General features: G+C 46.2%; 5 protein-coding genes across 8 annotated transcripts; 3 read left to right on the plus strand and 2 right to left on the minus strand.

The window, feature by feature from the left end:
* Nucleotides 1–15,717: 15,717 nt before the first annotated feature.
* LOC118220964 (serine/arginine-rich splicing factor 7-like) lies at nt 15,718–31,612 on the minus strand. 2 transcript variants are annotated; one of them, XM_035405468.1, is made up of 10 exons: nt 31,327–31,612; nt 23,809–23,989; nt 20,034–20,210; nt 18,537–18,611; nt 18,023–18,100; nt 17,846–17,899; nt 17,488–17,568; nt 17,235–17,279; nt 16,294–16,329; nt 15,718–16,166 (listed from the first exon to the last, which is right to left on the minus strand). In XM_035405468.1, exons 1-10 carry the CDS (start codon nt 31,349–31,351, stop codon nt 16,112–16,114), a joined length of 807 nt encoding a protein of 268 aa, XP_035261359.1. In that variant the 5' UTR covers nt 31,352–31,612; the 3' UTR covers nt 15,718–16,111. The 2 variants fall into 2 exon arrangements, with proteins under 2 accessions (XP_035261359.1, XP_035261360.1); XM_035405469.1 differs by lacking the exon at nt 17,488–17,568 and having other exon boundaries at nt 31,327–31,467.
* Nucleotides 31,613–31,694: 82 nt separating this feature from the next.
* gemin6 (gem (nuclear organelle) associated protein 6) lies at nt 31,695–32,946 on the plus strand. Its single transcript, XM_035405470.1, has 2 exons — nt 31,695–31,997; nt 32,353–32,946. The coding sequence occupies exons 1-2, from the start codon at nt 31,870–31,872 to the stop codon at nt 32,723–32,725; spliced, it is 501 nt and encodes a 166-aa protein (XP_035261361.1). The 5' UTR covers nt 31,695–31,869; the 3' UTR covers nt 32,726–32,946.
* A 2,168-nt stretch (nt 32,947–35,114) lies between these two features.
* morn2 (MORN repeat containing 2) lies at nt 35,115–38,379 on the plus strand. 2 transcript variants are annotated; one of them, XM_035403168.1, is made up of 6 exons: nt 35,128–35,407; nt 35,822–35,854; nt 35,958–36,008; nt 36,125–36,231; nt 36,874–37,010; nt 37,549–38,379. In XM_035403168.1, the coding sequence occupies exons 1-6, from the start codon at nt 35,401–35,403 to the stop codon at nt 37,649–37,651; spliced, it is 438 nt and encodes a 145-aa protein (XP_035259059.1). In that variant the 5' UTR covers nt 35,128–35,400; the 3' UTR covers nt 37,652–38,379. The 2 variants fall into 2 exon arrangements, with proteins under 2 accessions (XP_035259060.1, XP_035259059.1); XM_035403169.1 differs by lacking the exon at nt 36,125–36,231 and having other exon boundaries at nt 35,115–35,407.
* Nucleotides 38,380–40,717: 2,338 nt separating this feature from the next.
* On the plus strand, nt 40,718–55,560 carry arhgef33 (Rho guanine nucleotide exchange factor (GEF) 33). The gene is made up of 14 exons (XM_035404733.1): nt 40,718–41,154; nt 42,299–42,342; nt 43,167–43,331; nt 43,857–43,978; nt 44,516–44,628; nt 45,285–45,365; nt 48,554–48,680; nt 49,797–49,929; nt 50,535–50,642; nt 51,372–51,464; nt 51,940–52,091; nt 53,336–54,110; nt 54,562–54,704; nt 55,078–55,560. Exons 1-14 carry the CDS (start codon nt 41,133–41,135, stop codon nt 55,196–55,198), a joined length of 2,199 nt encoding a protein of 732 aa, XP_035260624.1. The 5' UTR covers nt 40,718–41,132; the 3' UTR covers nt 55,199–55,560.
* Nucleotides 55,536–106,530, minus strand: LOC118220672 (son of sevenless homolog 1-like). Of its 2 annotated transcripts, XM_035404730.1 has the most exons (23): nt 105,531–106,530; nt 88,331–88,456; nt 87,204–87,335; nt 86,148–86,312; nt 85,633–85,842; nt 85,279–85,422; nt 84,321–84,431; nt 83,480–83,578; nt 79,940–80,067; nt 77,391–78,049; nt 72,218–72,299; nt 70,561–70,683; nt 69,764–69,867; nt 69,222–69,444; nt 67,626–67,745; nt 66,933–67,095; nt 66,343–66,460; nt 65,476–65,648; nt 64,961–65,077; nt 64,327–64,597; nt 62,681–62,725; nt 61,437–61,558; nt 55,536–60,885 (listed from the first exon to the last, which is right to left on the minus strand). In XM_035404730.1, exons 1-23 carry the CDS (start codon nt 105,615–105,617, stop codon nt 60,388–60,390), a joined length of 4,020 nt encoding a protein of 1,339 aa, XP_035260621.1. In that variant the 5' UTR covers nt 105,618–106,530; the 3' UTR covers nt 55,536–60,387. The 2 variants fall into 2 exon arrangements, with proteins under 2 accessions (XP_035260621.1, XP_035260622.1); XM_035404731.1 differs by lacking the exon at nt 62,681–62,725.
* Between the last annotated feature and the right edge of the window lie 633 nt (nt 106,531–107,163).

Below are 107,163 nucleotides of genomic sequence, written 5' to 3' on the forward strand. Positions count from 1 at the left end.
ATTACTTCACTTGCTAGTTTTTTGGGGGTTCAGCTTCGGCGTTCAACAGTTCATTTAACTGTCAGCATCCGAAAGGCCCGTACTCGTCCGTACGTTTGTGCATCTTTCTGTGCACCACCATCTTTGCATTCCTCAGGTGTTTTGGAATGGGTTTGAGTTTTTTTTTTTTTTTTTTTTTCCCCGTCCCGCCTCTAATTGAGATTTTGAGGTTTGTGTCCGTGCGTGAGCCGTGGCGTAGAGGAGTCGCAGGGCCTCGGGCCTGTTCTGAAGGGCTTATGGGTAATCTCGGAACCCGTACGTGTCTGCTACATCGGCGTTGCGAGGGTAAGGTGGCTCGTGGAGATACGGGATTCGTTCCGCCCTCGCAGGAGCTTTCTCTCGCCGCAAGGAGGGAAAAACAGAGCGAAAGACAGGAGGTGCCGCTGTGCGAGAGAAACGCTTAATTCCTCTTCACGCCGAGTTCCCGTAGATACGAGCGCACAAAAAAAGCCCCACACATCCCACCTGCACACGGAGATTAGCAATCTACAAGATCTCTTAATTGCCTTCCCTATCCCTGTTGCTGCCTAACGATTTGGGCTGCTGCATTCCGTTTGTGTACAAAGAGCATCTGTGTGTGTGTGCGTGCGTGCGGGTGCGTGCGCGTTTGAGGAACAGAAACTGAGATTATCGGCAGTAACAAGGCACTGGGGGATCGTGGGTGGTCCCCCCCGTCTCCCCCCCCCGTCCCACATCGCAGTGATACGCTGCTCTGTCGTGTCATATGATGTGGTTTTATGGCCCTGAGTACACAGCGGCCATCAGCCTGAGGGATTTGACACTGGGGCGCAAGCTGGGTGAGGTGGGGGGGGCTGTCAGAACAGTGCCTTCCCCGCCCCCCACCCCCCGAAACCCCCTGTCATATGTCATACGTGCCGCTGTCACTCAGAATGATGGGGGGGGGGCGCCGGCCCTGACGCCCGACCCCCTTATCTCTCCACAGCACAGTCCCACCCCAGAGCCAGTCGCCAACCCAGGGCTCGCCGTCACGGTTACGGGTCACGTGACCTGCCGCTGTCACTCACAGCTTGCCCCTCCCCTTCCCCGAGGCTTCATATAACCAAAAGTGGGTCAGGTAATTGCATTACGCACTTTAACCATTTTCAGTCAGCTGGAAAAGATTTTTTTTACTGACATCATTACTGAGAATTTAAAAAAGAAACAAGCATGTTATTACAACGTATTCATTATCAAGGGACATAACAGAGCCTGTCCCAGCATGCAATGGGCAAGAGGCAGGAATACACCCTGGACAGGTTGCCAAATCCATCTACCTCCAAAATCAATTTTATTTTTTATTTTACGAATCATTCTGCAAAACATTCACAGAGTAAAAAAAATTCATCAAAAAAAAAAGCTGAAGCAACTGAAATTCATGCAGTTCATTTTTCAAAAATAATAAGTTCTTTTACATAAACAGTGACACATTCAGGAAGAGGCTTCACCTCCGTAGTGGCACACAGTCCCCTCGCTCTTACCTCCTAAACAGAACTCTGTCTGACACTGTGTTCTCCTGCTTCTACAAAGCCCAGAGTGACTGTGACTCATGAGTTCTACCCTCGCCAGCCTGCTCCTTCCAGAACATTCTCTGAGTCTCGCTCTGCCAGCTGAATAGCTTCCACTCTGCAAACATCCACGAAAACGCTGAAAATAACCTGAAATAAAAAATATCATCAAGATATCGCTCGCAACACTTCACAATATATGGGCTAACATACATGAAACAGGACAACTTTCATTTGGTTGTTGTAATTCATTTTTTAAAATTCATTTTTAAAAATAATATCTGGTGCTTACCCTTGAACATGAATGTGAAATCAGAACCTGGAATTTAAAACCTGAATGTAATGTTTACTGCATAAGAGTAATAATAATAACCATTACTTTGATCATCAACATCACAATCATGGATCACATTTACATAGCAACATGTTGCCATGGTGACGGGTGATGTGCGGCAGCCATTTTTCAGCAGAATACTCACCAAACATCATCAGAGGTGGAGAGGGAGGGAATATTTGAACCAGTTGAACCAGGGAGGGGATTATTAGCCAGGGTGAAAGAAGCAAATTGGGAGCTTATTTAGGACACTGGTGGACTTCTGACTCATAATAAGTACCACTGACTCTTCAACGACCACAGAGATTGTGGGCTTTGTCTTGTCTGACTGATGGAATTATTCCTACCCACATCAGGGGTAAATACCCAAAAGCACTAAGAGCCAAGAGCCCCCTGTCCGTTTCCTCCAGAGACACATATTCCGCTCATTCGTGATGAATATGCACCTATGTTCATATGCGTTGCTTTATGCGATTTTAAGTGATGCAAGCCTATCAATAAAGACTATTGAATTAGAACTTTGAACTAGAATTTTAATTTGAACTTGAACTTGAACAGCGATGCAAACACAAAGGCAGGCGTGCCACTTGGGGTGCCGCCTGTCGCCGCTACCATTATAGCCAAGAGAAAGGTGAGGGGATAGTCAGACTCTGTACCCCCTGTCTGCCTCTAGCACGTGGGAGCCCCGCCCTCCCGATGCATTTGCATATATATGTGTATATATGTGATAGGGCGGTGGAAGGATTAAGGCACGTCATTATAAACACATTCAGACTAACGAGCCTGAAGTTCAGCCTTTCCAGGGGCCCTTGTTATTTAATTTGGCAGATTTATTGATTAGTTTGTTTTACTCCAAAGTGAGAAGGCCTTAAGATATATTTACAAGCAACCCGTTAATAAAGACCAGGCTTGAGAGGAGGAACTAATTTAATGGTCCCTATTTAGGTTAATGATTCTGCGAAAGCCCAGGGATTCGGCTGTAAACTCAGTGACTTTCAGACAGCATGAAAAATAAGTCAAATAAATAAAATATTTAAATTAAATTTAAAAACCCGAGGCTTATGCAGCTTAACTGTACGGAGGACCAAACACTGTTTCCTCTCCCTGCAGTGACTTTGGAACCTACGAGCACCCGACCACCACACACACACACACACACACACACACACACTACACAACACGACACGACACACGCACCTGTGTGCAGACACTCCTCGTGCTTACGGGAGAGAGGAGTGGCCCTGAAAGGAGAGGAGGGTGGAGGAGGAGAGGGGGAGAGAGAGAGAAACAGAGAGCGGGAGAGGGGGCTCAATCCAGTGTCTTATTTTATCGATGCTGGTCTCTTCTGTTCCCTCGCCTGACCCGAGGTCCGTCATCTTTAAGGACATTCCAACCCGTTAAAATCCGCTCTTTTGAGGAACGGGGAGCGAGGAGGCTCCAGGACGACATTTCAGGGAGGACACACGAGTGCAGCCTTGGTGGAAGTAGTTTTTCGGAACACGTGACATCAATAAACGATCGACCAGTGGACCCACCTCTCCCCATCTTCCACGTCTGCAGTTGACGTGGCTTCAAACGGACGCTTGACTGAGCAAGGCTGTTCCGTTTGCCTAAAACACGTTACCTTGATTCCTCCGTCCTTGTATTTTTTCCCCGCGTCCTTTGCTTGCATCCTCCATTGGGTGGAACTAAGGAGCGAGGAAAGAACACGAGGAAGAAATGCAAGGAGTGAAAATAAGTGATTGAAATGGGCCCATGAACAGATCAAGGACAGAACAGAGAGAGAACGAAAGGGAGACATTTTGATGTCAAATTATTTTGTTACATTAAACCAAGGACATGATGTAAAAATCAAAATATGTACATATTAACATATGAGCCAAAAAAAAAAAACCAAGGCAAAAAAATCCATAAAAAATGTAAATACGCTGATTTTCCTTGGGGTGTTAGAACAACTGGCTTCACTTACTTCACACAGCACCTCGTTAATTGGCCACTTACTGCCAAGCTCCAGCAGGTTACTGTTTATTCTGTGAAAAGCAAGAACTCCAGCTTTAACAGAAGAATTATGAATACTCTAAACACAGCTGCACTATCCTGCGGAGAGAAAGAGGAAGCCTGTGTGAGAGAGAGGATGAGAAAGAGAGTGTGAGAGAGCAGGAGGGAGAGAGATGGGGGGGGGGGGGGGGGAAACTTTATAAGGTAAGGTGCTACCTCTTCCATACCACTGAGAATCCAGGTCCAAACAACCCAAATCAACGAGAACCAGGAAATGCAGTCAGTCTTTGGGGGGAAGGGGAGGGGGGGAGGGGGATTTGCTTAAATACCCCCCCAAATCCCTAACACAGTCCTTCCCTGTATTCCAGCACTCTCTCTCTCTCTCTTTTCCTCTCCAGAACCCCCCTCTCCTCTCCTCTCCTCCCCTCTCTCCTCCGCTCGCATCCATTCATCAGCGCGCTCGATTAGCTGTCTCTGCAGCTCATGAGCCTCCTCACCCGTGCGCTCGCCATAAATCACCAGACACGGCCCCGTTGCCTCCGGCAACAAAAAAAAAAAAACCACCACCGCCCGGCCCACGCCGGGCCCGGAAAGCGCCGTCCCGTCAGCTCACTCGCGTACGCCGCGTGTGTCTACCCGTCCGAAAGCCTCGTCCCACAAGGGGAACATCCGCAGCGAACCGCGTTACCTCCCCTTCTAACAGTGCGTGCTGAACGATCTGAAATTTACGGCTGTTTTGTTTGCTGATCAAACTAAGATGGATGTGACAACAAGAAGGAGTGATTTGTGATTGTTTTTTTGTTTTTTATCACAGAAAGATCTGCATTTCAAAAATCAGTCGATAAATCAAAAATGGCATTTATTTTAAACGAATTGTAACAGCCAGACGATAGTCTGCTCGCTTGTCCTCTCGGCGTCAAACGCTTCGGCAGCCATTTTGATTCTGTGTACACGCGCTTTTCAGACCGTTGGCTAATTCTAGGAACATTTGTGGAGAGCAGACAAGAGAGTTTTTTTTTGTTTTTTTTTTGAAAGCACATCAACGCTGGAGTCAATTTCATTTCCATTCCGGAAATTTACTTTCAATTCAGTCAATTCATTATCATCGTTTTTTTGTAAATTGACTCAGTTGAAATGGAATTGAGCCCCCGACCGCGGTACGTGCCGCTACGAGATCCGAGTCCAATCACAAAACGCGATGAACTTGTGACTCCCTCTGAGATGCGATTCATTTAACAAACCCCCCCCCCCCCTCCCCCTCCCTTTTTTTTAAGGCCCAAGGCGGTTTTAGGGTGTTGTAAGGCACTGCAAAGTTTCAGGGACAGGATGCAGATGTGCAGCGTTTCCTTTGTGGAGTACTCTGTTTTTGTTTTTTTGTTGTCTTTCCGTGTCAAGGCAGACGCTGCAGTGCAGAAACCAAACGTGTAATCCTGCCTCCAATGCCTGCTGCATTCAGCTCTTTTGCAATGGAAGCAGAACTAATAGGAGACGTTAAAAGATTCATAAAGCCTTAAATAGGACCTCTCCAAATCTATCGCCTGTTCTCCCAGCTGCCCATCACTAATGCAAATATTAGCTTTTGATAAAAAAAAGCTAATATCTGGTCAGGATTCCTGCATGGGGGAGGGACTTTAAGGTCACCACTGAATTCATTTGAATAATGTATTCCTCATAGCCTGCCCTCCCCCCCGCCCCCGCCCCAATCTCCCTCCCCCCTCTCGCCACCAAGGGGCCGCAGATGTGTCATTTCCTGGCTGCAGAGGTCGTCTATAACAAGACTGCACAGAGCATCACACACACGCACACACACACAAACACATACAACCCCATTTACATGCATTATACGCACACACACACACAAACACCCACACCCACATAAATGCATTATATGAACATGCACACACACATATATATGCATCCGTGTGTGTGTGCGTGTGTGTGTGAGTGTGTATATGTGTCCATGCATGTGTGTGTGTGTGTGTGTGCATGCGTGCGTATGTCTGCGTGCGTCTGTGTGTGTGTGTGTGTCCGAGTGTGCCTGCGTGTGTGTTCGCATGCATTTGTGTGTGTGTCCGTGTGCGGGCGTGTGTGTGTGTGATTGCGCCTGTGGGGCCAGAGTGGATGGAGACTGAGTGGATAATTAAGCTAAGTGTCTCTTTCTCCTTTCTGTATTTCTGCCTCTCTCCCCCTCTCTCCCTATTCCTCTCTCTCTGCTTTCTCCTTCTCTTGCTCCCTCTACCTCCCACTCGCTCTCTCTCTCTCTGTTTTCTCTCCTAGAGGAGGTGGGGGCTCCATTTGAGAGTCATACAGGTTTATAACAGACAGGAGCTGTGGAGGTTTCGGGTGGGGAGGGGAGGGGGGCTCTCTTACAGATGGAGTGCGTGCGGAGGTGGCCTCCGTTCGGCTGTCTGTAGGAGGCGAAGTGCGAGAGACCCAGGCAGGCTCTCTCCAGGTTCAGCCACGGCTGACTCACCCAGCAGTGATGTGCGCTTTTGAAGAAGAGCTGCACCCCTCTCTGGTTCTCTGAAAACGAAAACAACGCTGCATACGCACGAGGGCACAAACGGCGCTAACCGCTAGTCCGGTGCCGCTCTTCTCCAAAAACCACTTCAGCCCTCAGACTTCATGATTATACGCCGTGACTTCGGGGTCTCTGCATTCTATATTTGCGCAGGACAGGCGAGCTTTGAAAATGCAGGACTTGGCCTTAAGTTAGTGATATCACAGGCAACAACTGAGCCGAGTGATGTAACCACATGATCTCACATTGTACTGCCCAAACATAGCCAAAGCGGAAGTGTACGTAATCAGTAACCAAAAATTAACCAATGTGTAACCAAGTCAGCCACAGTACCCAACTGAAGGAGAAGGAACCCATGTTAAATCAAAATATTATTATTATTATTAATAATAATAATAATAATAATAATAATAATAATAATAATAATAATAATGCCATGTATGTATGTGTGTGTGTTTGTACACTGTAAGTTCTCTTACAGTGAAGGTGGGAAATTCACCTAAAAAAAAACCACACAGCAGCCATTTTGCTCTTTTTCCATGCATCAGTTCAGGTGAATGAGGGAATTATTGAACCACATATACTGGAGGTGATTCTGTGGCCCTGCTGGGGGAGCCAAGGTTACTAGGACACCGGGGGACCCCCTGCTTTGTGCAATAAGTGTCATGAGACCATAAATTAATACAAAGAGTCAGGGTTTCTGTTCACTGTCTCGTAACACGGTCTCCTACAGCTAAGTGTCTCCTAAGTCACAATATAAAACAAAATAGCAATAGCTTTGGAAATAATTAGCATGAAAGTGCATGGTTAATGCAGGCCATAAAAGGTTCACCAAATCAATATATAGGCAACATCAAATACTGTTTTGCAAATATTTTGTTATGTCCAATAACGTTCTTACTTGGCTTTGGTTCTCTCATCAACAGCGGTGGCCACCAACCTAAATCAGTGCCTATCAGAATAACTTACCCGACCTCCAGACCTAAACCAGATGGGGAGGAATATTAATAGTCTCAGTAGCAATGAAGTAGGGATCTACACAGCTGTCCCCGCGCGCGATGACACACTCTGTCTTCCACACTCGGAGAGGCGCGAGCGTCAGGGTAACGTCCGTGTATTCAAACCCGCACCAGCAGTGTGAGCGTGATCTTCACGCTTTAGCTGCCTTGTACGAGCGCAGGCCGACTTGTCAGTCCGTAATAGTAATTAATTTCAATTGTGAGAACAACGGGACCATAAAACTATAATAGACACGCAAATGGTACAAAATGATTAGCGGCTTAATGTATGACCTCAACTACAACAGTTAGGGGACAGCAAGGTTTTTACCATCCGTTTCTCTGAGAAGCAAACAATGCCGCTTGATTCACGACATCGCAGGTGGGTTTTTCTCCAGAAACTTAATGGCGTGTGATTTTTACTTGTGGTACATTAATGACTGGCAATTTTCAGCTTGGTAATCACGGCCTTTCGATGTTTCCCGGGCTACGTGCCACATCCGGAGCAGCTTGTTTGTCGGAGTCCAGTGGGAGATTTTAGCACTTTGATCACAGCTAGAAAAGAATATTAGACTACATGCCGCTTAATAAACACAAAAACGTGTCAAATGCTTGTTGAATTAATTATTATTTGCACATACGTAGACTGCTTTTTAAGAAGATTTAAAAATTTAATTTCTGATGGGGAAGAGAGAGAGGTTGATCAGACTCCACCTCTCCCAATCGCTGAAACGCTGCCAGACGCTGGCCATCTGTTTAAAAAAATATTGCAGCAATAGAAATTGCACGTAGGCTACATATCAGATATGGGTTTTATTTTTTAAATAATTTAAAACTTTTGTAAAACACTTCAAGATACTCCTGCAGACCCTCAACAGCATATTACAAACTACTGTTCACTCTTACGAAATAAGATTTTTTAAAATAGAAAATGCACTATATAGAAAATACACACTTCTTCTTAAATTGCAAGGAACCTGCAGGAATTTTACAGGCGTCCAAAGAGTAAAGTTATTATGAAATGAAATAAAAGAGTACACCTAAGATGCCTTTACAGGGGTGATACAGAATTATTATACCCACATTGTTCAACATAAGTTTAACAAGAATATTTTGCATTAACTTTAAATTTCTTTGTTGAATTAGTGTCTCTTCTGACATCTATTCAAAGTATGCTGTTACATCGCCACCTCTGGGGTTGCTCATAAGTATCTAGCTAAATAGTAGGATATTCGTTTACTATACAGTAATAAGATCATAACAACATAGTCAATAAACTGGTTTGTGTTTTGTACCGTTTTTGTGAGCAGATATCTAACTACATCTTCATGTGCCGAATGCTAACCCAACATTTTGAATTTAACCGTTCATTACCTCTGTGCGCTTTTAATCTCAGTATCGTGTATGCATACTGAAAGCCAGCCCCTCATTCTTAATGGCGAGTTCCCATTTTCCTATTTAATTAAATTGTTTATGGGCAATTTGTGTGTTAGGAAAGTACTTGTACTGTTCATATCCAATTTTTCCAAGGCCATAATGTTCCCATTGTTCTTCTTAAAGTAAAGGAATAGATTTCAATTAGGCTTTATTTGTCATTTGAAGCAAACACAGCATTTGCATAATATATTCTGAGATGCATTCCTGTAATCAGTAGCTACTTGTAAGAATCGTGAGGTAATTTCAATGATTAGGAGCTTTTGTGTGAATCAGTCTGTTGTGAAACACACAATTAATGGGCAATTTGCAGCATTTTCTATGTTACGTTATTTGGCGGCTGTTCTGCTTTGATTAATCAAACCTGATTTATGAGATGTTCACAATTATGCAAATGCCACCAGTTTCTTTCATAATGGTCAAGGTCCTTTAGCATCGATAACACAAATGATAAAAATATCCCCATTTCTCACAGTAAGCCGTGCCATGTTAATTAGCTGTAACACGAGTTTATACAAATCTAATAGTGATCAAATGCACTCTGTCAGAGTAAAAATGTACTCTTATCAGAGTTGATTTAACACAGAATATTTTTTAGTGTACAGTACATTTCCTGTGATATTGTACCCTAGGTCTTTCACGGATATCATTTGACATTTTATTTTCAAGTACTTGTGTGCAGGCTATCTTCCAGAAAATGAGCAACATAATAACATATGACTTACATCCGGTGTGATGAATCAGTAAATTCATGTTCAGCTATATTTTTAAAAGCACTGTGAGCGTTACTCGAATTGACTGAATAGACTGCAAAACTCAGTAATGATTGTACAATGTGCCAAGAAGCAAGTTCTGGAAATGATCCTTGGCTGCACACAATTTCTACCTCGAACTGGATACTTTTTTTTAAAACAACGTGTCAATGTTGTATTGTCCTTCACAACAAATCATTTTTAAAAACACAACTGGGAGCATCTGCAGCCCACTGAAATGAGTTCAGCCACCTCCAGTTTATAAATATTCCGTATGCAAGCGTGCGATGTGATCTGTGCGGCTTTGCCTCTCTGCAGGTGAACCTGGCAGTGGAGACCTGCACAGCGGTAAACAGGAAATGAACCCGGAGCACTTGTGCAAGATTCCGTTCGTCTCACTTTGAAACTGACAGCCGGTCGTCGCGGCGACGGAGCTTGTCATATTCACTGCTCCATTACCGCCAGGTAACGGGAAGCCTGCCTTTATTTGGGGCAAAGCTAAAGCGAGCAAACAGACGCCACCGTGACTTCAATGAAGCCTGTCTTTATTTCTGAGGGGAGAGAGAGGGAGGGAGAGAGAGAGAGAGAGAGGGAGAGAGGGAGGGAGGGTGGTAGGGATGAGAGCGGATAATTAGATGTAGATGTCACAGCTATATTGAGCACTAACAGCTCTTAAGTGCATACATTGCGGGGAGAAAAAAAAAAGAGGGTGAAACTGGAGGCTGTGTGCAACCTGGCAAGACGGCGCACGTCGACACACCTGAGCACTCCCTGACATTCTGGAGCCTCTCGTCGGGTGACGGCTGCTTTGATCATGTGACGCTGGAGGCCATGTCACCACCGCTCACTACCCACTCAGACTACACTCGGTACCCTAGCAACCACCTCCGAGAGTGCCTATTCCTAGTAACCACCGCGGGCTCTATTACGCACAGCCCTTTAAAAAGCAGCCAGAATGTCAGATTCTGCCGCGCGGCAAACCAGCGCGCGTTCGAAAAGCGCTCCCTCGCCCCGTTCCCGTCTTCAGAACCGGAAACGAGGGCGCGAAGGAGGGGCAGCCGTGCCTGTAGCCATTGTCCGGAGCTGCCCCGCCAGTTTTGGGGAAAGTTTCTGCGACTCAAAGCCAGAGATCGCGAGAGGTGTGTAAATATTTCTTGGTTAACCAAGCAGGAGCGAGCAGCTGCACACTGAATGGGGCTTTGTCTCTAGCCTACCAGCACAGATATAACTGAATAATTGATGACACGAAACATTGTGTATATATTTTTGAAAGTACTTCACAGTGGACTGCTGGCATCAGGAGTAGCCTTTTCTTCGAGAGTAGCTTGAGCTGCAGGTCCTGGGGTAAGGTGTGGGAAAGTCGACCACTCCCAAAAAAGGATCTAATTATTCCAATGACTTCAGTTATATACTTTTATATATATATATTTATATCTTATTATACCTTATTTATTGTGCAACTGTTGTTACAATAGAGGAAGACAATAATAAACTCTTCCTCTGAGCTTTGGTTTTCCTTTGTCTGTGTGTGTGTATATTCTGTATATATAATACTCATTTATATGTATACAGAAATTCCATTCTGTATATATAATATTCATTTCACATTAAGGTCAGGAGGCTGTGTATTGTATTCAGTGACTGGGATATGTCTGGATATGGATTTTTGTTTGAGAAGCTATTATTCAGTGTCAGAAGAGGACAAATACCACCTCCCTTCCTGGCTGTGGTCCAATCCGGTGACCTTGCATTTTGTCCAGCAAAGAGGAGAACAGAACAGATCTCTGCACTGAATGGATCTCTGAACAGAACAGATCTCTGAACAGATCTGTGTACAGGACCGAACATAATCCTGTAAAGAACATATCTGTACAGAACAGATCTCTGCACAGAACAGATCTTCGTAGAGAACAGATCTTCGTAGAGAACAGATCTTTGTACAGAATGTATCTGTGTACAGAACAGATCTCTGCACTAAACAGATCTTTGTACAGAATATATCCCTGTACAGTACAGATCTGTGTACATTGTGATAGATGCATTTAGGGCTCATTATGCACACCAGCACAGCGCACAATGCGGTGGGTAAATGTGAAATGGTAACGCCCAGGACAGAGGGACGCACGTGCGTCCTCCTACCTGCCCTGCTTCTGATGCCCCGCGCGTTCCGCCCCCCCCCCCGTGTTCCGCCCCCCCCGTGTTCTGCCCCGCGCGTTCCACCCCGCCTGCAGCAGCGCCGGGTTCCTCTGACCGACCGCCCCCCCCCCCCCCCCCCTCCTGCACCGCAGCTTTCCGCTGCCGGAGAAAGGGTTTGTGACCTCATGCACAGAGGGACCAATCAGCCTCTGCATCCGAGCTGTGAGAACACGCACGGAGCACAAAATCGCCCCCCTTCTTTTTGTCTTTTTTATTGGTCCCGTTCTTGAGATCATTACTTAAACTATTTTTTGTTTGTTTTTACATTACTGCCATTTAACAAATGCTCTCCTCCAGAGCAACTCACACAAACGCTTTTGCATTTTAGATACTATCCATTTATACGGCTGGACATGCTGTACTGAAGCAGTGCAGGTTAAGTACCATGCCCAAGGGTACAATAACAGTGGCCTGACTGGGAATCAAACCTGCAACCTTTAGGTTACCAGCCCAGTTGCCACCACTTGTGTGATTTCCTTATATATTCATGGCAAATTGGTGTTTTCTTTGAGATGCAACCGTGCTTCCAGACTGTGACCCACGCTTTGTGAGGCCTTCATTTTAACCAAGATGAAAAATGTGGCATCCTGCAAACATGCCGTATATGTGTACTAAACATTTGTATAATTATGCCAGATTAAATAATAGTGGCATCGTAAATTAAATGTCAATAGGCCAGAGTTAGCAGCCAGTCTCAGCTTAAAGTAATCAGTGATCTCTATTAATTTAATAAGCCACAAGTCATATTGCATGGCAGTTCACATGCTGCTCCTGTTAAGTATAATCCAAGATGGCAAATCCTAATTGGGACAAGATAAATGCTTGACTTGGGTCCTGGTTGTGTGACCGATACAGAATGAACTGTTTTTTCTTTCTTTCTTTTTTCCTTTCTCCATTTTGATTTGACAGCTTATCCTGTACAAATGTGCAATTGTACCTAGTCTGAAAGCCTTGGTTTTTCAGACAGGGGGGAAAAAAAAACATTCTTATGAAATTCTAAACTGGCATTATGGAGTTTTGTGGAGGCTGCAGGGAGTGTGTGTGTGTGTGTGCACAGAGGAGATGGTTGAGACTGATGTGTGTAAATGAACAGGTACAGACCTGTCATATTTCTGTCTGGTTCGAAGCCATTTACGCTGAAGGACAGTGAAATCCTTCAGATGATATGTAGCCATTCAGAGGCTTTTTCTGTATGGTACCAACATTTACCTGGACATTTTAATGTCATATTGTAGAAACTACTGCAAAGTGAACACATTTACTCGTCGTCAGCCAATAGCAATTTAAGGTACATCACCAAATTCCAGAGGTTGGAACGGGCATTTTAAATCTGGAATAAAGGGAATTGTGACACCAGGTGAGACGTTAAAATATTTTAATGATCCATTAAATCATTAAACCAAAAACATGGAAACACGAGCGAACACGATCATTTCATGTGAAAGACTGCTTAATATCCCTTGTCCTTGTTACATATTTATTGGTGATACGCGTTTTAATTTCTTGCGGATAAAGCACGCGAGTACATCTGCACTTACTGCAGACGGGCCGCATTAAGCAGTCGAAGTGTATTTACGCTCTCGTCCGCCCAGCCCAGATAGAAGGTCGTGCTCTTAAGTATCTGACACTTTGGCTAATGAGGCCATTAAAAGAGGCACAGGCTGGCTGAGAGAGAGGTCATCGACTCCGCGACGAGACGTCAGTGACGGCTCCGAGCAAAACCGAATAAACAGCTGCGTCCACGCCCCCCGTAAGACTCGCTGCCGTTTAAATAAAACAACCTCTTGTTCTTCGTTAGGCGAGCAGCTGTTCTTCTGTCTCGTCAAGTCTGGTGAGCGCTCCATATAGTCTAATGTGGTCCTCGGAGAACGCGTCAAAGGAAACAGGCCCCTTGTTTATTCCGCGGCCGGCCTGATCCATTTGTAAATTAAACCGCAGTTCTTTTCGCGCTGCGCAATTTGTTCACGTTTTCGATTTTATTTTCTCGTCGGTTAGTGTTCAGAAAAAGTCCTTTTCACTGTCGGTCATGTCGGTCCCAAATGGCTTTTTTTTTTTACAGGATTCTACTGTAAAAATCTGCGCAATATTCAATGTCATGAACAGGCCTTAACTTTAAACAAAGAGCAAGCCTTACACAGACCACCTACATAGACCAGTTAAAATTTTTCTAACCGCCATATAATCTGCGTTTAAGATTAAAACATGACCAAGGAAATGTTACTTTATCTGAACTGCATAAGAACTTAATACACAAGGCCCATCTAGCCTCCTCATTCACCTGCAGAAAAGAACATCCAGTGGCCTTGTCAACCCAGGACATGAACATCTGGAGTCTCAGAGCAACATGACTGTTCCACAGACAGGGAACCATTTTTTTTGCCACTTCTGATATCAGTGCAGAATTTGCCTAATCCTTATACTATTTCACCCTTTTCAGCTGATAAAACTCAAGTTTGTTTTGTCACTTGTAACAAGTACAACTACTACATTGGAGTTCTTACTCCCACTCTTCCTGCCAAAAATAAGCACAAAGATCACACAAGTGCAGAGAGCTAGACATGAAAAAGATTTCATAGATCACTTTGTTAATCCCTTTCGTGAATTTCAGAATCTCAGTAAAATCCTCTTTTAAAAGTCTCCTCTTGCCGCATGCATCATTTTAATCCACCAAGTCAGTCCCAGGTTTCTGAGCCAGACATCAGATGTACTCGGTCCAGTTATTGAAAAACCGGTAAAGTCAGATACGTGGCATTGAAATATATTCTCCGCACGAAACCAAAAATTCCACCCGGGATAAATGAGCCTAGAGCGCATGAACCGGCATTGTGACCGGAAAATAGGAAAATACACTGAGGAAAGCGCTTTGAGCGCAAACTCTTCCCAAATCACACCCTGCCGGGGCTCTATAATAACAAACAGCCTTTAGATGGCATCCGCCGAGTTGAAAGTTATTCATTTTCAGAACGCTTTTGAGAAGGGGATGAATGCGGGGTTTGAAGACGGAAGTGTGTGCGCGCGTATACAAATTCAACTATTTCACAAAGTTCCCATTTTGCCCATCATCACACACAAAAACCAGAGAACTGCTTCAGAACGTTCTACTCTTAAGGAAATGCAACTCAATGCATTTTATTGAAATATATTATGAAGATCAGAACATACTTAATGTATAGGCAAATATGGAAATGATTGCTGCCTTTGCATTTTCTGTGAAAGTTCACGGATGTGAAATGTAAATTGTATTTTCCCAAAAAAGATCATTTCAATTTTAGTAAGAGCATTCGTGAAATCAATATGATATGCAGTATCAAATGGAGGTACTGCATGGTCATCTTCGCTTCCGAGAAAAGAACTTCACTGTCACACAACACTTAATCGGTCAGTTAAAGCAGCTATGGGACCAGGATTTGGGTCCCCCTGCAAGATATTAAAAGCAGCCACTGAAAGAAACAGAAATATACATTACATATTCTTACTGTTTATAGCTGTTGCTGTCCTACAATATACCGCACTTCCAAGCTCTGGCCCTACTAATGAATGCTTATGTAAATGAAGCTTTAATTAACACACATTAGGACATCACATGCTAACCTATACTGCACATTGGGGCTTAGAGAGGGTAGATGTGCCAGCTGATTTCTGTAAAAAGTCTACAGTGCGGTTGCCAGATACAGCCTGAACCTGTATTACTCATGACTTTATCACCGATGTCAGATCAGACTATTGCAATAATTAAGAGCATAAGACGGTGCGACATCTCCCAAAACAGATTGGCCCCTTGGTGTACATCTCCGATACAGGCAATCAAATAATATCTGAGCAACACTGCCCTCTATGGGGAGGTTTGTGGAACGCACGCGCGAAGCTCACTCTTCGACAATTACCGCACACAGAAGCATGACACAGTTTGGCTACAAGTACAGAAGGATCACAGAGACGGTTTAGCTACAAGTGAAAATTTAATTTAATGTGCCCATACAAAACAACCTCTCCGTCCGCATATGATTTCTACAGCACCACAAAAAACAACAAATCTCCTGTATAAATGACGACTGCAATACCTAACAAAAAAAATCTCTTAACTGGGTTCCTTTTTGTTCCTATTTCAATTATTAATTTTATTATTATTTTTTTGAATGACAGGGAGAGGAATCAAAACCCCCAAAAAACACAGAATTATGAACTGAGAAATATGAACACAAGCCGACACTCGAAAACAGAATCTCAGATATGGAGACAGAGAATCTCGTACAGGTGTGTAAACACAAAACTTCATTTCTAAAAAGGTGTTTCAAAAAAACAACAAAAAAAAAAAAACAACAAAAAAAAAAGACTTAGTCATTTCTCTCTGGGCTGTCACTCCTACGCGGACTTCCTGATGGGGAACGGCTGAAAGCACAGAAGAAGAAAAGGAGGAAAGACGTTACTTCACGTGCATTTCGTCGCTTTCAACATTTGTGTGATAAGATCGCGGTCAGCCGTTATACTCTACCTCCTTTGACAGGGAAGGACATACCTTCGTTTTTGAGGTGACGATCTAGATTTTGACCGGCTGGGGGGAGGGGGAGGGGGCAGAAGTGTTAAAAGGTCACACTTTAAAATAAGTGGCAGTTCAAGGTTTAATTAATCCGATGCTCAAATTCCATGCACTGCTACTGGATTAATACGCACTCAAGAAGGGTATTAAAGAAGCAAGAAACAGAATTTCAAATGACTACCACTTATTCCAAAAGGGTTACCTTTTCTCATCTCTATTAAGTATTCACTGCCAGAACCCTTTATGAAATGACTGATCATAACAAAAAGATCCCTCTATTCATATGGTTGCCCCTAAAGATTATGCAAGATAAGGAAATAATGTGCAAAGATTTTTCAAGAGAACATTCCGGTTAGTCATGTATGATTTATACACCCATGAGCTTTGATTGTGAGCAAGTTTCCAACATCAAATAAAGTTGCTGCTGTAAGCTATTTCCCCATTTTTAACAGTGAATACCAAAGACCACATCTGACACAGTCACTGCCTATCGACTGAACTCAACAACTCCAGAGCATCAAACCGTTACTAAGCCACTGCGCAGAAAAGCATGCGATGCATGCGATAGGCTTCAGCACAAAAATGCACGCGATAAGCAGCTTCACAGAAAAGCATGTGACGCATGCAAAAAGACACTGCACAGAAAAGCATGCGATAAGCCACAGCACAGAAAAGCATGCGATGCACGCGATAATCCTCTGCACAGAAAAGCATGCGACGAATGCGATAAGCGTCTGCACAGAGAAGCATGCGACGCACGCGATAATCCTCTGCACAGAAAAGCATGCGACGAATGCGATAAGCCGCTGCACAGAGAAGCATGCGACGCATGCGATAAAGCTCGGCTCAAAGCGAAATCCCTTCTACGGCAAACCCTAGCGCGGCGTACACGGCGATGTGTGGCTAGAGAGACGGCTCACCTCCGCGCTGGAGAGCCAGACTTGGATCGGCCGACAGAGCCAGACCTGGGAGAAACACAAACGCACAATAAACATGCACGCGCATACACACACACGCTAGCCTTTCCCCCTCAATCCTCTGAAACAGAAACTCAGGGTCCGTGCTGATAAAGCACCACAGAGCAGAGGTGCTGATTCACCGGTCAATATCATGACCTGACCCATTACAACTGCTTCCTACATCACCACTCTTATTCCGAGATGCTTTACGTACCCTAGACCCGCATCCATGAAGGCTTTTAGTCTGTCAGGCAGAACACCTGGAGCTACCTCAGGGTCTGTATTCATAAAGAGACTGAGAGTGGGAGTTCAGTTGCTTTTTTTCCCCCCACTCACGAAGAAATTTGTTTAGGATATGAACAGGGAAAAGATGATTCATAAATATGGGCTGTGGGCCATCTCTAAAAGAGGTTTTTTTTTATTTTTTATGTGAGCTAGAAGTATATCTTACAAATAATATGAGGCAGGACAATTTCACTTAAAAAAAATAAATAAATAACTAAAATAAATTAAAAATTTCAGAGATTTCGAAAAGTATGATATGCTGGCGATAAAAGGAAAAGGGCCTTTACCTGCTCCTTGGGCGGGAAACTGACCGGGACCTGGACCTAGACCTGGTCCTAGACCTGGGGAAAAAACAGGAAGAGAGAGAGACAGAACTTCAGGAACGCCTCGATTCAACTGGACCTGTGACTGCAGCGGTGCCTTATCGCTCCCGTACAGGGACAGGGACCGGGGCCGGGGCTCACCTGGTCCGCTTGGGAGTCACGGACCTCGACCGCCTCGGGGAATTGGAGCGAGACCGGCGAGGAGAAAAGGATCTGGACCTGAAAAAGAAAGGAAGCCATTCGAAAAGGTGCAGAGAAATATTCCCACAGAAAACACGTCTGAAGGTCCCCAGAGAATTTAATGAAGCACGTTACAAAACCAAAACATGCGAAATAATTTTCCATTCTAAATATAGGGGAAAATGAGATGTTTCCTTTTAAATGGTTAAAGTACATGACCCAGGTCTGCTCTGGATTAACCAAAGGAGGCCCCAACACTCATAATACTGTGTAACCAAGGATGTAAATTATTTTAAATACACACGTTTGAAATGTGAAATGGACTGTATGTATCCCATACTTAATACAGTTTGCTTTGGTTTTTGGTATGAATCACGCCTCTGTGTCGTCTACAAGGCCATTTTGGTTATAGAGAAAGCAGCGGTCGAACATCAGGTTTAAAATACAGTATCCGTGGAAACGGGAAGCGGCTCACCTGCGGCTGCGGCTCCGGCTGCGCGAGCGGGAATAACGTCTCCCCCGGGAACGGGAATGCGATCTAGAGCGGGACCTGACCACATCACGGGAATGGACCAATCAGCACGCGGCAGTGCAGCGCCGCGCGTTAGCACACAAGCTCAGCCTGCCCGCTAGCACAACAATCACGCTAACAGAGCTCTGGCACTGTCCCTGTCTCACAATGGCTATGGCAATACGTACAGGAGAATTAGCATTACACGTACACAGTACAAGGTTAAAACAAGAACACATCAGCCTTACACATTACTGCAGTCTGTCTGGTACAGTATGTACAAAAATATCTGCGTAAAGCAGGCACTTTCAAATTTCATTCTCTCAAAATAAAAAGGTAACACATTACATCTACTCTTTAAGTAGTTATGGAGAAATGAAAAACACAGTAATCAATTAATTAATTGTTACTTGAAATAAACCTTGCAAGTTTGCAGGTCGAGCCTCTTTGGAACCGAGGTCTAGCAGATCTAGGCGATCTAGAAGTATCTATCAGCCGATCTCTCTCTGCATCTAGTCGTGTTCTTCGATTTCTAACGACGATCGATCGCACTGACAGCCAAATCGCTTGATTGAGGCTTGATAGGAGGCCTTTCTAGACGGGGCGGGGTCGCGTGCGGGTCGCTCCTCCGTTAAAACCGCCATGGCCCAAAACCGATGGCCAAAATCTATGGGGTTGGCCATCATCTTGGTGCCGAGCTCGCGTTTTCTGCCCTTTGTGAAATGGTTAAAGGTGCAGCTAGGAGTGGCAGGCGGCTGAGAGGGGGGGAGGGGGTGTCTGGCCTCTTATGCGGATCACCTCAAGGTCTAGAAGGATCGTAAGTGTGGAATTTGCTAGATGCCTCATGAAATGGCAAAGGCTCGTGACACCCTGAATCAAACGAAGGAACCTGTAAGGTTTTGGACCAGGTGGATTATTAATATTGCAAACAATACATTTGAAAAAAAATAAATGTGTAAAAAAAAAAAAAAAGAAAAAAATCAAACAAAAGAAAGAAAAAAAATAAGTCAGTCAACAAAAGCAAAAAAAATAAAAAAACAGTTAACATTAACTTTTTGTTTGCTTCTTTGTTTTTTTTTAAAAATGCATCATTCACGTCAACATACAGTAAGTCAGTCAGCATTCTTCCAAGTTCAAGTTTATTTTACAGTTTACTTTTCCACTGGCAATGAAACAGAGACTAGTGATGGCAGACTGAGGCTTCATGAACCCAGAAATAGGCATGGGCGGAGCTACAATGAGCTGTCAATCGCTCTTCACACCAATCAAAAACCGCAACGATTGGCTAAAAGCTAGCTAGTCACTCACAGCGTACGGTAGCCCCGCCCATTTCTGCAGTTTTATGACGCGTCATTCTCCCATCGCTCAGAGCGACTGATAGCCGTGTAGAAAAAAAACAAAACGGAAAAAAACGGAAAACTGAATAAAGGACGACGTGGCGCGTTGCGCGGGCGCACGTACCTGCTCCTCCGTCGCCTACTGTAGCGGTGGCAGTCGTAGGCATAGTGCCCCTTCTCACCGCACTCGTAGCACCTGTCGTTGGGATCGAAGGGCCGGCGGGTGGGGGGCCGGTCGTAGCGGGACCGCCTGGGCATTCCGGTAGACAACTCAACTCGAACGCGAGAGCCACAAATTACCCTGAAAGAGGAGGGGGGGGGGGGGGGGGAGGCAGAGGGGGAGGAGAGATTTCTAAAACACTCTGGAAAATCGCGGATAAAAACGCACACAAGGCAAGACTGAGAAGGTGGAACCAGGTGCTGGGAACAGGTGCTGCAGCGTTGGGCGCAGCTGCAACGTTCGAGACCCAAACGTTCTGTTCTACACCGTTTCTGCCCCCGCGTGCCGGTCCCGCGGCTGCTTCCAACCGGCTCAGCCTGTCGGCTCGGTTTTAAGAGCTCTCCAGGCCAGAGAAGTCGTGTGACAGCCTTCTGATATTGACAGATTAAAAGAAATAATGATAAATGCTACAAGCACTCCTAAAGCGTCTACGTACACTGACACTTGCTGGAAGAGAATGTTTGGCGCATGTCACTGCGGTTTGTTTTTTGGAGAAGAGGAGATTCTTGTTTGCGGCAAGACTGCAAGAAACGCCCTGAAACGGGCAACTGTAAGGCAAGACAGTTCCCACAAGGGCCACTAGGATAGATTGGCAATTGCTTCTGTGAATGAGCTACAGACAAAGAAAACTTCCCTTATTAAAACAGACCTGCACAATCTATTTAAAAAAAGGCCAAACATTTATCAACATTAAAGGCATACTATGCAGGATTTTTCAGCCTGTGTTTACAATCAAGTCTCCAACCCCGTCCACTCATTCCGAGTACTCGACCAAGTCACAGACACACAAATTCATCAGAAACTAGTTACATTTCTCCCATCATTAGGCTATTAGGCTACATGGTCTGGTCGGCACCACAAACAGGACACGTACAAATAATTTGAAAACCGGACATTCCGTTAAACTGTACATCTGGCAACCCCAGCTCCATAGCCAGAGGTAACCTTACATACGGGTCCAACAGAAAACAAGCCAGCTCCGCGTCACTTTACATCCCCTTGATGAACTTCAGCTGACGCCACTCAGGAAAAGCAATTCCAAGGTTACAGTAACTCTTGAATGAGTCCTGTCGGCTTGTCGTTTTGCTTCACTGTATCTGGGCAATTACAGCGGCTAGTTAGCTATTGCAATAAACAGGTTCTGTAGCCACACCCACCCATCCCCACACAGACAAAAAGTGCCACGCCCAGACACATCCTGAATACATGTTAGAATAACAAATACAGATAAAGGTGCACAAATTCAGCGAAAGTTCATAAAGACAGATTTCCAGGGCATCATAGATATGCCTTAGCATGGTCATTTTATAATATATCCTAATATTATTTTAAGTACCCTAAAAATCCTGCACATATGCCTTTAAATGAACACATCAAAATCATCTCAATTAAAGCTATTAAAATGAGTCTCTTATTGCTTTATAAAATAATTTCTCATAAAATAAAGGGAAAGCTGAACATTCTTTGAAATCCATATTACAATTAAACTGAAGTACCAACGGGCCAGAAGACTATTACACAGATATGAAGCATGTTTTGATGTTTCTCACATCTTGGTATAAAGACCGATTTTCCCTTTCCTGAAACAGCTGGTTTGCCTTTTTGACTACAATTATTTTGTGCCAATTTACACAGTAAGAGATAACTTATTTCATTTGTAATTTAAATACGATAAAGGATAACTGTTAGCCTACCGCTTTCCCACAGTAGAGCTGGAATCTGGCTGGCTCAGTATACCCCTTTTCCCACTGTAGAGCTGAACCAGGCTGCTTCATTACATCCCTTCCCCACTCGTATTCAGACCGAACTGTTCAGGATGCAACTTTGGGTTTGGCACATGCTGCAAACCCAACCATGGCAGTCTTGGTTTAACACACTTGTGGAACTTTTTTTTTTTTTTTATCATGAAGTCAAAACTGCAGTACATAGCAAACCAATATTTTTGTGTACCATCACTCCCCTCGTCAGGCTGCTGGGAAGTAAGAAATTTCAAAGGTGTGCTTCTCAATATTCTGTAGCTAGTTCTCAGTTAAGCGACTGAAAAACTCAAAATCAGCCAGCACCTTTCGTGCTTTGGTCAAATATTAATTTATATATGCATTCCTGTCTATTTGTGATAACGTATGTACGAGCGTGATAGCTTATCTACCAACCGCCGCAGCGACTTAGGTTGAACAGAAAGCACTTAAGCATGCAGCTCAATATGTACAAGTTACATCATTCTAACCAGATTTGATACAAACTATGCAATACAAAATGTAAGTACAGCTGTGCTCCATGACAGATTTTGTGTCCCTGAATCTAAATTTGAGCTGCCTTACTGCTCAGGCATAAGCCCATTGAGTTTTGCCAGCCTAGCTCCAGTATGTTACAGCATGGCTTGGCTCAGCACAGTCAATAAATGGAAAAGCGTGTAACCCTGTGTTACCCTGGAACTACTTTACAAACTGCCAATCCTGTCATCTATCCAACCAGCCAATCATAACTAAAACAGGGCTCTCAGAAGCCAGTCCTGGATGGCCACAGTTTCTGCTAGTTTTCATATGATCTGACTGCTTATTGACTGACTGGCTAGAGTCCACACACCTTGTTTCCAAGGCCTAAACTGGCTGCAGATTGGAACGAAACCTCAAAACCATGCAGACGCTACAGCCGTCCAGGACTGGAATTTTGGGTGCCTTATACGAGGCATTTTTTTTTACCAGCCAGTTATACATCGCTACTATTAACTGAAATTACAGAAAACTACAGCATTTTGGGCAAAGTACTTGTTTATAATACGCACAAACTTTTTCCCAGCTTGCACTCATTTAGAATTAATTTCATCTTGCTTGATAATCAACTGCAAACAAATACAGTTGGTGTATGCTGGCTAAACTGCTAACTGAAATGGTCAGTCACAGAATCTCATAATTAAAAACAGAAGGCGCTGCTCATATTAACACATGGAGCTTATATCAAAAAAAAAAATAATCTAATTTTAATGCAGTACAAAATAACGCTTCTATATTTCAAAAGAGCAAATTACTTCAATGTTTTTTTTGTTTTTGTTTTGCAAACGTCAATCAGAAACCCTCTGACCACTTTCAGTGCATTCAAACAAACGATTTGTGGGCATGAACGTGGAAGCTTCCAGCGCAGACTGCCTTCCAGGTCTCTCGAGGTCTGGACTAGAGCCAAAATGGGGTCTTGCTGTCATTCTATAGACCCACCAGATACTCAGCTCCTGAGTTCCTTACATCCTCTCTGCTTCGTAAATACAGGAGGTTCCAGTTGGTAACTGGACTCTCTGGTGCTGTATTACAGTGCAGAACATCCATTGTGATAGTACTCTTCTTAGTCACTCCGCTTAAGCAATTTTCAGAAGAAGTGTGAAAACAATGTTTCGGCAAGAACGGGAGTGAGACAGAACTGCTCCATTAAAAATATGGAGCAGAGTTTCTCGTGGGTCCATATAATCTGTGGTGCCGTTTACTTAGTTAAGGTCTTGATCTCACAAGGCCAAGACTGGAGCCAACATCTCAGCACTCAGTACTGTTCGTTTAGGTAATGTCCACGTCTCTCGAGGTCTGGGCTAGAGCCAAAATGGAGTCTCGGTGCTGTTGACTTAGTTAAGGTCCAGGTCTCTCGAGGTCTGGGCTGGAGCCAAAATGGAGTCTCAGTACCGTTTCGCACTTACTTGCCATCCAGTCCTCGGACAGCATCCTCTGCGTCTCGGGGGTCTTCAAACTCCACAAAGGCAAACCCTGGAGGATTCCTAGCAATCCACACCGTTCTCAACGGTCCATAATAACCAAACGCCCGCTCTAGTTCTCCTTTCCCAGCACCTGTCCCAAGGTTACCCACGTAAACCTTAGTCTCTGGAAGGAAGAATAAGAAAGTGGCGCTGCAGTACAGGCGGACTCAGATTCTAGCACCGCAAAGATAATGCTTCGCTTTCTCTCCCTCCTGCACGAGCACCGTTTTCCCTCACAGTCAACTGCAAACAGAAGTCAAGTCAGGGTTGAAATCTGGGCTGTAGTAGTCAGCATTAGTCAGCGTTTCATCGGATTTCGGTGTTCTTTGGGGCAATCGTAACGGCTCTCTTGCCACTTGCCTATGCGGTGGGTAGATTCATTTGTATTCAACAGGGATACAAAACGGGCCAAAATATTTCCTGGATGTAAGTCGATAGTGACTCAACATTCGTTTCTTACATCAAATTATAATAAGAAACCAGGTAACCAGAGATACAAACTTCTAGGTTCAGCCCCATCTTGACTACTCGTTTCAGTCTGACTCTACTGACTTCCAAGAGTTCAAATCACATGTGAAAAAGCAAATTTAACTCCAAATCGGCTGTCAGCAATCCCAAATATAAACAGAACTATGGCAAACGGAACCAATTCAGTGTCTGTTTACTGTAGGTGAAAATTTTATTCTGGTTTATTCGTACTTCTAAAAAGCAGCACAACTTCCTTTTTAAACAAACTCGGTCCAACGTAGGAGGAAAAAATGCAAAGATTTTTTTTCCACCCGATTCATTCTCTCAGCTCATCTGAAAATGTTCACGGGGTTAGACACGCGTTTGCAGGGGTTTCCAGATAATTACACAGGTAATTTGCTCTTTGAATTATAAGCGATCTGTAAAATTACAGTTATACAAGTCGACACTTTGCACTTCCAATTATCCCCAAAAGCGAAGCGTGTCTGAGGCCATTCAAATGACATTCAAAACTTGGCTCTCGTACGACTGGAGACCAATCAAGGCTGGAAATTCTGTTAACGAGGCTCCTTCTTCTCAGTTCTCCATCAGAATTCTGATGCGCCGTATCCAAAACTGAAACAGTGGGTGCTGTGTGAGAGGCGAGCACTTTTTCAATTCAAATGTTGGCAAAGCAAAATAAAATTTAATTGACATTAAACTGGGAGCACAATCCATATCATTTATACCCTTTTAAAAGACTTGCCACAGACTGTAGTGAAATGAAAAATGACAGAGGCGGTTTTGCTACGGGGAAAAGCCCGTAAGGTAGATGTGAGATATCTTGGATGACATCACCTTGTCTAGTGTTCAAGCAGACTGGCCCTTTTAGCCTTGGTTTGTTCACTGCCTTTGTTTTATAAGGTTTGTTGGGCAGCAATAGCTATTTATAACACTAGCAAATTTACTACTAAGGAACATAGGCCAATATTGCTTTACTCCGGGGACTACAGTAGAAACATTTCCAAGGTAACAGTGGCTATAAAACCGCTATACTAATGTACTAATGCAGCGCAAGATGCAACTGTGACAATCAAAGCATATCCTGGCCAATACAAGTTGCTGTAATAGAAGTGATTAATGCTCATATTGCCGGAAGGTTCCACAGAGTGCGGGTGATCAATGTGATTTATATACAGAACGACTGCGCGCGTGTAGAAATCACTCTTGCTAAATAGCTGTCCTCTGCTGTTCCGAACTCATTCTGCGTATTCCGGAAAGCGCAGACTGGGAGAAGCATTGGCACTGTGTCAACACTGGGAATGGAGAAAAATGCCCAGGGCTTCAAGGAAACACGTCAACAGCCTGAACTCCCAAACCCAAAATCGCCAAACAGCTATTTTTTCTAACAGCCGCAATATAGAAGTTCAGCAGGCTGTTATTTTTTATGACAACTTCCAAACACCGTGCCATTTTGCTTAGGAGGGAAGTATTTACTTTCCCCCCACCCCCCACCTCCATGAAAACATAAGCCTACACTGTACAATTCAACTGTGCAAAGACACAGATGTACGACTGTACTGGTGAGGGTCTTCTTCAGAAACCGTGAGAGCAGACCCCTTATGTTTTATATGGATTCGCATCTCCCAGCACATTTCCACTGACCTCAATTTGTTTCCAAACCACCAAGCTAACGAGGTAGCGTAGCACGCGCAGGTTTGTGTGCAAATGTGCAGCCGGCTGAATGGAGACTGCATGGGTCGATATGAAATAGGCCTCCATGAGCGCACTACTAAAAGGCAGATGTAAACTTCATGAATATGTAAATAGAGCAGGGATAGCAAAGACTCCAGTGCATGTAAAAAATTCACCATCCAGATTTTTCCAACCAAGCAAACACTGGGTATAGTGCTATGCACTTGGCTGGGTTGCAGCGGTAAAAATACTGGTGTCTTTTCCCAACAGAAATACCTTGCTTTAAATTTTTCAAACTTACTCGAGACTGATCAAATAGATGTGAAAAATGGGCTCCTATCTAGCAGGCAATTGAGAATGGTAGCCCAAATATCATGTAACCAAACCAGTGTTCAAATTATATTTAACTGCAACTGTATTTCACTTACGATACTGATTGATAAAGTGTTTTTCATACAGAGTGGTACAGGTGCTTTCCAATTAAACAAGAATTAAACACAAGCAGACAAAATAAACAATTCATTAAGATACATATTTTTTCATGTTTCAGAATCGATTATCTGATTTCATAGCTAAGGTGGACTGATATTTTTGTTACACATTATTTGTCACCACACTACAAAAAGACAGAGGCTCTGGAAAAAGTACAAAGAGGGGCAACTAAACTGGTTCCCGAGAAGATATTCAATCTTTTCAGATTTAGCAATGAGGGAAGATTTGATTGAGGTTTTCAAATTCATATAATGTACGAGCAAGCTACCAAAGATCTTATGTCTGAAGAACAAAGGGGCGCGTGTAGAAAAGAGTTCATGGTGAATTCCGCAGAGTTTAAGGAAAAGTTTAACAGAGCACTGTCAGTCCATGCAAATGCTTAGTTATGTCATATAGTAGAGGCAGAGACCTCAGAGGTGTTGAAATCAGGGAGACACAGTGCTGGATGGACTGAATGGCACGTTCTCCTCATTATGTATTCTTATATGTTAGATGGACCGAATGGCCTGTTCTCATTATTCATTCTTATGTTCTAGATTGGCAGAATGTTCTCCACATTATGTATTCTTATATTCTAGATGGACTCACAGCACATTGCCTGTATATGCCAGGAGATGCCCTGGGTAGCTGTGTGTCCTTCAGGCATGTACATAGAGTAACAAATCAGTCTCAATCCAACCACTCTAGCAATCATTTGCATCGTTATGACACAGGCCAAGCACTCCCATTATATAGTGCTACTATTGCAGGATTTAATCTACTTTCTGCCTGTAATATTCCCCCCCAAAAATAAAAGTATTTTTTTCAAATATCAATATGCAATTAGGGAGTGACACACTTAATATCAAGGGGAGAGTGGATTTTAGACTGAATTTCATGACAAAATAGCATTCTTTAGAAATAAATGTGCCCAACATGACATCACCTATTAGACCAAAGAACACAATTTACCAATTTCTGCTGAAAAATATCAGTCTACTTGCTTTCCTATTGATGACACAAGAGTTACAAATCCTTACCCTGGCCAGCTCAGTACATAACGATGGATGCTAACCTTTCGATGATTGCCTATGATTTATCGGGTGAGTGTGTAGGTGTGTGTGTGTAATTGTGTGGGTTTTCCACTGTGCAGCCATATTCAGATCAGAAAAGTGATCTTCACAAATAGCCTTTGTGATGAGCAAATGCCACTGACGCATTTGTGCTACAAAATTAGATTTGTTAAAAGCATCTCTGCAAGCAGTGTACCTTTACATTCTACATTCACTTATGCTTGTCTGTTATAAAGTAAGAGACAACTGACAGTGCTTTGAGTTTTAATACCTTACTATGGTCCTCAAACTCACCACTAGCAGTTTAAACATTAAAACCAGCCCTACAATACAGAAATTATTTTTCATTTTCAGCTGACGTCAATTAATAAATGGAATATCTGTAGAAATAGCTAGCATTGTGGGTGGTTTGGCCATTAAAATTTTTTCTGAAGCAAACGGCTTTCTAGTAACATACTTAATCAACACACAGGCCTCCAGCTCACAAAAGGCTATAGAGGAAATTGTTTCAGTGCAGCAGTACACATGACTACCCTTCCAGAAAATGGGGAATGTCAGATCACTGGACCACTGAAGTAAGGAGTCATCTGGTTGTGTACACCTGAGAAGAGCACTCATCCCTGTAAACAGCTAGCCTTTCAGCAGGATTAACAGTGGAGCCCAAGGGGCAATGCCAACTGCAGCATGCTATGTGCATACAATGCACAATGCAACTGCAATGCACTGTGATGTCACAATACTTCAATATGCATTATTCTTTCACTTTCGTTTTTTTTTTTGAGTATTTACCCTTCGGCAGTTAAATAAATAATAGGCTTATCGTGCCTATGAAGTGCATATCAACATATGAAATTACCTTACACTACAACTCCTTCATGGTAAACTAGACTAAAGCAGGAGAAACTGGTTAGCACTCTCACACATTTCCTGTACCATGAGGTCCCGTCTCAACTCCACTGGGTGGACTACCTCATTAAGGACGATAATGGGAGCCCACACAAACCAACCAGCAATGTGATCAAAAGCCTAAAATCTCACTGGTATTGATTGGTAGTTAAGACTCAATCTGCTACCGTCACGCTGGTATTATCAAAATTGCAGCTGCTCAGCGTTTAACGTTTAGTTAATTTAATTAAACTGAAGACTTCGATGTTTGCAAGAAAATTAAATTGAGAAAAAGGTTAGCTTTGAAAGTAGTGTCTGTCTTATGAATTGTTTATTTTCATCAATAAACAAGTGGAAAATGATGGATACACAAAGAATGGAAAATATTTGCCTGCAAAATCCTTCGTCAGAAAAACTGGTTAACGTTCAGCTATAGTCAATCATAAAGAAATTTAATTAACATTTCACCGCTTAAAAGAATTCACTGCTCTAACAGTGAACAAAATAGTAAAAAATAAAGTAAGATAAAGTAACCATTTTCAAAAATTACATATGCACCACTAAATATATTTCATGGAACCATTAAGTTGTGGTTTAACTTACTTGTTTAACTAATGTGGTCATATACAACCAATATGGGTCATTCCCTTTTTAAATCAAGGGATGGATTAAAAATGCCGAAATGATCAGGACACTACTGCATTGCTTCCAAAAACCAACTAGGCAGGTTTGTTTGCTTAAAACACTTTTGTTTTTGAAACAACATAATACTGTGTTGGTATTCACATTTTTTTTTGTCTCCAACAATATACCCAGCACCTAGAGAGCTCTGTATGTACACACTGGCGCTTCATGACTAACTGGGCAATGTGTTAGCAACAATCCAATTAGGAGACGTGACCTAGGCATTAACATACTATATACACCGCTGAAACTTACTGACACAGTAATCTAATTAAAATTAAATGGGAAAGAAGATTTGGTTTCATTTTCCTTAATAAATAAATAAATAAATAAAAAATAATGCACGTAAACATTTGTATTAAAAGGTCTTGGCCAGCAAAATAAACTGCCTACCACCCCATTTCCACCCTACAGCTATTAGATTCCTTAATGAAGCAGATGTCTGTTTTTTGGCTTGTACACTGCAGTGTAGTATTGTGAATCACTGTCTGTACCAAAAGGCAATGTGTGCGGGTGGATGTTCCTTCCTGAATGACGTATACGTGTTCTGCTCCTGGTGGCAATGTGAATTTCCCCACTAGCGATCAAAGTACACCAGTCAATACACTCGTCCCAAAGCCTACAGCCAGCAAACACCAATGACAAACATATATGAGGGAAAAGGTAGGAAAATGTTAGGGCTGGCATAAAAAGTAGATAATAGTATTGTGCCAATCTGTCTCTTTTTCTGACCAACTGCATTTCTAGTTTAAAATTTTTTTCAGAAGGATGTGTACATTTTCTATTGCAGTAGGCTGAGAAGCTGACAGAACACCAGCAGGCTTCAGAGTGCTCAGGGGGAACCGCAGCTGTCACACAAGCATCAGTTTGAAAAGGCCTGACCTTAACACTGACCCATGTGCTTCTGTCCACTTACATACTTTCAGCTGCTGTTGTGTTTAATGTAGGTCTGTGTGATTATGGCTTCAATACTCAACGAATGAAAGGCCATGCAACATTAAGTATAATTGAACAGAGGTAATTACTGGCATTATATGTGGTAAAACAAATAAACCTAAATATACACATTGGAACATCCAATCTATGGGATGTGCTACTGTATGTCATGTATGCCATATATCTGGCTAGTGCCCTCCTCCCCTCGTCAGCATCCTGTTTTAAGTTGTACATATGAAATAACTAATCAGTTGGCCCAGTTTTCATAACCTTTTTCTTTTCACTTTCGTACGACATGAATTCCATGAAATCACAGTTTAACCAATACATTTCTAGCGAATGCTAGAATGCAAACTTGCCAATAATCTGAATAATTTACAGCAATTGTAACTATATGTACCAGGTAGCATGTTTGGTGGGGAAATGAATTTTAAAAATCAGAATACCATCGTTACGAGGAGCAAAACAAAAAAAATAGACAAACTATTCAACGAAAACACGGCGACCATGCAGATGCCCTCGGTTTAATGCCGTCTGAAATTGCCACGACTCGTGTAGCTAGACACCTGTGCCTCATTATCAATGCTACGTAGAGTTACGTTAACGTACAGATCGAGTGGTCTTATGACAGGCTGAACGTTAACAGCCGAACTACCTGTACACTTTCCCAGATCAAAATCAAAATATCAAATAACGTTAAACTCAATAAGACAGCAGATGCCAAAACGTAAACGTGTTTGAATTATACGCGCAACGTTTGCGCGGTCTTTTTAGCTGTTCCTGGATTGCAGATTACTATGGCTACTGTAGCAACGGTCATGCTAGCTAGTGCTATATTGATCACTGAGGGATTAGCCTATCCATCGCGACATGCTAGACTAGCTACAAAACAATCAGGCTACAACTAGCCTACAGCTATCTAGCGCCGCGGAACCACCTTACAAATGAATCCACGACTGGCTTCTATAAATGTCTGCGACAAATAGTCAACATTTTGAATACAAAATACCAGTAGGTGCGTGTGCCAAGGCTTTTCTGGTTACATCGCCGACATCTGAGATTTTCTCTGCGTGCGAACACGCATGGTTGCTAAATTACCTAACTAGCCGCCATTACAGCTATCTCGCTAGCTAGCTAATCAACATACTGATAGATCGTCAAACAAAATGTGATGAGAAAGCAAACACCCCATGTTTCCAGTTTATACTACGTTGTATAATATATAAAGTAACATTTCTTGTTGTCAAACTGCCCACATATTAGCCCTTACCTCCGTACCGTCCGTATCTAGACATGACCCTTGTACGACAACCGTTTCTCTCTCTGACAGGGAAGCTGTATCCATCCGTTTTGCGCGTGCCCACAAACGTTTTTTTTTCCCCCCTCAACACTACAAGCAAGCGAAATGTATTTTATACTGCCATGGTAGCGACTTTAGGGAAACGAGATAACAAGAAGCCAAGATGAACATCTTACAGCCAAATCTCATGAGTTCAAAAATATTTACAAAATTAATCGCATTTTCTAATTTTAAGAAAATAAACAAAACATTCCATCGGTCTGTACCGGAACAATTCGACTTGTAGTAATTGTTTCCATCGACATATTGTGCTGCTACACTTGCTTTGAAAAAATTGCCGCATGGTGCTCTGGGAAATAATCGTTAGCGTTTGACTCGTTGTGACGCCTTTGGAGGTAGCCTGTTCTGCCGGTTTTTTCCTTTATTTTGCTAGCTACAAAATTGTTTGGTTATTCGAAAACTTTGTTTTTGACCACTTTACTACATTTTCTTCATTAAAAGTCGGCAGGAATTATGAACGAATGGTCTAAGAAGAACCCACTAGAGTGGAATGAATATGTAAATAAAGAGGTGAAAGTGACAGCAGACGAAAAGCATGAGTATCAAGGTTGGGTTTGTACCGTGGACCCAGTCTCTGCAAGGTGACGTTTAACTTCTTCAGCTATCATATCTCAGTATTACGTTGAAAATTGCACCTTTACGACTTGTGTTCTGCACTCTGTTTGGTAACTAGCTAGCTCCACGCTTTAATTTACCTGCAAGCTTAGCCAGGTAGTCGAAGGGCAAGCTGAATTGATCTCAGCATTATGTGATGTGGGTAGCTGCAGACTTTAGGTCGCGTTAAGTTAAAACGAAACACTTGACTGTTCCAATGAGCCAATGGTGTGCAAATGTACCTTGAATACGAGGGGAAAGTAACTGAACCATAGACATTAATCGAACTTTTCATGTTTTCCGACTTGTTGCCATTTTAACCTTTCTTACTCTCACTCTCAGTATCGTCTTGGTGAATTTCCAGAACACTGGGAAGGCTTCTATCGTGGTGGTGATGGGCCACGCAGTAAGAGAAGTGGAGATTCTGAAAGAAGGCGACGAAGAGATGGCGAAACGATTGAGCTCTTTGTTCATGCCCGAGGGACGCCAAGTCCTCAGCACGGACGAGCTGAAAAGAAAGAGGGAATGCTTGCGCGCGTGGCTTGAGAAAAATCTGATTCCAGTAACGGAGGAGGGTGAGACGCTGCGTGTGGCTGGAGTGTTGACTGTGAATCCCCCATACGGCTCACAAGACTGCTGCAGCTCCAATGAAATTATACTTTCCAGAGTACAGAGTCTCGTGGAGAGTAATCCTGGTCCGGATGAAAATTTATAACACATCTCACTTCTGTGAGAATGAACTACAGGAGCTTGGGTTGTTCAGTATACTGTTGTCATTTCTCTCACTCTCTTTCTCTATGTATATTTTTTGTTTTGGCAAGTACTGCTTTTGTATAGGGTTCTAAGCACAACTTTATATAATTCTGTTATTTGATGTATGGCATTGCACATCACAATTATGGCTTTGTCATTAAACTTTTTGAATCGATAATTAAATATTTCCTGTTTTCTTATTCAAGGGCAGTTTTTTTTGCAACAATATTTCAAAATATAAAACTTAAAAAAAAAAAAAATCAACTTTGTCTCCCTCATTTTCCCTCTGAGTTCATTTTGACAGTTACCTGTTGGGTCGCCCTGCAAATGCCAGTCGGGGTTGTCACCTCTGTGGCAGTACTGCTTGCTTTTTTCAGTGTGGGATCCTGCGATGCCGGATGTGCAGTGTAGTGATTAAAGGCTTCAGCTCTTAAATCCCATGTTTAAATCCCAGGTTCATTACATTGCATTACATTACATTACAGGCATTTGGCAGACGCTCTTATCCAGAGCAACGTACAACAAAGTGTATAACCATAACCAGGAACAGGTGTGTTCAAAACCCTAGAGGGAAGTACAGTACCAAGTGCAGGGAACGACCGCATAGTTTAACTTGGACCCTGTAGGTTAATCTGATTAACACAAACAAAAGCAGCAACAAAGCAGTCTATGCAAATAATACAAGCAATAGTTGAGTAGGCACGAGTGCAATAACTAAAATAAACAGCATACCTAGCTACAACCCTAAGATTACATAGTCAATTATACTACAGGGAGGTAGGGAGGGATGAGGAGAGGTGCAGCCTGAAGAGGTGAGTCTTCAGCCGTCACTTGTTCAGCGCTGCCCCTGTACCCTTGTGTCCTTGGTCCAGTAAAATCACTTGTATAGATGGATGTTATACACAAATGTGTTATTATCATCACTATTATTGTCATTACTTGGTGACTGTACTGTGTGATGTATAATTCTTTTAAACAAAGGCAACAGTGAGTGCTCTGTGTGCCTCCAAACGGAAGACTTCTGGCGGCAAAGCAGGCCGAGGTGTTCTGTGCGACCCGCCGCTGCGGCTGAGCCAGATGGCCGCTTTTGGCCGGAGCAAAGTCCCGCTTCTTCAGGCTCTCTCTCTCGCTCCTTCACGCTGGCTCTCTCCCTCTCTCTCTCGCTCCTTCACGCTGGCTCTCTCCCTCTCTCTCTCTCTCGCTCCTTCACGCTGGCTCTCTCCCTCTCTCTCTCGCTCCTTCACGCTGGCTATCTCTCTCTCTCTCTCGCTCCTTCACGCTGGCTTTCTCCCGCTTCCCCCGGTGAGAGAGCTGAGTCTGGGAGGAACCGCGGCGCTGCTGACAGCAGATTGAGCGAGGCTTAGCGGGGATGAGCATGAATAATTAAATAGGAACAGTTTCTTCTGTTATTCTTCCAGATTAAAGAGATACAGTACAGAGTGTGATGATGTGGGCCTGCTGGTAATGACTGCAATTTACTGCAGTGTCACAAATGAATTTATTCAAGTGACATTGGTTAACATTATTTCTTATTCATCACAATGAGAAACAGGACTGCACAGAATGTGTGTCTGTGTGTGCATGCTGTTAAACTGTGCTCCAAAAATATATGATCATGTTTTTTTTGCAAAGGAAAAACCATCCTGGCCTGGATTTACAATTGTACTATTGGATGTTTTAATTTGATTCTGGCGGAGATTATGTCAGATGGCCTCAGTTGCCATTGGATGAAAAGTTGGAAACTGAAAGTAGCAAGCTGAAAACAAGGCTGGTACTCATGATAAGGAGCAGCATAATTCCAATTCACAAGTCCTGGGACAGGCATACTGGCTGGACATTGAAGGAACCTAAATCCTTTTTTTTAAATAAAAATCTTTATTTAAATTAAGCTTAATGCCCAGTAGAGGGAGTCCCTTGACATTTAAAAAAGCCCCCACTGACCAAGCTTACCCACCAAAACAATCTAAAGTAGTTTTTTTCAGTGATGCTATTTCTTCATAAATGACTTTGAAGACTTTTCTTTGTGTTAACTTCATTTATGATAATGAAATAATACTTAATTTTTTAAAGCCATCTTAGTAGACAAGTCCCATCGCGAAGATGACTAGAAATAGGGTTTAGGGTTAGAATTATGGTTAGGAATATGGTAAGTGTGAGAGTGAGGCAGGGTTTATGTTAACTTTAGGAGCTACTTAAAGGGTTAGTCATTGATTTTGGATGACTCATGTTTTTTCACAAGTGCAGGGGTGCCCAATCTTATCCAAAAAAGTGCCAATTTGGGTGCAATGTGTTTTGCTTTTGTCCAGCACTAAGACACCGGATTCATTATTATATCAGCTGTAATTAAATACGTAGACCTGCGGTACCGCTTGGTCTCAGCAATCCAATTTGTCAGATCAAAAGGTAGGCAGTCGTCAGGTTTCATCCGACAGGATGATACGAGTTCACAATCCGCATGCGCATTGAGCCTCAAATAGGAAAACTGCCTTCAAAGAGGCTCAGTCCATGAGCGTTGACATGTAAATTCACGATTGGCTATATGCTGTTGCTATGGCGAAGGAAGAATAAACATTTAGGGGAAGAGGCAACATGATGAAGTTATCCGCACATACTGTCTTACTGTAGTATTGCCTAATTATGTCTGGTAAGTAAACGGCTTGTCAGCTTTGGGTAGGTTGCGAGTGAACGTAACAAAACTTTTTATTTCGGCGCTATATTGGTGGTGCATCGGCTAGCCAACGTCAATACGGTAGTGAAAAGTACATTCAACAATGTAAACTAATGCGAAATACCGTTAAATGTTTAAACTGTAGGCTATAGGTAGGCTACAGCATGTATTGTATAGAGTATGATGAAGAATTAGGATAAATTGTTAAACAAAATTTATTTATTATTTTTTTAAATAATAGTGATTGTTGTTGTTGGCTCAAAAGATGTAACTACAAAGTTGCAAGTCAACCTACTACAAACATACATGTTTTGGAAACATTTAACTAAGGTCAGCCTCAGAAAATTTCTACAGCTTCTGGTGAAGATAAATCATGCTGTCTTTTTTCAGAAAAGAAAAAAGAGAAGAGTGTGGAACCAAAAGGTAAGTGGCAAACAAGTATTCTGAGGGTAATCAAATTTTAATATTTTATTTTTGTCATCTGAAGCTACAGCAACATTAATTTTCTTTGTGTTTGTATTTTAAGAATCTGTGATTCTGACGGCGTCCTACATATTTCCTAATGGTGATAAATACAGTAAGTAATTTGATTTGATTTGATTTGATTTGAAGTATGCATTTCTATATTATTTTGTTCAGTCATCCCACACTTTTTTTTGGGTCTGTCGCTAAGTGTATATTTTTCACTGTCAGGCGGAGAGTGCAGTAGATCTCTCGAAGGGATGGTGAAGAGAGAGGGTTTAGGGACTCAGACCTCGGCTAATGGACTCGTTTACACGGGGGAGTGGAAGGACGACAAGGTACCACCATCATGGGGTCTCAAACGGCTCATTAAATCGACTTATTCACCCGAAGCCCTGACTGTGGGACGACACACAGTTTAAATTCCACACGTCCTGCACTTATCAGACCCGGGTGAAATATGTATTTTACTCGCTTACTTACCTTTAACGGGTTACGTGCCATTGAAATCTGAAAACACCCCAGCAGTCCCTGGAGAAATAATTCAAATAAATGTTAATAATCAAAACATACAATAAGATGAAAGAGCAAAATGTTCAGTATTAGTGACAAAAGACATTTCTTTAAAAAACAAAAGTGGAAAGGCAATAGGCACAAATTCAGCTGTTGTCTGTTAAAGGGTTAAAGTATTTCGAATAACAACTTGACCCAAGTCTGTTACTGATTCTGCAGCTTGTTTACTTTTCAGCTCTCTGGTTCCTTAATGAGAACACTGCTGCTCCTTGCAGTTTAGCTCCTCATTGAGTTTATATTTCTGACAGACTGAGCTCTGTAATTTGTGACCCTTTTTTTTGTATGTGTGCGTGTATGTGCATGTGCGTGTGTGTGGGTGTGCATACGTGTGTGTGTGTGTGTGTGTGTGTATGCGTGTGTGTGTGTTGTCTTTTTATCTGGCTCCTCATCTGGCCCTGCACTCTCAGCTCAACGGCAGGGGGAGGCTGGAGCTCATCTCCGGGGCCGTCTACGAAGGGGAGTTCAAAGACAACATGTTCCACGGCGAGGGAACCTACACCTTCCAGAGCAGATCCCGATATACCGGGAGCTTCCACAGAAACAGGTGAGGGAAACACAGCGAGGTGGGGGCTTGAGAACGCTAATGCGCTCCCCAGCAATGCCCAGCTGGCTTCCACTGCTGCTTTTGCAAAATGGTTGTCACTAAGAACCAGAGGAGGATGGGATAGGATCCTCCTGTTGACTCTGGATCCTTCCAGTGTTCCTTGGTTCCATCCATTATCTATACCCACTTATCCTGGTCACCATTCACTCACACCTATGGGCAATTTTGAGTCTCCAATCAGCCTACCTGCAGGTAATTGGACTGTGGGAGGAAAGTGTAGTGCCCAGAGGAAACCCATGCAGACAAGGGGAGAACATGAAACTGCTCCACACAGAAAGCTCCAGGCCAAGATTCAAACCCGGTACCTTCTTGTGAGGCGACAGTGCTACCCACTGCACCACGTGCCGCCTTTCTGTTGGTTCCACCAGGGGAGGTTTCTCTTACCATTGACACCCTGGGCTTGCTTTTTGGGGGAGGGGGTAGGATGATAGGCTGGAGAGTCTGCCATGCCCATGAAGGCCCCTTTTGCTTCCCGCAGGTTAGAAAGCGAAGGAGAATACACAGACGCCCAGGGGTTAGTCTGGACCGGAACCTTCCACGGCACGTCGGCTCCAGCCCTGAAGCTGAAACTCAACATGTAACAAGCCAAGCCCTGGGTCACCTGACCTCCTGATCCCTCTGCGTTCCGGGCCTCTTTCAGAAAAAGGCGTTACATTGAGAGGCAGACAGCAGGAAGAAAGCAGTGCATTGTGGGTGGAACAGATCAGCGTTATCCTCGCTCACAGACACTGAGACGTTTATTTAGCATGGCCTTTTTCCACGGAAGCTCCTGTGTAATAGTGTTCCAATAAATCATTGCTAACTGTGCTAAACCATTCAATTTGGTTCTGGGTGGGGATTTGAATATCAAAATAAGCCACACTTTAATAGTATTTCTGACCCGAGGTGAAAGTCACTTACTTATCAGTCTGTTCTCCCAGTCATTTGCACCCAGCATGCTCGCTTCTTCATGCTCCACAGTCGATTCGGAAGGAGGGGGGGGGGGGGCGGACAAGCGCTCGCTCTCCTCTGACATGCGCGATGTCGAGCCGCTGCTTCTTTTCACACCGCGGTCCTCCAGCTGCGCTCAAACAGACGTGAGCCGGAGGAGGACTCTTCATAGTGGCTTGAGCAAGTTGAGTGCGGGTTCAGGACTGACCAGCGGGGTCGCTGGTGAGCAATGAGACCCGGTGATCCCAGCTGACTAAACCCCCGCCCCCAACACCCCAGCATGCTATGTGAGCACCATTGGATTACTGTGCATGGCATTAATTGGCCTTCTGTACCTGTCTTTTTGAATTACTACCAAATAAAGTAAGTCATTCAGTCAGCAGTGTAGTGTAGTGTACTGCTTAGGAAAGTGTGTTTGTATCTGAGGTGTTGCCAGTTCACCTCCCAAGTGGGACACTGTCATTGTACCCATGAGCTAAGGTACATACCCTGAATTTCGTCAGATATCTAGCAGCATGTATTATTAAAACTGTGTGTGTGTGTGTGGGTATGTGTTTTCTGAATAATTCCACTTTTCCACTTTTGTTGTTTGCTCGGGAAAAGAGTGTCTGCTAAGTAAATGTAATAAAATGTAATGCAATTTTTTTCCCAATTTGCTTCAGTCGAGTCACATGAAAGGAGAACTTGTACACACACGGCGCACACGTCTTCCGTTTGTCTTTCTTTGGCAACCGTACCCAATGGCAGAATGGCTCTGCCCTGGGAATCGATTACCTTGATGCAGCTATCCGTCGACCAACAAAGGCGACGAGGTAGTCAGGAGGTGTCCAGAACCCTGCGGCTTTTTAGAGAAATAAGGTGGTCCTCTCCCTCACAGATATGAACCTCTACCCACCCCCCCACCCCCCCCCGGAGCCAAAGTGGAGCCCCCCCAGATGGCTATGAAGGGAAACCACCTCTGTGCCTGGGTCCGGTGTTGGGGTGGGTAAAGACGCACAAATCCCTTCTGTGAAAAAAAGAAACCAGCTCTAAAGGAACGGGATGATCCCCCCCCCCCCCCGCCCCTTTACGCCCCTCTGAAGAATCGGGATCTTTGTTTCGTGAACGCAGGCCTCGGTTTCTGAGAACCGTGTGACCTTCGGGCTAAAAACACAGATCCGTTGTTCAGGTCTGAACCGGGCTTTTCATTCGCCGCGGCCCGGGCACGGGGCTCAAACTTGTGACATCGGTAATAACGACGTTACGGAGAGCGGCGGCGTCCCCCCGGAAGGTGGAGAGGCCCCTCCGCTCGGGAGGACGCAGGAGACAGTTTACATAAGAACCGGCCGTCTCTGTACTTCGGCGGGTTGCGAAGCTGTACACGTGATGATGAATGTGTATTTTGTCTGTGTCAGGCCTGGGAAAATCACACATTCAGAATACTCTTAACTCCTTAGACGCTGGTGAAATAAAAAAAAAATTAAAAAAACTTGCAGATTGCTGGGATTTTTCAGAGAAGCGTATCACTAACTTAAAATTTCCAGCAGTACAAAAGAAGAAGAATCCGGTTCTGAATTTTGGGGCAAATGGACAGGTTGTTCAGTAACCTACAGAAATGGTACTGATGTCTAAAGACAAAAAGGTATTTCAGATAATCCCTGAGGGCTGGTGTGTGTCCACAGATGCAGTATGATCACAGTGTGCTTTCATTGTAATTAGCAAATTGCAGTGCAATTACAATTAGTCCAATTGTGGCAGCACACTTGTATCTGAAGCATTCTGATGATGAAGAAAAAGCTTGAAGTTGAATACGCTTGAGCCCTAAGACATCCGTCAGTTACCTGAGCTGTAATTTAAATCTTGGCTTCAGAACACTTTGTAACAGACAGGCATCGTCAAGGAAACGGCTTGTTCACTGATGGACACGCAAATACGCCAGACCAGTGGCATGCACAGACTCTGTGGGGGGGGGGGGGGTCAACATGGGGCCAGACCTGGGCTGGGGGGGTTGGGCGCGCATTAGGTCACGCAGTCAGACACACACGCACATACATACATACGCGACACACTTTAAAGGTGCAGTACGCAAGTCTGTTTTAGAACACTTTCCTTCATATTTGGTCGTGAAAGATACCTGCAGGAATTTCCTTCACATCCCTACAGATATCGATAAACGAAAAAATCTGTTCTCCCTGACTGGCCCAGGCTCTGAAATGAGCCACTGCAAATTTCACTGCACCTTGAATCTCAACAACCAGTCAGCAACCAATTATTTTTGCCCTTAGATTTTGCCACACATTCCTTATGACCTTACTGCAAAAATCAAGCTATTAGGATGCCCCATTGGATGAAAAACTGAAGGTCTCGTGTGGTACTAGGGTGCCCCTGTAGTACAAAAAAAAAATCATTATTACCCTCAGGGGGGCATGTGAGCTGCTGAAGGGCTCCTCTGGTGTGACACTAGGGCAAGTATGGCACATAGAAGAGTCCCTTTCGGGCACAGACCTACCCTGGTTAAATAAAGTTTTTTAAAAAACAAGGGGTCTTTGGTACTCAGAGCAAAAAAGAGCAGGGGCTCCTCCCCCCCCCCCCCCCCCCCCCATGCACGCCACTGCACAAGAAACACAGATTGAATGATCCTCTGTAGAACCCAAGACTGCTACATTAGATATTGCCACAATAGCGGCCAGTGTGTATTACTGCACGTTGGCTGCAATAATGACAGTTAACTTGGGTCATTTGATGCATGGAGGACAGCAACAGCATGTCCGCTGTTGCCAAGGTGATGTAATATGTTGCATCTCTGCCTGCTTGCGCCCAATGACTGAAACTCATTGTCACCCGCCTGCTGTTTGTTGAATTGGACCTTAGGTTAAAGAAGGAAATTGAAAAGGCTCTCCAATCGTTTCTTTCTTCTTGGAGGACGGGTGACAAATCTTCACCAATGCCCTCTCTCGACTGCTCCCCCCCCCCCCTCCTCCAAAGCTTTCCTATTTACTGTACAACAAGGGGTCTGTTTGTGTGAGACATCATCAAACTCACATGGTAGCCAGTAGATGAGCAGAGACCGTCTCCAAGCTTTCACACTGAGCACAGCCTCGTTGGTCGGAGCTAATCCAAAACTATTTTTCACGTCTGCTGAACTCCAGCGGCATGGAGAACGGAAATCAGAGAGGTAAACTACACCCTGGCGATTTGTAGGTTTGCTACATGCTAAAAATATGATGCCTTCATGTTTGCTTTATTCTCAAACATGCTGTATATCAAGAGTACCCTGATGTGTGGGGGATCTTGACTCTGGATCATGATCTTGGTTATTTTGAATAGTCAGTGCCTGGGTTGTGACACAATGCCTGACAAAGAATCGCCAACTTCCGTGTTTCACCGCTGTTTTAGAGACATTTAGCCACATTTAGAGACTTTTGAGCTGACATTTTATGTTGCATATCAGTGGTAACTGATATAGGATTGTACAAGTTGTTGAAATAGATCTTTTCTGTCTTTTTTAATGTTGTTTACTCTTTGGAATGTGTTCAGCTTGACAGAATTAGAGCTCATAACATTATTTGAAATATGTGGTTTTCATACAACCCACGATCCACGGCTAATTTGCAGACCATCTGCATTCTAGTATATTATGAGTGAATTGCATGTTAAAATACATATACTGAAAGACAGACTTCCCAACAAACAGTTTATGAAATGTGTCTGCATACCAATTATGTTTGTTACATATTAATACTTGGACGTCAAATGGGAATTCAACTGTGATTAAAGAGCCAAGATCTTTTTGTTGTTGTTGCAGAAGAGGTCAAAATGATATGTAGAATATGTTTATCCATCTTAAAATCTAGTTTGCAAATGCTATGTAAAACTATGAGTTTTACTTGAATTTGGCAGATTGTATGTGTGAAAAATTTGGGTAAGTGGTATTTTCAAACATTACCTTGCAATCACGTAAATAAACTGACTGTTAAAGAATCCTTGAGGTCCATAAAAAATCTGTAATCTTTCAACAGTCACCTCAGCCCACTTATTCAAATCAGTCATGTGAAACATGTTGGTTTATTTGATAGTTATTTGAAGTTGAGAATAAATAGAGAAATACACATTCAAATGTGAGATTCAAGAGGCACATCTACAAAGCACGCCTCGTTAAATCCCTAATTAGCCACTTCAATCAAGTCTCATTTGCAAGTCTACTCTGTCATCTGTCTCCCGTTGATATTTCTATAAATTGACTTTTCCTTTTTTAATGAAAAAGCTTTAGTCTGAACTGAAAGAATTTCTGTTTTTTTTTTTTTCTTTCTCACTTTTAGACCAAGACGGAGACATGGAGGAAATGAGCATGCAGATCGCTCAGGTAGGGTTCCTGGAGTCACACTCTCTCCTGGCTGAATGTGGTTACAGCTGACAATCCCTCGCTGGCTGCAGTGCCTAACCCCCCTGACCCACCCGCGTCCCTGCTTGCGTCTGCAGCCGAACGCTCCCATAGCTTGTGCTGCGGAGCAGGCCCCCGGCACTGTGGAATCTGCAGATTGCTTTCACATGACCGTGGCCTTTGGAGGAGCTAGAGGAGGGCGGGGAGTCTCGATCAGATGATCTTCCTCTTCTTCTTCTTCTTCCGCGAGAGCTTATTCACTTACTGCGTGTCCTCCCTCTAAATCGAATGAGCGCGTCTGAACTTCGGCTTGACGGAAGAGCTCAGATTCAACGCGGGCCTGTGCTGTGTGCGAAAATAAATTGGCAGCGGGAATAGGAATTCTGGAACAGCAACGACGACAGAAGAGATTGGCGAGACGCGCTGTCGAAGTTCAGGAAGTGATTCCCTCGGCAAAAACTATCCCTGACTCTCCTGTTCCGTAATGGAATTAGTTTCTCCCCCCCATGCATGACCGATGCCCTGTTAGATAATGACAGTGCAGGACTGCAGACGGCAGCGGGGGGAGAGCTGGCTGCCAGTCCATGGGAAGGAAACTTTACGACGCCGTCCCTGTTTTTACTCAATTAACTGGGCAACGGCAGCCCAAAGCGACGCCTTTCTCTCTCGTTCTTTTATTCCTCTTTCTTCCTCCTATTCTGCCTCTCCCGTCTTTGCCGGCGCCATCGTTCATACGTCATCGCTGTTCCACGGCCTGCCCTCATACACTCCCCTCCGTGACCTCTGACCTTTGACCTTGTGCGCAGCTGCAAGCCCTGACAGCGGATTTGAAGGCGGGGCTAGTGGGAGCCATTCAGGACCTGTCCGTTCTGAAGCAGAGCAGCTGCGTCCTGGAGGACAGGATGAGAAACTACCAGAACGACATCGAGGAGAAAATACTGGGGATTAGAAACTCCCTCAACACTTTCAAGGTATGCTTTTTTAAAACTCCTAGCAGGCTGAATACAAGCCTCATTATCTTTAGCAAAAAATTGTATCCAAAACATTAGTTAACTCTGCACCTCAGACTCATGAACCACGCCCTGGGATTTTGTCGAACTCTTCCAATATGGCTGTGATAAGCACCTAGGTTAGGTGGAAGTCGCTAGTCGCACTTCCTGTGGGAAAGTATTATCCTGCCTTCAGTTTTATATGACAGGAAGCATTATTGGCTTAAAGGCTTTATTAGGGTGCCAGCAGTCCCGTATTTGCTGGGGTGTTCTGTATTTCAGCCAATCATGGGTTGTCCTGTGTGACCGCTTTAGACCCAGGTTTCACCAATTCTCCCTTCAGTCAATTACTATGACACTCAATTCAAAATGATGCTGCTAGATGGCGGTCTTGCGAATTACCTCCTGAATTCAGGTTGGCGTATGATTACTGAGCCCCGCGAATGATGCGAATGAGGTAAATATCGCCCCATGAGTTGTGATTTTGTGCTGCTGTGTCGTGAACAGGAGGACCTGAGTACTGCCCTGACCCAAATCAAAGAGCTGAACTGCAGACACGTAGAGATGCAGCGGGGGGTGGAGCTCTTCCATGCGGAAGTGGGAAGGCATCTACTTACCTGCCAGCAGCGGTAAGGGAGAGTCCATGACTCACTTCCCTATGGTCACCGATTCTATACACTCAGCAGATATTCAACTCAGTTCCCTTATTAATACAACCACAGAGTCTATACACTCACCAGATATTCTACTTATTTCCCCTCAAATACACAATCACAGATTCTATACACTCACCCGATATTCTACTTGCCCTCTCACAACCACAGATTTAGACTCACTAAATACTCCGGTCTTGTGTCTCTTCCGTCCTCTCTGCTTCTTAATTACAAAAGATTCCGCCTGGCAACAGGAGTTTCTGGTGCTACGATATTGGACGGAACCATTATTGCCACAGTACTCTCCATGGTCGTGCCCCCCAATGAACTCTGCAAAGACAGAACAAATTGGAATGGTTTGGCTTCAATAGTGAGGAGACAGAACCTTCAGTATAAAGAATATGTAGCTGAGTAGCCAGAGTGTTTACAGAATCCATTACACAATCCAACGGCTGTCAGCATTGACCTCTGCTCTGCATGTCTGTCATGTTGTGTTTGCGTTTCACTTCACAGGAAAAACTCAAAGGACGTCTCTCCCGACTGCCCACGGCATTTCCCCGGCGAGACGGAGGAACGCGCTACGCAGCACTACCTTGCCAGCGTGCCCAATGGCTCGCCTCAGCAAAGTAAGGCCTACCGCGCAAGCTAAGTACCAGAGCGAGAGAGCGTGCGACATGCGTGCTAGCGACACAAGACCTAGCCTAGCGAAAGCGCACTCATTCACGAAAACAAAACGGAACCACACGCCCTTGAGAGACCAGCAGAGGACGGAACACTCACCCCATTGTTTCTGAAGCATTAAGAACCAATTGGTGTAGAGGGATGGATGGGGGGGGGGGCGGGGGGGGGGGTGGACACTGAAGTCCTTCCACTTGAAAAACAAACGCTTCACGCTCATAAACTGCACAAATGATCTGTTTGTGCTCACTCAGCCACCCCATACCAGAGAAGCGCATGCCTCTCCAAGCCATAGTATCCGCACTGTACTTTCCCCAGTAGTGCTTTACGCCCAGGTTTCATGCTCTAATCAGACTGTGCCCACGAATGAAAGGGGGGGAGGAGCTTAATGTCACAAGACAAACGCTTCACCTCCACTGTCCTGGAGAACTTCCTGTCTGCTTCCACTGCCCTCAGCCATGTTCCAATTTGTGTCCTCAAACGCAGTGTGTCCCCGGGTCTAACCTCGGTTAGTCCTTTTGTTAGGTTTCCCTGGTACGGAATGCATATTTTTGGGGGATAAATTGTTTAAATTTCTAAGTGTCTCCTTTTTTTTGGTTTTCAGCTGCCAGCCTGGAGACACCCAGGTGCCAGGTGTGGGCGGCGCCCAAGGATCCCGCAGAGGGACAGGGCACTGAGGAAGGCCGTAAGTAACGTGTACCCCATGCTTTTAAAGATTTGGCTGGATATTTTGCTGAGGTATCTCAGGGTAAAGTGCCTTGGCTCAAGGGCTGGGGTGGGCAACTCCATTCCTGCAGGGCCGGTGTGTATGCAGGTATTCCCTGACACCAGTTACACTGGTCAAATCGACTAGTTTGCCAAATAAATGTAGATTGAACAACAAGATGTTTCATGTTAGGACACAGGAACAGACTTCAGCTCTTATTCATGAACCTATCAAGAACAGTAGCCAAAATGTCAATTACTAAATGATTGGGTTAATTAAATAATTAAGAGCAGAAGCTGGCATGAATTCCAGAAACAGATACGGCCCTCATTGCCCAACACTGGGTATAACGGCAGTGCCCCCTGCCTTAAACCTGCAACCTCTGCCGGTTATCAGCCAAGTTCCCAAACCATTGTACTACTGGTATAAAAAAAGATATATTTGTCTTTATCTTTCTGCTGGGAAATACTAGACCTTCAGCATTGCTATTCGATGCACTCGAGCTCAGCTCTATCGTTATGGAGCTAATTCAATTTCAGTTTCATTTCAGGAAATTAATTTGAAATAAATTCAGGGATTGAAAAATGGTCCCTGATGCTCCACGTGGACTTTAAAAGAATAAATTGAAGTCCGATTCCTGAATTTATTGAAATGTCCTCCAGAGACCAGGCAGAAAGAAGTATAAGAATTAAGAAATTTGTGAAGAATAGACAAGATGAGTCTGTTCAGCTTTAAAAGCAATCATTTCATACTTTACACCGCCCACATCAAAATGACAGTTAAAATAAATGCATATTTCTGTAATAACAAGTTATGTTAATTTGGTCGAGCAGATCCATCTGGTCTTTCAGCTCCAAACTCGATCTGACACGTTAAATCTTGAAGACTGCAACAGCCAGCAAGAACTCGGGAAGTTCACGCTAGGCGAAATTCCTTCTGAAAACGGCTGCCGGTTCGTCGGCCGACGACCTCTCGATCCGAAAGGGCCTTTACACGATGCTGCCGTTTCCAGCTGAAGGAAAGCTGAGAACTGAGACAGAGCTGAGAAACGGACCTTGAGCACGCCTCAGGAACACAACCCAGACAGATTAGCATCACACGGCTCATTACCACTGTGCAAAGAACCCACTTCCCCGTCTCTTTTTACCCTCGCTCATCGTAAACAATCATTTCAGCATCATTCATCTTAGATTATGATAAACCGCGTCATCTGAAAATATGTGAACGATTTTCTCACTGCGAGTGTTATTTGGATCTTTAAGAATATGGGTCTAATTTTTCTCCAACACATTCTGATTGTTTCTTCTCAGTATGCCGCATTTTGAGCACCTTGCATCATAACCTTGAGGCTCATGTATCAGACCTGGGTCTAATACGTATTTGTTTTGGATTCAAATACGTTTCTACACTTTACTGATCTTGTCTGGTCTATTGGAACCAATGAAATACTCTCAAAAAGTGCAAACCCTACCTTCTGGTCATATTGGCAGGCTCAATTCCACCAGGCAAGATCAATAGAGCACAGAAAAGTATTTGAATCCAAAACAAATACGCATTTGACCCAGGTCTGTCATGTATGCAGTAACTAATGCGCAACAGTCGTCAAGGGTAAATGCATCCTCCCAGTTCTTCGCAAAACCATCCGCACCGACTCGGGAGTCGGTTAAGCTGTCGCGTTCCTTCGTGTCCCCTCACCGGTTTCTGATTCTTAACTGACTTCGCACGAGTTCGTCCGGTCAATTCAAACTGAATGTCCTCCATTGAGCAGTAATTCAATTCCCTTAATCCAGTTGGAATTGACCATTCGTTACAGAGCCCAGAAGTCAGTCCCAGGGTGCTTTGTAATTGACCCGGTCTGTGAACGGCCCTTTGTAACAGTGCACATTATCCATTAGTGCTTCTCCAGCAGCCGCTCTTACATTAATTGCCTCAGTCCTTAGTTTTTTTTTTTAACACTTAACTGTTTTTGCTGCCCAAAAGAAGAGTGAATCTAATGAACAGGCACGGCAGGCCACTGCCTGGGGCCTCCAGCATTGAGGGGCCCCTGAGGCCTGAGTTTTAGGAGTTCTCGGTAACGGGGTGACAGTGGAAATCGGTCTGAAGGGCCCCGTGGGTTTTTTTTGCCTAGCGCCCCCGGTCTTTAGAATCTAAAAGAGCCAATTCCCTCTACAACGCAACACTGCCAGAACAGGGCACCCCTTAAAAAAAGATTTTATTTCAGGGAGAAAAGCAGAAGAATATTTTTTTTTTAGGTCAGCTGCCTGGCCTTCTCTTGGCTGTGGATTTTCTCTCCCACGCAGGGCGAGGAAGGTGAGTTTGCTCAAACCTGGTGTGCTGTTCTTTCTCAAACAGAGTCGTTCTCTCAGCGTTCTTCCCAGAGGCGCTAAGACCCATTTCGGCGTGACTCTGATTCATTAAGCGTCCTGCGTGCTGAGCGTTCCCCTCCCTACGTGGGTCTCAACGACGTCTCCAGCCGGGAAGGGTTCTGATGGGCCTGTAATGTGTGTGCTGGGACACCGCTAATGTACTGAGAAGCGCTAATGATTCGGGGGGGGCTGGAGGGGCCCTCAGGCTGGGCGGGGGGGGGGGGGGGGATATTATCAGTATCATCAGTATATTTTTTAAGGGGCGTAGTGTCATACCCTATCATGGGGCCCAGGATTCCCAGCCCCCTCCCTGGAGGAGGCCCTCAGTTTCCCTTCATGGTTTGGGGGCGTTCACACCCATAGGAGACTAGGTCAATGCCAGCCATTACTTAATGATGCCGAGTGATCTGCCTAACCTACGCCAGAGAGGGGCATCTTTCCAAGACGAAAATGCCCCCCCTTCCACAGAGTAAGAGTAGCGTGCTCCACAGTTTGACACCAACAGGTGTTGTGAGGCGTGTGGCGGCAGTGTAGTATAATGGGTAAGGAGCTGGTCTTGTAACCTAAAGGTCATAGGTTCGATCCCAGTTTAGACACTGTCATTGAACCCTTGAGCAAGGTACTTAATCTGCATTGCTATCTAGTTGCATAAATGGATGCCATGCATATGTAAAAAGTTGTAAAAAGTTGTGTAAGTCACTCTGTATAAGAGCGTCTCCTAAATGCCTGTAATGTAATGTAATGACACCAGCGGTTGTTCAGTCACCTGAGCGGGTCCTTACCTGCGCCGTTTCCGCACAGGGAAGAGGTACGCCGCTGCCCTCGAGCTGCTGGAGTCCGAGAGGCAGTACGTGTCCCATCTCTCCCTGCTCCTCAAGGCCAACATCACCTTCAACGGCGCCGAAGCCATCCACCCCAAGGGCAAGCGGTAACCGACGTCTCATTGGACGAGAACCGCGCGGCGGTACTCCGGGCATCTCAAACTCCAGTCCTGGAGGGCTGCCAGGGGCGTCCGTGCGATCAGCAGCCGATGCAGGCCTCGGAAACAAAGACGCGTGGGCTCTAGCCAATCGATGATTCGAATTAAGCGCTGAAAGAAACCGAAAAACTGGCCCAACAGGATGACCGTTTGAGATTCATGGGCTGTACTGTGTGACAGGTCAACAATTGCACAGTTACTTCAGTTTAAACGAGCGCCCTTCATTTTCAGTAAACATTTGGTGACATTACTCGGTGGCCAATGCCACCAAAGGTAACTGGAATACCTAGTGTAGAATTCCCCAGTCCTTACAAGATAGCTTTGTACGGGAACAGGAAATTAAACACTTTTGGGTTAATATATATGTCCGCCATAAATTTTCTTTTTACCTCTTCAACGGCAATCAAACTGCAGATCTCAATGCGAGATGCAGAAGCACCATATAAAGTTTTATACGCATAGCATGGGTCATTTGTTTTGCATGAGGCAGATCCCCTGTAATAATCCCACAAGCTTGTTGTTGGCGCATTGCTGGTAAAAAAAATGCAATTAGTCTTATTGCTGGTGGGCGTGTTATGATGACTTCAGCCCATGAGCACTCGAGAACAGATTGATTGAATTCCGGCCCGGCTTGTTAGTAACAGGGTCTTCGGGAGCATCCATCACAGGGCTTAATTCTCTGATAGCCTCGGGGAAAGGGCCCCAATTCAGGGGTTTATTTCACATTAAATTATGCACAGGAGAGGAAAACAAATCTCTCATTCTGTTTAATACCAATCTGCTACAGTGCGTACAACTCTGAAGGCTACAATCGAGGCAGATGGCTTTTAAGAGCTAAGGATGACTTACTTTAATTTCCGTCTAATTTCTCACAACATACACCATAAGACTGGTTGAAATGAATGGAATCTAATGCTATGTTATGCAAAGTAATGTAATGTCATGTACTGCAATGCTATGTTATGCTATGCAATGCAATGAAATGTAATGTAATGTAAAGCAATTCGTTGTAATGTAATGAAATGAAATGTAATGGCCGTTTCTCTGCCTCTCTCTCTCCTGGAGGCCATTTCCCAGCTCACTGCGCTTCCTCATCCAGCAGCACCTGGAGCTGCTCCACACCCTGCAGGAGCGCGTGCTCCGGTTCCAGTGGCAAGGCATTATGGGAGATGTATTCTTGAGGCTGTTCAGTAAAGAGGTATAGTACTACACCTGAATCGGTTCAGCGTACTACACTTCAATCAGTGTTCCTTGAACATTCTCAGGGAATCCGGCAAAGTTTTTTTATTTTTTTCTCCAAATTTTGCTGGCATCTAAAAAAGTATTAAGATGAGTACTTGATTCAGGTCTGCGGAGATGTTGGGGGGGGGGGGGGTCGCTGGGGTCATGTGGGGTCAGGAATGGTTGATTACAGACTCCAAAGCTTGGGCTGATTAGTAGAGTGGAGCTCTTATGAGATGATTACTCAATTATTCAAATTACACTTTTCCCTGCAGCTGCTGATTGGCCGATGAATATCCATGGGATCTGTAGTCCATGGAATGAGATGTAGGCCACAGGCAGACCAGGGTCTCAGAGGGTATAGAAGCCTGTCAATCACAGGCAGCCACAATCAATAAAGAGCTCATCACCCACAGGAAACCTGATCAATCATTCTACTGTTCTTGGACAGAATGGCAAGGTGGACAGAAGGACAGCTGCACCTTTCCATTTCCACGCTGGCTCTCTACGATGACTTTTTTTGTTGTTGCTGACAGTAGCTTTGTTTTTTTTGTTTTTGGTTTTTTTGTTTTTTGACTGCAGAGCGATTTTCTTGATTTCTACGTGACATACCTGAAGGAACTGCCTGACTGCCTCGCCGTGGTCGGCATGTACACCTCCTCCTCCGCGGAAGCATCCGGACTGTTCGAGGTAAAAGTCCCCGGGTGCGCGTACGTCCCCACCCCGCTCTCCCAAATTAAACAGAGTTATGGTTTCGTAACCTCGGGCTATACGTCTTCGAAACCGAATTACTTTTCGTGTGCGTTTGATGTCTTCCACTTGACCTTAACTGTAACAAATAGTCCATCTAAACTGCATTACGTTCGCTGGCTAAATCTTTTGTTGTCTGTAGCAAACAGTTAACGGCGTTTCTATTTCCGCCGGACCTGGTCCTGTAAATCATTCCCTTTCATTTGCATAAGCCGTTATCCAGAGTGACTAACGTTGCGCGGTTTTTCATTTCATACCGCTGGATATTTACTGTTGATGTACTTGAACTATAACGAACTCTTGAACCATACATCACTGGGCCTACGTACGGCTGTCATAGCCAGTCATGACGGCGTATTACAGCATATGAGACCAACATCATATTTATACACTTACTTGTAAACACCATAATTCATTATTTGTTCATATTAAAATACATTTTTTTTAACGGCTATCTGGCTAGACTAGTGCTTTCTTCTTGGGTCTTCAAAAGAAATGAACAGAACAACCGGAACTGGGACAGAACACAACTAAAAGAATTCTTACCCTAACCAAAAAGAATGCGCACATTTCTGCAAGACCCAAGTCGCAGAACAGGTTACCTGTCAGGTTTAGTGTTTCATGGTCGATTGATTTCGTGGGTAAAAAGGGGTCTGTTTTCGGTTCCAGGGTGACGTCACAGGCAAGGAAAATCGGCCTCCTCTCCGCACCCTGCTCCTCCAGCCTGTCCAACGCATCCCAGAATACCTCACGCTCCTCCAGGTGAAGCACCTGTGTGTACACCAGGGCTGAGTAGGGGTGGATTAAGTTCCCTTTGGTTCAGTCAGTTCGTGAAATTAACTGAAATTCCACTTATCAATTGAAAATTATATAAAAATATAAAAGCCTATAATTTCATTTTGTTTTCTGAACTAATTCAATTAAAATGGCATTGATCTGCAGGAACTATAGCCGATAGAAAACCAGCCAATTTCTGCTGAGCAGTCTGGGGTTCCTTTTTCTACAATTCTGATTATAATTGCTGCTTTACCTTGATTTTAATCCCAGTGTCAGTCACTTTTTTTTGTTCAGCTCCACCTGTGTAACCAGAACAGATGCTAGTAAGTCACATGACCAAGGGTGTTTGTCACCTCCCAGCAGTTGTGAAAACCGTGTGTGTGTGTGCCTGTGTGTATATGCGTATGTTTGTGTTTGTGTGTGTGTGTGTGTGTGTGCGCATGTTTAAACCTCGCCACAGAACCTGCTGAAGCTGACGGAGGCGGAGCACCCGGATTACTTCCTGCTGCTGCTGTGCATGCAGCAGCTGAGGGCCTTCACGGGCCAGCAGGGCCACCTGCTGCAGCAGGGCCAGGAGCTGCTGCTGCTGCACGGCTGCAGAGAGGTCAAGAGGTAAGCCCGTCGCCATGACGACCTGCAGGGAATAATCACACGGGGCTGATCCTACTGAGGCTGCAGTGAAGCCTGTGCCCGCCTGTGGTGAAAAAGCTAGTTTAAAAAGCTGAGTTTAATCCTTTAGGTGATAGTAACATCATAATCCTGCGAATTGGGTATATACACCCCCAAGTTGGGCAGCAAAAAAATATATCCAATCCCCACCTCAATATCTCAAATATTTTTTAAAGAAAATTGCTATTTTTTGCAATATTCCACAAAAATAATATTTTTTTATTCTTGCATGACTGTACCGTTTCCAAGCGATACATTTTGTTTCCAAAAAAAAAAAAATCTCATGTATCTGCAGAACTGTTTTCAAATTGTACTGGATATCCTGAGAAAGACGGAGCATTCTATTTACATCTTTAACCCGGGCCTGACCCGGGTCTGCTGAACGCTGTTTTTATGCCGTGGATCTGCCACACAGCAGTCTGGCAGCTTGTACCCTGGAGAGCTGAGACTTCAAGTGGTTTCCAGCTGCGCCTTCGTGCGAGCATCAAATCAGCCCCTAACTCATTAATCACACTCCTTCACAGTGCGATGGAAGCTGTGAAGAACCACACCTGTCCGCGGCAACAGGCCCTTATGAAAACAAGAGAAAGTGTTTTAAATTCAAGTCCCAGCGGTGGAATGAGCTTCCCACGGCAGTCGCAGTCACAACCGAGTCGCAGTCTGTCTTCTGCCACAGACCGAAAAACACACCTGTCTGTCCACCCGGGTTCTTGGCCCGACTAACCCCTGACCTCCCACGCATTCTTTCCCGGGTTGAGTAGCCATATTATTTAACCCTTTGAAGAGCAGGTTTTTTGGAGTGTTCTAGAACTCCATTGCTTTCAATTATCGGTAGAGATTGTTAATGAACATTAGAACGTTCAGTTAAAAACATTCTAACCACACATTTGTGATGTCACACCTTATAAAGGATTAACACACATTTACCACAGTTAACACTGTATCCTCAAACCAATTTGCTTAAAGCACTATATCCTGAATCTACCTTGTGCATATAAATATTACGTTGTAGGTCAGAGTAGCGGCTCTAACTGTACTGCACCTGAGAAAGTGATGACCTGGTTATGGTGTTCTTTTCCCGGCCTTCACACATGCACTTCTTACAGGTTTTTCTGGATAAGAGCATCAGCTAGAGCAGTGAAATGTGAAAGCACACTCCTTACCTGCCCTCTCTTTTTGTTTCCAAGGCAACATCAGAACCAGGTGAAGAGGAGGGTCCCGGAGCAGAGGCAGGGCAGGGAGCCCCAAGACTGGGGAACCGCGGGGGCCCCTCTCTCACACGGCCCCTTTTTCGGGGGCGATGCCAGCCCCTGGCTGGGGTCCGTCCCAGGGGTGGGGAGGGAGCCCGGCGGCCGGCCCCCCGCCTCTAGCCCCACCCCCGAGTTCCTGCCGCCCCTCCCGGCCGAGGCGGCGGGCCTGGAGGTGCTCTACGAGGACGGCGACTCCCTCGCAAACATCTCCCTCTCGCTCTTCGAGAACGGCTCCACCGCCTCGTCCAACTCCAGCCTGGACCTCGCCTTCGCCCGCTGCCCCGGGGGCCGTGGGGGGGGCGAGGCCTACGGAGGGGGCGAGGCCTACGCGGTGGCCGAAACCCAGAGCCGCCTCCCCGGGCGTGGCTGCGCATCCCCGGACGAGGCCGACCTGATGCCACACCGCCCCCTGCAGGCTGGGCAGCGCAAGAGCAAGTCCCTGAACGGCTTGCAGCTGGACAGCGCCATCTGCGGGGATACCGGGCCCCCCGAGTTCCCCGGCACCCCCAAAGCCCGCAGCCCCCACGGGGGACCCCACGCCTGGCTGGAGCGCCAGTCGAGCCGGGGCTCGGCTGGTGGTAGGGCCCAGAGGAGCGTCAGTCCCCTGCAGAAGCTGGAGCCCCAGGACCTACCAAGAGACTACCACAAGGTGGCGCCACCATCCCTCTCATCCCAAACTGCTGTGGCTAAACTCCAGCTCACCACCTCTGCTGTGAGTAGTAGTAACACTAATAATAATAATAGGCTTTTATAATCATGTAAAGGTTACCTGTCCTGTTGCACCTTTTTCTGCTGCAATACAAATTGTTGTTTGTTAGGTATACATTGCACTTAATGATTATAAATTTGTCTCTGAACCTTCCTGGTGACATCACATTTTTGTATTCCTGAGAGTATCACTGAGGTTCTTCACTTCTGTGTGTCTCTCTGGACAATAGCATACATTTACGTTACAATCATGTCATAATAATAACAACAGCAGTAATAATAATAATAATAATCAGCAGTGGCTTTATGAATACAGGCACTCATTAAGGATCAGTTGTGTTTCAGCTCATAATACATAAGATCTGAACACGGCCAAAGGGAAGCTGGTCTTACATTGGCTGTCCCAACTCTGAAATGCTTTCTCACTGCTGCCCCCTGCTGGTCTGTCTCCGAAGGACTGCGCATCCCAGGTCAGGGTGGAGGACTCGAGGAGGAGGCGCGGATCGGAGGAGAACGTGCGCTCCTTCAGCGAGAGGAGCCGCAAGGAGGACCAGAAAGGGGGCATCAGGAGCTCCTTCCGAAAACTCTTCAAGAAGAAGTAAGGCTTCAGGCTTTCTCGAAGGGCCGCAACGGCGTTTAAGATGCACGCCCCGTCGTCTCCGCTGCGGCCTCATCTTCGGCCATGTCAGTGCAGCTCCCCTCTGTTCTGTTCAGCTCGCTTTAACATCAAACCAGATCAAAAAAACCTTAAAAAAAACACGGGTACTGAACAGGGAACATGAAAGGCTTGAGTACAGCCGCAGCGGGGGAAATAATACAGAATACAGACCCCTTCAAAAAAATAAAAATTTTTAATAAGTAAAAAAAAAAAAAAAATTTTTTAAAGGAAATTCAGCGGTGGTATTCTGGGCGGAAAATGGCATCTGAAATATGACTCCCACCTCTTCTTCAACCTTGCTGCTGTTTTTAAGGTCGAGCGGCGAGATTAAGGAGAAAGTGAGAGAGAAGACGGAGGCGGAGGCGTACAGCGAGTGCGCGAGATCTCCTCAGGTGGCTCGGCCCGCCGACGCGGACAGGGGGACCGCTGTGTGAACCCACAGCGCCCTCTGGTGGAGGAAGCCACACTCTGCGGTCTGAACCACAGGAAAATACGCCTTTATTCCAAACTGCAGGCCCATGCCTTGCAGCAAGAGGAGGAACCTGGGCCAAGTAATTGTTATGCACAAGTTTTTCATTTCTGAAAAATACTCCCACCCTCAAGATTTCATTGTTTATGGCTTTGTACAATTTTAATTTACATGTTTGTATTTTTCCATCATCATGTAATTCCCATCCAAGAAAAACATTTTTTTTTTTCATAAACCAATGATTCATTTGTGAAATCAAGCAGACATGAGCATTCAGGAGGTCACGGGCAAAGATCTCATCCTCATGTTGCACTAAAACATTTTTAATTGCAGATTTAAAAGCATGGAAATACAATCATGGAACTTGTTGGATTTGTACAGTTCAAGTAGCTTGCCAATCCGCAAGCTGAGGATATCTTCCACTGTTATAGTCTTTCTTTTCGATGTTTTAACCGTCGTTCATCGTTGTTTTAGACTGTCTTTTAGTGCCAAAGGAAACCATGGTTACAGTGGCAGTTCTATTGTCCTCCAATGAGGAGTGCATACAGTTACTAACACTGAACAGAGACGTTTTGTAGAGGTGGGCTGGGTCGGGGGGGTTTGATGGCGTACAGAGGTCAAAGGTCAAAGGGCACAAAGCCAGTCTTATCCATCTCTCACAGCTTGTACAGTTAATCCAGGAAGCAAAGCATTCCAATAAACAAAAAGCAATGCATATATATACACACAATCAAAATAAATTATCTAACAATCCTTTTCATACCAGTGCTTCTCAAAACAAAACAAAACATAAAAAAAGAAAAAACAGGAAAAAGGAAAAAAACAAAGAAAAATATTTCCTTGGGTACATTTTTGAAAAATAATTCCCCCCCCTCTCCAACCCCCTACCCAGCAAGGCCTTGGGACCTGGGAGATAAATCTTCACACCACCCACCTTCCCCCCCTCAAAAAAAACCAGCTTTCGATGAGCACAGAGGTGAAAACAAAGACGGACGCTAAGAAATCATGTAGCAAAAAGGCACGCATTGGTAGCAAATGAACCCAACATTTCTCTGGCGAGGGGTCGAACTGGGGCCTCAATCCAAAGCCAGCACAGACGCAAAGTACAGAACCGAAAACCAGATGGCGAGGGGCGCGGAGTTAAATTAGTATTTTGTAAAGGTGTCTTTAAACACCAGAAAGCTCCAGAGTATTTGAGTTTGTACACCATTATTTAGGGTCATGTGACAGACGCTAATCACCAGAAGAGCTGTCGCTGTGTTACTGAACTGGGAGGGAGGAGTCTGCCCTTTCCCCACTTCACCCCCCCCCCCACCCCCCGCCCCCAAAAAGAAGAAAACATCCTCCTAAATAAAGTTTGACGGAGCGCGCAGGACAAACCTCACACGGTGTCCGGACCCCGCAGAGGTGGCTGAAAATGAAGAAAATATTTTCGTTAATCTAACTCGATTGTGTAAAAGGGCCGTTTCCTTTCCAAGGCAACTGAACGGAAAGAAGCAGGGACCAAAATAAGAAAACAAAAGAGAAAGGAGGTTACGGTGACAGGGAACGTGGAGAGTGAGGGAGGATTTAACACACTGGACTGTTGTTTTTCCAAATCCGATTAGAAGGTGAGGAGGGGCCTGCACACTGTTGAGGGTCACACACACACACACAGTTCTCATTCTTGGGGACAAAAAAAGACTTGGTAACATTCATTACACGGAAATGTGACAATAGCCAAAAGGAACATAGCTCTGGAAAATTCTGGCTGTATCACAATTTCTTATGTCATTGCATGGGATACTTTCACTGGCATACCGAAATAACTTTTACATTTGGTATGGTGCCGTGCGCATAAACCGCTTTCATGACAACGCTGCAATCATTACATTTCATTCGCAATATGGGAAATTTTAAAATCATTAAAAAAAATAATAATTGCTTATTGTTAATCTCCTGTTTAATGGTTATTACTCTGTTTTAACGGTCCCCAAATACTCTGCCTATGCCTATGCCTATCTCTTTTAAATGCACTTGTAAAATACTGTGTAGGTATAAATATTTATGTTGTGAATTCTTGTTCGGATTGAGGTGATCTTTGCCGCTGGCTTCTCTCGGGTCGATTACTGTGCCTTTGGACAAAATGGCCGGTTTCCAAGTGTTTGCTAAACGGCCAAGTTGTCAGGGTTTAAAACATAACTTTAAAAAAAAAAAAAAAGGCCGATCAGATTTCCGTTAGATCTTTAACCGCGTGGAGCCGTTTCGGGTTCTCTGAGCCGGGTCGGCCGGACTCTGGCGGTTTCGCGCGGCGGTCGCGTTATCGTACGCTCTGACCCCCCGCCGAGAAGGGGGAACCGTCCTAATGGGGCAGGCGAGGGACGGGGGCGAAGCCCGGGGCCCAAAATGGGAGCAGAAGACAGCCCCCGTCAAACACACGGGACGTCCCCAGTGAGGACCTTCCCCTTTTCGCCGCAGGGTGCCGTGAGATGTCGCGGAAAAATCCGGAATTACACCCGGCAGCCGGGGCGTAAAAACACCAAGAGAAGAGAGCGCTCAGCACCAGGACAACGCCCAGAGTTTCCCCCCTACCTCCAGGGGGCGCTGTGGGGAGCGAGCCCTGACTCCGTATCGCCTCGTTGGTACAGACCAGCCTGAGAGTTTCCCGCCTCTGCGGCCCGTTTCTGACTTGCGTAAGCGTCCTCACCCACAACAACAACAAACAGAGCCGCTCGGGGATAGCTCGATGATGTCATCCTTTCTGTACATTTTTAAGTGCTTTGCAGAACAGGACATTTCTGCCGCGCTCCGAAGCACAAGCCAGTGCAACTACGCAACACAACACGGCGAAGGCGGCATGAGACACCTTCCACTGTCCGTCTGTCTGTCTGTCCGCACCAAGGCACGTTTCGAAAATGAGGTTTTGCGATTTAGCGGACGGTGAACCGTCTGTCCCGCGATGGCGGTGCGGTTTTAGAAATGAGGCTGGGGGGGGGGGGGGGCCGCACTGCGCTGCTAAAAGATGCTCGATTGGCTGCAGCGTCTCTCTGTCCCCTCAGACTCATCTCAAGCGAGGACAACCCTGACAGCGACACCTGACCTCTCCTATACGCACAACGCTGACCTCCCGAGCAGGGGGGACGGATCTGCGTCCCAAAAACAACACGTGACCTCCATGACGGCTACATCGACCCAACAAGCCCTCCTCATAACGTTTTTTGTTGTTTTTGTACTACAAAAAAAAAGGTACATACAACACCACCACCATGAAAAAGGTTACAAATTCACACTCTGAAAAATCAAATGCGAAAACTAGCAGAAGAAATAGCTCTCACAGGGTTTGGTTTACAGGATGAAGAAGACAGATGGGGGGGGGGCGTTAGTGTGTGTGTGTGGGGGGTGAGGTATACCACCAAATAAAATCAAGAATCGACTGGAAACACCACCACCAATTCTTTAAGGCAGAGCTCAGAGATTCAGGACTGAAACTGGGGGAATAAGATGCCTTTTTTTTCTCCATAAACCTTTTTTTAAAAGGGGGGGGGTGGGTGAGAAAAATTCCACAACCTAACAATCCCAATGGCTTATAAACCCACCCCCCTCCTCCTCCCCCGGAAATGATTCTAGTAGCGTCCAATGACATTCAGTGTGTATTGTGACATCACACATGGAACATAAAAGGCACAGCTAATTTGAAATGCAACACTTTTTCCTGTCAGAAAGGATCATCAATACACTACAGAGCAGATGGCAACAAGGATGGCAGAACTAGAAGAGCGAAGGCAGGGTTGGTCCATATCAGTACAGGCCAGGCTTCTGACTGCATTGTTTTTTCTTTTTCTTTTTTGTTTCCTCATTGCCGAGCTGTGAAATACAGTTATAAAAACACTTTTTTATTCCCTTGTTTAAAGAAGGCAATTGTTTTACATACTTTCTTGGCAAAAGAAATCAATAGGAAAATAATAAAATAAAATAAAAAAAACTAACTAAAAGACCCAAAAACAAGACTATCACTTTATGTGTTTCTGAATTCTTTAAAGTACCTCTTTGGCGTGTGTGTGTGTGTGTATGCGTGCGTGTATGCGTGCGTGTGTGTGTGCATGTTAGGTACCTTAAACCTCGGTACTCAAGACTACTGGCACTAAACGCTCACCTTGAATTGCAAACAAAGTCTAAACACTGAAGAGTGTGGATCCCAAGTCCCTTTTTAACGTGAGCAAGGAGCGGTGTTCAGGCGTTTTTAATGAGGATGAGTAGCGGTGTTCAGGCGTTTTTAATGAGGATGAGTAGCGGTGTTCAGGCGTTTTTAATGTGAATGAGGGGATATGTTCAGTTGTTTTTAATGTGAATTAGTTCAGGGTTTTTTTTAATGAGGATGAGTAGCTACGTTCAGGGTTTTTTTTTTAATGAGGATGAGTACCTGTGTTCAGGGGTTTTTTTTAATGAGGATGGGTAGGTGCGTTCAGACGTTTTAAATGAGGATGAGCAGCTGTGTTCAGGTGTTGTTAATGCGGAGGAGCGGTGTTCAGGCGAAGGCGTAGGAAGTCTGTCAGCGTCCCAGCCGTGCTGCGCCTGTACTGGGTGGTGGAGTTCCACGCCTCTCAGCTGGCTGTTAGGCTGTCTTTTAGTAAAGCAATGTCTTAGTGCCCATTTACTTTTCTTTTATCATGAGAAAAATAGTTTGATGCTTTTGTTTGTTTTTTTTTCTTCTGCGTCGTTTGGAAAGCGTCCCAGGGTTCTCCTGGCCACACCCGCCAGCTCACAGACGACTGCTGAAATGAGTTCACTTTAAACAAAAAAAAATAAAATAAAAAAATGATGACACCACAGAACGGAATAATTTCCAAACCAGGCCAGGCAAACTCTCCTTGGTTTTTCTGCACAGTAATAAGAAGACAATCATCATATTGAACGGGAGGTTCTTTTTTAAGAGCACGTTTATGTTTTCAGGTAAAATCCAGACTGGCGGATTTTTTATTTTTTAATTGTTTTTTTATTTTTTAATTTCATCTTATTTCATTTCACGTTTTTCTTGTGGTTATTCATTTTTTTTTGTTTGTTTTGTTGATTTTTGTTGTTCTGCTCCGGTCTTTAGTGTTTTGAGTGACTGCCAGCCCCACGGCCGTCCGCTCCCTCCACCCCCCGCCCCCGGCCCCCGGCCCCCTTCAACAAAGTCTAGGAGGAGTTGGCGTTCTCCAGGAGAGGGGGGCCATCCCGGTGTAGGGAGGGGTGGGTGGACTCCCTTTTGTAGGTTTTGGGGGGCAGTTTGGGGATGGCCTGGGAGGTGCTCTGTCTGGGTGGGACGGGGGGCCCCGTCGCCCCGGGCGGGGGCGAGTCGCAGTCCAGGCCCAGCGAGGGGGGGGAGGGCAGGTGCTTCCGGAAGCCCAGCGGGGAGGGGGTCTGGGGCGGGAGGGGGCTGAAGGGGGAGGAGGGGAAGAAGGTCTGGCTCAGCTCAGTCCTCCTGCCCTGCGGGGGGGGCTGCAGGTGCAGCGGGGAGTTGAAGAAGACGTCCGGCGACCTCACGGGCTCCCTGGGGGGCAGGGTGGGCGGGCTGTCGGGCGGCTCGGAGACGGAGGTGCGCTCCGATAGCGAGTAGCGGGGGGAGTAGCCCTTGGCGGGCGTGGGCTGCCGAGGCGGAACCGCGGGGGGGCTGTCCAAGCGCTTCGACATCATCTGGAACGGAAGAACCCGAGAACATCAGAACAGTAACGCAACAGAACACAAGAACATGAGAACATTGGAACAGTAACGCAACAGAACACAAGAACACGAGAACATTAGAACAGTAACGCAACAGAACACAAGAACATGAGAACATTAGAACAGTAACGCAACAGAACACAAGAACACGAGAACATCAGAACAGTAACGCAACAGAACACAAGAACATGAGAACATTAGAACAGTAACGCAACAGAACACAAGAACACGAGAACATTAGAACAGTAACGCAACAGAACACAAGAACATGAGAACATTAGAACACAACTATTTGATCAGAACACTAGAACAGACCACACGGTCATTAAAATGCAAGAACACAAGAATAAGACATTAATGGCAAATTCTGGCAAAATTTTCAAACAAAATATTCATCAATGCTGGGTTACCTGCTGAGTCAGCATTACCTTAGCGATGCTTGGATTACCTGCTGAGTCAGAGTTACCATAGCGATGCCTGGGTTACCTGCTGAGTCAGCGTTACCATAGCGATGCCTGGGTTACCTTGGAAGGCGAGGACTCGGCGGGGGCAGATTCTGGCCGTCGGCGCGGGGGCACAGGCGGGGGTTTGGGGCCGTCCTCCACGTTCCTGCTGAAGCTCACCATGGAGGAGACCGAGGAGGACCCTGTGGGAGGAGCACACACAGGCCTAATTACTTTACGGAACGAAAAGAGCCATCTTAGGAATTTGTAAAATATGTCTATTTTCAGTTCCAGTAATTTTGGAAAAAAATTAAGTATTACAATAGCCACAATAAAAATTACTGTGAGGCAGACTTCAGTGCCAGACATTTGTTTCTTTCCACCATGTAACGCGTGTGGGAAGAAAGATACCTGGAGTACAGCCAATTAGCTGATCACATTCTGAAACAAACCTCTCTTCTGCTCAAAGCACAATCACGTGTCACACAACAGCCCTTCCACTGTTACACTGTCACACACTAAAACAGCAGCACAGCGCACTGAGAAACAGCACAGCTGATGTGGTGGTCTGCTCTCATGAACAGAAGCTGAAATGGAAGCACACACAGGCAAGTGAACATCTGGCTAAAGAACCAGCATGCACCGTCTGCACTGACCCCTGTGTGTGTGTGTGCGTGAGTGTGGGTGTGAGCATGGGAGTATATGTGTGTTTTTGTGTGTGTGTGTGTATGTGAGTGAGTGTTTGAGAGTGTGTGTGTGTGTGTATGTGAGTGTTTGAGAGTGTGTGTGTGTGCATCTGTGTGTGCGAGCGAAGTCTCATGCAAGCGATGACCGGGCGCTATGGTGACCTCACGATGGACAGGAGCAGCCAGGCCAGAGGATCAGGGTTTGGTCACGCTGACCAGAAAGGACCAAATCTAATCATCAGCGGACGCACAACTGAACAAGTCTTCCTCAGTAAACGGTAAATCTCTAGCAAGCAGCAAGCGGTCCACTTCTTGCTGCTTCTGTGCTAAAGCTTTACAAGTAAACAACTTTGTTCTTTTTTTGATAAGACGAAAAGTCACGACTGAAACCAAAGTCCATTTCGATTTAATTACAACAAACTGAATTTGACATTCAACAACTAATTCCAGACAGAACTAAATTTCCTCAACCCTTGTTGGCCTGGAAACATGGGGAGTGTGTGACTGACAGATGGAGCAGTGGGTGGGGTCATGCATACGGCAGGACGGGGGGGGGGGGGTACAGTATGAGCGTAGCGGGTGGAGGGGTGGAGGGGTGGGGGCGGGTGGGGCAGAACGCAGAAGGAAGCTTGTACTAACGTGGGCCGCGTGGCAGTGAGACTGCAGTAAAGATGGTGTCACTGTCTGCGGGAGAGAGAAGAGAACACCTGAGAGGCGGGGTCAGGGGCGGGGCCAGGGGGCGGGGTCAATCGGCTGCATCATTCACGCATTACAAGGGCCGATCAAAGGCTCAGAAAATGGTTGTGAAGTCTGAGGTCCAATCACCGGCTCAGAAAAAGCCCCAGTACAGTCTGAGGGCCAATCACAAGGTCTGAATTATATAAATGGAATTTAAGGACCAATCAGAGTCTCAGAAACAGCCCCCAAAGGAGTGTCCTTCACACCAGCAATTTGTGTAAGCCAGTTTTCAGCAGAAAATCCAGGAAATTCCAAACACAGCATTTTGTGACTAACACAATAAAATCTTGTGTGACTAAGATTTCTGTCGAAACTGGTAAATCAGTTCAGGATACGCTGCTTAACGATAACAGTAAGATGAAGTTCAGCTCCTAAGACACAGGGAACTTATGCCAAGAACTACTTCGTACAACAGAGAAGATAAGCCCTGTGTTTCAGAGAGCAGCTAGGAGAGCACCAGACAGTTCATGTTTAATCAAACACACCTAACGAAGGAACAAAGACATGCCCCCAAAGTTTAGAAGCATGCCTGTCTGTGTGTGTGTGTGTGTGTGTGTGTGTGTGTGTGCGTGCGTGAAAGAGTTGGAATGACTTCAATGTCAATTCAGGTTCATTAAGAGAAAGATTCTCAGAGAACATTACGGGCATTTTCCTTCTCCAGTTCATGCTACTAAATTTCAGGTCACTTCTGAAAATTCCCTCAAGTGAAATGGAACTGACCCCCCCAACCCTGGTGTGTATCCGTGTCTGTGGGTGTATGTGTGGGCGTGCGCGCATGTTTGTGCGTGTGTGTGCGCGTCTGTGTGTGCATGCGTGCATGTGTGTGTACGTGTAACACAGGTACACACACGTACATTTGCGATGTGAAAATCCCCGAACGCAGAGTGTTGCGTTGAGGTGAAAGGTCTGTTTTTAAGCAGTGCTCTTCCAGGCCCTGCTCCTGCAGCCCGTCTGGGGGGGACAAGCGGCCCTTTGTGTGCGCGGTGGGTAAACCAGGCCGCTTGCGTAAGCCTGGCGCGGGCCGCTCGCCCAGGGGAGAGAGGCGAATGGGTTAGTGTGGGGGGGGATTAGTTTATTTTCGGCGGTACGGTTAATGTGGGGGCCGATGATCCGGGGAGGGGGTTAGACAGGAGGTTTTGGTCCAGGTAGCCACGCCCCCTTTCTGCAGGGCACCTTACACCCCCCCTTTAGCAGGTTACTCCTCAAACCACCCTCTAGACTTCATGGGCTGTGGGATATCCAAGCGCTTTCCGTGACTCTCCAGAAAAAGAATATTTCAAATATTTTTGAAAATGTTCCGAGTGCGGGAATCTTGTGAATTTGGTGGGGGTGTGTGGGGGTTTTTGGCAGGGGTGTGGTGTCAGTTTTTTTGTGGGGTGTGGTGTGTTTGACGGGGGTGTGGTGTGGGTGTGGTGTGTTGTGGAGTTTAGGCAGGGGTGTGCTATCAGTTTTTGGCGAGGGTGTGGTGTGAGTTATTGGAGGGGGTGTGGAGGTGTGGGGTTCTGGGCTGAGATTCTGGGGTGCGTGAGGGGTGGCGGGACCCTTACTGGAGTGGAAGGGGCTGGAGGGGGCCTGGGGGGAGTCGAAAACGCTGCAGATGTCGGTGGAGCTGGAGGCGCCGGAGGCGGGGGGTGGGGTCAGGGGCGTGCGGGGCGAGTTGGGGGCGGAGGCCGTGCTCTCCGTCTCGCTGTCCGGGATCCGGCTGTAGCTGATCTTTCGGGGCTCGTTCTGCAGGGGCGTGGGGTGCCGCATGGTCCCCGGCCGCACCGTGGAGGGGCGCACCCCCGGCGACTTCAGGGGGCAGTTATACCTCTTGGGCTGTGGGGCAGGAGGGTGGTTAGACACAAAAGAATAAGAAAACCCTGCCCCGCTTCCCAAACCAAATCCCCCTGTCCTTCACAGGACAGATAACAATGGCAATTCAGGAGATACTATTACCCATAGCAACTCCCACTGCTCACTGCGTAGAGTCCGTTTTCAGTTTAATTAAACAGTACCTCACCGAAGGGCACAATGGCAATGCCCCTTCCTGGGAATCAAACCTGAAACTTCCGAGTTACAGTCCAGTCTCCTTACTTAACGGCCCTCTCAAAAGCAGAACTGCACCCGTGCTGCAAAACTCAGACGGGCCCTCTGTAGGAGGGTGCTGGGTACTGAAGTCCAGAGAGAAACGCCACTTACGAATCGCGGGAGTGACCTGGCGTTGCGGGGCTCGATCTCCAGGGACTTGTTGAACAAGTAGTCGGCAAACTCTTTCTCCGTTTTGTCCTCCATCGGATTTAAGTTCTCAAAGAACTTCTGCATTTCCGAGAGAGAGAGAGAGGAGCAGGAGGAGGAAGATCAGAACAGAGGAAGAGGGGTTAACACTGCAGTTCACAAGTTCTGTTAGAAATGAGAACAAAATCACTCCAGCATCATGCCTCTCTGCTGTCATGGTAATCTACAGAAGACATTTTCTATTGCGGTGTTGGGGAATTAAGTAAGGGATAATCCCTGATGAGGTGGTCAGCTATCGAAAAATAATGACCGACGCAGAGGCAAAGAACCCCCCGACAATGTGAGTGATATGAAAAGAGTTCCAAGTTACAGCGGTCTGTTATCCATAGCAACTGTCATTATTCAGAAACACTTGACACTTGAAATGACCAATCAGGATCAAGCATTCAACAAAGTGTTTTAAAGTGGGCGGCTCTTACTCGGATGTCGTTCTCCACCCGCAGGCAGTAGGGCTGGTTCTGGTACTGCTGGATCTCCCCGGTGATCTCGGCCACTTTCCTCCGCTTGCTGAAGTTGATCAGCTCCTTGCCGTGCCTCTTCAGGAAGTCCGGGTTGCCCTCCTCCGTCTTCAGGATGTTCGTTAAGTAGATTCCTGGGGAGGAGCGGAAGCTTGACGTTCAGCGAGGTTGAGGAAGTGGCTAAACCTGCACGCTGTAAACCTCGGGTTTTAGGGGTACCATGACCGCGGACCGTAAAACTGAGGTTCTTCAGCCATGTAGCAAAATGTTCTCTCTGGCTAAGCTACAACAACAATGATATTGCTACCCTATTTTCCCCAATAGGAAGAAAATGAGTTGCATTTCACACTGATGTCAGGAGGTGTTGTTGCATTGAGAGTTGAGTGGAACTCTTGCCAAGTCATGCAGAAGAGACAGAGACTCTTGGGGTGTTCAAGTCCAAACTTAAAGCAGCTGTGGATATTCCCTAGATCAATGAAATCAATCTCCAATCCTACAGAGCCACAGGGTCTTTGTGTTTCAGCTTCATTTTCATAAATTGGCTTCGGATTAAAAAGAAAACACTATAACCTGCAGTACTGGAGTTAAACCTGCAGACACTGCAGCCCTCCAGGACTGGAGTTAAACCTGTAGACACTGTGGCCCTCCAGGACTGGAGTTAAACCTGCAGACACTGCAGCCCTCTAGGAATAGAGTTTGAGATCCCTGATCGACTCTGTTGGCAAAGAACAAGCCTATAGGAGCCGAGCTCTCATCATTATTCTCATGTTCGTATGTCTGCGGCGGCCGTACCATTGTGCAAGCAGGACGGGGAGAGGTGGGACATACCAAAGAAAGGCACACAGGGTGGGTTGATGGACCTGAGTTTGGCCAGATACTTCTTATAGTGGTCCTCGCTCAGCTCATGGGCCTCTTCCAGAATCTTCCGTTGCCGGCTGGGGATTTGCTGCAGGAGACGGGGACGGGTTCAGTTAAAGTCGTAGCGTTTCATATAAGCACACAGAGCAGCCACTCTCTGGTCAGAGCCAATTAACTATAACATAATGTGATAACCGAAAGCCAAATAGTGTAAAGTTATGACTAAACTACACAGCTGTATGAGAGAGCAAATCTGTTCCGAATATTGGTGAAAATGGATGTCTGTTAAACTATAATTTGCAGGAACAAAAGGGTTAACAAAAAAAGATTGGATCTGCACCAAAACCTCCTTTCTTTCAGACATTAAATTGCATGAATTCTGACATTATCATTTTTCATCCTGCATTAGAGAAAAGGAGACATCAAACTTCTTATCCAGGCTCACTTGCATCTGAAGAAACAACCAAAATGAGTTAAATTCTGAAAAACGAGGTCCACTATGAACTCTGACCCAGATGACCTCTGACCCTGCTGGGGTCATGAACGTTTCCCTATCGTACCTCAAAGGTGTGGTCCAGCCGGTAGACGGGCGAGGAGTTCATGGCGCTGACCACCTCCAGAACACCATTGAAGTTGTTGAGCTCCTGAAAGACCTGCAGGATCTCTATGATTCGGGCCACCACGGCCGCCCGCTCCTCCAGATTCCCCGCCTCAACGATGCACCTGGCGAGTGGGAGAGAGAACAACTCTAGCCCCAGGCTTCAGGCCTGCACTACCACACAGCCTCAAAAGCCGTTGTACAGGTGCTTTCTAAGAAGCCTCCAATGTTTGGACATCTCCATTTAGACAAAAAAAAAAGTAACCTTGTTTAAGATATGAACAAGATGTGAGATAGTAAGATTATAAGATTTAAATTGAATTTTTTAAATAACATATTTGTTTAAAACTAAATGGAAGGTTTTAGGAAAACTGCTTTAGCTCTGTAATCTCTGCTGGAATGAGAGACTTCACGATCTCCATTTTAAGTCCATAATGGGCAGTACCATCTTGAGTTACCAACAGGGGGGTTTTTAACTGAACACCTTTCAGCCATATAAGTGAGTGACTGACATTACACAGCAGCTCTACCTGTCAGGGGGTTCACAAAGAGAGGAGGAGGAGGAGGAATGACGTGAGGAAGAGAGGATGAAGAAAGCGAGGAAGAAGTGGCGAAGGAAGAAGAGAAGGAGGGGTGGGGTTGGGGTCGGTCTTACTTTTCGAACCAGAGCGTGAGGTTGGTGGTGTGGCGGATCATGCGCAGGAGGTTGGGGGAGTTCAGCTCCTTGTCCTCCTTGGTCCAAACGCTCCCCACGAGCTCCGACGGCTGGACGGCCCTGCAGGTGGGTGGGGGGGGGGGGGGGGGGGGACACAGAGGAGAGGGGGGGGTCAGCTCGACAGGCCGTTTACACACACACCTGCAGCTCTTCACAGAGCTGAGACTCACAGCTGCAGCGGCGTTAGCACCTTCCACTGCGCCGCCGGGACGCGCCATTTCCTCCTGGGAAAAGAGCGGGGGGGACATCCCTGGGGGCGGCCAGAGCTGCCCGTTCCCACGGTAGCACGATGTCATCAAGGAGGGGGAGGGAAGGTGTGTGCGCGTGCCCCCGCCCCCCCCCCCCCCCCCCCCCCCCCCCCCCCCCTTTACTTGTAGAGTACAGCGTATGTGTGTGCTTGCTTCTGCATTTTTGTTTTTGTTCGTGTGTGTGTGTGTGTGTGTGTGCATGCTTCTGCGTTTTTGTTTTTGTGTGTGTGTGTGTGTGTGTGTGATATTGCTCACTTGTTGGCCGTTTTGCTTCCCATTGTTCATGAGGTCAAAGCAAACGCAAATAAGAGCTGTTGATTATGGTGTGAAGGTTTAGAGATCACAAAGCATGCTGGGAAATTCACAGCACCCTGACGGGGAACAGACAGAAAAACCTTTCCCTCGTCATTACGAAACTACAGAATAAACCTTCAGTCATACTCAGACACTTAAACACCTTAACTATGAGTTTAATTATCACTAAATAATCAAAACAAGTGTTAGTTTGAGAGGATATATTTTTGCAAAAACCCGCTGAACTTTAAATTCAGTCACCAGTAGCCTGGCTGAGGTGTGAGCAGAGGAACCTGAATCGGTCATTAAGGTTTTTTTTAACGAGGCTTTAACGAGGAGCTCCGCTTACTGCAGCATCAGCATACCCCGTCCCCCACACCGCTCACAGCGCGGTGCCATTTTAATGAGGTCGCTTCCCTCGGGAACCTCAGCCGCGAATCGCGCATCCAGTCCACGGACGAGCATGATCATTAGTTAGCGGGCTTATTTCAGGGGTTAATGGCAGGGATGTACTGCGGCTAACGGTTTAATCCATCTGCTATCCTGACTAACCCAGCCCCAGATACAGGGCCTGGGAGTGTTCGGAGAGCTTGTATGAGGAGAGCAGCAACACAAGGGAAGATTCCAGAACATCATGGATGGATCAGCTGAAGTACAGGCCGTAAGCCCAGAGTACAGAAGAGTCCTTCAGCGTTTATATTTAAATGATGGCGCTTAGTGACTCAGCGTACGTTCTTCACACACAATGCGTTAATGCAGTTAGGTATTTACTGAAGCAATTCAGTTCAAGCAGGGTTTCTTGTGCAAGTCTACCACGGTAGTGTCCCCCAACTGAACGGTAGTTATCAGTCCAGTTCCCTAAATATTGTACTACCCACCGCCCACCCCCCATTAAGGAAGGCAGACAATAGTGACCACGGAACAGACTATATGCCCACAGTTCAGCCCTGCATAGCTGTACAGAAGCATGTTGGGGCCCCAGACAGGCGCGTACCTGTAGAAGTCCGACTCCAGAAGCGTGAGCTGCCGGGCGATCTCGATGGGGTGAAGGGTCATGAGGTCGAACTGATCGGTCTGCCCCGGCTTGCTGATGTGCCACTCGATGGGGGGTGGGGAGCTCCCGAAGGTGATGTTGTGGCTGGGGCCGTTGGCCTGGACCTGCTTCTTCCTCAGAATGATCTTGGTGATGGACTCCACCCACTTCCTCATAGCTTTACCTGAGGGGGAAGGGGGGGGGGGGACAACTCAACATCACACCTTTGTCCTGCAACAGGGTCAGACCACAAGCTCACAGTCTTCAGCTGGGGTTCACGAGTTCCTCAATAAATGCAGCTGAAACCTCGAATCACGTGAACGCCTGTGGCTGATGAAATAATTAAGAAATACATGCGGCTCCCCAGGAAAGACTCCCCCCCTCTTTAGTGTGATGGGGTAACAACACTGGCCTGCCCGAGATTTGAACCTGCAGCCTGCGTTACGGGCCCAATTCTCTAACCGCTGCTGTACCACACCGCAGCGCATGGGCGTCGGCCCTACCTCGGACCATTCCGATGAACTCCTCCAGGCGCCTCAGGAGCTCTGCGTCCCTCTCAAAGTCGTAGAAGTGGTGCTCCACCCAGTGCCGGCACACGTTCAGAACTCTGTGGCGAGGGGGGGGGTGGGGGGGTGGGGGAAAGGGGTTCAGGCATCGTGAGCTTTTTGGCAGGTGGGCATTTTACTTTCAACACACAGACAGGAGTTTGCATTTTCCATCACTCTGCAATGGCAGTTTTCAAAAAGATCATTTTGAAATTCAAAGAGACTTCTTTGGCCTATAAAACGCAAGGTGGACATAAAATTTTTTACACGCGTTAACTTTCAAAATATTTTACGTCCACAGAAGGACGCACTTCTCTCTTCAGCGACTGATGACTTCTGGGATGTGCGGAATTAACGTACAGCCCAGTGAGCCGTCCGATTTATTAGCACCATCAGCACACGCTGATAGTCCAGGACTTGATAGAAAGCGACATCGAGGTAATGAGTCGGCAAGAGAGGAAATGGATGCATTTCTCTCGCTGTAAACGGCTTCGTTTCCCTCATTTAAACACTTTCACATGACTTTCCCCTCACTTTCAAGGGCAGAAGACCTGAGTGGGAGGCAGTAAGTTAGCAAGTAAGGCTTATTATTATTATTATGATTAGACAAATTTTCCCAGAGTTCTCAAAGATGGCTGGATATTTAACCCTTTTCCAATACTTTTCCCAGGTGGAAGAAGGATGTTTAGGGATTGGGAGGGACTGTGGGATCTGTGGGCGTCCCGGTTCGGGACGGGTCCGGGGCAGAAGCGTACCTGAGCTGGACGGGCTGCACGTACTCCTTGCGGAAGCGTTTGAGCTCGGCGCTGAGCGGCTGGTCGCCGTTCTCCAGGGCCATCTGATCCGCCTCTGTGGGCTTGGGCTCCGGAATCTCAAACCTGGGGGGGGGGGGGGGGGGGGTGTCAGTCTGAGTATGAGGTCCCCATAAGTACACAACAGCCTAACACACACACACACACATGCACGAATACACACACACACACACACATGCACACACACACACACACATACACACTCATTCTCTCTCTCTCTCTCTCTCACACACACACACAAACACGCACGCACCGTAAAATATGAGCTGAGCGGAGCTTTAGCACAACCTCCGGAATGTTTGCTCCGCTCACACGCTCCATTTCAAACATCACCAAATCAACTGAGGCTAACTACCGTTTACCTGTTACTAAATAAACAGCACTGCAAAAGTTAGCATTTATTTTCAGCAAGTTAATGGCTTCTAGCGACCAGGGATTGAGCAGCTATGACACTGCATTTAATCCTGGCTGTCAAGGCAAGGAAAGTTTATTTATATAGCCCCTTTTAAACACAGTGGCAATACAAAGCGCTTTACACAGGCATAAAAGACAATAAAATAGCGGTTAAAAACATAAAAACACAACGACTTACATAAAATGAGAGAAAAAACTAAAGGACCGAGGTCATAAAGGAAGAAAAAGGAAAAGACTAAATGCAATAAAAAGCAATCGTACAGTACACTGAAACTTTAAAATTACGAGAGGTTAATTTGTTTTAAAATGTGACCAGTAAAATCCACAATTTGTCGACGTCAAATCCGCAATTTGCTAGAAATCCATATTGCATTTATTCTTCCGTGAAGGATCAGTTCAAGTGCCTTTCAGGACACTGCCTGAGTTATATTTAGACCACCAATCAAAATGATTCTACAGACCACCAATTCAGAGTAATATGACTTTACAGACCACCAAGCTAACAGACCACCGAGCTCGACAGACCATTGAGCTACCCAGCTCTTGTCCTAGGTCACAAGTTAAAACAAATCAGACAATGGAGACTTACCTCAAGCCTGCTTTCACTCATCTTTATCCACTGGCTCGATAGTTATGTGGTCAAATTAAGAGTACTAACAAAAATGCAGGTCAAGTTTCGATCCTGTTTCATGTGACTATTCGCTTTAGCAATTAAAAAATATATATTTTTATCGATAAGTCACTGTAACTTCTCTTTTATTCTATGGGCTTCTCAGAAGAACAGGACACTTGTTTCTGTCCTAGAGGACTCTGGAAGACTTTACAGATTTGAGTGATCCCTGCGATGCTGCCGCAGCTGTGGTGGTTTATCGGCAACTCTTATAATGACCACATAGCTATCGAACCAGCGTAAACTCGCTATGTTAACCTTTATGGAAAGCAAATGTACAGAACCAGTAATCAACAAGAAGACGACTGGCTACGAGGTCTGCTTGTTTGATGTCATGTGAGTGGCAAGGGACTGATTGAAAATGTATTTCTTAATGATTAAAACCTAAATAAGGAGCGAATTTCAGTGGAAAGTATAAAATATACACATCCCCCAGTTTGGGGGGGGGGGGGGGGGGGGGGCCAGTGCTCTAAGACACAGCACATTTTACCCAGAATGCAGCGCACCGACACTCACCTCTCCATTAAGAGACCCAGCAGCTCCTGGGGTTTGCAGAAGGACCGATATGTGGTCAAGAACGTCCTCACAAAATTTGGATCTGAAAAATGAAACGAAACAGAAGACTGTGACTCAGAGGCAGAGGGGAGAACTCCATGATCTCGGTTTCATCCAACCTGTGTCTCAACCAAAAAAAAAAGACAGACAAAAACACCAGAAACCCCGGGCAGAGATCTTATTTTCTGGTTTTCAGATCTGAAAGATCCCACCGCAGCTCCAAGGCTGACTAAGAGGGTTTCCATGACGACATGACCTTGTTCACCAGCCGTTGTAAACGCATTGTTCTCGTATCAAACAAAAACATTGGCTAAAAAAACCTGCGGTCAAACTACCCATAAATCTGTGGGTTTCAGTTCAGCTACAACACAGTAATCAACAATATCCTTTGCTTTTTCCACTGGAGGGAATTAATGGATATTTATGTTCAAATCTAACATGTCTGGGGAGGCATCATAACCTACATTAAGCTCCGTAACAGAGACACGGAGTTAGCGTCTATGATAAACTCAAGCACAGCAGAATCTATAGCTATTTCAACTATATTTTAAAAATGATTGTGTTACTGCCGAAATCACCGATGGGACCGTTTCTCATCTCATAGGCAGGGAAAAACAGAATCTTCTGCACATGGATATACTGTTAAATGATCCCACAAATTCACTACCGTGCATACATGCGTGCGTGTTTGTGTGTGCATGTGTGAGTGTGTGTACATACTACGCATGTCTGTGTACAGGCACGTCTTCCTGCATATGTGTGTGTGTGTGTGTGTGTGTTTGTATGGGTTGGGAATTCCCTGGTGACCCCTGTGTGTGTATGTGCGCACATGTGTGCACATAATATGTATGTGTGTGCGTGCGTACGTGCATGTGTATTATTAAACATGAAAGGGGCAGGAGCCAAACAGGGCCAGTCCAGGGCCAAACGGGGCTAAACAGGGCCAAACAGCGATACTCAGAGCCAAACAGGGCTAAACAGGGCCAAACAGTGATACTCAGAGCCAAACAGGGCTAAACAGGGCCAAACAGCGATACTCAGAGCCAAACAGGGCTAAACAGGGCCAAACAGCGATACTCAGAGCCAAACAGGGCTAAACAGGGCCAAACAGTGATACTCAGAGCCAAACAGGGCTAAACAGGGCCAAACAGTGATACTCAGAGCCAAACAGGGCCAAACAGGGCCAAACAGTGATACTCAGAGCCAAACAGGGCTAAACAGGGCCAAACAGTGATACTCAGAGCCAAACAGGGCTAAACAGGGCCAAACAGCGATACTCAGAGCCAAACAGGGCTAAACAGGGCCAAACAGTGATACTCAGAGCCAAACAGGGCTAAACAGGGCCAAACAGTGATACTCAGAGCAGCCGAGGCCAGCGGTTCACATGATGGATCTGTGCAGGGTCTCTCGGCCTCAGGAGAGAACAATAGCCGCCTCAGTGCGGATTTACAAACAATCAGCCTGGAGTTATTAGAGGGAGGAAACACAGCGCTCTGACGCACGCAGACGGGCCCGCACTTCACACACTCTCCCAAAATAGATCAACACGCACTCACACACACAGAGAAACACACACACACACACACACACACTTAGATAAACACGCACATTCACACACACAGAAAAACACACTCACACTCACACACACACACACACACACACACACACACATAGAAACACACACACACACACTTAGATAAACACGCACATTCAAACACAGAAAAAAAAACGCACACACATTCACACACACACAGAAACACACAGATACACACACACACGCACATAGAAACACACACACACAGAAACACACACACGCACATAGAAACACACACAGAAACACTCACACATACATTCATGCACACAGAGAACCACACACACACACACGCATACACATAAAAACACACTCACACACTCATTCACACACACAGAGAAACACACGCATGCACACAGAAACACACACACACACGCACATAGAGAAACACACACACATGCACACAGAAACATACACACACACACATAGAGAAACACACACACAAGCACACATATTCACGCACACGCACACAGAAACACACACACACACACACATGCACATAGAGAAACACACACACAAGCACACATATTCACGCACACGCACACAGAAACACACCACACACACACAGAGGCAGGCAAAATTATACCAGACTCCTTCAAAATAAACCCAAGACAGAGCACTTCAGAACACCATAATGAGGTCTGTTCTTAGCACTCTTACACACAAAAACATTTATCCTCCTCCTCCCTCGCTGTCTCTCTCAGCAAAACATAACAGAAACACACAACGCAGATCTCCTTTAGCGTACACTACGTTAGCATCAGACTCACTTCACTTCAGAGCAACCCCTGTGAGGCCTGGGTTTCAAACACACAGCATCCCAGGAAGATAATGCTGGGAGCTGTTTGACTGGGTGGGGTGGGGGGCGGGGGGGGGGGGGTCCACGCCTGGGGGTCCACAGACAGGACGCACCTTTTTCCCCCCCCTCCAATTAAAATAACCGCACAATTCATTTTCCTGAAAAGAGCCCTGGAAACTCGACAGGAAAATACAGGATCTAAATTTATTCCCAACGTTTTTTTTGAGGAAGTTTATTTAGGGGGGTGAGCACAGGGGAGCCCGGCACCACCCAGAACAGGAATTTCAGCTCCTGTGGCTTTACACTGTAGTTACTTCTAAAAACATTAAAAAACCTAATCCAGCAGATAGAGAGACTGCGAACTGCAGAATTACAAACTGACCGATTACCCAAGATCCTCCTGGGATCCCAATAGTGCCCAATTATGCGGGAAAGCAGTAAACACTACACGAGAACAAAAAACCAGTATTAAAACAGTGAGGGATACACTTTTAGATCATATTGACAGTTACATGCACAGTACATAATGCATAGTTTACTATTAAGAATCTTTTTGGTAGAATGAGATAACTTGGCCCAGCAATTTCAAAATAAATTGAATTTGAACGCAAATACAGTTAGATTCTCTAATAAAACTGGTAAGACCTTTATTAATGAACTGTTTTTCTTTGTCTCAGATTTGGATAGCTCTAGGAAATTTGCCTACTTAAAAGGAGTTTGTTATCATTTGGGGCACTAATGGAGGTGATACCGGCGAGCTTCCTCATAAAATGACCACGTGCTTACATAAACCGGGCTCTGACCTGTCCCAAAAATATCTTAATTATTTTATTCAAGGGCTTACGGATTCAATCAAAGACCCGGAGAGCCGGGTTGGGTAAAACGTTTCACCCGCCAGCTAATGCGTACAGGGACCCTCTTTCTTCTTCGCTGGTATTTAGGCCAGGTTGTTAAGACGCTGTTTAAACAGTTTAGCGCGGTGCCGAGAGGCGTAAATAAACAGAGCGATTACCACGAACTTTTCCGCGGTGAACGTGTTCACCTGAAGCTGACTAACCTTTTAAAAAAAAAAGCCAAACAGCAGAAGGGGGGGGGAAACGAGACACACTGTCTACGAGCGCCGGGAGACCGAAAACGCGCTTTGTTTCTAACGAACGGCGGTGTTTGTTATCAGCGCTTTAATGACACCAACACAAAGGGGGTCATCCTACCCCGGCTGGTGACGTTCGGACGCTTCCCAAATATTTACAAAGGGGCTAGAAAACGTCTTTAAATAGCGGCACGGTGACGAACGCGCCAGAAAAAAAGGAGGAAGTAGACTTTTTTTCTTCTTCTTTTGTTCCTGAATCTGTGCCCACTGCGTACTCTTTCCTCCCTTGTTTTGTCGTTTGGTCGCATCAAAGATTTTTCAGTCGATCTAAAAGCACTATTTTAAAGGGTGTTTTGACTCATTGCAGATGTCCACGTGCGTTTAAAAGACGAAAAAGCAATCAACCCAGCACAGCAGGACTGGGGGGATCATTAGATTTTTTGAAATGCAGGACAATAGATGAAAATTCCAGAAATGGAATAATGGGCATTATGTTCTATCAAGACTTTTCAATTAATTAATTGATTTTCAAATTCATTTTTTAATTGGTAGAATGGAAATGGAAACAGGCTCCAGCTCTGGTACACATGGGATATGTTTACAGGGCAGAAGTTGGTTTTAGTTACAGTTCACTTAAAGCCCAGATACCAAAGGTTATGGACATGTTATTGCAGGAAACTCCCGTCCTGGGATGGCTGCAGTGTCTGCTGGGTTTTGTAGTTTCCTTTCAAACAGCAGCCAGTTTAGGCTGTTGAGAAAGCCAGCCAGAGGGCCCGCGTTTGAGACTGTGTATTAGTGAGCTGCTGGCCGAAAGTGTGCCCCTGCCACGGTTGCCATGGGGACGGTGTGAATGTGCCACACCCTCAAGAGAATTGTCGACACAGGGGAGGAGGTGGACTTCCTGTTCTATAACTACCTCTCCACCAATCACAGTGCACACCTCCCCCAGCACTGCAGAAGTACATTTTTATATTTGTACTTTTTTTTTTTTGTAAACACTGGTTGCCAACATGGGGCTGAACACATCCAATTCCCACCCTAATCAGGAATGTAAAACTATCTGCAACGGCAGCCATGTTCTGCGAATGAACCCCATTGCCGATTCGGGAGAGCGTAGACATCCACGGCTCTCCTCCGAAACACGTGGTCTCGTCTACCTGCTTCTTTTAACACCGCAGACTACAGCTAAGCTTGTATCGAATGGAGTCTGAGGAAGACATCTCATATGTAGCCTCCACATGGATGGCAAGAGTGCCCAATCAACCAGTAGGGGTCGCTAGAGAGTGGTGAAACTTGGACTCTTGAAGCCTTCTGCACCTTGGGTGACGCAATTGAGAGTGGCTTGCACAGCTCACTGTCTCTTATACAATCCATTTAAACAGTTGGCTATTTCAACTGAAGCAACTCAGGGTAAGCACGCTGCTCAAAGTAATAATGGCAGTGGCCCAACTAGGAATCAATCCTGCAACCTCCAGGTTCCAACCCCGGTTTCGGAACCATTACAGTACACTGTTGTCTGTCCATCCAAAACCGAAAGCCAGCCAGGTGCTGTATATTCATTCTAACAGCTTTAGAAGAGGATACATGTATGTAAACAAGCCCCGCCCCACCATGTCAAATCCCCGCCCCTAGCCCCGCCCCCCCGCTCTCTCACCTGCATACATGTGGTAGGTGAGCCTCTCGATGAGCTTGAGCACCGTGCCGGCCTTGATGATGGGTATGCCGGACTTGGACTGGACGTTCTCCTCGAAGACCACGTTCTCCTCGGAGTCGGGCTCGGCGAAGCGGTAGAGCTCGGGCCCCGGCAGGCGCACGTGCTCGTCCTTCTCCTCCTGCAGCATGGTGAGGTCCAGCATGCGCTCCAGCGTGGAGCGGTACTGCAGCGAGATCAGCGCCGCCATCCAGCTGCTCTTCTCCTCCGCCGACTTGGCGGCGAACACCACGCTGTTGCCGTCCTTCAGGATGATCTCGAAGGCGTGCCGGTACTCGCCCTCCTTGTCGTCCTTGTCGTTGATCTGCACCTTGCGCATCAGGAACTTCTCCTTCAGCCGGTACTCGGCCGCGCTGGCGCCGGGCAGCCGCGGCTGCCCGTGGTTGGACTTGCAGCAGATCATCAGCCCGTCGAACAGGAAGATGTGGCGCTCGTGCTTGGCGCCCACCCGCGTCAGCGTGCCCTCCATGATGAACTCGTTGCAGCACTGGCCGATGTCCTTGCCCTCCCAGCCGTCGATGTTCTTCTGGATCTCGCTCATCTTCTTGATGGCCAGGTGCTTCCCCTTCATCTGCTGGCTGTAGAAGCGACAGGCCGACTCGCTGCGACCCCCCCAATTATTGTTTTTTTTGGGTGGGGTGGGACGGGGTGTGGAGGGGGATAAGAATGAGAGAGGGAAACGTGGGTCAGAGGTTCACAGCACACCGCGACAACACCAATGCAACACTAACGCAGATACAATCAGCATTCGCTATTGTGAAAATTTTTTTGCGGCAGATTACTGATCGGTATGCAGTACTACGCTTCAATGATTTCTTTGTTTGGACCACCGATTTACAAAAGGCTGGCAAAAACACTGCGACTGCCACAACACACATCTGATGATTTACTCTCTCCTCAGGTACAGGTCAGTCTGGAGATTTGTGGGTTTTTTTTTTTTTGGGGAGGGGGGGGGGGTTATAAAATCAATCAAATGAAAAAGAATCACAGAGGGTTTTGAGAAGGACAATCGACACAAGGCTCTACGTTAGGCTACGTTGCGTAAACACCAGGAAAAATAAGCTTACTTTTTGGACACAACTCTGGTCAGATCTCCAGCTGACTAGCGGCAGGGCGACCCGATTTGTGCGCTTTTCCCCCGACACCGGCGCCTCAAAGCACAGCGAGACCGTCAGCCTCCCGGACTGAGCTCCGCTCACAGACACGAGGGGACCGCGCGCGTGAAACAGTCTCCGGCTCTGCACAGGATGTTCGCCCCACTCACATCGCATAACAAACATTACAATCTAAAAACTTCACCTCACATGCTTCAAATGAGTAAACTAAAAAAAAAAATTATTAAAATAAAAAAAATCACGAAATCAAGAAATCCACACTAGTTGCCTAAACTTCTAAAAACTAAACTAGACGGTAATTTATTTATTGTGTGCGTACACACGTACATAAAACTATTTGTGCTCACAAATTAAAGTTAAAGTTAGGCTCTCGTGGTCAACGGGTACGTTGAAAAAAAAAGTTGTCGCTGGCGTAGACGAGCCGGGTCTCGGTCTAACAGTTTTCCCGTCCGCTTACAGGTCTGACGGCCACACAAAGGAGCGCCCGGAGAAGGACAGGAAGGGCACTCCGCACGGATAAAACCCGCCGAGGCAGCCAAACGCGCGGCGCGTCCGCGGCACCCAATCCGTCAACCCCGTCCCCTCCCGGCAAAGCAAGAAAAACATACCGTAAGATAAGCCATGTTTTCCCCATAAAAAACGCCTACCAACGACCAAAAACACCCACGAATGAGAAGAAAGAAAAAAAACCAAAAAACAAAAACCAGTGAAAGCTTAGGTCCTCATGGTCGATGCTGTCCGCGTCCTTAGCAGAAAAATCACGTAAAATAGGAGGAACAGCAGAAAAAAAAAGAGAGATAGATGAACCGGGTTCTATGAAGGCTGATAGCAGGAGTGCCGCTCAGGGATGTCTGTACTTTTCCCCTCTTTCTTTCTCCCGTTCTCTCTCTTTCTCTTTTTTTTTCTTTCCCCGTCTAAAACTGGGAACAATGACCGTGGGCAGCAGTGGTCTGCACCCTGACGCAACTTCCCACAGACAACACAGCAGGGCGGCCAACGAACCCGGCCCGCCCCCGACCCCCCCTGACCCCCCCACCCCAACCCCAACCAACCCACCAACACCCACCCAACCCCCTCCCTCAGCAACAATTGTTTTTAGGGCAGAGTGAAACTCAGGACTGGTGTGTGTGTGTGTGTGTGTGTATGTGTATGTGCGTATGTGTGCGTGTGAATATATATGTGTGTGTGTGTGTGTGTGTGTATATATATAGATATATATATATATATGTGTATGTCTGCATGCGCATGTATGTGTGCGTGTGTGAGGGAGGATGGGAGGGGTACAGGGAGGGGGTGATGGGTTTGGCGGGGGGGGGGGGGTCCTAGGTGGGCCAGGCCAGGAAGCGGAGGGGGGCGGGGGGCCGGTGACCCTGTTACCTCAGCCTCCTCTTGGCCAGGCTTTTGGAGCAGATCCTCTCCATGCTGCACTGCAGGTTCAGCAGGGCGGTGATGGCCTGCTTCAGACACTCCTTATCCTCCTCATCCTGGCTCTTCTCCTCCAGTTGCTAAGGGAGGAACGGAGGGAAGGAGAGACAGAGAGATGGAGGGGGTGGGGGGATTGGAAAAACAGAGAAGAAAAAAAATGGAGAAAGAAAGCTGTGGTCAGGTGGGTTCTGGGAGGAGGCCACAGGCTCAGGGCATAAGGCCGTCCTCATGAGGGGGATTAGAGTTCAACACAGAGCATGTTCTCTCCCTCTCTCTTTCCCTCCCTCTCACTCTCACCCCTCTCTCTCTCCCTCCCCCATCCCTCTCTCTCTCCCTCCCCCTCTCTCTCCATCTCTTTCCCTCCATCTCCCTTTCTCTCTCTCCATCTTTCCCTCCATCTCCCTTTCTCTCCCTCTCTCTCTCCCTCTCTCTCTCTCCATCTCTTCCCCTCCATCTCCCTTTCTCTCTCTCCCTCTCTCTCTTTCCATCTCTTCCCCTCCATCTCCCTCTTTCTCTCCGTCTCTCCATGTCCCTTTCTCTCTCTCGAGTGTGCGTGTGCTGGCACTGTGTAATCTTACAGACAGTATGCGGCTGCCAAACCAGCAGCTCTTAGGTGTGAAAGGGACTTATATTTGCCACGAAAACAGGACATTTTCTACTTAGAATGTTTTAAATATTGGGATAGATAAATCATTGTGACTGCTTTGATACCCCCCCCAAGCCAAAATAAAACACCCTTCTTTATGAGTCTCTTTTTAATCAAAGGCTATTCATTTTGGCGTTATTGCTGTAGCCACACAGGGGTAAACCTGCTCACACAGCAGACTGCAAAAACAAGCTGCGTTTACGAATCCACAGATCAATATTCAGAGCATTAATAAAACGTCCCAAACGATTTAAACTGAAGAACAAAACAGGGCAGTATGTGAAGACATCAGCTTGCGGACACACTTCCTGGAAAATGGTGACTAAAAATACATTTTTCCACACGGGTCTCCCAATATTGGTCCTCAGATAATAATGACTGTAGCTTGTCTGGTACAGTAATAAAACCCTTGCAGTCAAAATGTAACCATTTACCAAACATGCACTTTTGCAGGCATCTCTCAATTAGACTAAGATCCTACAGTATTCATCCAAAAGGTTGTTCAACTTATTTTAACCACAGATAATCAAACACCAAAAAAAAAAAATAATGCAAAAGATATTCATTTTAAATTTCACATTCAAAACAGTGCTGCCACTTCCCATCTCTAGCTTCACAATTCCAAAAATACAAGAACTATGTGCTTATTGCGCATTCAAAAAAAAAAAAGCCTGCAAGCAAGGCTACGCATTTATTACTGGGCAGTAATACGTGCTGGAGTACGTTCTCGCTCTTTGGGCCTTTTGGTGCTTTGGTACATTTCCATGTTTCGGTCTGCAGACGAGACAAACCGGGAGCCGTTGTCATGTAAAAGGGACCGTCGGCACGGAAACGGTAGCTGAGGAGGTTCTGAACTCAAAGTGCTGTTCTACATTTCTCTCCTCTCCATCTCCCATGTGGCTCTGAAGGCATTGTTTCCCTGACACTCTCCTCGGCTATCTGGAAAAGCAATTTAAAAAACCTGCAAACCGGGTTCCCCTTAATAGCCATCCATGCTACATTCTGTACTCCTAAACCTTTTATTATTGGATGACAGCTAGAGACAGCCCGAGATGCACTACGGTCTCATTAAATGTTTTTGTTATTATGGGTACTCGATCTATTAATTTTAATATGCCACTTTTCACACCAACGTGTCCCAGTGTGCTGAAAAATTAGAAGGAATGAGCAAACTACAGGCAAATCACAGAGAAGTCACTTCTGCAGGCTTTACTTGGCTTGTTTTTCGTTATAACGATGAGGGAAATTGACAAAAACATTCCTCGGGAACTTGGCTGTATCGGTCCACAGCTCCATTATATTTTTGGCCCTTAACCTGCACACTGGAGGCACAGACAGAGACAGGTCACTCAATGACAGTATTACAGTATTATAAAGAGGATGATCATATCCTACTCTGTCAGGCTGAGATTTTTCACAATATTAGACTATGCCGGGTTTGATATTGTTTAGAATATCAAACTACGGCAGGCTGAGATAGTTCAGAATATCAGACCACGCCAGGTCTATTAAATTAGCAGCTCAGGGGTCAAATGCTGCTGAGGACTTACTGTAGGCCCTTTGGAAGACAAACAAAAACACAAATCGCCTTCTCAACCAATCAGAACACTTGACTGGACACATTAGTTCTGTTCTGTCTCAAACTGAGAGGCAGCCTCTACACTTTGGCCTGGATTGTGGGCGACGCCATTTTGTCTTTTACCGAGGAAAGTACGAGCCGTCTCAGTTGCACTTCCACAATCCAAGAAATCGCGTCTGTCCCACAACAGAAAAACAACTCCGAGCCCCCCTGCCCCCCCCCTCACCTCCCCCACCCCCCACCCCCCCAGTTTTTCGGGACCGCTGTAATCTGGGCGCACGGCTCGGGGCATTTCTGAGATTTACTTTCACAGCGTCCTGTAAAGCGGCTTACAGGCCCAATCCTGCCCCCCCCACCCTACAAAATATCCCCCCCCCCCTAAGACTCAGGCCACAGGGAGCTCCTTGTGACTCCAGCTGGAGGCCCTGATCCCCGAGGAGTCACACCGACGCCACGCGCCGTTACCCGTCGAAACGCCGTCCGCCCTCGCCGAGCGGTGCCGAGAAGCTACGCGACGGGTCGACCGAACGGCTCGGTGCGCGATGGTACTGCCGCGCGCTCAAAATAAGAAGACGTTTATTCTGCTCGATAGCAAGGTGCAACAACGCGTTTCATCAATCAGCACCAACCCTAATCAAAATTAAAGCGAGATTACAGATGTTTCCTCTTGTTGTTGTTGTTTTTTTGCAGGCATCTTTTCTAACGTGTTTATTTGCGGTTTCCACAGTTCTGTTGCCTCCTGCAGAGGTGAGCATGCAAAAAAGCGGTGTACAGTGAACTCCTCTATTTAACTACAGGTCTCTACCTTATTCTTCCTGGGGGTCAGATCTTCTGTAGAATGGTCCACATATTACTTACAGAACAGTGAAGTGCGATGTATTGCAGATGAGGATTTTATAAAAGCATAACCATTTAACACATGCAGAGCTACGACTTATTAACCATTAAATCGTAGGTTTTTTTTGGAATGTTTGCTTTCAAAATTTTACATCAGTGTTCTAGTTGTTTTCAGTTACCAGCAGTGATTCTTACATCAGCATAAGAATGTTCAGTTAAGAACGTTCTAATCACATATTTGTGATCTCACACTTAAAGGGTTATTGTAGTCAGTAGTGGGAGGTGTGCTGACACAGTGCTGATGTAGAGCTGGACGCAGCCAGAAGTTCTGAGGTAGCACAATATTAGCTTTATTTTTCTCTCAGAGTAGAAAGGGCTTAGACTGCATGTATTTTTATGGCATTGGACAGCTGCAGGTCTGGGCTCTTACCTTTAAGATCTCAAAGTAGTGCAGACAGTGATAAACGGGAGTCAGGAGCAGCCTGGGCAGGACGTACTGGACGGCTTCTTTAAAGCCTTCAGCTATGGACTGAGGGACAGGACAGGCGACCGTTAGAACTCAGCGACTTCAAAACAAACGCACTCAGCAAACTGCTGTTTCTTATCAGTTCATGACAAAGGCTTGTGACAGAAATAAAAAAACTGGCTGTTTATTCCAACATAAATGGCATTTCTTGCGGTTACCAAAGTTACAAGAGAGCCAGGGGGATTGTTGGATAAGAGAGGGCCCAGGGATTATGGGATAGGAGAGAGCCACGGGGATTGTGGGATAGGTGAGAGCCAAAAGGATTGTGGGATAGGAGAGAGCCAGGGGGATTGTGGGATAGGAGAGAGCCAGGGGGATTGTGGGATAGGTGAGAGCCAGGGGGATTGTGGGATAGGTGAGAGCCAGGGGGATTGTGGGATAGGTGAGAGCCAGGGGGATTGTGGGATAGGTGAGAGCCAGGGGGATTGTGGGATAGGAGAGAGCCAGGGGGATTGTGGGATAGGTGAGAGCCAGGGGGATTGTGGGATAGGTGAGAGCCAGGGGGATTGTGGGATAGGAGAGAGCCAGGGGGATTGTGGGATAGGTGCAAGCCAGAGGGATCGTGGGTTTGGAGAGAGCCAGAGGGATTGTGGGATAGGAGGAACCCAAGGGGATTGTGGGGTAGGAGAGAGCCAGGTGGATTGTGGGATATGTTAGAGTCAGGGGGACTGTGGGATAGGAAAGTGCCAGGGGGTGGTAGGGCAGGAGAGAGCCAGGGGGATTGTGGGATAGGACAGGGTCTCACCTGTAGGTAGAGGGCAGCTCCTGGCTTGGACAGCTGGCTCAGGAAGTGGTCATGAAAGCCCGTCCTCAGGATGTCCTGGGCATATGACTCGTACGGATCGAAGGCCAGCTCCTGAAGGCACCACAGAACAAGACACACGTGGAGGGGGCGGTCTGGGATTAACCCTTTCAACACCAGCAGACTATTAAAAATAATATTTCTTTCACATGATTTCACATGAAGTTTTCATTAGAATGTCATCATTAATGTATTTTTGAAAATTCTCTGGGAACAGCAGGAATATTTTCCATTTTTCCTGACAACTAGAGAGTTAAAGTGTTTAATATAAGGCATTTGAGCCAGGTCAGGTCAGTCCCTATGCAGTCCACGTGAATTTTCCACATTCACTGCATACCAAGAGGATGAATTCATTCAAATGAAATTCAAACGAGCCATTTTTTCTTTTGCGCTAAGCCTGATGTATAACATGCAACACGTTCCACAGCCTAAACATCCATCTTGGTAAAAACCTCTTAAAACTCAACAGCATGCAGGCAGCCTCATAACTCATACTTGTTATGAGAATTTTGCCAAAATCCTCAGCAAAAACCACAGGTTTTTTCTTTTTTTTTTGCCAGACAAGGCACTCGACTTGGCTATTTTTACCACTCAAGCTGGAGCAATCATACTGGATCACTGTTAAATTCAATATTTTTCATGCTTGTCGGGTGAATAATACCATAACAGTACGGATTTCTTTTTTATAATTCAAACTGTGGAAAATACATGAGGTCAAGTTGCACACAAAGGTTCAAGGACGTAAATAAATTGGCAAATGTTGGCAAATGTCTTCTGCTATGAGCCATCGGAGAGAATGAAAACTTTCTTCCACTAGAAGGCCAATAAATCTATATTTTTCTGCACTTAGCCTGCTTAATCAGGTAAAATGAGGATCCTGCCGGTGGCTCCGCCCCCTTACCTCAGCCAGGTCCTCGAAGCAGCTGCCCACCAGGGGGTGCGGGCTCCCCTCGTCCGTCATCTCCACAGTGTCCTCGATCAGACCCTGGAGCTTCACCGTCAGCTCGTGGACGTCCACGATGCGGCTGAAGATGTTCTCCACGTCCTGCAGGGGGCAGCAGAGAGCAGGCTCATATTTGCATTCCAATGCGGTAAATCCAGGAAGTGAACACAAGTTGACTTCTGCATCAGAACGCCCGCTAAATCGCACAAACGCGAACAGGATGCGGGGTGCAGGACGGGGGTGAGGGCTGGGGGTGAGGGACAGAGGTGAGGCGCGGGGGTGCGGAACAGGGGTGTGCGGGACGGGACGTACGTGATGGGAGAAGAGCTTGGTGTTGGACGCGAAGGGCTCCCGGAACACCTTGATGATGAGGTTGAGGTCGCGCAGGTACTGCCGCACCTCGGCCATGAAGGTCTTGACCAGGTCGTAGTAGGTCTGCTCCCCGGAGACCGACGGCTCCTCGTCCATCAGGGGGAAGCCGCTCAGGTCCTCCTCGTCCTGGTGGAACATGTCCATCAGAACCTGCGGAAGGAGGGCGAAATTCGTACACATCCCCAAATAGACTTCAGGTTCATTTCAGCAACTTCACATTCAGTTCAGTATCTTCACATTCAGTTCAGTATCTACACATTCAGTTTGAATTCAGTATCGTTCAAATACGTTTTCATTCAGTTAATATTCAACATCATTCAGCTTCATTTTCAGCCAGTTCACATTCAGTATCATTAAGTCTCGTATCACAGACGCCCTGTGTCTGAGCCGAAATAACCAGGCGCGCCGTGACCCTCCGCGGAGGCGCAGTGCTGTCGGACACGCCTCTCTCTCACCTTGTCGGCGCACATGGCCACCTTGATGTCCTGCTGGGAGATCTCGTAGTGGCGGATGTTCCGCACGTAGTTCCCCGCCAGCTTCAGGATGTCGGCGGAGATGTACTCCAGGACGGCCACGATGTAGACCGACACCTGGTGGTCGATCTTGTACCCCAGCACCTCCTGGGAAAGGGGTGAAAGGGATTGTGGGAAAACGGTGAGAAACCGCTCCCCAAGCACTGCGGCGTTCCTGACGGGAATAATTCCTCGGGAACGCCAGGAAAAAGGAACAATCAGCAGGTAGTCATGTATCACCCCCTTCCACTTAATTAGGGTCTGTTTGCACTTAAGTTCACCTCAGATTGCTCTCACAGTAACTTATGGGGGAACAGAAAACAAATAGGTTTAGTCATTTGTTCAACACTGCTTTCGTAATCGAGCCGGATGTTATGACCTCACTAATTACACACAAATTGATACGTTAAAAAGTTGCCATAGTTGTGTCAATATTTGCATCAATGCATCAATATGTATGATATGATACAGTGACAGTTCTACGTCTCCCTCTACTGGCCCATGCTGGTATGACACCCAAAAAGCCAACAGTTCCATTAGCCAATAATTCACCATAAAAGTCATTACATCACCGATTACTGGAGACACACAAACCACAACTGTCAACACGGTTAGCTAACTTGCGTCATGTACATGTGTACTCACGGTATTTTGCAGTCTTTTTTTTTTTTAGCCAAATACCCTCCTAAAGATTTAATAATGTAAATTCAGTCATTTAACCCTTTTAAGGTACAAGATAACAAATATGTGTTTACAATGTTTTTAACTGAAAATTCTAATCCTGATGTAACAATCACTGCAGGTAGTTGAACGCAATGGGGTTCTAGAACACCGACTTAAAATTTGGAAGAATAAAATCCCCCCCCCCCCAAAAAAAAACCCTTCTTTTTAAAGGGTTACAACTGCAGCATATGTTGATTAACCGAGAACGTAAGTAAAATAAAAAGCACTTTCGCGGCTTTCTGCGGCTTCGTGATTGGCCGCGGGAGGCGGGAGCACCTTGAGCAGCGGGTGGATCTTATCCACGGGCAGGGCGAGAGGGTTCCGCCGTTTCCTCTTCTCGATGGCCGCCTGGGCGTCCGCGATCGCCCACTTGTCGATGGGGTGGGGGAAGCTCTTCTGCACGCGCTCCTGAGAACCGGGCGAGGAAAACAGAACACAAATCTATACGCGAACTGGAACAAGCTGTAATGCATTTTAAAAAATAACAGCCAGTAAATCCATTTCTGCCAGACATTTTAACAATCAAGCCATAAGGAATGGTAGTAAATACTGAGACAGATAAAGTGCACGAAAATAAATAAAAAGTAAATTAAATAAACCAAAAATAAATAAATTAACCATCAATTTACACAATGTTAGTTCAACTCCTTTAACTTCCACCGTCCATTTAAACATGTCCCTACACCAGGAGTAAATCAAATCATTTAGACAGGATGCAAAACACAAGCACGGATGAGTATCTTTCCAACATCCCACAAGGAAAACGGGGGGGCAAGCCAGTGCACTTTGGGGGATGGGGGGGCAAACTGGGGAGGGGGGGGCAAAATGAAACCAAAAAAATCCATTTTTCTAGGGGTAAACGTGAAAAACATGGTAAACCCCAGCAAGGTTGCCGTGGTTTTACCATGCCCGGTGGTTAAAGCCTTAACCACAAAAGCACCTTCAGATCTCAAACCGATCCATCTGTGTGCGGGGCAAATAAAACAAGAACAAAGCAAAGAGTTCAAAAAATGAAGCGACAGAATCGTCAACAAAGCAATCGCCACTTCCCCCCAACCAAGAGATGAGCTACGGGCATGTAATGGCCAGCAGCGCCCTCCACTGGCATTACTCCAGAAATGCCTGCTCTAATTCACCTGTAAATATTAGCAAGTTATCGTGAGAGAGTGAAAAATAAACAAGCTCAACATCGGGGTTGTGGGTGCACGCACACAAACGCACACGTGAAAACACGCGCACGCACGCACAGCAGACACACAAGCACGTACGCACACGCACACAAACACACTTGCGCGCACACACAGGCACACACAGGGGTAAAATAAAGAACCACTGCGCCTCACTCCTGTGAGGGGCCAGTGAGGCGCAGTGCGTGTTTTCTCCCAGCAGGGGTGGTGGCTCACCTCCACGTCCTGCACGGTGCGGGGCTGGGCCTGGCACAGCATGCTGAGCAGGAGGAGGATCAGCTCCTCGATGTGCTGCAGCGCGTCCTCCTTCGACGACAGCTGGGGGTGCACCTGACTCAGCACCTGCACGTCAGGGGAGAGAGACCACACAGCTGTACACAGGCTTGAGAGACCACAATGCTGCACACAGCAGACCCTCAATGCATTAGAATAGCCTAGGAGACCACACTGATGCACACAGCAGAGTGTCAATGCATTATAATGTTACAATAGCTTAGGAGACCACACTGCTGCACACAGCAGACCCTCAATGTGTTACAATGTTGCAATAGGAGACCACACTGTTGCACATAAAGGATACTCAAAGCCTTACAATGGTTTAGGAGGCCACACCATTGTACAGAAGGGACACTCAAAGCCTTATACCAGATCACAGGTGTCAAACTCCAGTCCTGGAGGGCCACGGTGTCTGCTAGTTTTTGGGGTGTTCTCAGCAAGTGTTTCACTCCACACACCTTGTTCTCAGGGCCTTAGCTGGCAGCTGACTGGAAGGAAAACACAAAAACCTGCTGACACCGCGGCCCCCCCCCCTCGCGATTCAGTCTGACACCCCTGTACCAGACGGAGAGACCTCACTGTTGCACACACGTCAGGAGAAACCGAACCACGGCTCGCCGAGTGCCAGTCACAGCACTAAATTCGGCTGACAGAGTGGACAGGAGCTTCTGTAGCCAGTGGGCCTGAATAACTATTTATTATTTATTATTATTTATTTGCATCTGTTCCACAGACGTTAGAAGTTAGAAGGCTATTAAATTCAGAACCCATTCGGACTCGGATATTTCACAACACTAGCGACTCAAACATGTGAAAGCGAGCGATTTACGCTATATTCAAATATGCTATTGCTCCAAAGATCCAATATTCAAATTACCCAACACCTACAAAAAAAAAAAAAAAAAAACCCTGGCTTAAAAAAAAAAATAAATGAGTAATAAAAGTTGAAGGCCAAAAAAAATAAATAAAAATGAGACTGATGTGTGAAACCCCGGCGGCGTTTCCAGGAGCTGACTGCGGGCCGGCGTGGAAAAGGTCTTTCCTGGAACGCTGAGTCAGGACGGGCAACAGCACCGCCACAACGGGCACCCGGCCAAGCCCGCCCGGCCAGAACATGACTAAGCGAGAAATCTCTCTCCCTCTCTCCCTCTCTCTCTCTCTCTCTCTCTCCCTCTCTCTCGCTCGCTCTCTCACTTCTTTTCTTCCCCCTTTGCCCTCGCTCACCCCCCCTTTATGGAGTGCCAGTATTTCTACAGAACCTGGCAGGACTTCAAGAGCACAGCTTAGAGCATCATAAAATCAAGAGTGCCTCCTCAGCGTACCAAACATGGTCTCTCTCTCTCTCCCCCTGTCTCCCTCTGTCCCTCTCCCCCTCCTTCTGCCTCTCTCTCTCCCCGTCTCCTTCTCTGTCTCTCTCTCTCTCTCTCTCTCCCTGTCTCCTTCTCTGTCTCTCTCTCTCACTCACTCTTTCAGTCCCTCTCCCCCCCTCCTTCTGTATCTCTCTCTGTCTCCCTCTCTCTCTCTCCCTGAGTGGGCAGTCACATGACACAGTTTTGGGAATGGGAGCATGTGCTAGGGCTGGAGCGCTGGTGCCGATAAGGCACTCTCAGACATTACTGAAAGTGCGGGGGAACGGAGGGAGGGAGACGGGGAGAGAGGGAGAGAGAACAACACCACTCAAGCCAGGCGTTCAGTTCTGTGCTATCGATGTTACTGCTGCTGTTGCTATTAGTGCTACTGCAGCTCGGATAATTAGGGGGCCAAGGGTGCACGGGACCCCTGTTGTTTTTTGCTTTATTTTTTGATTTTGCTTTTACACTTCTTATTTTTCGCCCATCAATTTTAACCCATTTCCCATGCTCAAAAACTTGCAAAATTAGGCAGGCATGTCCGGTATGCCTTGCAATTTATTATGCATGACACCCCTAGTAAGTGACACACTGAAGCACCACTTGCAATATTGCAACACTGAAAAAAAATATTATTATTGCAATGCACAACAAATTTGAGCTTTCTCAGGGGAAAAATGGCCCCCTTGGACTACATCAAAAGAACAATATTGACATTTCTGCATTCATTACGCTATGGCATTTCAGAAAACACTTCACGGTAAAGATGATTTTTAAAAGACATTAAAATATTTCCCAGAAGTTAAGGGCAAAAAAAAAAAGAAGCTGGTTAACTCGGAAAAAAATTCATTTCGATGGAAAGCTTGCATCACATCCTGTAACTGAAGAAATTACTGCAAAACCAGTAAGATGACTTGCTTTCACTTTCTGTGCAGCTCAACTTTTGTAAACAGGACAGGCAGCAGCAAGAAACAGGGGGGGAAACCAGCCGCAAAAGGACACTTTTGCTCCAGAGGGGCAAATGGGCTGGTGCTCCAGCACCAGTAGGACCTCACGTGTGCATGTGCATGGGCTGGGAGGAACAAAGGACTGGACCTTGCACACTCTGCTAGTCTTCCTCTCCCATTGCAGAATGTAGTGCAGCCCAGCAACACAACTGTGGCATGAAGGCAACTGCACTGTTGCACAATTTCTTTTCTGTTTTTGCAGAAATCTCAGAAAGATACAAATTGTAACTCAGTGCCCTGCAGCTCACCCATGGTGCTCGGCCCCCAACATTGCTGCTTGCGGCTATATTCATATTTGTTTTTCATATTCTTTGTGCTTACTTAATTTGGCATTATTATTATTATCTACATGTTTCTCCTGCCAATGAGCAAACAAGTTATAGAGACAGACAAAGGGACAGAAAGAGAGGGAAAGGAAGAGTGAGAAACAGACAGAAAGAGAGGGAGAGGGAGAGAGACGAGAGAGACTTGAGCAGTCAGAACAGACAGTACACAGGACTCCCTAAGATGGTTACCAGGGAAACGTAAGCAGGCAGCGCACAGTGCTTTGCGTTGGGTTTTGTCACATGACCAGCCTCCGCACTTGTCATGTGACAGAAACCCAGAATTCCCAATATTTATGAGCCTTCAAAAACGAGCAAATTTTCTGGGAACCTCATTACCCCCCCTATTAAGATGCAGCTTTAAACATGTTTAAGTTTGCCATTAGAAGTCTTTTCTCCCCCCCAGACAGGCATGTTGAAACAGCATGCACCACTAGCGCAAAGCACGCAAAACACACGACCCCCCCCCCAGTTTCAGAAACACCGGCATCATCTAGGGGGGCGGAGCATTCTTCTGAGTGACAGGAGAGCACCGCAGAAGGCAAACCCCCCAGAATAAACCAGCGAAAAAAAATCACATGATGGGTGTTGAAAGTAGGCGGCGTTACCACACTTTGATATGCTAATTTAGCAATGAAAGGCTTGCGCAAGACTGGCCCGCTGGTGTTCTCCACAGCCAGTGCTGTCAAACCTGAAGAAGGCACAGACACGCCCTCGGCATTATGAGATCCAACGACACGGACAAGATAACAGGACAGAGGAGAGCGGCTAAATTTCCACGGACCCTGCCGGAAACTTTGATTAGAGAACACTGGTTTATTGCGCTTGAATAAAGGTGCTGCTTTGGTAAGGCAGTAAAAAATGAGTTGAGGTACCGCGTGAGCAACAGCTAAAGTAGCACAAGCATAATTAGCTAAATTAGCACTAGCGTGTTAATAAATGCCAGCGTAATACCAGCATGGTAGCAAAGGCAGAAATAGCACTAGCGCATTAGCACCCGCTACAGAACAGTAATGCTTGCTGAGTGTACTGTTAAAATGCAAGAGATGGACTCTTCAGTCAGAACGACCTTTTAAAAGGCACAGCGTGAACCGCGCTGTCCCCCAGTGTCCCATGGCCTCAGTTACTTAGTGTCTAAGTAACTCAGTGTGTCTGTGACTCAATGTCTGAGTAGGCCAGTGTCAGTGTGACTCAGTAGCTCAGTGTCTGTGTGACTCAGTGTCTCAGTGTCTGTGTGACTCAGTAGCTCAGTGTCTGTGTGACTCAGTGTCTCTGTGACTCAGTAGCTCAGTGTCTCTGTGGCTGAGCAGCTCAGTGTCTCTGTAACTGAGTAGCTCAGTGTCTCTGTGACTCAGTGTCTCAGTGTCTGTGTGACTCAGTGTCTCAGTGTCTGTGTGACTCAGTAGCTCAGTGTCTGTGTGACTCAGTGTCTCTGTGTCTGTGTGACTCAGTAGCTCAGTGTCTGTGTGACTCAGTGTCTCTGTGACTGAGCAGCTCAGTGTCTCTGTGACTCAGTAGCTCAGTGTCTCTGTGACTGAGGAACTCAGTGTCTCTGTAACTGAGTAGCTCAGTGTCTCTGTGACTCAGTGCCTCTCTGTGTGTTTATCGCTTGGTGGTGCAGTCCGGCCCGTCAGAGCCTGTGGTATTCCACAGGAATTTGCACAGGGAATTTCCCATTCATTTACTCAATTGAGCCCATTTGACTACACAATCACTTTACCCCTCTTACATAAGCCTGGCTCCAACTTTCTCCCTTTCAGCTCTCCCTCTCAGCCTCAACTGGCACCCCTAAAAACACCCAGCCCTGTCTGGTACAGCTAAAAACACCCAGCCCTGTCTGGCACCCCTAAAAACACCCAGTCCTGTCTGGTACCCCTAATAACACCCAGCCCTGTCTGGTACCCCTAAAAACACCCAGTCCTGTCTGGTACCCCTAATAACACCCAGCCCTGTCTGGTACCCCTAATAACACCCAGCCCTGTCTGGTACCCCTAATAACACCCAGCCCTGTCTGGTACCCCTAATAACACCCAGCCCTGTCTGGTAACCCTAAAAGCCAAATGTATGGCCAAATATCCTGCGACGGTGCGCGCAGAACAGAAACCAATGCGCACGCCGACCCTGCCGTAAATCGACCAATCAAACCTTTGCCCGCCACACGAGCTGACATCACCATTAGCAGGGTGCCAAACAGCAATTATTCAATTTTCAGTGATTTACCCCAAACATAAAAGAGCATGTTTCCATTTAAAAAGGTTAGAGAAAAACCTACTCATAGCTTTAAAAAAAAAACAAAAAAAAAACAAAACAAAAAAAAACTTCCTCAAAAAGGGCGCTTTTTTAACCAAGTGTCTATGAAACGGGAAAAAATGGAGGCATTCCTTGCGATGACAACGCTGACAAGAATTCACTCAGCGGCTGCCGCGTTTGGTCGGCTCTGACTCGGCCTGGCGAGCGGCTAGCGCCACGCGACGCGGAACACCCCGTCCGCCGCGGCCCTCGTATCGAGTTTTTTTTCTGTCGCGCGGCCTCTGTCGACACTTTTTCCAGAGCTAAAAAAAAAAAAAATAAAAAACGCGCAAGACTAACCCTCATGTGGTCCCTTCCCTTCTCGGAGCGTGCGGTTTAAATATAGCGCAGAGCGATACCTCAGAGCTAATAATGACACCGTCACGTTCCGACTGACGCCCGCTAGCGCTGACTTCAGGGAACACCGACACGGAATGCCAACCACGCGGTGACTTCATACGCCGGGGCAGTTAGGATTCATTTTAAATGATCAAATGAGAATAAATAAATAAATAAATAAATAAATAAAACTATCGAGAACATACGGGCCGGGCCGTCTTGGAGACGAGCTGCATACTTTCTCGTGTCATGCCCTGATTTGTGAAGAATATTTCAAATGACTGCGCCGCTCTGCTCTGTCCAGACAGGCACAGATTCTATCAGAAATTCCCAGAAAAACAACTCCGTGCCAAGAGTCAATACACACACCTCAGCGGGGTGCAAAGCAAACCGCATTGGCCCGCTCGTTCCACGCCTCAAGCTTTTTAACCAATCGGGAGCGGGGAATTCTTTAATCCCACCAATAGGCCGCGTTTAGCCCGCGTTAGCGAGCGCGGCGCTAGTTAGCGTACGCTAAGCGCGCGCGCATATGTAGGTGGACGAGGAGTGGCGTGCAGCGTAGCGTAGCCGTAGCCTAGCGCGTTTTTTCCCGGCCTTGCGGTCGCTGACAGGGTGGAGGCCTGGAGTAAATGCTAGACTAACCGAAAGCTATGCCAGGAATTTGATTCTCACGAACCGCTGCCAGTGCAGGCCTGCAAGGCCACACATGCGAGAGGGGATGGAGAAAACGGCAAAGAGAAGAAGGGAGAGACAGACAGACAGAAAGAGAGAAAAACAGCTATAGATAAAGACAGAAAAGACAGCTATAGATACTCTAACAACAACATTCAAGGTGTTTGTTTTGATGTCCAACCTTACAGTAAAGCTCAGTGTCAGAAATAGGCTTGAGGTCCTTTTTATTATCATAATAGACCACAATAAATTGTTGCCGGAAAAGTTATGTTTTTTTTTTTTTTTTTTGCAAGACACATGCAAGACTTTGAAAGGCCGTTTTACCAAACCGAAATCTAAACAAATCATATTTAATGTTGTTCAGGGGTAAAGTACTTTACTTTATCAATACAGTTTGGATTCAGTGCAGAATGAAAACCAAAAGTCTAAAAACAAAAACAAAATAAAACAAAACAAAAACAAAAAACACAAATTTTAACTTTGGGATAGCTCTGTGCCAGGAGTCCATCTCTATGTAAATTTATAACAAACCTCATCTGGACCTGATTCTGGAACAATCTGCAGCACAGAGCTAAGACCAGCCTGGACTCCAAAAGACCCCCCTCACATGCCCCCCCCCCCTCCACAAAGCATCTGTGGTTGCAGGTTGTGAGATTTGTTTCCAGTAATCAGAATCAGGTCCTGCCAAGTTTTACCCAGCATAACATTTCCCGCAATCTGAGCAATTACAAGCAACCTGGTCATCAGGCCAAGGCTTCAGTAAGGGTGTACTCTCGACAAGTGAAGCAGGGCTGACAGTCATCAACTAAATAAAAACTAGATTAAATCTCATGTCAGAACCTAATTTCAGACCCTTCAGTTGATAACTAACGCTCTGCTCCTGAGATTATTTCAGACTATTAATAGAGTTATTTATCTCCCTCTGTGGGGGGGGGGGGGTAAATAAACATGCCGTGGGCAGGCTTGACCCGTGGAATAAGGAAAGAGTGACGTAGAGAACAGTCCGGCTTGGGACTGAAGCAGTATGATAATAACCATAAAGGAAGTTATTAATAACACCACTGTAAATTTCTGTTCCCCGTGACATTTATCATTCTCGCTATACGCTGGAATTGAATTTACTGTAAACAGTTAGCTGCTTTGGAAACACTTCCACACCAAGCGAGAGAGGGGGAGAGAGAGAGAGAGAGAGAGAGAGAGAGAGAGAGAGAGAGAAAGGGGGGGGGGGGAGAGAGACCTGGCTCAAGAGATACAGAGAATCAAGAGGAGGCTCAATTCTGTGAAGAATTGAGAAATATGGTGAAAACCACTAAAAACCGGTCTTGAGATGCCAGTAACTGCAGCTACTGCACATTCCTCACAAATGAGTGGCCTGCCCCGGCAACACAGCAGAGAGCACACAGTGTGCTAGCATGCTAGCTCGCGCTCCCAGAATGCCCTGCGGTACACACAAACACGCCGTCCTGCAACACCAGCCGAAGGGCCACGCACTCCTCCTCCTCCTCCTCCTCCTCTGAGAGAGAAGAAAAAACAAGGGCACCTTCTGCCACCCCTTTCCTTAAATTATTTTTAAACATCAGTTTTGAAAGATTGTGAGATGGGTGCAACTCACTGAAGTCTTTCTTTTGAAAACATTTTAACTACTTAAGATAATTAATCTTTCATTTGGATGAGTACCACGTACATGATTTAAAAAAGGCTCAAAAGCAGAGATCTAAAACCTGTCACTGAGAGAGTAAACCCCTGAACTCTATGGTATGCAATAGGAGGCGGCCTACTGTAATTAAAGAGAACCAACAACAACTGCAAGCTCAGAATTACAGGGTTATTGCCATATTTTATTGTCAAAAATTGTATATAATACAGAAGGTTAAACTCCTGAAATAACGACTACGTCACACACGTATATGTAACTTTGTGTGTGTGTGTGTGTGTGAGAGAGAGAGAGAGAGAGAGAGAGAGAGAGAGAGAGAGAGAGAGAGAGAGAGAGAGAGAGAGAGAGAGAGAGAGAGAGAGAGAGAGAGAGAGAGAGAGAGAGAGAGAGAGAGAGAGAGAGAGAGAGAGAGAGAGAGAGAGAGAAAGAGAACCCTGTAGTTTGTCAAATCCATTTGCCAAGTCAAAAAAAAAGAAAACTTTTCATCCTTACTACACTTTCCTATCTGGTTCACCTTTGCCCTACACTACAAACCCAACCTACACCAACACACAATACGCCGGTATTTTGCCAACTGCATAAATTAAAAACTCATGTACAATACCACTCTCAAGAACACACATAAACACTGCTGCAATGTGCAAGATGCACCGTGATGTCACCGCACCCAACAACAGACGGGAGTCTCCCACTGGCCCTCACGCCGTGTGTGTGTGTTTCATGTACACACACCGCGGTGTTGCGGAAAACACTGAGAACTTAACGTTAACAGTGCGGTCCTACGCCGAGCAGCACACCTACGCATTTCAACCCTGTAACCCTTTATTCGCCAGTATAAGTGTGTGAAGGGTTACTGACCATTTAAAACACATGATACATCCGGGCTCCTCCCTTAAAAATGACTGCACAGAAATGAAAGGATGAGGTCAGGGTTATGTGAAAGGCCACTGAGCTCAAGGTTCCCAGAATGAACACTTTCACACAGTATCACGCTCTGTAGATTCTGAAGAGTCTGCCAGCGATCGCTTAGCATCCACTGTTTAGGCTACTATTGCTGTTAAAGACTCAAATAGTGGAGATCAGAATTATTTTTCAATTTGTGATGGTTAACGTCACAAAATTTTAATTTCTGCCCTTATTAACTGGGGGCTGGGAGGGGAGTGAACTATTTTTTTACTCTTGTAACAGAACATGGACAGTAGAAATGAAGACGACCCTGCAGGGGTCTTGGCCTTTGCTTTCTTACGGTCCTGGTTTGTTTAGTCACGACTGGGATCAGCACACCAGCCCCCTCAACTGCAGGCCCAGACACACCAGAAAAAAATATATATACACAGGTTCCTGGAGCCCAATATTAATTCTCAGTGCCAGCAAATTCCAGCCATATTTTACCTTTTTTCTTTTTTTAAAGAAGCCAAAGAAGTTAATGCCAAAATCAATAAGGAGCAGAGGGGCGTGTTCCCCTTTGAATTATTCATTCTGGAACGTTCTGGAACATGGGAAAGGCTGGTCCTGCCATCTGGCTGTTTGAAGTCTTCAGAGCCACTTTGAGGCTTGTTGACTCAGCTTGAGCTGTGTTCTAACACTGGGGTGTGGGGGGGGGGAAGCCTGGAGGATGGGTGGGGGGGCGGGGCGGGGGGCGGTCAGAAGGGGGTGTTTGGACCCTGTTTCTTGCATACCGTCCGTGGCTCCTGAGCTCTCTTGAACAGCAACCCCATTTGGGGAATTCACGGGACGGTGTTGTGGTGGTGCTGCATTAGTGTAGTACATCAGTGGTGGTGGTAGAGGCAAGCTCCCCCCCCCCACACACACACACCAGCTTCACTGTAAAGTAAATGAGATCATGATCAACGGTGCTCTATAAGCACAATCAACTGTCATCATTACCATTATTCTTAATACGTTTGGTGCCGAGTAGCAGTTCTGTGTGGCTGGAGGCAGTTCTGTGCTGAGTTGTGTTCTGCTGTGTGTGTGTGTGTGTGTGTGTGTGTGTGAGTCAGGATACCTAACTGGACGTCCTGCATAAGCTAAATGCCCACATGTAACTGTGTATTGTGGTGACTGGGTCAAAGACCATAAAACACCTCGATTACCAGAACTGCAATAAGCAGTCCCAGCATGGGAAACGCCCACTCACTAAAGACTGACATAACAAAACCCCGCCCCCAGCCCTAGCCTCCACCCCTCAGATATCAGGGCTCTTCTTCAGTGTCTCACCTGGAAGCGGCGCTCAGCTCAGCTCCAGTACAGACGGTTTATCTGACATTTAAGATATGCAAATGGCGGCGTGTAATTACTGTTGCCGTGCCGCCGGGCTCGGTCGCTGTCTGAGGTGCAGGCTGCGCCGTGGGTCTCCTGAGGGGGGGGGGGGGGGGGGGGCGGGGGGACGGGAGGGGGGGGGCTCCGAGAACTCAGCGGGAGACTAGAAGTATGAGAGAGACAGGCCCAGACACGGCCCACCTCTGCCACTCTCTCTCTCTCCAACTCCCTCTCACTCTCTCTTTCTCTCGCACGCTCCCGCTGTCTGTCTCCCTCTCTCCTACTCCCTCTCCCTCCGGCCCTCTCGCCCATGCTCTCTCTCTCTCTTGCTCTTTCTCTCCCATAATGTACAAATTAGGCCAACACAACAGGCAAGCTCCTTCCCACAATGCAGAAAGGGAAAAGAAAAGAAAAGAAAAAAAAAAAAAGACAAAAAGTCAGAAACAGACTGTTACAGATAAGAGAAAATTTGTGTTTGGGGTTAAGAGTGTTTCAAGGCCACTGAACACGCTCCTGTAGTGTTATGCAGTGACTGGACAAGGAGACTCCAGGATACCTGAAAGAGAGGCCATGTCATTACTAAATCATATCAGGAAAGTGTCATGACAGCTGTAATCACCTGAGAAATGAAGCCGTGTCATGACTGAATTGACAAATATCGGGACAGTGTCATAACAGCTGTAATCACCCAAAAGGCCATGTCATGACTATGAGGGAGATTCTGTTTCTCAGGAGAACAGCTGCAGGGACACCGAGCCTCAGAGGTGGGCATTCTAAGACCCGTCAGGACCCTAGGGTAAGCATGAGGAGTAGAGCGGGGGCTGTGTTCTGAACCCCAAAAAACCAGCAGAGTGCGCGGTCGCTAACGGCAGTCTTAGAGGTCACCCATACACACACATGGCATTCTGGGAATTGATGTTTAAAAAATGGCTCCTGTAGTTTTATTAAGGATGGAGAAGCACTTTGCATGAGGTGTGGGGGGGGGCGGGGGCCTGGACGAATGGAAATTCCCATACCAAAGAGGGAAACATCCAACTGCACTCTGTGGGTGGGTCTAATTTTACCCACTTCACCATGACAGCGACACCCAAATCAAACTTTATTCTAAATACAGCCAAATGACGGCACTTGGTTGCCGTGACGGCAGAGGGTGGACTTTTTTCTGCCCCCCCCCCGCCGCCTCCTCCCTCTTCTCGTGAAGAGAGCTTCCCGTTTCGAGCGTAATGCATTTCACATTAATCACCCTGCCTCTCCAAGCCCAGCTCTGAGTTTTCTTTTTTAGAACAAGAGAGAAAAAGAGCGAGAGAGAACTACAGATGCAAAATGCTCACGAACCCAGCTAACAGAGATGTCCGACACTTCTGTCCTAGAAAAGACCGTCTGGCTCCATATTCTCCCTCCAAAAGCACGTTTTGGTTTTTGCTGTTGCTCGTTTTTAGAAAAAAATTTTAAACAGGCATTCTCTGGAGGTGCCTAAGGCCCAGAGCGATGGGGAAACAGGTCCAGTCACGTGAGCGCCTGCCCTTCCTTCACCGTCTCCACAGATTAAACATTTACCAGGCGGCTGGCGGCTCGGGGCTGTGCGTCAACGCGCCGTGCTAGCGGGCCTCAGGACGCACGTTTCCGTTTCGTCCTTCGACCGCCGCGGACGCGGAGATACAGGGGACCCCCGATAAGAGCAGACTCCTACCCCCCGGGGATGGATTCCACGCTGCTGGCGGAGAGTCGATCTGGGGGTACAGATCAGTGGCCACCCCAAAAAACAGTGTGGCCCTCCTGAAACAGCAGTGCACACACTCTGCTTGTGAACTGAAATGAGAGCTCCACCCCGGTGTGTACCCTAACCGTACACAGATCAACTGCGTGTCACAATTTGGGCTTTTAACGAAAAGGAGAAATGCCTCTCATCCTCGATTTACATTTTAACAAGGGTGGTGCCAATTAATGAGATATCCTTAGCAACAGAATTATTACAGGGTGGTGCTAATTAATTAGTTATCCTTAGCAGCAGTATTATTACAAGGTGGTGCAAATTAATCAGTTCTCATTAGCTGAAGAATAATTTAAGGGTGGTGCTAATTAACGAGTTATCCTTAGCTGCAGAATCATTTAAAGGTGGTGCGAATTAATTATCGATGGTTGTAGGGTGGAGAAAATGAAGGAGTTTTCTGCTAGCTGCAACGCTGTTCAACGGTGGTGCTAATTACTGTTATCTTTTAGCTTCATCGTTCCTCAAATGGAGAGACAAAGTGAATTAAAGGGCCCAGTTCCAACTCATCCAACTGGAAACCAGGTGAGATAGCATCACTATGCAATGTCCACTACCACACAATACAGGCGGAGGTGAGTCTACAAATATCAACCGTTGAGATTAATCCCATCAAAGGGCCAACAGTGTTACGCAGCATTTTCTGTCGCTCACAGGACAACAGGGGTTGACGGAAATACCAGTTTAGCCTTGCTATGTCATTTAGAAAGTGAAAAGTGTTTCCGAATTTGAAAAAGAAAGTGGAGATCGGAACGGGGCTGCAGTGCAACGCGTCAAACCCAAATCTCACTTCACGTTTCTTGTAACACTGTCTTTGAAAAAAAAAAAAAAAAGCGGCATCAGCAAACACAAGTTAATTTCGGCACAGAGCAAGCACGGTCAGGGTTTTCTGGGTAATTCTGGTTTCGATGAGCTGGCCACACCAATCAAATGTCAAAAAAAAAAAAAGAACAAACAAAAAACAAACACTGAGGCCTAAGAGTCACATGGTCACGGGCACATCACATGACCGTGGGAGAAAAGGCTAGCCATTCCCTTGCATTGTGCAGGTTAAACTGCGCACATACCGAGATCTGGAATAAGAGAACACGCCGGTACATAGGGGACCATCATCCTCCTCCCAAGATATCTGGCGAGGGGGTCTTGCCAACACAGAAAGAGGGGATTGAGAAGCTGGCCTCCAATCAGGAAAAGGGAGGTTTTGAGTCTAACCACTGAGTGTGCCCTGATATTTTTGAGCAAGGCATTGGACAGTCAGAGGTGGAAGGGGCAGAGCTAGTGTGGAGGCGGAGCCAGTAATACACAGAGTTATAATTTATTATTCTGTAGCGGGAGGAGAAGTGATGCTGTGGAGATTCAGACCCAGATACGGGCAGACGTTCTGATCCATGTGAATAATTCTAAAAGCTGACAGTACCTCTGCAGCAGGCCACGTTTGGTGGGTCACCACACCACCACTCTGGAGGCCATCCCCTAGCTGCCCTAAGCAGCCAATGCACTTGCCGCGGAAACAAGCTTTGGTCAGTTTGTACAAACTGAAAGACGTTAAAATGACACGTTGTGGAGAAAACTAAACTCCTTGTTGACATCAGCCACCGCAGTGTGTACATCCCTGCTGGCAAAACACACTCAGCTATATAAATGGATACTATGCAAAAAAAAATGCTGTGACTGTGCAAGACTGTGCAAGTCGCTCTGGGTAAGGCCGAGTGCAAAACAGAGGTGTTCACACACCAATATCAATGTGGAGACTGCCTGCAACTGGACTAAAAGACCCACCTGAGGAACACAGCCGACCCTGACTTATACCTGAGCCCAACCTCAGGAAGACCACTGAGCCCCATATCAAACATAGGCCCTGTCTAAGGCTTGAGAGCTCTGGCCCGCCAATTTGCTATGTTTTTTTTTTAAAGAGCATGCATACACTCGAGAAGCAGTGAACAGTCCGCAAACAGAAAAACTGACACCTTCTCCATTTTAATCTGGGACAGCAGACCCTGAAAGAGGCTGAGCCATTCATATTAATCTCTTTCCTTTTTCTAACAGTCTCTTTCAGTCTCTTTCTCTCCCTCACTCAGTCTCAGTCTCTCTCTCTGTCTCTTTCTCGGTCTCTCTCTCTGGGTCTCTTTCTCTCTCTGGGTATCGTTCTTTCTCAGTCTCTCTCCCTCTCCCTCTCCCTGGCTCTACACGCTGGTGACCAGTTCTTTCCGACGGAGAGGGTGAAGTCAGGGAGGGCCAGGTGCGAACGCGGGGAAGCGCTGCTCCCAAAAATTCGGTTACTAAGAAACGGAACCCATCTCCGCACAACTCCGCGAGCGCGCTGGCGCTGGCCCCGCTCGGCCGGAGACCGCTCCGTCACACGCTTTTCTTATTAGATAATTCGGCTCGCGTTATAAATAGCAGCCCGCTTTCAGTACGTCTCGGGTGGGGGGGAGGAGGAGGAGGAGGAGGAGGAGAAGGACAAGGAGGAGGAGGAGGAGGAGGAGGAGGAGAAGGAGAAGGAGAAGGAGAAGGAGACGGAGACGGAGACGGAGACGGAGACGGAGAAGGAGAAGGAGAAGGAGAAGGAGAAGGAGAAGGAGAAGGAGAAGGAGAAGGAGAAGGAGGAGAAGGAGAAGGAGAAGGCGGCGGCTCTGGCAGTAAGCGCTCCTTCACAGCTCGGCCCTGTTTCAGATGCTCTTCCTCTTGAGAAACGGCCAGTGGAGCGTGCGGTCGCTGGCCATTAGCGCAACGCAACCCCATATTGTTTTAACGAGAGGACGGCCTCGTTCTCTCTCCACCGACGGAACAACTGCAGCGGACGCAGCGCCGCCGCCGCCGCGACTCCGCAGCCTTCGCAGAGCGTCGCATTCGAAAGGCAAGCGCGCATCCCCCCCCCACCACCCCCCACCACCCACCCTCCACCTGCACATCGTGGCAGGTTTCGGCATTCCTGTCCGGCGTCAAACCCGAATTGATATTGCCGCGCTTCAGTTCCACGAGGCCTTGTGCTTTTGTCAAACTCGCGCAAAATCGAAGCAGCAGTTCAGTCTGTCGGGCCCACGCTCGTGTTAAACATTCATTCAAAATCATTATTCCTTTGAAAAATGGAAAATGGGCCGCGGTGAGATATTTAGGCATCTTTTGGAAAAAGAATAAAGCATAAAATTATATTATTTTTCAGGAGACACCTTTACTGAAAGTGGCTAATGTTGTGCATTCCATTTGGGACATTCTTAAGAAATCTGAACACGAATGCCAACCAGGTTCAGCACCAGCACAGAAGCTGTGCCTCACCTGGGTATATAACATGAAGCCTTCAGGTGAGACTAATTCCAAAAACTCGAGCTACTTCTGACTGCAAATTGCTTGTCCTCTGGACCTCACGTTAATCTGCGTGGCCTCTATGACACACTGTCACCCCATATTAACCTGAACAACTCCCTTGGAAGAGATGACACACATTAGGAAAAATACAACTGAATTTGAGAGAGAAAGAGATGCAGGGGTGGACCATCTTGTTAGTCTACACAATCAGTGATGCTATTTTTCCCCCCTAAGACTGCATCACAGTCCACCCCTGTTCCCATTGGCCAGTTTTTCACTCTCAGAATCTTGGGAATCATTTTAGGACAACAAGGCCATATTATCTGGATTCCCTCAGGTCTTTTGTTATTTAAACTGGAGCAGAAAGACTAAATCCATGCAGTGTCCATATGCAATTGTACAGTCACATCAGGCCATATTTTTAATCCAAGAGGAAGGGGTTTCATTAATAAAGAACAGACTATTTTTGTTGTTGTTTTTTTTGTATAACAACCACCCTGTGAAGAGTGCACAGGATGAAGAATAACTGCATTAGAAAGAGAACCACTTTTTCTGCAGATACAGTATCACATTATCAGGGCTTTGATTCCTGGTAGCATAATCTTATTTGAACAACAATTAGTGCTTTACTTTCAGTCGCTTAAGAGTGGCCTATCACCCTGCCCACATGCGCGCACACACACACACACACACATTAGAGGTAAGCAAAGAAAGTGCAATACACTGCAAACCTGAAGCATTACATCAGACATCAGAAGCTTTGCCGACGGCCTGGCTCCTGTACAGGAGATTGCCGTATTGTGCATTAGTGATGAATTACGCTTTATTTACTCGCGTTCTGTGCTGCGTGATATCCCCAGTGCTGCGGATAACCTTCCACAATGGAGAGGACCCCAATGAGGAAATTGCGAGACATGTTTTGCATCACATGCACAGACCACAATCAACAGCCTGTAAAACTGATGCAGATATAAAAAGCCATTTATCCCTCCGTCAGACTCAAAAGACCCTCTGATGTTCTGTAATTCTGACTTCCCACCATCCAGACTTCAGCTAAAGTGACAGTTGGAAAAGCCTACTTATTTGAAACAGGTCTGGCGTCCAAATGTTTTTTTTTTCTTGCTCAAAGAATCAGATTTCACCCCGGAATTTTGTCCTCGCCACTTAATGAAAGCTCTGCAAGAAATGTCTGTTTTCAATTCTAAACCATACTGAATTTATATGGTTAAACCAGCAGACACGACTGTGTTAGTTTGCGTTTTTAATTTGGCGAATTCCAACAGTCGAATTGTAGAGTTGCTATAACGGCTATGACTAAATACTCACATTGGATAAATAACACAAGTAAACAAACACAACCAAATAATCTTTGCATTTCTTGGGTTAAGACGGTACCTCCTTTGACCTAGCGCTTGCAGGTCAATATTTCCATGCAACATATATCTACTGTAACGTAGCTATTTGATTTGCCTGGACGAATAACTGCTGCGTGTTGCTCTGGACCAGGCTACGCGGTGCATGGAAATGTGTCGCAAATGTGCTGCTGTCATGGTGTAGCTCGTCAGGCCAGATCTGCAGCCTTTTATAACAGGGTGGTGGATGTGGTTGACTTGTGCCATGCTTACGATAGCGGAGTTCAAACTGAGAAATCCTGGAGCAGTGCGTCAGTTCGAGTAAAGAGCGAACAACAACAACAACACTGCACTACACTGAACACCCGCTCCGATTCTCTTAGCACATATTGTCTAGTCTGGTTTAGCACACAGGGCCACGGGTGAGATTCCTCGTCAACATCAGCAACCGAGGCGGGGAATCATAGCAGTGACATCTGTCTGGTAAACACCGTGTTTATACTCGTTGCTTTGCCAGACCACTCCCGCAAACTGCTTAAGGTTAGCCACCTTGCTAAATCACCAGGCTAACTAGCCTGTTAGCCGGACACCGCCAGCATCAGCAATTGCTGCTTTTGAATCCATCGTGACATCAGAAATGATTTGTCACCGCTGAGCTAGCAGGCTGGCTAAACATCACCACCACCAGGGCGTGACGCCCCTTCCATCCCTCCCCCTCCAAAATGCTGCTGGAAACAGCAATCCATTGGCATAGGCTAAACTGAATAGCACACGGGGTATGTTACACTGACCCCATAATACACCACCATGGTAGTATCTTACCTTGTTCAAAGAAGGCACCAGCAGCCCCCGCCATTTCGATGCGTTTTCCTCGCTGTAGAAGTCGTACTGGAGCGGCGGCGCTTGCATGGCTGGCTGCTGCTCTATTCTGGGAAGCAATGCTTGCCGTCTTCTATCTCTTCGTCCCTTACATCAAACAATGAGGCATAGAGGAGCGAGAAGCTCGTCGAAAAAAAGAACAGAGTAGTGTGCTCCGTGTCCACAAAAATAAAAACGAGCTGTCCAGGTGTCGGAGTTGAGTCAGAATAGCGCTCCGCGGATTGCCCCTTGCAAGACGCTCATCTCATCGGTACGGCAGCAGCTAGCCAGCGCTACAGATGCTGAAAACAGTTAGCCAAGCTAGCTGTCCTCCACCTCAGGCAGCGGCAGGCTTCTGGTGACGGTAACTGTGCCGAGGCTTGCGCAATAGATGGATTTAAAGAAGAAGTTGTAATGTTGACGTTAGCTACCAAATAATAAAACAGACAAAAGCGAGCTAGCTTGCCAGCTAACGTTAGCCAAAAGGCAATCGATCCCTTCTCAATCGGGTGTTAGTTTTCTGTAATAGGCTGGTTGTTGCTAGCTAGCTAGCCAAACACACACAGGACGAGGTGAAACATGTCATCGCCGAGTACTTGGAAATGTGCTGCTCCTTTTCAGTCGTCTTGCTGAAGCATTCCGTCTTTAGTTGTTTTTGGGGAAAAGCCCCTGTTCTGCACATAATCGCCCATTTTCATCGAATCTGTCCGGTAGGAAGAGAGGGAGGCTCACCTTGTTATCCTCCATGAATTTAAAGTTATCAGTACCATCCCCAGAATCGTGCCTTATGGTAAGTATGCTTCACTAGGGGGGTCACATAGCCCGATTCCACGCACGATGCCCCCTTTAATGTCGGTATCTTTCGCCAAAGTGATTGAATTCTGGCGATTGTTATGGCTCGAATACAGTTGTTGCTGGAACAAGAAGCGAGCATGCGCAGTGAACGTCTTCTGCGTCGCCTCAGCTCGCGCCCTCCCCCCACACGGAATGGGAACGAGACTGAAAGGGTCACAGACCCGAGTAATACATCCCTGAGAAATCAAGCATTGCAACAGCAGTGATCTACGAACAGCACCGCCAGCTACGCGGAGTCGCACTGATTGGCCTAATATGTGCGCTTTATGAGATGCGGGTAGAATTTGGACCAATTTAATCATACAGATTAAGTTTTGACTGATAGATATTTTTGCGGTTTCTGTCTCCAATTAATTATCGAATCTTTGGGTGATTATGTTTACTCTATAACCGTTCTGTTAAATATATTATTTGCTTTACCCATAACAATTAACATACCGTGAGGTTATCCATTAAATAAACATCATTCTTTACTTTTTGGATTTATTGGAATCTCTGACTTGTAGATATTATGCATTTTAATACAGGTGTGCTATCCAAGGATAACCAGGCACATGCAGTTGAACATGGAAGTGGCCACATCGATATAGGGGAGAGACTACGTACAGTTGTAACAGTAGTACAGATGTAACATGCTAAATATCTTCTTTGTATTATAAACTTGAACTGTCATGTTAGCTCTGTACATGTGTAGTATCATCCTCTTTCTACGTGGGCAATTTGAAAGATTTATGACTTTAGC

The sequence above is a fragment of the Anguilla anguilla genome, chromosome 2, assembly GCF_013347855.1.
Source record: "Anguilla anguilla isolate fAngAng1 chromosome 2, fAngAng1.pri, whole genome shotgun sequence".
NCBI classification, from domain to species: Eukaryota; Metazoa; Chordata; class Actinopteri; order Anguilliformes; family Anguillidae; genus Anguilla; species Anguilla anguilla.

Coding starts and splice junctions, on each gene's coding strand:
- morn2 (XM_035403168.1), top strand. Junction 36,009..36,124: donor TCCTAATGGTGATAAATACA/GTAAGTAATTTG, acceptor TTTCACTGTCAG/GCGGAGAGTGCAGTAGATCT. Junction 37,011..37,548: donor GGGAGCTTCCACAGAAACAG/GTGAGGGAAACA, acceptor TGCTTCCCGCAG/GTTAGAAAGCGAAGGAGAAT.
- LOC118220964 (XM_035405468.1), bottom strand. CDS start 31,351: ATGTCTAGATACGGACGGTACGGAG. Junction 20,211..23,808: donor GTCCGAGGACTGGATGGCAA/GTAAGTGCGAAA, acceptor CTCCTCTTTCAG/GGTAATTTGTGGCTCTCGCG. Junction 18,612..20,033: donor AGTAGGCGACGGAGGAGCAG/GTACGTGCGCCC, acceptor TGATGTGGTCAG/GTCCCGCTCTAGATCGCATT.
- arhgef33 (XM_035404733.1), top strand. CDS start 41,133: ATGGAGAACGGAAATCAGAGAG. Junction 49,930..50,534: donor TGAGGCTGTTCAGTAAAGAG/GTATAGTACTAC, acceptor TTTTGACTGCAG/AGCGATTTTCTTGATTTCTA. Junction 54,111..54,561: donor TCCAGCTCACCACCTCTGCT/GTGAGTAGTAGT, acceptor CTGTCTCCGAAG/GACTGCGCATCCCAGGTCAG.
- gemin6 (XM_035405470.1), top strand. CDS start 31,870: ATGAACGAATGGTCTAAGAAGAACCCACTAGAGTGGAATGAATATGTA. Junction 31,998..32,352: donor GTGGACCCAGTCTCTGCAAG/GTGACGTTTAAC, acceptor TCTCACTCTCAG/TATCGTCTTGGTGAATTTCC.
- LOC118220672 (XM_035404730.1), bottom strand. CDS start 105,617: ATGCAAGCGCCGCCGCTCCAGTACGACTTCTACAGCGAGGAAAACGCA. Junction 88,457..105,530: donor TGGTGCCTTCTTTGAACAAG/GTAAGATACTAC, acceptor CCTGACGTGCAG/GTGCTGAGTCAGGTGCACCC. Junction 65,078..65,475: donor GGGTGGAGAACGACATCCGA/GTAAGAGCCGCC, acceptor TCGGAAATGCAG/AAGTTCTTTGAGAACTTAAA.